Source organism: Panthera onca, chromosome D4, assembly GCF_046562875.1.
Source record: "Panthera onca isolate mPanOnc1 chromosome D4, mPanOnc1 haplotype 2, whole genome shotgun sequence".
Taxonomy (NCBI): domain Eukaryota; kingdom Metazoa; phylum Chordata; class Mammalia; order Carnivora; family Felidae; genus Panthera; species Panthera onca.
Window position 1 is genome coordinate 94,398,129 of NC_138351.1, and position 127,587 is coordinate 94,525,715.

Below are 127,587 nucleotides of genomic sequence, written 5' to 3' on the forward strand. Positions count from 1 at the left end.
CGGGTGGGGACCGTGTCTGCAGGCTCAGAAGGGTTAGGAGAGTCCGTGTCAAAGCTTTTGGGGCATTTCCACCCCAAGTGTGCAGCCCCAGGCTCCCAGCTAGGCTTCTGACCCCGGCTCATTGGGCCTGCCTTGGCTGCAGCCGTCCTTGAGATCCAGCTGTCCTGAGTGTGAAGGCTTGGGCTCTTTCCAGCACCCTTGAAGGGGATGAGAACTTCTCTACTAGTGACCGGAGGCCTCACCTGGCATTCAGTGGCTGTCCCCCAGCACCCAGGTATTCATTGTCTTCCTGTCAAACAGGAAAGTGCTTAGCGTCAGCCATCTGGGTGACACATCCCTACACAATCGTTGGCGGCTGGACAGACGCCTCAGACCAGGGGCTGTCAGCTCCACTGCCCATCAGCGCAAGAGTCGCTGCCAGCGGGGTGGGCCTGACTCAGACTGCCAGGCCCATCTTACTGCCCACCTTCTCAGACCAGTCCGGGAACAGCTGTGCCAGCTGGAGTTCTCTGGAAGCAGACGCTGAGGTAGAGTTTGGGATACAGGACAGCTGTCGGGGTTCAACACTGGATAGGGCAGGGGAGGGGGCGGTCAGCTGGCAGTGACAACCTGCCAGGCCTCGGTCAGCCTTTTGGACCTTCATCCGGCTCATCACCAGTGTCCGGGAGGGTGTGGCTTTGTGTGACATGACTCTCTTCAGGCAAGGCGGACCCCAAAGGGGCTGACGGCTAAGGCTGCCTGCTGACCACACTCCCCGAGGCTGGGCAGCAAGCCTTTCCTGGCAGTGAATCTCCGTTTCCACCACGTCCCTTCACCCTGCGTTTAGGGACTGCCCAGCCTAAGGCCTCTCCGCCTGCTGCCAAGATCTGCAGCCTTTAGAGCTGGGGGAGGGACTGGTGGCTAAACAACAAAAAGCTGCACAGCAGCCTCCTGGAAAAGCCTCGGCCACCTTTTCTGAACCAGGAGCATTCAACCATGGCTGATTCAGGGCTGAAGGAAACCAGCTGCTGGAAGAGAGATCCACATTAGCAAGGAGAACAGTACCCCTGAAAGCAGAATCCAGGATCAATGGGGTTTAAACACCGTGACAGATTCTAGGAAGCATTGCATCTATTAAATAAGAATCGTTTGCTGTAAAAGAAAACGAACAAGAGAAATTAAAAACATAGGGGTGCCTGGGTGGCTTTGTCGGTTGAGCGTCCGACTTTGGCTCAGGTCATGATCTCACAGTTTATGGGTTTGGGCCCCGTGTCGGGCTCTGTGCTAACAGCTCAGAGCCAGGAACCTGCTTCGGATTCTGTGTCTCCCTCTCTCTTTGCCCCTCTGCTGCTCGCGCTCTGTCTCTGTCTCTCAAAAATAAGTAAACAGCAAGAAAAAATTTTTAAAATATTGCTGCTGAAAAAATCCTCCATAACTATTCTGGAAGACAGCATAGTGGAAATCTGCTAGAATATGAAATAAAAACCAAAAAGGGGTGTGGTGATAGCAAAAAGATACCATGAAAGAAAAGATTAGAGGTCGGTCCCAGTGCTGCTCAGATCTTTTTGTGCAGACAAACCACATGCAGATCTCTTTTTAAAAGTAGGCTTCAGGCTCAGCACAGAGCCCGCAACCAACTAAGCCGCCCAGGTGCCCCCTGCAGGTCTTAAAATGCATATTGTGGCTCTGGGGTTCTGGAGTAAAGCCTGAGGTTCTGAATTTCCTAAGTCTTACCAGGAGATGCTGCTGCTACAGCTGGTCCAACAGGCTATACTTAGAATCCCTCTGGGTTAATTAGGCAAGGAGAACAAGAGGGAAATAGAACGGAGAAAATTGTCGGAGCCTAACAAGAAATTTGGTAGCTGAAAACCTTCCAGTTTCAAGACAGGATGGATGAACAAAACCCAGTGCTAGACACACCCTTGTGAAGTTTTAGACTTCCAAGGATCAGTGAAGGTCTCAGAATAATTCAGAGAGAAAAAGCAGGCCGGCCATAGCCATCATTACTCTGATCCCAGAAAGGAAAGGCACACCTTCAAAATTCTGAGGGGGCTGGTGAACTTTTTGTCTCTAGTAACATTGTTTTGTCTTAAAGTCAATTTCATCTGATATGAGTATAAACACTCCAGTTCACTTATGGTTGTTTTCATAGTATATCATTGTCCAGTATAACAATTAAACATGTATGCGCCTAACAACAGAGCTCTAAAAATACATGAAGTAAAAACTTACAGAAGTGAAGAGAAAAATAAATAATTCAAAAATAGTATTTAATATTCCACTCTCAATAATGGGCAGAACAATCAATCAGCAGAATACCGGCAAGAGTTAGGAAGACTTGAACGATGCTAGCAACCACTTTGACCTAACTGGCATCTATACAACACTCTACCCAACAGCAGCAGGTTATATGTTCTTCTCAAATGTATATGGAACATTTTCCAGCACAGAACATGTGCTAGTCCATGAAACAAATCTAGGTAAGTTTAAAATGTCTGAAGTTGAGGGGTTCCTGGGTGGCTCAGTCAGTTAACCATCCGACTTCGTCTCAGGTCATGATCTCACAGTTTGTGGGTTCGAGCCCTGCATTGGGCTCTACACTCACAGTGCGGAGCCTGCTTGGGATTCTCTCTTTCTCTCTCTCTCTCTCTCTCTCTCTCTCTCTCTCTCTCTCTCCCCGTCTCCCACTCACTCGCATGCTCCCTCTCAAAATAAATAAACTTTAAACGAAAAACAAAGCTGAGGGGAAAAGGAGCAAACTAAATCCAAAGCAAGGAGAAGAAAAGAGTAAAAGTTGAAGACGTCAGTGAAACAAATCAGACAAATAACAGAGAATCAGTGAAACAGAAAGTTGTTTCTTTGGGAAGGTCGACAAAATCGACAAACATTTAGACCAATGAAGAAAAAATAATATCAGGAAAAGAAGAGAGCCCGGCTGACTGGAGTGGGCGACTCCTGATCTTGGGGTCATGAGTTTGAGCCCTGCATTGGGTGTGGAGATTACATAAAAATAACTTTTTTACAAAAGGGAAAAAAAGGAATAGAGGAGGGGACATCACTGCTGACCTTACAGAAATCGAGAGGGTTAAAGGGCATACCGTGAACAACTTTATGTCAATAAGTCCGTTTAGATGAAATGGATATATTCCTAAAAACATATAAATTCCCAAAACTGGTGCAGGAAGAAAAAGAAAATATGAATATGCCTACAAGGAAATTGGAACCGTGATTTTAAAACCTTCCTGCCTTCTCCCTCCCCAACAAAAGGCCAGGCTTTTGCTGGTGAATTCTACCAAAAACTTGAAGAAGAATTAACACTGATCCTTCATGAACTCTTCCAGAAAATAGAAAAGGAGGAAACACGGTCCAACTGATTCCACGAGGCCAGCGTTAACCTGATATCAGAACCAGAACCAGACGGAGACATCATAAGGCACTGCAGACCAATATCCACTAGTAACATAAATGCAAAAATTCTCTACAAAACATTAGCAAACAATGTGTCAACACACAAAAAGTATAACATAACCAAGGAGGATTTGTGTCCAGGATGTAAGGCTGATTTGACATTCCCAAATTAGTGTTCTACACCATATTAATAAAATAAGTCACAAAAAGTACGTGCAGAAAAAGCATTTGACAAAATCCAACATCCATTCCTGATAAATACTCTCAACAGACTGGGGCTAGGAGAGCACTTCCTCAACCCAGTAAGGGTACCTGCCCAATCCTGCAGCTGTCCTTACTGGTTGTCCTTACTGGTGAAAGACTGAATGCTTCCCCTGTGAGATCAGGAACAGGGCAGACACTTCTGTTTGTCATGGGTGGAGGTTCTACCCAGCTCACTTGGGCGAGAAAAGAAACAAGAGACACCCGGACTGGAGAGGAAGAAGGAAACCATCTACTGAGAGACAACATGACCCTGTTTGGAAATGCTAAGGTCTCAACAAACAAACCTACTAGGATGAATGAGTCTGGAAAGCCCCATACTCAAAAGTCAATTTTATTTCTACATATCAGCAATGAATGGACCAGAAATAAATGAAGAACACAATTCCATTCATAATTACATCAGAGAGAATAAAGTACTTAGGAAGAAATTTAACAAAATAACAGCATGGGAGTGCAAGCTGGACACAGTCTGGAGGTTCCTCAAAAAACTAAAAATAGAACTACCCTACGACCCAGCAATTGCACTACTAGGCATTTATCCACGGGATACAGGTGTGCTGTTTCGAAGGGACACATGCACCCCCATGTTTATAGCAGCGCTATCGACAACGGCCAAAGTCTGGAAAGAGCCCACATGTCCATCGATGGATGAATGGATAAAGAAGATGTGGTCTATATATACAGTGGAGTATTACTCAGCAATCAAAAAGAACGAAATCTTGCCATTTGCAACTATGTGGATGGAACTGGAGGGTATGATGCTAAGTGAAATTAGAGAAAGACAAAAATCATATGACTTCACGCATATGAGGACTTTCAGAGACAAAACAGATGAACGTAAGGGAAGGGAAACAAAAATAATGTAAAAACAGGAAAGGGACCAAACAGAAGAGACTCATAAATATGGAGAACAAACAGAGGGTTGCTGGAGGGGTTGGGGGAGGGGGGATGGGCTACATGGACAAGGGGCATTAAGGCATATACTCCTGAAATCATTGCTGCACCATTTGCTAACTAATTTGGATGTAAATTTAAAAAATTAAAAAATTAAAAAAAAATAACAGCAACACCCGTACATTAAAATCTACGAAGTGCTGCCGAAAGTAAAGATGGTCTAAATAAATGGACCGAAGAGACTCAGTACTGGGAAGCTAGCAGTCTTGCACAAATTGATCTATAAAGTCAGCGCAATCTGTCAGATTGGTTTCTTAGCAGAAACCAGAGTGTGGGAACGGGGATGGGAGCAATCTCGTGGTGGAGGCAGGTAGCGGAACCATGTGGATACAGCGAGTGGAGACCAGCACAAGAGCAAGCCAGACGGCATCACTGGGGTCTGCGGCCGTCCTCTGTGGGAGTCCTGGGGCGTCCCCAGATCAGGGGACAGAGAGCCCGACGCCAGTCCATGTCGACAACCGGCCAGGCCTACTGATGGCCAGCCGCATTTCCCCAGTCCTAATTCGGAGGCAGGCTCTCACGGCAGGTGGACATCAGACGAAGGCCCGTCCTCTGCCCCCTGGGCTGGCCATGGGCAAGGTGTCTGCCTAGCTTCTGCACACCCCTCCCTGCCCGTCAGCCTCCTCCTCTCAAACGGCTTTCCTCTTGGCAGAATGTGTCCACAAGTGGCTCTTGGGCCCCGATTCTCAGGGATTCACCTCCAGGGAGGATGTACAGATGGGTTCTTGTGCCAGTTTCTGGTCTGGCCAAAATCCTACGGAAGAACCCTGAGTGGGCTGCTTCGGTCTTGGGCCAACCCCTCGGCCAATCGACTGAGGCTCTAAGGAGGGCTGTGCGGTGACTGCCGCTCGCGGGGAGGTGCCCGGAGTGGGGGAGGGGAGGAGCAGCTCCGTCCATGGGGCCTGCTGTGCCTCAAGCATCTCCCCTGGGGGAGGCCTGGGACAGACCCAGGCCTCCCTCTCCACCCAGGCCAGTGGAAACACCCAGGCCCCTGAGTCCTCCCCACAGAATTTGATGAGGAGGATTCAGAGGCGCCAAAGTCCAGGCGGGTTCTTCCGTCACAGTGGGAGCAATGCGAGGTCCAGGCCTTCTATGGCTGCACCACCAACCCCCTTGGAAAGGAGAGTGGAGGGCAGATCTCAGGAGGGACTCACTCATGGGAGGCGACCGAGGTCTGGTGGGCGGGCATAGCCTCCACCCCATCCCTGGATGTTTGGAATCTGTGCAAGAGGCTTGAGACAAAAGCTTCAGCGTTGGCAGCCCAGGGGAGGTGGTGATCTGCCGGTAAACTAACGCTCTAAAGGGAAAACATCAGCGCCGATGTGCAAGGTCTGACAATTTCCCTGACATAACTGTTTCCACCACAGCCAACTTGAAGCTCCCAGCTGCGTGAAAACTAGCTGACAGATTTCTGCGTATTTAGAAACCTCCCCTCCAGGGCTGATGGCACCCGACTGGCAGATGGGGGTAGACGGGAGGGGCCGGGCTTTCTGGCTGCAGCCCCCTGCTGAATTCTTTCCTCCCTCAAGCGTCCTGAAGCTGCCTGGGCCACACCGGAGCTGGCTGCCAGCCCCCATGCAACCACACAGCCTCTAAGCTCCGATCTGCCACAGGCCGCAGAAGTTTGGAGACTTACCACAGACCCTGTGGAGGTGGGGCTAGCTCTGGGCCCCCAAGCATCCTCAGTATATCTTTCTGTGAGCCTGCTGTGTCCTTCCACTGTGGACCTCAGTCCCGGAACGGAGAGAGGTGTGGGCCTGCAGCAGGCTGTGGGAGGTTGGCCCCCCTGAGCAATGATTCCCTGGCATTGAGAGAGAAGGGGGCGGAGACAGGGAGCATGCCAGGAGCCGAGCCCCTGCCTCTCGGAGCCAGAGATGTCCCTCGGTGTCCGTGTTTGGCTCTGGAGGGGTGGGGGGCAGCGTCAGCCTAGTGCCGAGGACTGCAGGGGACAGGGAGTGAGACCCTGAGGGAACAGCATGGCTTCTCCCCTGCCTGATGCTCAGAACAGCACTTAAGTGCAGGGACCGCCCTTACATTATCCCTACTGGGGGCTTTTGCAGTTGGGTTTGCAGAATCCTCAGTTGCTATTGGAAACAATGATGTCACTGGCAGGGGGCGGAGCTTGAGCCATCCTTTGCTTTAGGGAGGTGAAGCACTCTGGGGCGGGGGTGGGGGTGGGGGCGGGAATAATTAGGATCATGAGGGCAAGAGGGACAAGGGAGGCTCTAGAAAGGGGCAGGAGGAGTGGGGACCGGGAGTGTATTAGGAAAGGGGCTGGGGAAGAGTGGAAGCAAGGGATCTGGGATGTCTATCTTGGTAAACACCTCACCAGAGCAAGTGCTTTCTGATGTCTAACCTTAGTCCCATCTGCTACACATGCAACTCCCTCTGGCCTTGGCTTCTCCATAACTGATTTGGGTCCAGACCCCCAGACTCTCCTGGAAGATCCAGCTCTACATGGGGGCAGCCACCGTCACCCCTTCTATTCTTATCAACTCTCTGGGGGGAACGCAAGTCACATGGCCAGGCAGATGGAGTCTGTCCCCCATTTTTGAGCCTTTCAGAGAGGGGATCCTTACTGTCCCTCCCCCAGAGGCATGGCTTAGGGCATCTCCACACCCCTAGGTCTCCAGCCAGGAGAGTCGAGCAGAAATATCTTTGACTATGGGTGAGAACTCGCGTGCGCGCGCGCGCGCGCACACACACACACACACACACACACACACACACACACTGGCCGGACACGTTCGGTCATGTTAAAAGACACGCAAGGCTGCACGCAGTGACACGAACCCCTCTAACCTCCCCAAACTCTTCCTCCTTGCAGGTCTGAGACAGTCCAGGTCACTGTCCCGGTGACCCCTCCAAGCACACCCGCGCACACACGCATACTCGCGCACAGGCTCCCCCGCTCGCGTGCTCTGATAAATGCTCACACCAACGCAGGCGCACACTCTGGCGCGGGAGGCGCCCCTCCGTGTTGGGAAGCGGGGGCGGCGGGAGGGGTAGGAGACGTTGGCCCCACTCGCGGCTCCGCAGCTGCCGCAGTCGCCGCAGCGTCGGGACCAGCACCAAGCGAAGCCCGCAGAGGAGCCGCGGCCGCGGCGTCCTCCCGGCGCGGGGCGCCTGGAGCAGCTCCGGGACGCGCTTCAGCACCGCGGACAGCGCCAGCCGCTCGCGCGGGGCGAGGCACCCACGCGCGCCCAGCACAGCGCCCGCCGGCCCGGGGCTCGGGTGCCCTCTTCCCTCCCGCAGGCGCCCCAGGACTACGGCCCCGGGGGAAGACCTGGCGCCCCCAGCCCGCGAGATCGGGCGCGCGCAGGACGGCCGGGACACCCCGCTGGGGATGCGCCGAGGGCCCCGCATTCGCGCTGCCCAGAGCTAGGGCTCTGCCCGGAGCCCATGAGCACCATGCGCCTGCTGACACTCGCCCTGCTTTTCTCCTGCTCCTTTGCCCGTGCCGCCTGCGACCCCAAGATTGTCAACATCGGAGCCGTGCTGAGCACGCGAAAGCATGAGCAGATGTTCCGTGAGGCCGTGAACCAGGCCAATAAGCGGCATGGCTCCTGGAAGATTCAGCTCAACGCCACCTCGGTCACCCACAAGCCCAACGCCATCCAGATGGCCCTGTCGGTGTGCGAGGACCTCATCTCCAGCCAGGTGCCCACCCCTCCCCGCCCCCCCCCCCCCCCCCCCCCCCCCGCCAGGGCCTCCACTGCGTTGCTCTTGCCCCTCCCCCACCGCCTCCCCACCATCTTCCCTCCTACTGTTCCAGTTTCATCCTAGCCTTCCCTAGCCCTCTTAAGAGACGACTCCTAAGTGAGCTGGCTCATTCTGGAGCAAGCTGGTCTCACTAGCAGCTGAACGCCACCTCCCCATCCTGCTCCCCTCAGCTGGTCACCTGCCACCCTGGTCAGTCCCCGCAAGGGTTTCAGGGCTCCAGATCCCGACCAGTGTGTGCAGACATGTGGCAAGCATTTCCTGGTTTGTTTCCTCACTGTGTCAGCGAGGGGGTGGGCATTCTGGGCTTGTGGGCAGAGATGCTGTCCCAGCCACAAGCACGCGCTATGCGCGGGTCTCTAAACAGGATGGGCCCCGGGGCCATCTTTGTCTCCGCTTTTAGACCTCCTTCCCTTCCTCCTCCCCCTCCCCCCATCCGTGGGTTTGCCTGAGATGGGAAACGGCCCAGGTGTTGAAGCAGGGTGTTCTGTGGGGTGGGAGTGGGGGCTGAGCATGTGGGAGGTGTCAGGGCCCAGCATGGCAGCCGCCGACAGCCAGCGCTGCGGGGGAGGACACGGCTCCTGGGATTTCGCCTGTCAGAGCTGTCCGCCCCTGTGCCGTGCTGCCTGCTGAATTCCAATGAAAGCACGGGATCACTGCAATGCAGCCCTTTATGTAAGAGCCAGGACCGACACGGGGCCAAACGGGGCTCGTCCTTGCTCACCTGACAGACACACCACATCTGTGGACATGCACGCTCACACATGCACGCATTTACACCCAGGTTTACGCACAGAGACGCGCAGCCTTACGTTAGCACACACTCATGCACATCAGCATCACACAGCCAATTTCACGTACTCACACACACTTGCCCACACACACGTGCACATCCGTGGACACGCACACTCATGTGCCACATACTGCCTGGCATACCCGGGGGTACATGCAAACACGTGTGCCCACGCACACGGGCTCAATCGTGCACACACACACAGTATACGTATGGACATGTTGGGCCATAAATGTATACGCGATGCACATCCCGCACACACTCGCGGGCACTGGCACGGCCAGAGACTCATCCGGACACGGACAGGGCACTTCTGGGTGCAGACGGGTGGGACGGCCTGGGACGGGTAACCCGTCCTCACAGCTGCAACTGCAGACGGGACAGGGCTGAGCTTCGCTCAGAAATCTGCCCCCCGCCCCTCACACCTCATAAGCCACCCCACGCTCCCAGCCCCGAACACTAGAGACGACTGGGCGAAGCCTTTGTGGCTGGTGGCTTGGGTCACACGTCCCATCCGGGATGAGGGAGAGACATAAAGAGGTAGAGTTAGAGAGTCCAGGTAGGGCCCTTTCCGGGGGCCCCTCCTCCAACTCACAGGACACAGTCTGTTCCCTCAGAGAACAGCCAGTGCCAAGAGCAAAGGTGACGGCAGCTGCCACTCACTGAGCGCGACCTATGGGCAAGCGCCACGCTAGCATGGCAGCCGTCGCCCCCACCAGATGGGTCCAGAGCCTGCCACCCCCACCCCATCTGCAGGAAGAGGGGCACCCCGTTGCTCAGAGAGTAGAAGGCAAAGTTGGGACAGAACAGGTCCTCCCCATGAGGGTAGCGTGGAATCACCCAGACATCCGCTCCCCCCACCACCTCTCTGCCTTGGAGAGCTGAGCCACTGGCTTCAGACCTGCCCCCGGGGGCCTCGGTCTGGGCAGGAAAGCCGGGATGCCCCCCCCCCCAGCCCCTCCCTTCCCTTCCGTGAGGATGTGGTCAGCGCTCAAAATCAGCACTGGGTCTCCTTCAAACTAAGCGGGGCTCAGCCGGCCCCCGGAAGACACTGGCAAAAAGACGGAAGGTTCCGGTGGCTCCTTGCCTGGCTTCTCCAGACAAGGCCCAATGTGCAGTTTTAGATGCAGCCTTCTGGAGCTCCTCCCAGTCTCTGAACTACGGGCTCTCGCACCCAGGAGGAGGGACAGTGGGTGGCACGGGTGTGCCTGTCATCATGATGCGGCACCAGTCACTCTCCCCAGCCCACGCTGGGGGCGGTGTGTACCATCACAAGAACGGTCCTGCACCCTCCCTGCCAGGGTCTCACTACGCACCCAGCACAGCCCCCCCGCCCAGTGTGAGAAGGTGAAGGGAGGCCCCGGCAGGGGAAGTGTGGGGAGGGGTCGGTCGCCTCCCTCTGTGTTCTTGCTGCACCCTGCAGTCCGGCTCTGCCTCCGGCTCACCCCTGCGATTGGCTTCTCCTCTGAGGGTGGTTGTAGGGTCCTGTCCCCTTGGCTGGGAGTGTGTCCCCTGGGGCTGTATGTGTGCACAGTCGGCGCCCCTGCCTGTCCCCACCCCCGGCCTGCTGAGTCAGCCTCTGCTGCTTCCCGGCAGCCAGCTCCAGTGCCGTGCCCACCCCGCCCTCACCCCCGGCTTGAGCTGACCCTGTCCCCTGTGTCCACAGGTCTACGCCATCCTAGTTAGCCACCCACCTACCCCCAACGACCACTTCACTCCCACCCCCGTCTCCTACACAGCCGGCTTCTACCGCATCCCCGTCCTGGGGCTGACCACCCGTATGTCCATCTACTCAGACAAGGTAAGCCTGACCACTCGGTGGGGACCCAGCTGGCTCTGTTCCTGTGTTCAGACCCAGTGGCCGCCGGAGGCAGCTGCCCTGGGGAGGGGGAGGAGGCCGGGCAGGCACCACGCAGGACGGGCGGGGCACAGACGTGCGCGGACCATGGGCTCCGGGCTCAAGGAGCAGCAGGGTGATACGTGAGCTCACGCGTCCAGGCATGTGCACACACTCGTACCCATACCCATGGCCTGAGATGCAAACTCATCCACACGCATGCACGTACACGCCAGCACAGACTCAGACTCGCAGAGTCACAGGTACAAACAGACCCACACACTCGCTCGCGCCCACACGCACCAAGTTCATGTGCACACGAACACATTCACACGGACACTTGTGTGCTCTGACACGCACACGCATATCACGCACGTTGGCGTGCACAACCACATCGTCACACACTTGCGTTTGCACTCACGCACACACTCACAGACACTCACGCTCCAGCACACAGACCAACCGTCACAGGCACCCTCACGCACTCATACTCATGCACACACACGCACACACACACGCTCACCCTGGCAGGTGTCCCACTGGCAGGTGGCAGGCACCAATAGCAAGCCCTGGGGAGCAGCAGAGGTCCCCGTGGGCCGGGAGAAGCCCTCCCCACCGCAGGGCACAGCTGAGAAGGATGTGGGCACGCGCGCAGGGTAACAGAGGAGGCGGCTTGCGGCAGGAGAGCCTGGCCCGGGGTCTGCAGGCCCGGGGCCGGGAGCAGCACCAGTCAGCAGCGCGTAGAGCCCTTGTGGTCCCCAGGAGGGGTGTGGGGGAGCCATCCGGTCCTGGAGTAGCAGCTGGAAAGGCCAGGAGGCCACTGGGGTGGTTTCCCATAGAGGTGGGGAACTTGTTCGAGGTCACACTGCTCTCTCACGGCGTCTGCTCGTGATTCCGGGAGGACTCATCAGCTGGGGGTGCCACTAGCCACCAAGAGGCTGGGAGGGCCCCACAGCCTGGCCCACATCCTCCTTCAGACCTTGGGCCTACCTGCAGACAGATCGGGAGGGGCCGGAGGAGGGGCCGTGTGGTGGGGGCTGCCCGGTCTCCCCATCCCCTCCAAGTTCGTCTTGCTGGGAGCCCACAATTCTGGATAAAGCCGCCTAAGGCACGAGGTCATCCCAGCCAGGGCCAGGGGTGTCTGGGGAGGTCAGGGATGTGTGTGTCCCGAGGCTCTGGGAACCCTGGCACGCAGCCGAGGCACCCAAACTGTTCAGATGCACTTGCCCTCAGCTGCAGAGAAGTGGGGGGTCCTTTCCTGGGGCCCCCAACCTTAGCTGTCTGGCGCCAGTCCTCTCATATGTAGAAGGAGGGAGAGCGGCAGACAGGCCACCTCACAGGCAGAGAGGAGACACCCTCTTCCAGGGCAGAACCCTAGCCCAGACCCAGATTGTGGCCCAGCTCCCTGGTCCAGTATGAGGTCAAACCAAATGACCAAACCTCACAAATCCAGCCTGGCCCCACTCACCATCCCGGCCCACTGCGAATCTGTGCCCAGCACTTGGACCACGAAGGCCTGGGTCAGAGTCAGCCCAGGACCCCAACCCTAACCCCCTTGTAGCCATGTTGTCTACAAGTGGATGAGGGACAGAGGCACAGGGGCATTCTCACAGCCAGGTTCCAAAACACTGCCCCTCAGGTCACAACGAGGGAGCAGGTAAAAGACTAATCTGGACGTCTCAGAGGACCGCAAGATCACTGTGGGTCTGCGGGGTCACCAAAGGGGCTAACACAGAGGACCTAGGCGGGGGAGGGCTGCGCACATGCTGTGTCCTGCCACGCCCCTGGCTGGCTGCTAATATTTCCACACAGAAGGGCACCTGGGGGGCTCAGTCCGTGAGCCTCTGACTCTTGATTTCGGCTCAGGTCATGATCCCATGGCTCATGGGTTCGAGCCCCACACTGAGCTCTGCGCTGATGGTACAGAGCCTGCTTAGGATTCCTTCTCTCCGTCTCTCTCTGCCCCCTGCCCCCTGCTCACTCTCGCACGCTCTCTCCCTCTCAAAAATAAATACATAAACTTAAAAAAAAAAATCTGCAAAAATACGCACACAGAGAAGTAAGGCAGGGTCAGCAACCAATAACCCCTGGACTTGAAGAGAAGAAATATTTAGCCCCAAATAAAGATTTCCTGACAAATACTACAGTTATGCAAATTTGGGAAGCTCCCCAAGTCAGTGGGAACTTTCTTGAACCCAGGCTGTCTGGCAGGGGGTGGCTGGTCGCCTCAGGAACGATTCCACGGAGGCTGTTTCTGAGATTAGATGACTCGGGGGTGGGAGGGGGGAGGGAGGCAGCAGTGGGAGTAGGGTCCCCGCGTCCGGCAGGTGTCCCCCAATGGTGTGAGGGTAGGGGTAGGAGGAAGCAGGGTCTCCAGCGGCAGGAGGGCAGGCCGGCGGAGCGCCCCCCGCTGGCCGCGGGCTCAGGTCTCCGTCCCCGAGGCCCCTCAGCCCCCTCCGTGTCCCCGCAGAGCATACACCTGAGCTTCCTTCGCACGGTGCCGCCCTACTCCCACCAGTCGAGCGTCTGGTTCGAGATGATGCGCGTCTACAGCTGGAACCACATCATCCTCCTGGTCAGCGACGACCACGAGGGCAGGGCCGCCCAGAAGCGCCTGGAGACGCTGCTGGAGGAGCGCGAGTCCAAGGTGAGGCCCGGGCCGCGGGCGGGAGGAGCAGGAGGAGCCGAGGCGCCGGAGGAGCGGGAGCAGGAGCCGGCGCGCTGCCTGCCGCTGTGTCTGTGGCCCGTGTGTGAACACCCTTTCTTTCCATCGTGCATGGTCAGCACCACTACGTCTGGCGAGCGCCCGCCCCAGCCTGTTCTCGGCTCATTTCACTCGCTTTGCCATTAGTCGAAATCTCCTTCGTGTCAGTCCCTGCGGGGCGAGGGCAGGACCACCTGGAGCTCCGCAAACACCCCACCCCGCCCCCCGCCCCGCGACCGGACCCTCGCAGCCCCGCCCCCCGCCCCACCGTCTACCCCCGCCCCCCCCCCCCCCAAGTTCCCCAGCCAGGCCCCGGCTCGGCCCCTCCCACTCCCCAACCCCAGCGGCCTAAGGGCCACAGCGGCCCCGGCGCCAGGCCCCTCCCCAAAGGACCCTGTACCCTCGCTGCTGTGACGCGTTCCGCGTCCGCAGGCCTCGCCTCCCCCCCCCCCCCCACGCCTCCCACGCTGCCCGCCCCCTCTCAGCTGCCCATTGTCCTCACCAGAGCTCATCCACGACACCTGCCACCCGGACCCCTCAGCCTGGGCTCTGCCCCCTTCAGGCCTCCCCCTCCGCTCCCCTCCCCAATGAGCGCCTTGCGAGTCCCCTCCTCACCCCTACCCTGGGGCTGGGCTCTGGACCCCAACAAGAGACACTGGCCGACCAGCCCCAGCCTGGCGCCCACTCTGGGGCTGCAGAGAGAGCAGAGTGGCAATTTCTGGGGGTCCAGGTGACCCCCATCCCCACCCCCACTGCCAGCCTGAGGAGGCCCAGGGTCCCGCCTTCACCCAGCACAGAGCCCTGGGTGCTCAACACCCGTGCCACGGCCCCCCTAAGTCAGGACGAGGCCAAGCCGGGCAGAGAGGGAGGGAGGCCTAGGCTGGGGCGGGCCCTGGAGGCCAGACCAAGGGGGTGGCGGGAAACACGTTCGGCCTGTGGAGTCAGAGCTGGCTTCAGCAAACTTAGCGCCAACCCCAGGCCCCTCGTAGGCCCCTGAAGGGAGTAGAGGGCACCGGCTGGGGTGGGCGGAGCCAGAGGGCAGACTCAGAGGGTCCTGGGGGGGGCCCTGCTGTGGGACACTGAGTCTGAGAGGGAGGGCTGACCACCAGCGTCGTGGGCCCCACCCCTCCCAAGACAGCATCCCCCAGCGCCTGGCAGGCCGGTCACCTCCTGGCGTGCCCACCTGTGGCCGCACACACTCACACGCTCACCAGCCACGTCCCTGCACATCCACCCATGTGCACCCGTGGTCACAGGGACATGCTATCATTCCCAAGACAGTCCCTTCACACCTCACATCACCCACCACACGCTGAGACCACAGCTGGGCACACACGTGGGCATGCAGCCCACGGGCACACTCACCCCACCGGCTCACACACATGCACATGCTTGCACACACATGCGCGCGTGCACACGCACACACGTGCCAGGGCTCAGATGGCTCTGGCCCTCATTTCCCCACCGAAGAGCGTATGTAGACTGACACTTTCACACAGATGCCCACAGGTGCTCGCCACCCCTGCGTGCATGTGCGCGTGCACACACACACACACACACACAATCCTATCGTACTCGCTCTCCAGTGCACACGTGGGCCGACGGGTGTGCACACACCGGTCAGTGAGAACAGGCACCTGGGCCGCTAAGGGAGACAGAAGGGAGGACGCCACGGGCGGAGGGACAGAGCGGACAGGGCATGAGGGAGGGGCTGCTCACCCCCCATTCAGGACCGACCGGGGCGGGGTGGGTACTGCTGGGGCCACACGGCAGGTGCATGGCAGGGGTCGGGAGGGCAGGCGGGACCCCAAAGGGACACGTTTGGTGTGGACACAGACAGGGCCTCCCTTTCTCCCAAGTATGACCGTGTCCGAGAGCACAGCTCCGTGGCCGGGAGCCCCGGTGGCCCCCGTGCCCCCTCGTCCCCAGCACCGCCCTGGCCCCCAGCCCCGCTCGGGCCTAGGTGTTTGCGAGCTCCAGGTACGTGCCCGTCTGCAGACGTGCCGAGGAGGTGGTGTGATTGCTTTAGCGCCGTCATTTTCAACCGTTTATAATCTTCTTCTGTGTCTGCATATTTTCTCTGTGCACATTATTCATCAGAGTAAAAAAAGGAACTATGAAAACCTCGACCAACTGTCCTATGACAACAAGCGTGGACCCAAGGTATATATGCATGGACGTGCACGCCGCCCACCGGCTAGGGGGCCCTGCTCCGGCGCCTCGGCCGCTAGGGCCGCCGTCGGCCCAGCCCTGCCGCGCCGCAGGCCCGAGCGGTGAGGAGAGTGAGCTCGTGAGGCAGGCAGCCGCAGGCAGGAGAGGGCAGGAGCGGGCCGCGAGGGTGTCCGCGGCCCGCCCACCGCGGCCCCGGCCTTGGCCTGCGCCGAGAAGCAGGCGCGGCCGCAGGAGGAGCCGCTCTCCGGGAAGTGCATGCGAATCTCTGGGACCCCCCGGGTTTCCTCGTGGAGCCCAGGAGGGAGCCCGCCCGCCCAGCCGCCCGCCTGCCCCGGTCCAGCCGCTCTCGCAGGGGGCCTGCGGGGTCAGGCCTGAGAGGATCTCCCGTGGTTTTGGAAAAGTCGGCCCCATCTCTGCTCCCGGTTGCCTTCCAAAACTCTTTTCTGTTTCCTGTCCGCTGCACGCGTCCTTCTGAGTCTCAGCCCACTTCAGCTTGCATGCTCAGTGCAAAAGTGAGGACAGGAGAGCGAGCAGGCTGAAGAAGGGACAGCGAGCGAGGCCGGGCCAGGCCAGCAGGAGCCAGGCAGGCAGGTGCACAGTGCAGGAGGCGGGCGCAGGCCGGGGCAGCCCGAGCCACGCCGCCTCTGGGTTCCTAGCAGCTGCGGCCCGACTCTCGCCCCTGAGGCGCTGTGTCCCCGGCCACAGCCGGCCGCTGACACTCTCGCTTACACCGCAGGCTGAGAAGGTGCTGCAGTTCGACCCGGGGACCAAGAACGTGACGGCGCTGCTGATGGAGGCACGGGAGCTGGAGGCCCGGGTCATCATCCTCTCTGCCAGGTGAGGCTGGGCCGGGCCCCTCCCTCCACCTCACCCAGGGCTGCACCTGGGCCACGGGCACTGTGGGGCCCAAGTGGAGTTTCAGCTTCCGAAATGCCATCTCCAGGGAGACCCCGGCCCCCCCCCCGCCCCCCACTCCCGTGTACACAGCTGGTGCCCTGGCAGATGCCACGCCCTCCATGAGCCCATCCCAACTCCTTCCCGTCACCTGCTGCCGCTCGCTCCGAGCTGGACGACGGATAAGCCCCCGCCTTTGGGAAGGCAAACACGGCCCGAGGTGATAGACGTGTCACGGGGCTCTGGGAACTGGGCGCAGGGAGAAGGCCCAGGGAAGTGGGAAGTGACATGTGTGCAGGTGAGCCCAGGTGAGAAGGCCACAGCGGGGAGAGAGCCAGAGTCCTAGGACGGGAAGACTGCAATGGTCAGAGTGGGCAGCACGGAGAAGGGAACCAGTTAGGGACCTGTGAACACCAGGCCGCCGCCAGACAGGGCCTGACCCACACCTCGACTTTGGAAACGAGCCCCTAGGGAACCTCTCCCTGTCTGTAAATGGCTAGGATCCCCTGGGAAGGGAGAGGGCAGGCCACCCGGAGCAGGAAAAGGAAGAGCCCCGCTCCACGGAACAGCCAGGAGGGCCTGGGTGGGCACGGCCCCCCGGCCACCCCTTCCTAGAAGCACTGCCAGGCTCCAACAGAGCAGGGGACCAAGGGGGGGTCACCTCACCCAGAGAAGCATTCCCCAAATGCTGCTCTCCGGCAGACCACAGACAGACAGACAGACAGCAACACCCCGAGGCTCAGGACAGGTGTCCGTTGTGCATTCAGTCAACAAATCTCTGACACAGAGCCGGGCGCCCCACCTCGAGGTGCAGGAGCAAGGTGGGGCCAATCAAGGCTCCTTGGGATGGAAGGCAGGAAGCCCTCACTCACCACTCACCCACGTCATGGGCCACTTGCCAAGCCAACCATCCGACCCTGGGCGCTTGGGGAGGAGAAGGATTTGAGGGCTTGTCCAGACAAGGTCAGGGGGCTGCACGGTCCCTCCCAGAACAAGCCCCTCCAGGAAGGTGCCACCAGATCCTCTGATTGGTTCTCTTCCCCCTCACCCATCATAGGGCTTGAGGCAGACTCCGCGGGTGCGGTGGGGTGAAGGGTGGGTGGGTGGGCCAGTGGACGGGCAGGTGGGCAAGCGGACGGTCAGCTGGCAGCCAGAAGGCCCCTTCCCCCGGGACAGAGCAACTCGAGGAACTCATTATGCCAAAACATAGATGTTCAACCGTTGGGCGCTTTTACAAAGGATGAGGTCACGTCAGACTAGACCCGTCCAGCCCACACACTGCGATCAGAGTGGCCACCGGGACGCAGGCCAGAAAGCCACAGGTAAAACCGACCCACGCAATCCCACCACACCCGGGTCCCAGCAGAGGGGTGGGTGCTTTCTGATTGGTTTTCGCCTGGTCAGCGAGATCCCACACCACACCCCGAAGCCCCCTGAGCTCGGGCTGGGAGGGGCTCACCCTGTGTCGCCAGCCCCCAGGGTCAAGGAGGGGTTTGGCAGATGTGAGTCCAACAACAAGGTCAGCCCGGGGAAGGGTACGTGGTCACATCAGACAGATGCACACACACCACACACACAGGGCCACGTGCACGAGTACGCGAGCACACACCGTGTAACGCCACACGTACACACACATCATTTGCACACGCACCCCTCAGCAAACGGGTGCACACAGGCACACGGCATATTCACACCAGTCACACACATACACATATACACACACGTTCACACACTCACGTGCACAAATACCACGTACGCAGCACACACAACACGTACCGAGCACACACACGCCACATGCACACACGTTGTGCATGTGCTGTATAGACACATGGACGCCATATACACACTCACAAGCTTGCACGCTCACACCCACACATCCATACACAGTGCACACACACGTACCTTACACATATGCACACAAGCCATTCACACGCACAGACACCATATGTGCGCATACAGGCTCACCACACTTATGTGCAGACATATGCACACCTGCACACAGGTGCGTGCACCCCACACATGCACGTACTCCACACCCGCATGCACAGCGCACACGTGTTCCTGCGTGCATACGCACACACACCCCACACGCTGCCGACAAAGGCACAGCACTCGTATCGACCACACAGCCACCAACACCCCCTCTTGAATTCCTGTAAGGCCCCCGCCTGGACTGTTAAGACTGGAAGAAACCCCTCCGCTCACATACTGGGCTCCCTGGAGCAGAGACGCCCCAGTCCCACGACAGAGGGTAGCCCGGCCCCCAGCACTCCCAGCTCCCCAGGAGCGGCACCTACAGGCCTTCCTGACCCCGGGACCTCCCCCCACACACTGGCTCCTCCTTCTTGAGGGCTGTCGAGAGCACTTTGCAGAGAGACCTCATTAAGCCAGTCTTCATTTCTGAGCCATTTCCTATAGAGGGCGGAGAAGTCGTTCCTCAGACTTTTCATTCCTATCTTCCGGAGATTGTCTCTTCTGGGGCTGATTACTTCCCTCTAACAGTTTTGATGGATCGATCAGGATTTTGCGCACAACTTTTTACTGGCGATACCGATTTACACAGCTACGAGCACAGGCGTGTGTTCGTTCCGCTAAGTCAAAAGTCACAGACCTGCACTGTGTCAAGCAGATGAGCTTCTCTGCCAGGTTTTGTGAGCACCACTGACGGGGGGCACAGGTGCCCCTCCACACACAGTGCTGGTTTTTCCGGGTCATCTTGGCTCGATATTCTCCTTCGGTCTCGGGTACGGGGCTGCCCGGAGTACCTCTGTTTGTGTTGCTTATGTCTGAGTAGCATGTCACGTAGAGCGAACACTGAAGGTCTTGGCTGATTCTTGAGAAAATCGAGGGCAGACCCCTTAGGGAGCCTAGGGCCACCTGGGTTTCCAGAGTCAGCCATTGTGAAAATAACCCAACAGTCTGTCCAGCCTCTCTGTGCCCCAGTGCCCACGTGTTAGAGAGGCAAAGCGCCGGTTGTGGTCTAGGCCTGTGTGGGGCCAAGTCCAGTCCGGCAGAGAAGCAAGGGGTGGTTCCGCACTCCCCCACCCCGTGGCCCCCATGGCCCTACCGGGCCCGGGATCCTTGTCCTGACCAGGAGACCCTTAGGGGATCAGGTGCACAGGGGCTCGCCTGTAAGGACATCCCGAGAGCTCAGGACCACCTGCACTGTCCCCCGTGATGGCCGGGTTCTAGGCGGCAGGACACAAAGCATAACGGGTGCAGCAGCTGCCGGCCCCCTCCAGCAGCTTCCGCTGCAGCGCTAGGGGCAGTTCCCAGACGCTGGGTCCCACCAACATCTGACCCACCTGGAGAGTCCCCAGCCCCTCGTCTCGCATGGGTGGACTTGGAGAACCAGAGTGTGCGCAGCCTATCCAGGAGGTCACAGGAGCATGGGCCCTGGGGTGACTGTCCAGACACAGACCCGGGTCTGCCATTACCGTCACTCGTGTGTTTGGGTGCCTTGGTTTCCCCTCCTGACACAGGGATAGTACTGATGTCCGCCTCGTAGGGATACCGTGAGAATTAAGTAAGAGAGTCCGTGTAACGCGCTCAGAGCAGTGCCTGGTACCGTGAGCAAGTAAGCAATCAACAATGATCCGTCACCATCTGGGGCGCCGTGACCCTGCTCACCAAGGGGGGAGGGCCAGCAAGAGAGGCCTGGGAAGCTCTGGGGGTCTGGGCCCCATCACCCCATCCCCACCCTCCACCCGTCACCTCTGCTGTCGGGGTGTGTGTGGGGGGGTGTTCTCCTGGTCCAGGTGCGGGCTGGCGATGCAGGCTGGGACCGGTCACCTGTGTAGGGTCAGTGGGCCCAGCTAGGGGGGTACCGGGGACTGTCCACTCTGCAGCATCACTGGACCCAGGAAGGGCTGGAGGTGGGGGGGGGGGGTGCTGGGCCTGTCACCTCTGCAGTGTCTCCAGGCCTCTTTCCAGGGGAGGGAGGGGCTGGGGGGCGGAGCCAGGGCCACACTCCAGAGGAGGACCTGTGAACCCAGAGCATCCACAGGCACAGGTCCGGTGGGGAAGGGCTGGAGGGTCGGCCGGGCCCGTCACCCCCCTCTGCCCCACAGCGAGGACGACGCCGCCACCGTGTACCGCGCAGCCGCGATGCTGAACATGACAGGCTCCGGGTATGTGTGGCTGGTGGGGGAGCGAGAGATCTCGGGGAACGCCCTGCGCTACGCCCCTGACGGTGAGTGCTGGACCTCTCTGGGTCCCGGTGGGCAGGGGTCCCCCACGGACACTAAGCCCGCCCCACTCGCCCCAGGCATCATCGGACTGCAGCTCATCAATGGCAAGAACGAGTCGGCCCACATCAGTGACGCCGTCGGTGTGGTGGCCCAGGCAGTGCACGAACTCCTGGAGAAGGAGAACATCACCGACCCACCGCGGGGCTGCGTGGGCAACACCAACATCTGGAAGACAGGGCCGCTCTTCAAGAGGTGGGCGGGGATTGTCTTCAAGAGGTGGGCGGGGACTCTCCTCAAGAGGTGGGCAGGACTCTTCTAGAGGTGGGGGCAGGATTCCCTTCTGGAGGAGGGGCGGGACTCTCTTCTAGAGGAGGGTGGGACTCTCTTCTACAAGTGGGCGGGACTGTCTTCTAGAGGTGGCTGGGGTCTCTTCAAAAGGAGGGTGGGACTCTTCTGGAGGAGGGGCAGGTCTCTCTTCTAGAGGTGGGGGGGCGGGATTGTCTTCTAGAGGTGGGCGGGACTCTATTCTGGAGGTGGGTGAGGCCTCTCAGAAGATGACAGTGGTCGCTCCTCAGCAGGTGGTCAGACATCCTACGCGTACAGGCATCTCCCGGACTTCCCCCTCGCCCCCCATCTCTCTTCCACCACCACCTCCAGCTCCACTGTGATAATCATCTGTCCCATTTCCAACAGCGACATTAATGTCTCAAATGTCACTGAAATCGTGGCTGCCTCCACTGCTCCTGACCCCGAGACCCACCCCAGCGCCCCAGGGTAGCTGACAGCCCTTGGGAGGAGGCTCCTGCTGCAGATGGGGACAGGGGGCTTCCAAGTACCGAGAACATCAGACGAGGAGCCCCCTAAGGATGGGACCTAAGCCTGTAGAGAGCCAGGGCTGGCCAGATGTCCAAGTGGACGGACATAGTGGGAGTTACTTCACAGCACCCTGGACGCTATGCCACTCAACCTATCACCAGACCCCCTCCGCCCCACTAAGTAGCAGACGCGGAATCGCATGTGCAGAACCACAGTTAAGGCGCCCACAACAGGAGCACACACACAACGGCAGGCTTGTGCGGCAGATGTGCACACACTGGGCGAGGCACGTGGCACGCACACGTGCGTAGGGATGCATCCACACAAGGGCCACGTGTGTCCACGTGTATGGCTCGTGGGCACGCTCCGCGCGCACGTACAACAGGACAGCACATCGGCCCTACTTCCCTTGTTGGTGGGCAGGTCACCGCTCCCTTCCGGGGCGAGGATAGCTGCTGGGAGGCTCGAGTGTCCCAAAGCGCAGAAAGCCCTCGAATGGGGCGTGGGCTCGGGAGTTGCTGGGCTACCACGGCGGTGCTCTCCGTCCGGTGCCGGCAGGCAGGCGCACCGTCCGACCCCCAGCACGAGGGTCTGGTTCCTGCTAACCTTTCCTTGTTGGCACTGAGGCAGAGGAAGGGGCTGGGGCTGCTCAGAAGGCCGGGGAGAGGGAACGTGTCCGGTGAGTGTGCTCACACCGCCCTCCCCAGGGTGCTGATGTCCTCCAAGTACGCAGACGGGGTGACAGGCCGTGTGGAGTTCAACGAGGACGGGGACCGGAAGTTCGCCAACTACAGCATCATGAACCTGCAGAACCGCAAGCTGGTGCAAGTGGGCATCTACAACGGCACCCACGTAGGTGGGGGTCATGAGGGGGTGGGGGCTGGGGCCTTAGGGTCCTGGGGCCAAGACCCCTGCGTGGCCACCCTCCATCTCATACTCCCACCCCCAGGTTATCCCCAACGACAGGAAGATCATCTGGCCAGGTGGAGAGACAGAGAAGCCCCGAGGGTACCAGATGTCCACCAGGCTGAAGGTGGGGGCCTACCGCCCCGCGCCAGCATCCACACCCAGACACTCCATCCAGCTCCGCGGGCCCACAGGCGGGGACAGTGAGGCCAGTGCAAAGGACCGAAGCAAGTGGGGAATGGACCGGCGCCCGGCTGCCACAGCCCACACCTGGTGACACAGAGCAAGCAGGGAGAGCAGGTGGAGGGAGGAGAGGCAGCTGCTGGGCCCCGTCCCGTGGGCTCTCTCCAGAGCGTCTCTGGATCCAAAGCACTTCAGTCAGGAAGCCGTGTGGGATAGGACTCTCCTGGGGATGAGCTGCTAGGGGACGGAGGGGCAGACAGAGGTTGTTCTGTGGACTCGAGCTCCTGCACTCATCACCCCTCTGGGGGACCCTAGCCGCCCCACCCCCAGTCTTCACAGCCTCTCACCATGACTGAGTCAAGCCGTCCTTTCACCCCTGCCCCCCCCCCCCCCCCAGCATTCTCCATGGCAGGCTGTTCCCTCCTTGACCCTCCTGCTGGGGCCTCTGGGAGACCCTCCTGGCTGGCCTTTCTCCTCACAACTTCTCTTCCTTGCTCCTTTGGGTTCATCCCTGGGCCCCTATGTCCTCCTCGGCACTCTCGTGAGAGCCCCTCCTGTTACCGGCCCACAGCAGCACTGGGCCAGAATCTTAGATCACCAAAGGCAAAGATCCCAAGTGCCGTGGGCCCAGTGAACCTTCTCCCGGCACGCCCAGGTCCTCAAATGTCTCTTGACCTAGTCTCCTTTCTGAGGCCACCCCCTAGGGCCTCTCACCCAGACCCATGTCAGCACCTGCCCACAGGTCACCATCCTTCATGACAGGCAGAGTGGGCTTCTCCAAAGCCAACCGGCTCCTTGCAGTTCGATACCTTGTGTTGGAAAGTGAAAGTAAGAGCCAAAACACTGATGGCCAGATGGTCCAGATGGTCCCATCCAGGCTGCCAGATTCAGATGGCTTTTTCAACTTTTTTTTTTTTTTTTTTTTTTGGTCTCACCGATTTTTTAAACATGCAAACATACGTTGCTTGTATAATAGAAAAACATGAAAGTTTACGCAGCTCCTGCAGGGGCTCCCAATCCCCCACGGGGAAAGTCAAAATGCTGCCCTTACAGCTGAGGCTCTGGCCAGCCCGCCCTGCAGACCCACGTCCCCCATGTGCCAGGAGAGAATCCTTCTCAAACTGATCCCTGCTCACTCCGCAGGCTCAACCTGTTGCGTTTGGCTCAGCCCCCTGTGTCCTGTATCTGTCCCCCTCATCCCCTAGGCTATGGGCCCCCAGAAGATAGGAAGAAGAGAGAACCCCAGCATAAGCCTCAAGTATCCCCTTGGGCTGAGAGGCAAGCTACGGGAGAGAGGACAGCATTGGCAAAGGAAAGAGGAAGACAGGACAGATGATCAGATAGCCATTGCTGAAGAGGCTGAAGGCCAGGAGAGGCCGGGTGGTCAGACAAGGGTGATCCCTGCGGGTCCCAGGTCCTGTGCAGGCTCAGAGTGGATGTCAGACATGCCCCTGTCCTCATGGTGGGTGGTGGCAGGCAGGGTGCATGCTCTGGGCCGGGACAGGGAGTTTCTCATCCCTGAGAGATCAGAGAAGGTGCTGGGCACACTGGCCATTCCAGCAGGCTCCTCTGATGGAAGGAGTGATGTGTAAGCCAAGATCCCCAAGACAAGTGGCCAAGAGAAGGGTACACTGTTTCAGGAGGCCATGTGTCTTCTGAATGCTGAGGAGTCTGGGGACCCTCCTGAGGGCAACGGCCAGATGTTGTTGATGGTGGCCGGGGAAGATGTGTATTGGCCCCCTGACGCTGAGCAGAAGGGAAGCGGCTGGAGTGGGGGGACACCAGGGGTTTGGAGGTTTGGCGGGAGTGCAGGGGAGTCTGGGCGCTGAGGGTGGATGGTCCAGGCTGGGTCTCTCCCCACCCCACCCCACCCCCCCGCCCCAGATTGTGACGATCCACCAGGAGCCTTTCGTGTACGTCAAGCCCACGCTGAGCGATGGCACATGCAAGGAGGAGTTCACGGTCAATGGGGACCCGGTGAAGAAGGTGATCTGCACAGGACCCAATGACACGTCACCGGGCAGCCGTGAGTGCCAGACGGGCGTCGGGCGCGGGCGCGGAGCGGAGTAGCCAGGAGCTCGGTGGTTACGGCCCCTGTTCACCTCCCTAGCACGCCACACAGTGCCTCAGTGCTGCTATGGCTTCTGCATTGACCTGCTCATCAAGTTGGCGCGGACCATGAACTTCACCTATGAGGTGCACCTGGTGGCCGATGGCAAGTTCGGCACTCAAGAGCGGGTACGCGTGGATTGCTGGGAGCCACGAGGGACGGGACCGGGTGGACCGAGTCTTACTAGGGACAGGGACGGGGGTGGGCGGGGCCTGCCGGCGGGGGCGGGGCCTGAGCGGGTGCGGGCGGGGTCTGCGAACCGGGCGGGGCCTGGTGTGGGCGGGGCCTGCGGGCAAGGCGGGGCCTGCAGACTGGGGCCGGGTCTGGAGTGGGTGACCCAAGAGCTGAGCCAAGGCGGGAGCCGGCGGCCGGAGTGGGACGCACGGTGTCCGCGCACCCACCGGAGCATCGCCCCGCAGGTGAACAACAGCAATAAGAAGGAGTGGAACGGGATGATGGGCGAGTTGCTCAGCGGGCAGGCGGACATGATCGTGGCGCCCCTGACCATCAACAATGAGCGTGCACAGTACATCGAGTTCTCCAAGCCCTTCAAGTACCAGGGCCTGACCATTCTGGTCAAGAAGGTAGGCAGGGCCCGGCGGGGGTGGGGTGGGGTCCGAGGTGAGGTCGGGCGGCGCTGACAGCCCATGCGCCTGCAGGAGATCCCCCGAAGCACGCTGGACTCGTTCATGCAGCCCTTCCAGAGCACACTGTGGCTGCTGGTGGGGCTCTCGGTGCACGTGGTGGCGGTGATGTTGTACCTGCTGGACCGCTTCAGGTGAGCGCGGCCCGAGGGCCTGACGCCTCCACCTGCGGGGGGGTGGGGGGGGGGCGGGCGGAGCCCGGCGAGGGGCGGGGCAGGGCTGCCCTTCCAGCCCTCTCCCGCCGGCCCTCTGCTCCCCGCAGCCCCTTCGGCCGGTTCAAGGTGAACAGTGAAGAGGAGGAGGAGGACGCGCTGACCCTGTCTTCGGCCATGTGGTTCTCCTGGGGTGTCCTGCTCAACTCGGGTATCGGGGAAGGTGAGGCCACGCCCCGGCCGCCTCCCGCTCCGCCCCTTCCCGCCCGCCGGGAGCTGACCGGCCTCTGCCCGCAGGCGCCCCCCGAAGCTTCTCAGCGCGCATCCTGGGCATGGTGTGGGCCGGCTTCGCCATGATCATCGTGGCCTCCTACACCGCCAACCTGGCGGCCTTCCTGGTGCTGGACCGGCCCGAGGAGCGCATCACCGGCATCAACGACCCGCGGGTGAGGCTTAGCCGCTGCGGGCGGACGGCGTGAGGTCGGCGGGTCTCTGCCTCGGGGGGAGCCCGGGAGCAGCCGCGAGCCCTGCCCTCTGACCCGGCAGCTGAGGAATCCCTCGGACAAGTTCATCTACGCGACTGTGAAGCAGAGCTCGGTGGACATCTACTTCCGGCGGCAGGTGGAGCTGAGCACCATGTACCGACACATGGAGAAGCACAACTATGAGAGCGCGGCCGAGGCCATCCAAGCCGTGCGGGACAAGTGAGGGGGGACGGGGCGTGCGGGACCCGCGAGGGGGGGGGGGGGGACGGGGCGTGCGGGACCCGCGAGGGGGCGGACGGGGGAGGGGCATCCACCCCTCCAGGAAGAGTGTCCGTCCGGGCTGGACGGGAACCACGGGACGGAGGGAGAGGTGAGGATTCGGGTCGGGCAGGACGAAGGCGTACCAGGCGCAGGGGCGAGGGCAGACCGCTCGTGCCGCGCGCCCATGACCCCCGCTCCTGCCCGCAGCAAGCTTCATGCCTTCATCTGGGACTCCGCGGTGCTGGAGTTTGAAGCCTCGCAGAAGTGCGACCTAGTGACCACTGGCGAGCTGTTCTTCCGCTCAGGCTTCGGCATCGGCATGCGCAAGGACAGCCCCTGGAAGCAGAACGTCTCCCTGTCCATCCTCAAGTGAGTCGGCCTCCCCCGCCGCCCGCGGTCCCGCACCTTTCTCCGAGAGCCTCCCACCGGAGGCGGACCCCTCCCCAGAGCCCGACCCGGCCGCCGCCGCCGCCGCCGCGGCACACAGACACCGCCCACCGCGGGCCAGGCCCCGCCCGCTCCGGGCCCCGCCCACTCCGGGCCCCGCCCTCCCCCCCCAGGTCCCACGAGAACGGCTTCATGGAAGACCTGGACAAGACGTGGGTGCGGTACCAGGAGTGTGACTCGCGCAGCAACGCCCCTGCTACCCTTACCTTCGAGAACATGGCAGGTGGGTGTCCCCATCGCCCTCCGTCCCCCTGCGGACACTGGCGGGGTTCTCCAAGGGGCCTGCAGGCCGGCAGCCAACAGCTAAGGCCCTGGGTCCTGGCCCACAGGGGTCTTCATGCTGGTGGCTGGGGGCATTGTGGCCGGCATCTTCCTGATCTTCATTGAGATCGCCTACAAGCGACACAAGGACGCTCGTCGGAAGCAGATGCAGCTAGCCTTTGCCGCGGTGAACGTGTGGAGAAAGAACTTGCAGGTAGGACAGGCACTCTCCGAGGCCTGGTGCCCACGGCCCGGCCTGGCCCCGGCCCTCCTCCATTCCCGCAGGCCGAAGCACTGGCTCTGGCCCCCGGGAGCCCATGTGGGCAGGACCGGAGCTAGGAGCCACAGCCAGGGGCAGCGCTGCTGGGGGCCACCTGCGGGTGGCTGCCCCCTGCAAAGCCCGGCTCCAAGCCTCCGCCTGGCCCCTCTGTCTCCAGAGTCGCCCACCGGCGCCCATTCCATAGGAAGGCAAACTGAGGCAGGGTAAGACAGGGACCCACCCGGGTATAGCACGTGAGTCCAAGACACTCTGCCCTCGCCGCCCCACGCCTCCCCTCGGCACCCTCCAGGGACCCCCTTCCCCGCTGCCCTGCTGTGTCCTGTGCTCCATAACTCCAGCCTGAATCGGGCGAGCTGGCCCTGCCTGGCACTCCAGGCCGTGTCTGTGGGACCTCGCTGCCAGCTGGAAACAGGCTGCACACGGGGCAGCCACGGCCCACCTGGAATAGGGCAGGTAGTGGGGCCTGTGCAGGCCTGAGGGCTCACGCCCCGGGGTCCTTTCTGGCTTGCTTCTTCTCTTCTCTTTCTCTGGGTGATTCCCCAGAGCCTGTGTCCTGGGATGAATTTGATGTTCAGAGAGGGAGGGCCAGGTCTGGGGGGGGGGGAGGGGGAGGATGGGTTGCTGGAGCCCCCACACCTCTCATCTGCCCACTCTTGCTCTTGGGACCTGGTCACTGCTCTCACTAGCTGGCACAGGGCCATCCTGGCCATCAGACCCCAGGCCAGGGTCTGGAAGCCACCTCCATCTATCTATCTCTCCAGTTCATCTCGCCACCTGCCTTTGGCCCCTCGGCCCCTTCCTGAATCTTGGCGTGCCCCCTCAGGGGACAGCATCGCTGGCAGGGCCCGAGGGGCGACTCCTCCGGTGCTTGGGGGACCCTTCTCCTCGGGACACCTGTAATCCAGGGCCACCCAGGAGCCAGGGAGCCAGGCAGACGTCCCAGGAAGAGAGCCAGACGGGACGGGACCCCCCCCCCCCCAAGTCCAGCCCCGGCACGAGCAAGGTCAGGCCCAAGACCGGGCAGGAGCAGAGGCCGCCTGCACATGTTCGGCTGTTGGTGCGTCTGTCCAGCACAGGGAGGCAGGCAGGAGCGAGGGCCTGAGCGGCGGCCAGGCTGGGCAGCAGCCCCCGAGAAGCAGGCGAGGGCAGGTGTGGCCGCCACCCTTAGCCGTCTAATCACTTATACATATTCATTTTAGGATAGAAAGAGTGGTAGAGCAGAGCCCGACCCTAAAAAGAAAGCCACATTTAGGGCTATCACCTCCACCCTGGCTTCCAGCTTCAAGAGACGTAGGTCCTCCAAAGACACGGTAAGGGGAAGAACGCCCAGTCCCACGTCTCCGACTCTTCTCTCGCCCCGCCCCCGTGTCTGTGTCCCGTGCATCAGGCGTGCCCTCTCCCTCACCATCCCATCCACCCCACCTCTGACCGCTGTGGCCCTTCTGCCCTCATCTCTGCCCAGCACACGAGGTCTTCACTCTCTGGCTCTCTGGACCTTTCTTGGTCCTTTCTCCCACTGGCCCTCCCTGGGCCCTCTTTCCCCATGTGTCTCTGCGTTGGTCTGCCCCCCATGCCATGACGCCATGCGCCATCTTGAAGCTGTGTCATGTTGTTGGTCAGCCGGTCAGCCTCACCGACTCGGGGCTGCGCCCAGGGCCCCGGGAGCCCGGCGCCAATCTGTGCCGGACTCCTCGCTGTCAGGAGGCCACACCACCTCTCTGTTACGTCCGTTTCTGCAGCCTCTCCCAGAGCGGCCCACTGCCCTCTTTGCCACCCCTTGCGACATCCACGGAGGGGTGGCTGTGATGTCCCATCCGCCCGTCTGTCTGGCCGCCAGCCCCACCACGCAGACACCTGTCTCACGTGTCTCACCAGAGCCATGCCTGTTGCACCCTTTCCATGTGGTCTCTGTGTGGGCCGGGGCTGGGGGCCGGGCCTGGCTCTGTCTGGGTGGACGGCTGGGGCCTGGAGTTGGAACAGGCCCCCAGCCACAGGGGACGGTCAGGCGGGGACCGGGTGGCACCAGAGGGGGTGGAGCCCACCCCAGGCTGAGCTCTGGCCTACAGAGCCGGAGTCACTGAGGCTCCCAGACAGAGGCCCAGGAAGGAGAGGCCTCCTGAGGTGGAGAGGACCAGCGCCTCAGCTCCTGACCCTCCCGCTCCTCTCCCCACAGGGCCACGTCAGAGCAGGCCTCCTAACTTGGGCAGTTTGTCGCTGCACCAGATGCGCACACTTGGAATAAAAGCCCCTAAAATGGACCCAGCCTTGCTAGAGGCACCCCGGTCTGAGGTGGGGAGGGGGCCGCCCAGAGTTAGCACTGCCCTTGGCCTCCCTGCAGTCCAGGGGCAGCTTGGCCCGCATCCCGCAGAAGCTTATGCTTCAAGGTGGATATGGGATCTACACTCCCCCACACACAGTCCACTGGAAGGGGGGCACATCTCCAGGACACAGACAGGGCTTGCACAGAATAACCGGGAGTCCAGGGTAAAGCCATCAGGGTGCCCCAAGAGCGGCCCATGAGACCTGGGCCGCTCTGCTTCCCAGGAGGGGCTCAGCACTGGCAGGGGGTGGAGACTGAGGGTCGGGGAGCTGGGAGCCCAAAAGTGTGCAGAGCTTGAGCCAGGGGCCCTTGCCAAGGGGTTCAAGGAGAAACCCAAGACCAGAGAGGAGGGGTGGTGGGGCAGGCCTGGAGACAAGGTATCCTCACAGACAGCACTTTTAGGGAGGAGCACAAAAGCTACACAGGGAACTTTCTGAGGGCCTCCTTGAGCCCGCCCCCCCCCCCCAACCAATACTCCTGCCCAAAGAAAACACACATGCCCTTAGCTTGTCCAGGTGCAGCTCAGAGACCTTCGAGGTGCCTTTCTGGGGACACACTCCCAACAGACTCTGCCTGAGCCTCTGTGGACACCAGGGACCATCCCCCAGGCCAGCCCTGACGCCATGTGGCATCTGGGGCTGGGGCTCTGCCCTGTAGGGGTGGCTGGGGGTACTGCCACCTGGAGGGGCTGGGCGGGGGAGGGCAGCCCAGTTTCCCCGTTTCGGGCTGGGCGCCTGCTTGGAGGGAGGCCTGGGTGGGGGGCTCTGTTGGGAGGGGTGGGGTCGGTCCGGCTGCTAAGATCCTCTGCCCCTGTCCTGTGGCCGGTCCGGGCCAGGGCAGCACTGGGCGCTCAGGGCTGGGGTCCCTGGCGGCCGGCGGGGCCAGCGGGTATTGATTGTTGGTTCTTATTTATAGAGCACCGGGGGTGGACGCGGCGCTTTGCAAAACCAAAAAGACACAGTGCTGCCGCGACGCGCTATTGAGAGGGAGGAGGGCCAGCTGCAGATGTGTGCCCGTCATAGGGAGAGCTGAGACGCCCTGCCCGCCCTCCTCTGCCCCCCTCCCCCGCAGACAGACAGACAGATGGACGGGACAGCGGCCCGGCCCACGCAGAGTCCCGGAGCACGACGGGGTCAGGGGGAGGAGCGCCCCCCAGCCTCCCCCAGGCCGCGCCCGCCCGCCCGCCGGTCGGCCGGCTGGCCGGTCCACCCGTCCCGGCCCTGCGCGTGCCCCCGAGCATGGGGGCTAACGGGCTGCCTTGTCTGTGTATTTCTATTTTGCAGCAGTATCATCCCACTGATATCACGGGCACGCTCAACCTCTCAGATCCCTCGGTCAGCACCGTGGTGTGAGGCCCCCGGAGGCGCCCACCTGCCCAGTTAGCCCGGCCAAGGACACTGATGGGTCCTGCTGCTCGGGAAGGCCTGAGGGAAGCCCACCCGCCCAAGACTGCCCACCCTGGGCCTCCCGTCTGTCTGTCCGCCCTGCTGCCTGGCGGGCAGCCCCTGCTGGACCGAGGCTCGGACCAGAGCGGCTGAGGACAGGCCAGAGCTGAGCTGGCTGGGCAGGGCCACAGGGCACTCCGGCAGAGGCAGGGCCCTGGGGTCTCTAAGCAGTGGGGAGAGGGGCTAACCTGGCCAGAGGGGCTTGGAGCAGAGACTGAAGCCCCATCCTTCTCCAGCCACTACCAGAGCCACAGTGGGGGTGCGAGGCCCCGACTGGCTGGGTCACCCCCTCCTCCAGCGCCTGCTCCTGGAAGCCTCAGCTCCACCCCTCTTTTCTGACCCATTTCCCTTCTCCGCTTGACCCTATCCATCCAGCTGGCCCTGCCCGTCCCCCAGTGGCAGACTCTGACCCTCAGCTGGCAGCTGCCTCCTAGGAGCGCGCTGGGGTTCCCCCACTGCCTCCGACCTTCTCCAATCCCCACGAGGGCTGGGCCAGCTATTCGCGTCCTCCAGCCCGCAGCCCACGATAGGCTCCCCGCCCCCGCCAACCACCACACTGGCTCGGGACTGTCCTCAGCCCTGCCCGCCAACCTGTACAGGCCCAGCCCTTCCCGTGTCGAGCGCGTGCCTTCCCCATGCGGCCCGTGCGCAGCCGCGCGCTGCCCCTCCGCCCGGGGGCCCGGCGCGCGCCGCCCCCTGACCCGGTGTGTGCAGTGGTGATGTCTAAAGGAATGTCACGGAATTTCTGTCTGTGTCGCTTGTTGACCCCTGCAGGGGGAGTGAAGAAGGGCAGGGGACAGGGGAAGATTCGAGAACGGCCAAGGCCCGCTCAGTCCTGAGCAGCGGCCGCGGGGCTCCCGGGGCCAGGGTCCAGCGCTCTCCTCAGCGGGCCGAGGGCGGTGGCGCGGCAGCGGCGCGTGCGGCAGGCGGTGAGCACGGAGCCCAGCGCCAGGCAGGCGGCCAGGCTGGCGAGAAAGGAGACGGGCCCGAGCGCGTAGACCACAGCCAGGTCCCGGGGGGCGAGCCGCTGCGCGCAGTGGCTGAAGGCGGCGTCCGTTAAGGCGGTCAAGGGTCTGAGCGTCAGGCGCCCTGGCAACACGCAGAGCAGCGTCTCGGCCTCTGCGGGACACAGGTGCACAGTCAGGTGGCGGCGGCGGGGACCGTGGCCGTGGCCGTGGCTCCCGGCCCGCCTACCCCCACCCGGAGGGCTCACCTGGCGCCGGCCGCGGGTGCCGCCGCAGCCAGGAGCAGAGCGGACGCAGCGCGCAGCCGCAGACCCAAGGGTTGCCGCGCAGGCGCAGTGCGCGGAGAGCGGGCAGGCCGGCCAGCAGTCCCGGCGCGAGCGCAGGCAGCTCGTTGTCCTGCAGGCTGAGCGCGTACAGCAGCGGGAGCGCGCCCAGCGCCGCCGGCTCCAGGCGCGCCAGCCGATTGCCTGCCAGCGAGAGGGAACGCAGCGCGCGCAAGGGCGAAAAGGTGCCGGGCGCCAGCGCCTCCAACTGGTTGGCGCTGAGGTCGAGCTGCTGCAGCGCGCCCAAGCTCCAGAAGGCCCGCGCGTGCACCCGGCGCAGCCCGTTCTCGCGCAGGTCCAGGCGCAGCAGCGTGCCAGCGCCCACGAAAGCGCCGGGCGGCAGCGCGCGCACACGGTTATGGTCCAGCAGCAGCGCGCGCACGCGCCGGCTCAGGCCCGCAGGCACGGCGGGCAGCGCGCGCCTCGAGCAGTTGGCCTGGCCGCCCGGCGCGCACGCGCACGCCTCCGGGCAGTCCGGGGTGCCTGGGGTTCCCGAGGAGGTGGCCGCGGCCGACAACTGGGCCCAGACTGACCACGGCGACAGCAGCAGCAGCAGCAGCAACATCGGGGACGGCCACCGCGAGAGGGAGGAGAGGCTCCGCATGGGGGCAGAGCTCAAGGCCTGCTGCCCGTGCGTTCACGTAGCCAGTGCGTCTTTGCCGCGCCTGCACAAATATTAATTCTCCAGCCCGAGTGCCGGCAGTTCCTGTTCCACGGCTGGTCCCCGCGCCCAGGGCGGGGGCTGGGCGGATAGCCAGCACCCTGCACTGCCAGCCACCTGTCCCGGAGCCGGGATCCTCTTGGCTCTGTGCCAGCTGCGGCTGTGAGAAGCCCCACCTCTCCTCTCCTGGGGCATCCACCACCCTGTGCCCCCCTTGAGGCCTAAGCCGCTGGATGACCCCCCCACACACCCATCAGACTCATGGATGCCACGCATGGAATGGGACCCAGGGGCCTCACTGCCCACTCGTCCCTGCCTGTCTCCTGCCCAGCAAAGTGACCCTAGCACACACACAGTGGGGCCCCCCCCCCCGCACCCCCCATATAGGGATGGTCCCATCTCCACAGTGGATGTTTGGTGGGGTCAGGAGTACATGATGGGAGCCTGAGCCCAGGGGATAGGCTGTAGGGTGGAGCGGGGACTGCATACCTGAGGCAGTGGAGACCGTCATGTCTGCCCTACCTGGCCCTATGAGGATTCTCCTAGAACCTCAAGGAGACAGTGTGGGTAGGGCACAGGCACCAGCCCAAGTTCTCCAGTCAAATGCTGCTCCCTCTGGAGTCACCAGAGTTGCACATCCTGTCCTGGGGTTTTCCGGGGTGGGGGTGGGGTGGGCAGGGGCCCAGGAGCCATGCCAACTTCGTGGGGCAAGGCAGCAGGACGATGCCGGGAGGAGCCAGACGGAGGCCATAGCAGGAGGAGATGGAAACAACCAGGGCTGTGGCTCCTGCCCTGAAGGGCAGACAGCGGGCACTTGTGCAGGCAGCGCACACTCGCGCGCACGCACACACACACACACACACACGCCATCCAAGATGAAGGAGATGACCTAGGTGTACACAGACCCCTCCCCACCCCTTCACGCAGCCGCACAGCGGCTCTAGGAGGAGCCCGCAGAGAGGACAGGGCAGAAGCACTAAATACCGTTTAATTCTCTTACCCTAGGCTGCCCGCAGCCCTACTCAGGTGGGGGGGTGAGAGGGGACGGCTCCTCTAGAGTCAGAGTTGGGGCCATCGGGTCCATGGGGATGGTTATGAGGCCGTGAGCCTCCAGGGGAGGCATCAGGGGGACCTCCAGGTCGGGGTCCGTGAGGTGGGACTCCACAGGCAATGTGTGCAGATCCGTGCGATCTTCCTGGACCCCGAAGTGCCCCACCATCCTGCACGACACGGGCTGGGTCAGGCTCGTTGCAGGCAGTCACCAGCACAGGCTCGCGAGGACTTGACCCCCTCCCAGGGCAGGCCTGGCTCTCAGGTCAGTGCCCCTGATGCATCTGCGACCACACCTCCCAGTGGGGCAGGAGCAGGGGCACAGCTCCCCCGTGGGGTCCTCCCCTGAGGTTACTCACCTGCTGTCCACGTGTCTGCGGGAGGCATGCTCATGTCTGGGGGACAAAGGAAGGCGTGAGTCCTGGAGCAGGGGAGCTGGCCCCCAGGAGCCCAGAAGTGCCCCTCCCGCACCCCACCTCTTCACAGCCCAGTCCGGGAAATAGCGTTCCCCAGCTCTGGCTGACATCTCACCTGGGGCAGAGGCCCCTCTCCCAGCAAGGCCCCGTGGCCCTCACCCACCCTGCCTGCCCCAGGGCCTAACACACCTCTTGGCTCGCACGGCACCAATTGCCACGATGACGAGGGCACAGAAGCAGCTGGCACCAACGCCCGCCAGCACCACCAGCAGGGCAATGAGGGCCTCGCGGCTGAGGCCGAGGCTGCACTCACAGTATGTTCCAGCTGCAGAGACAGGGCCCGTGTGGCCGAGGGGCCCTCGTCACCTGCCAGTGGAGGGCCCCCGGGGCCGCCCCTCACCCCAGGAGGGGCCCTGGCTGGGGCGGGGTTCAGGGACCGGAGGAGGCACCTGCAGCAGGGATGAGCAAAAGGGACAGACATATCAGGCCGAGAGGGCCGCCAGCCAGGCAGGAGTCAGGCTGGGGACAGGGGGCCATGTCCAGCCCCCAGCCCCACCACACACCTCTGGACGGAACCCATTGGAAGGCGCTGACCTCACAATAGGGCTGTGGAGCAGGGTGGGGTGGTGGGGGAACCGGGGGTCTGGGAGGTGTGTGGGGGTGGGCAGGGCTTCAGCCGGAGCTTCACTTGAACTTCTGTGTGGGAGCAGAGGAGCCCTGGGCAGGCAACCCCCCGGGGTGAAGCAGGTAGGGTGGCTGGGGGCCTGGGAGCTGCTCCCCAGTGCCCTACTGGATCCAGCCTCAGGGGATGGTGCATTACAGGGAAGGGGGTGGAGATCACCCTTAGGCTCTTAGGATAGTGGAGACAATGACCCGGAAACCCTGGGGGGGCCCTCAGCAGACAGCGGGAGGCCTCTGTTTCTCAGGGACTGTGACAGCCCAGGTGAGGCCTGGGCCCCAAGCTGACCTATGCCACCATCCTTCCCCCAAGGCTGCCAGGAGCAGCGGCCAAGAAGGGGCAAGGCATGGGCCTGTGCTCGCTGCCCTCCCTCGCACTGGCGGTCTCGGGGAGGATCCCGCCCCCAGCTCAGCAATGCCGGAGGCCAGGCCGGAGGAACCGTCAGGCTCTCCAATCCCCCAGGAGGTGGGGGCGCTGCCCACAGGCCCTCCCACAGCCACAGCCGCTAGGCGCTTCTGGCTGAGAAAAGGCTACAGGTGGCATCTGAGGCTCCCAATCTGTATCATTTATCAGAGCCCCCCTGCCCTGCTCTGAGGGCTTCTTCCTCTGCATCTTCCTGCCTGAGGGACTGAGCTGCAGGCTGGCATCGTGGGACTTAACCTCAGCCTCCTCCCTGGCCTCGCCGTCCAGAGGCCTCCTCCCTACTCCCCTAAGAACCTAGGACAGCAAACCACACGGGTAGCAGGGGGAGCTGTCCCACACCACGGATGACCCCACAGGGCACCAGGGGCAAGGGTGCAGAGGGGCCCTGGCTGACTCCTTGTCATTGGGGGGCCTCCCTGACTCCTCTGACACAGGTGTCTCCTCCTAGTGTTGAACCCTCCTTGGGGATCAGCCAGCAGTTTCTGGGACACCTCTGTGCCTGTTGTGTGATGCTGTGACCCAAGACGCAGCTTTTTTGTTTTTCTCACATTTCGTTAACAAACCCAAGTCCAAAGGGACGTGTGCCTGTGCCCAGGAGCTGCCCCGCTGCCCCGCCAGACCCGTCTAGCCGGTTTGCATCCGGGTTAGGATGACGGAAGTAAACTCAGCCCCATGCCAGGTGACCTTCCGCCTGGAGGGAACGGTGGGTGTTAGAGCCTCTGGGCCTCCAGCAGAACTCAGAGAGAAGCGGGAAGCCCCTCTCCTAGTGACCACAGCACAGCAGCCTTGGTGGTGGGTGGAGCCCGAGTGAGGCAAACACTGGCTCGCCAGAATCCTGGGACTGCTAAGGCTACGTGCCTAGTCCTACCGCTCGTTCTCCAAACCCGTGGCCAACAGGACACTCTGGAGTGAGAGGGGATCCCGTCAAGGACTGATACCAGGGCCCCAGGGGAACAGGTCAAAGTGGAGAGGTGGGGGCAGGCACTAGAAGACAGCCTGGCGGAGGGGGCTGCCCAAGGGTGTCTGGGGGCAACAGGCATGACTCCAGGCCTGGGAAGGTACCCCGGGTGGGCGGGAACAGGACGCCGGAGGCTCGTTCCAAAGGGCCTTTGTTGCCCAGGAGGCTGGCACCACCAGCCAGCACGGAGCCTCCTGCACCGCAGGCTGTGGTGCCCAGTGCTTCTGAAGACCTCCAGCCTGCGTCCAGCCAACGCCCTTCCCTGCCTCCCGGACCTCAGGGGCTGGGGGCGGTGCCAGGACCCCTCGTGTGCTCCAGGGACGTCCACGTGCCAGGACCATGGGTCCGGAGCCCGGTGACAGGTGTGCAGGCAGGGCTGGGCCCGGACACTCGTGTGTTTCCCCGCACCTGCTCCCAGGGAGCCAGGCCCCGCTGGGCTGAGCTGGAGAGGCTCAGCTGTGAAGGGCAAACCCGGACCACACGCCCGCGATGGGCCCACAAAGCCACCAGGACAGGGAAAGGATAGAGAACCATTTGCTTTACTCTGCACTCCGGGGGCCGGGCAGGGGCACGGGGGGGGGGGGGCACCCGCCCGGCCACCCTCCCTCCGTGGGGACGTCGCGGGAAGGGCGCAGTGGGCGCGTCAGCTGCAGCTCTTGGGCAGGCGGTAGACGCCGGCTGAGTAGACCAGCTGCTGGTCCCTCACCTTCTTCTGCAGGAAGCCCTGGAGCTCCTGCAGGTCGATCTCGGCCAGCGCGGGGCCGGTGACCACGAACATGCGCAGCATGCTGTAGATTCGCTCCAGCGACAGGCTCTCCAGGTTGGTCAGCATGGCCTGGATGTACGTCCAGAAAAGCTGGGGACACAGAGGCCAGGCGGGCCGTCAGGCCACCCCCCGCGCGGCCACCGCACCAGAGGCCGAGCCAGGCCCCCGCCCCCGCCCCCGCCCCCGGCCGCACCAGCAGCTCCTCCTCCTTCTGGTCGGCCTGGGAGGCCATGCCGGAGTCGCTCTCGTCGTCGCTGTCGAGGAGCACCATGCTGTCCCGGTCCTGGGGCCGCTCCTCCTCCACCACAGAGAAGGTCCCGGCAGGCTCCTCCCGCAGCACTCCCTGCTGCAGCCACACAGACATGCGCCGCCGCAGCAGGGCCACGGGCATCTTCACCACCTTGCTCAGCTCCTCCAGGGTCCAGCTGGCTGCACGGAGCGGCCGGGAACACTAGCCACTGGGCCTCGTCGGCCCGCTCACCTTCCCAGGGGGCAGCCCCAGGAGGCTGAGTCCCGCCCCCAACCTCCACGCCCCCCCCCCACCCCCCGGCCACACGGAGCAGTGCCTGGCACTGGTCCCCCCCCCAGGAGGCAAGGCTGGGGCAGGCCAGCCAGGGGCCAGTGGGTTCACCTTGGTCCTGGAAGTAGAGCAAGACCACCGCCTGCACGGGAGTCACTGCCACAGACAAGGTACGATCGGCCAGCTCCACGTCCATGGTCACCAGGCCCAGGGTGTGCTTCCAGCTGAGGGTCCGCATGGCCTGGGGAGGGCCGCAGTCAGCACGAGCAGCCCGGGGGCCCGGCTGAGCCCAGCCGAGTGAGACTCCGCCACCTGGCACCGGGTGACAGAAGAGCTCCCTCACCGCCCCCCGCCCCCCGGCAGTGGGCAGCAGGGTGGATAGAAGACAGGGCTCCGCGTCCCACGCCCTCCACTACCACGATCTGATAGGACTGAACAATGAGGGCTGCCGGTGAGTTAACGGTGTCTGAAAGACGTCCAACATCGTAACCCCCAGGACCTCAGAACGTGACCTGGGTTGGAGACGAGGCCGCTGCAGACGGGCCTAGTTAAGACAAGGTCATCCGAAGTACAGCGAGCCCTGATGTAGCTCGGTCAGCGCCCTTGCAAGAGGGAAGACAGCGTGAAGACAGGCAGAGACGGCAGGGAATGCAGCCACAAGCCGAGAAACACCGAGGGTGGCCTGCAACACCAGATGCTGGGGAGGCGGAGGGACCCTCTCCCACGGCCTTCGGAGGCGCACAGCCCTGCTGACGCCCTGACCCCTGCTCTGGCCTCCAGAGTGGAGAAAAAGATCTCCGTTGTTGCAAGCACCCGCATCATGGCACTTTGTTATGGCAGCCACGAGAAAGTGACACATTTTGGTCCCGGGAAGGGGGTGCTAAGTGTGAGTCCACGGAGCTGGGTGACGGGCAGAGGCTGGAAGAGCTGTGGGCTGCATGCCTCTAAGAGCCTGAAAGCCTGAATTGCCCCGGAGAGACTGTCGGCAGGGACACGGCCAGGAAAGCCACAAGAGGTGTCACGAGGAGGAAGAGGCCACGGCAAACTGGAGACAGTGTGGCCCTGCTATGTGGTGGCAGAATCCTGTCTGAGCACGACCCTGCTGGGCAGAAAGCACACCCCAGCACGATGAACCAACACTGAGCTGAGGAGACTCCGCAAACGTGGGAGGGATGGCCTCTCAGCGGCAGCAGGGGTGAGGCGGGGGGGGGGGGGGGGGAGCCAGCGCGAAGGCAGGGGTGCTGCTCTTCTCTGTGTGCTCTAGAGACAGAGCCGAGAGGGCACCAGAGACCCGAGCTCTGACGTGGGAGCCGACCTGCGTCCTCAGAAGAGCCAGGACAGACTGGGCGGTCCAGGAAGGGTGTCTGTGAGGGCCCACGGCCAAAGGCCTGGACGACTGGGAGCTGCAGGGAGGATGAGGCTCCTGAGAATTTTATGGCGACCCGGACTAAAACGGAGAGACGGCCAGCTGAGGAGGGCTCAGCGGGGAGAACTGCAGTACAGCGGGCCTGGCAGGGTGGGCAGACAGAAGACAGCCTTGAACCCAGAGCAGTGCCTCCACTGGCTTTTGGACTTGCTTTGAGCCTGTGACCCCCCTCCTTCCTTGAGAAGTCATCCTCTCAGAACGGAGGGGTCTGTGCCACACCTCGCAGGCACGCTCTGCTTTCCCAGGCTCGCAGCTGGAGAGGGACTGCCCTCGATGAGCTGCGCTCGGTCTCGCTCCTGCCCGATTCAGATGCTACTCAGATACCAAACTTTGAGGTGTGGGGTGATGTAAACTTGGTGCTGGAATGGCTTAAGACTTCTGGGGATGTCGGATGAATGTGTTCTGCATGTGGGAAGCACATGAATTTGGGGCGGTGGGGGGCACAGGGTGGACTGTTAGAGGTTGAACTGTGTCCCTCATAGTTAAGGATGTTAAGTCCTAACCCCTGATAACTCAGAATGTAACTGTATCTGGACATCAGATTACCACACGTCAGTTCGTTCAAGTGAGGTCATTCTAGAATAGGGTGGGCCTTTAAAATTTTTTTTTTTTTCAACGTTTTTTATTTATTTTTGGGACAGAGAGAGACAGAGCATGAACGGGGGAGGGGCAGAGAGAGAGGGAGACACAGAATCGGAAACAGGCTCCAGGCTCCGAGCCGTCAGCCCAGAGCCTGACGCGGGGCTCGAACTCACAGACCGCGAGATCGTGACCTGGCTGAAGTCGGACGCTTAACCGACTGCGCCACCCAGGCGCCCCTAGGGTGGGCCTTTAATCCAACATGACTGGTGTCCTTGTAAGAAACGTGGACACAAAGAGACACAGGGAGAATGCCATGTGACAACAGAGGCGGAGGTCGGGCTGATGTGGCCACAAGTCAAGTGATGCCTAGAGCCACCAGAAGCCGGAAGCAGCAGGAGGAACCCTCCCTCAAGCCTCTGGACAGAGTGCAGCCCTATGATCGATCCTGGACTCCCAGCTGCCAGAACTAACACGATACACCTGCACTGTTTTAAGCCCCGATCATGGCACTTTGTTGCTGACCAACACAAGGGAGTCTTCGGTAACCCCCTCACCCCCTCAGCTCCAAAGGAGGCGGCAACAGAGAACCCCACCTTGTAGGGGGAAAACGGAAGCAGAACCCACAGTTTGCCCAGGTCACAAGCAGTAGAGCCACAGACAGGCTCTCCAGCTTCAAGCCCACGACCGTACAGCCACCACCGTAGCCTGCAGTGGGAAAGATGCAAGGCCACCAACAGAAAACACAAGCAAGGATACTCTGTGGGCTGTGTGGCCACCCACGTGTCCAACATGATCCTCAGGCCAAGAGTTCTGGTGTGAGGCAGAGACACTGTGGCCACAGGGCCGACCTCCAGCATAGCCCCGGGGCCTGCTCCTGCCACTCTAGTATCCAGCTGGAGTCAGGACAAAGCACGCTGAGGCATGGCCGTCACATCAGGTGCGTTAGGCCTGAGCAGAAAGGCATGGCTGAGCCATCCTCTGGGAAAGCAGCTTCTAGGGAAGCAAGCCAGGCAGTGGCAAGGCTGGGGCCGAGTCCTGGAAGTCAAATGCTTCGTGAGCAATCTGGAGACTTCTTGGAGGCAGACGCCCATGGGGCACACACAGCCCCCTGACTCTCTCTGGGGCAAGCCCGGTGCCCCAGCCCCCAGTTCGGAGATGTCAGAGAGTAGACAGTGGAAGAGGAAGCCCGGGAAGGTGGGGCCACCCGGAGGCGCAGAGGGCAGAAGCGGCCCGGCCCCTCCCCCAGTGTGGGTGTGCACGCACACGTGCAGAGGCTCCTAAGGGACGAGGGGAGCAGAACGGGGGCTGCGCCCTCCTGCCCCGACGCAGAGGCACGGGAGGGGTGTCGGCAGAGAGCCGCGCAGGTGGGTCGCACCCAGGTCCCGTTGCACAGCCTGCTCGGAAGGGTCGCCAGGTCGGGATGCAGCCCCCACCTGCCACCAGAGGGAGGTGTGGCCCGTACCTTCAGCTTCTCGTACTTCTTGCAGTAGACCTCTAGGGCCTCCCTGATGTCTTCGGGGACCTCCAGCTTCTCGTCCTTGAAGGGAGGCCAAAACTCGCCGGACAGGATGACGGCATAGACCCCGAAAGGCGGCTGCTCCTCTACGGGCCGCTTCTCGTCCTCCTCACGGATGTTGGCATTGATGCGACGGGAGTCCGCCATGTCCTGCGGGGAGGAACGGGGTCTCGCGGAGGCCCCGGGGCCGGGCTCAGGGTGGGGCCGGGCCAGGTGGGCAGGAGCCCCGCGTGCCCACCTTCAGCATGACCTCGCAGAAGTGCATGGGAGCCTCGCCAAAGCGCAGCTTCAGCAGCTCCACGTTGCGGATCTCCCTGGAAGAACGCGTCTCTGAGCGGCACCCCAAGCAGCGCCCGTGGCGGAGCGGGCACCCCCCGCCACCCAGCGCGGGGACGCCCCAGGGGGAGAGGCGCGAAGTGCGGCTCCAGCCACCGAGCCCCTGGACCCCGTCCCGGCTGAGGCCCAGGGCGTCCCGGGGATCTGGTTCCTCGAGCCCCTGGGCCTCCCCCCAGGCCCCTCCAGGGTGACGGCCGAGCACGGGTGCACCTCCCCGCCGGGGAGCAGGCAGCGGCGCCCCCGGCAGCCCCATGGCGCCTTGCGGGCCTCACCGCTCAGGACTAAAGCTGAACTGGTGGAGGAGGCGGTCGGCCAGCAGCGAGCGGTACTCGTTGATGAACAGGTCCTTGCTGCCGTAGATGCTGACCAGCAGGCTGATGATGTCCGAGGAGCGCCGCTTGGAGCTGGACTTCCCTGCACAGCACGGGGACCGGCACCCATGGCATCTCTCGGGGACCGAGGAAGCACCATCTGTGCCCACGCAGGCCCCACCCTGCCACGCCCGTGAGGCCCAGGCCCAGATCCCAGGCTGGGGGCGGGGTGGGTAGGGCACAGGCCGCCTGGGAATCGGCTCTTCTAGCAAGCCGGACGGAGACACAGGCCACCGTGGGCCCACTCGAGCCAGCCAGAGCCCCCTGCAGAAGCGGGTAGGGGTGGGTGCCGACAACTGATCCCCTCAAGCTTTCGGGCACCTGTGGAATCAGACGCCTGCCTTGCCGGAGCGTCACCCACAATCCAGAGCCAGGTGGGGCTGGTGGCACTGACCTGGATCGGCATCCACAGGGTCAGGGACCCAGTCCTCGGGCTCGCCAGAGTCATCCTCGCTGTCCTGACCAGTCTCCAGGCTCGCCGGGTCTGTCTTGGACAGCTCGACAGCCAAGTCCCCCGTCCCATCCGAGTCCCCCGTCAGCCCAGCTACAATCTGCCGCACCGTGTCCTCCCGCGTCCTGCCAGATGTGAGTACCGCTGGCCTTCACGGTACCTCTCTCCGTTTGCCCACACCACGGCACCCCACCTCACCCCGGCAGCCAGCACCCGTTGGCCACGTGCTTAAGATGGGTCCATCAAACTTTCTCTCAGAAAACAGTAATACTAATCATAATAATTAAGATAAACCCCACCAGGGCACCTGGGTGGCTCAGTCGGTTAAGCGTCCGACTTCAGCTCAGGTCACGATCTCACGGTCCGTGAGTTCGAGGCCCGCGTCGGGCTCTGGGCTGATGGCTCAGAGCCTGAAGCCTGCTTCCGATTCTGTGTCTCCCTCTCTCTCTGACCCTCCCCCGTTCATGCTCTGTCTCTCTCTGTCTCAAAAATAAAATAAACGTTAAAAAAAAAAATTTAAAAAAAGATAAACCCCACCGTTTTCGGGAACACCGAGAACTAAAATAACACGGGATCTAGGCCAGGGCCTTCCCAACCAAGAGGCAGCAGACGTGAGTCAGGGAAGCACCAGATGCCTCCCAGCCCCAGCCCTGAGCCTCTACTGTCCCGAGGGGTCTCCAGACAGCGGTGCCCCAGCACCTGCTCAAACACGTCCTCTGACAGCCTGGGAGTCACTGCCGCTCAGGCACAGGGGTCCCCCCACCCACCCCGGCCTCAGCCTGGGTCTTGGTCAGCAAGCTAAAGCTGAGTCAGGGCCTCTATGGACTAGGAAAAGGGGATGGGAACGGAGAGCAGGGCTGTAGAGTGGGGTCCCCAGTATCTCCCCATGGACGTGGTGGCACCCACAAGGCGAAGAAGCCCGGGCCGTGGCCAGGTCATGTGGCCCAACAGGAGGGACAGAGTGTTCCTGGTGTTTCGGGGGCCACAAGGACCCACGGGGAACTTGGCTGCACAAATGGAGCCAGGAGACAAGGACCCCAGGTCCGAGCAGCAGCCTGGAGCTTGGCCACGGGGCTCACCTCAGGTAGCGGCGAATGGGCTCACAAGCCACCTCCAGGATGACCATGGAAGGGTCGAGCACACGCAGTGCCTTGATGGCGGATATATACAGGGTGATGATGTCGCACGTGTTGACCCCTACGGCCAGGAGAAAGGACAGTAGTCCCAGCAGCACCCAGGAGTTGTCCCATGAGCGGCAGCGCCCTGGCCAGGTGGGTTTTTCGGCCACCACTGTGACCTCACTCCCCAGGATACCACTGTGACCCACAGGACGCTGTCCCCCTTCTCCCCTAACTCTCATGTGCTTTCCCTGGAACTTTCCAAGGTCCGAGCCCTCCCCTCACTGGGCGGTCTGCCCCAGGCCACACCCATCACTTCCCAGGACTCTCTTCAAGGGAGGATGAGGCGCAGCTCCTAAGGACCGCCCTACAGACCCACACCCTACACAGGCCCCTCGGCAGAGGAGACTGGCCTCTTGGGCAGCAGCTCAGGCACCTGGATGGAGGAGCCGCGTCTCCAGGGCAGCCTTGAGAGACAGGAGCAGCTGCTGCCTCTGGTCAGTCCTTTCCAGGCAGTATTTGAGGTCCTCGATGGCTGGCCGGGAGTCTGGGAAGTCTGTAGGAAGAGTGTGGACCCTTGCACACACACATGCAAGCACGCACGTGCTGTGCGTGCAAGAAAGGACACAAGGTCGGCAGGGCCCAGAGGGTGAGCGGTGGCGCCTCCGCTCAGTAGCGATGAGAAACACCGCTAGGTGCTTCAGGCCATCCCTGGGCGGTCATGTGCCCTCCAGCCCCCGCCCCGCCCCCGAGTGCCCAAGGACAGAGCAGGAGCACGAGGCCGCCGAGGGGATGGGGGTGGACGCCCAGAAGCACCGTCTGGGGGCCACACTGGCGGGCCCAGCTCTGCTTGGGACACCACTGTCTGTCCTAAGCGCCCCTGACCGCCTGCAGGATCTGAATGGCGAAGGCACGGGGAAGGTGGCCGCTTCAGCGGGCAGGGGGCCGACCTCGGATGATGCTGAAGAGCTCCTCGATGCGTAGGCCGGCATAGATACGGTAGAAAAACCTCTGCACGTGGCAGCGCCACCGGCGCAGTGTGTTGCCAGCCTCCGGGGACGCGGGCCTGGCGGGGCCATCCTGCAGGAATACCTTGCCGAGCCAGCCGACCACCCTCTCGATCCACTGTCGGGAGAACACAGGTGTAGGGAGGTGAGGAGCTGAATGAACCCCAGCCCGACATGGAGCAGAGGCTACCGGCACTGCAGCCAGTCTTGGGGAGTCTCCAAGGCTCCTGGACACTAGGAGCACATTGAAAGCAGCAGGATGATGGGTCCAAAGTGGGCCTCCCAGGCCTCCCATCGAGGTGTCCCCACACCCGATGAGCACCAGAGCCCAGGCTTATCTCTAGCAACAGCGGCCCTGATGCAGAGCACGGAGAGAACGCTCACCTCTGACCCGGTGGACAGACACACCCTGGGGGCCACGTACCTGACTAGTCCCACCACGCTGGGACAACGTAAGGGCCCTTCTGAGCACACACGCGTAAACTTATAGGCAAAACAGCCGCACAGAGCCTAGGATGCACACGTCCCCCCGCAAACTACGCAGCCCCTGATGACAACAGCCTGATACTCTGCCACCTGGGGGCAACACAGGTGCCCCGGCCAGGCCTCTGGGCTCACACCCACTCCAGACCGCTGCTGTACAGACACTTGCTTTGAACCCCCACCACAGCTAATCTGCGCCCTGGGACGCAGACACCAGGAAGTGGCGGAGAATGACATGCGGGCAGTAGGGGCAGGCTGGACGGTCCCCTGCGGTTGGGCCAGCACCTCCCCGGCTCTAGGGAGACCGGGGCAGAGCCCCAGGGCAAAGCCCCAGACCACGCCCCAACAGCACGGGCGCCCTGAGGTCCCTCAGCGGGACACCCCAGACCTTGGCACCGCCTCCAGCCAAGTGATTTCTCACAGACCTTGCCGAGCAGGTCACGGGCTCTTTCTTGCTGTCACAAGGGCAGGCCGGGAAGGGCCAGCTTCCACCCAGCACCAAGACAGCTTCATCCACCGGCCAGGTCCTAGCTCATCCAAGTCCCCATACTGTGGCTGCTTCTAAGACCACTAGGGTGTCAGGCTGGCCAGAAACCTGTTCTACAGCCCCCAGGGAACAGGGCCCGAGAGGCTGTCCTTACCTTGTGGAACTCTCGCAGGAAGGAGCGCTCGTACTCGCCCCGACAGCGGTCCTCCATTCTCTCCCTGGTCACCTGGTGCAGGGTGGTGGTCACAGCCTCCGCACTGACCCGCTCCAACAGACTCAGCCTGTGTCTGGAGGACAGCCCTGCTCGTGGAGCACACAGAGTACCCTGCTCCCCCTCACACCCAGCGCCCTCTGTACCGAAGGTTTCAAGGAAAAGCTGCTGGGGAGGACAGAGCCCTGCCCTCCCCAGCCGGCCTCTCTGCCCAGGCTGAGACCCTGGCCTTGCCCATGTGAGGAGTGGGTGTGGCTCTCAGGGCTAAAACCGCATCTCCTGAAACGTGGCTCTGAAGCAACAGCTAAATATATCACCGTCCTGACCACGTGAGCATAGACGCCACCAGTTATGCCGTTGGGTGCAGACCCTGGTCAGCGACGGCAAATGAACTCGAGAAAACGAGAGAGAACATTTCTGGGCACCCTGCATCTGGGATGAACCAGCAAAAGCCATCCAGGGCCTCCCTGACCCTCGCCAGCAACAACAGGGCCCCTCCCTCAGTCCAGCTAGAAGCCCCTCCCCCTTCCCAACAGCTGTGCTGCTGCCGCTTCACTCAACGTGACAAGATCATTACCAGCAACCACAAAGGATTAAAGGCTCACAGCTCAGAACCCAGCTTTAACGGCGACAGCAAAATCCTTTCCTCTTTAAAAGGCTGGAAAAGCAATCTGCTTGCCCAGCGTGTTAGCCTAATCCCCAACTTCTCTGGAAAGAATAAAAAAAGCAAGCCCACCTTTTGCAATTACAAGAGAGGATGAACACCATCCCTTCCCCGGGGAGCCTACAGAAGGCACAGCAGAATTCTACGTGGCCCAGAAAATTTGCAATCCCTAGGGTCTCAGAGTAAGCAAAGAGTGGAAACCCAGGGCTAGTGTGAGTGGCAGACACACACCTGTGTCCAAGACAAAACGTATAAATTCACAGCACGGGGATCCTGGGGACCCGCCCCTGGCCACACCCAGGACTATCCGGCAGAGACCCCACCCCCCACCCCACCCAGCCAGCTGGACCCAGGAAAGCCAGCCAGAGGCAAGAACAGAGGCATGGCCACACAGGCGTGAGTACTCACAGGACCTGGCTGAGCTGGTGAAACTGCTCCAGGGCCTGGCGGCACCAGCACTGCTGCTTGTCACTGCCGCATCCCGCGCACAACGGGCTCTGCAGAAGCCGGTAGTACCGGCGACGGGCATACCTGCTGTCCAATTCCCCCTCTAGTTCTGGGTCTGTGCCCCCTTCCCCCTTCCTCTTACTCTGCATGTAGACTCTCAAAAAGCGCCCATAGAGGCGCTGAATCATCTCCTGAAAGGTTCTGGGAGTGGAAAAGAACAGGACGCCCCGCAAGGTGGTGTGGACTTTTTCCCGCAGCCCCTGAGCGCCTGCGCCCATCAGCAAGCCCAGGCGAGTCCATTTCTCCAGCAGCTCTAGACTATGCAGGTAGGGATCCAGGCGGCTCTCCAACAGGCCGAAAGCGTCAAGGAGAAGCAGAAGGCACTGGGGCTCGTCTGCACAGTTCTCACGCTGGGAGATAGTATTCCAGAACTCAAGGGAGATGTTGGCCTGCAGGTCGTTCTGCAGCACCTCTACAAACCACTCCTCCAGGACCGAATGCAGACCGTGGGCCCTCAAAACCTCCACCGCCGCCCGGAGCTCCTCCTCCTTTGGCGGCACCGCACCGCTGGTCCGGGAGGACGCCTGGAGTGCAGGGAACCGTGAGAAGGCAACACAGAGTAGCGGAGGGAAGGGCACTGACAACGCGGGGAGAAGCGGGGAAAGGGACAGAGCGGAGGGGAAGCTGCGGGATTTCCGCTACCCCTCGTCCACGACGCACGGGTGCTTGGCCGACGCTAGGGAAGGGCCGCCTCGGCAGCGGAACGAACCCCAGGGTGGACGTCCTAGTAAAGCGCGCAGGGTCCCCGGAACCCCGCGCGGACCCGCTGCCCTCTTCCGGGGCCTCACCAGTCCCAACGCGGCCGGCGGCACCAGCCCGGTGCTCACGGTGTTCCAGGCCACCAACAGTTCCTGTGCCGGCCCGGGGTCGCCGTCTCGCACCGCCGTCGCCATCTGCGCCCACCAGCTCCCAGGGCTTCGCGGCGTGGCGCGCGGCGATGACGCACACGACAGGCGCGCCGCGGTGACGTATCGGAGGGCGCGCTGTCGGAAGGCAGTGCGCAGGCGCGAACGGCGAGGAGCTGGCGGCGGTTGGAGTGGTCGCGGCCCAAGCGGGGACCATGACCCAGCAGGGCGCGGCGCTGCAGAATTACAACAACGAGCTAGTCAAGTGTGAGCGGCCGCGCGGCGGGGTCTGCCGGGCGGGCTGGGAGGGCGCGGGGCTCGCCGGCGTGCAGGCCGAGGCAGCAGCTGGCCCGCAGCGCGCGGCCGAGTGGGGTGCATGGTCGGTGCGTGGGTGTCTCGGCTGGGAAGGCGCCGGTGGCCGTCGGACCTGCCCGGCGCACGGCCGCTCTGTGGCACGCACCAAGCCCTGGGTATCTGTGGAGAGAGCCAAGGAACGAATGGCTAGAGCACGCACTGCCGCCCGGGCGCCACGCCCGCTGGTCCGGTGCGGTGCTTTCTCTAACCCCGAGAACCCCTGGGCGGTCGGAGCCTGGCCTGGCGGCGGTGGAAGGTGGCCGAGCCAGCCCCGGGCCTCCCGCCGCCCTCTCCTCCTACAAAGCAGTGGGCTCCAGAGTGGCAGGGGTGCTGCTGTCCTTCCTGCCCTGGGTCCACAGCGCCTGCCCCGCTCGGCCCACTGTAGGCATCGAGGAGCTGTGTCAGAAGCGAGAGGAGTTGTGTCGGCAGATCCAGCAGGAGGAGGATGAGAAGCAGCGGCTGCAGAGCGAGGTGAGGCAGCTGACAGAGAAACTGGCCCGAGTCAACGAGAATCTGGCGCGCAAGATTGCTTCTCGCAACGAGTTTGACCGGACCATCGCAGAGACAGAGGCTGCCTACCTCAAGGTGGGGCTCGGGGCCGGCAGGAAGCCTGCATGCCTGTGGCCTGCGGGGGGTGGCCTGGGGGCGCCCACGGGCAGAGGCGACAGGACTACAACATGGTCAGGACCACTGTGGGATGACAGTGGGGCTGTCAGTGGGGCCCGGCACGCCCCAAGTCCTGTTCTGTGCACCGTAGTTTTATGGCTTGTCCCAGACCACGGGCAGAGAGCAGCAGCAAGGGCCAGAGCTCATCTCGTCTGGCTTCCCAGGGTGCAAGGAGGGGGGCTTTGGGCTAAAGGCTCTGTTGACCCTGTCCGACCCTCCTGTCAGGGGCTTCCTCTCCCTGCTTCTGCCCCAGGCTTGGCACCGGCTTGGTAGGAGCAGAGCTGGACTGTGCGAGCCTTCTGACGAGAGGGATAGTGACAGCCGTCTCGTGTCCCCGTTTCCAGATCCTGGAAAGCTCGCAGACTCTGCTTAGTGTCCTGAAGAGGGAAGCCGGGAACTTGACCAAAGCCACAGCCTCGGAGCACAAGAGCAGTGGAGGCAGGGAGAGCTGAGGAGGCCATTGGTGGGGAGGGGCCTGCCTCCCACGTCCCTCAGTGGCTCGACCCCCAGCAAGCCTGTCTTCAAAGCGTCTTTATTCTTCGTGGTAGCAGCTGCCTCCTTTCACTGTCTCGGGTGCCAAGAGGCAGTTGCCCAGCTTCACCTGCCCCAGGTGACAAGTACAGCCCTGGGTGCAGCCCACCAGGTGGGGGTCCTGACCCTGTACTCATAGGATATGGGAAGGACAGGCTCTGGGTGAGTTCCGCTCGGGGCAGAGGTCCCCTCACCCCCGCCCTGGGCTGCCAGAAAGACCCTGCTCCCTACTTTCACCAGCATGGCAGCCACCTCACCTCGGTGCCCAGGCCAGGGGAGCAGGGGAGGGGCTGGGGCCCACCCCCTCAGAGCTTGCCCTGGTGGCCTATGACTGTCAGTAAAGATTGTCTTTGTGAAGGTAGCTTACTGCCTGTGTCCTGTGTCCTGCGTGTGGGACGTGGGACTGCTGCACAACCCCAGAACCAATGTGAGCCCAGCTATATGGCTTCTTGGCAGAGGAGGGCCTGGAGTGGCTTTCCCTGTGCAAGCCTTGTTGGCTTTGGGGACAGAGTTGAGGGTACCCTTGAGCATTCCCTGGGACCTTGTCACCCACCCTTTCTCCCCACCAGGGCTGCTGGCCCCCTGCCCCCAACTCCAGCACTTAGCCTCCCCATCGGGTGGTGTTCTGCCTGTTGGTCTTGGTCTGTGCGATGCCCTATTCCCCAGCAAAAGGCCTGGCCCAGGGAGACGCTCTCCAGCCAGGGCTGTGCCCCAGCTCCAGGATTCTAAACTTTGCTCCAACCCCACAGCACCACCACTCCCCACTCTCCCTGGTCCCACCAAGCGTGCCGACTTCCAGCCTCCCACGCTGCCTGGGGCCCAGCCCTCCACCCCGAGTCCTCTCTGGGACTGTCTCTGTTGGCCAGTTAGCTCCTATGGGGGTCCCTGCAGCTAGGCAGGTCTGAGAAGCATGTACTGAGAGGGTCTGGAGAAACCTGGGCCCACTCCACCCAGAACACTAAAAACACCCTCCTCCTTCCCAAGTTTGGCCAAGCAGCATTTCTCACGGGCTTGACTCTTCAGGAGGGATGTACTTGCATCCGTTGCCTGGATTACAAGCAGCCCCAGCTCCCCAGCTCCAAGCTGAACAGGCAGTTCTGTGTCTCCTGTTGCCTCTTAGATTCTGCTGGGTTTTCCTGCCAGCCGTTAGCACTGACTCCAGGGAAGTGGTCTGCCTGCTACAGCCTTGCTGCAGGCTCCTGTGGGTCAGGTGGCTTTCCAAGCCACACAGGAGGCGAGATCCCTGAGGTTCCGCCCGTTCCTCGTCCCCTCCCAGGCGCCTGGCCTTAAAAACGGCTCTGGTCCAGCCAGAGTACCAGACCCCAGAGAGCAAGCCCAAAGTGCTCCTCCCCCTACAGCTCCCACTGTGTCAGCCCAGAGACGAGAAGTGCTCACGGGGGTCCCTCTTCCCCCAAGGGGGTGGCTGGGAGGGGAAGCAGGGCAGGCGGGGCTATGGGAGCGAACGCCTGGACCACCAGACAGCAACGTGTGGGGGTGCCACACAGGACTACCCCATACCCAGGCACAGATGTCCTGGCTGGGCTCCCGCTGTACCTTCCTCCTCGCTGCCAGGGCCTCGATGGAGCCCCACAGACCCCACCCCTGCTCCCTGCTTCTTTGGCCAAGGACCACACAGGGAAGGCAGAGGAGGCCTTGTCCAGTGGTATTTATTGAATCCATCATCAGAGGCAAGAAAAAACTTGCCGTTCATCACAAACGGGGCGAGTTGAGGTCTGCAGTTGGGGGGTGCAGGCTGGGAAGGGCTGGAAGTCCCACAGAGGACAGGCAGCCAACCTAGCCCTTCACACGTGCACCAGACACCTGCCGGCACGGTGTCCAGCGGGACTCTGTCCATCCTCCACAGGCAGTGCCCCCAAACCAGGGCTGCAGAGTGAGACTCGGCCTCAAGGGAAGCAGGAGACCCCGGCGCCCTAGGCTCAGGCCAACCCCAGGAAGGGAGGGTGGGATATGGCAGGGCAGAGCCCAACAGGGCAGCGAGAGGTGGGGGGTGCAGAGTGAGGGCGGGCTTCTGGGCACTGCCCGGCTCCCAGGGCTCAGCCTTGGCCATCCTGGCGGGGCTGGGGTCAGAAATAGAGGGCTGGCTCACTTCGGAAGTCTGAGAGGTCGTTCTGACTGGCAGGGGTGAGCTGAGAGAGAGGGACAGAGAGGGAGCCAATGGGACTCATCCAGGCATTAGAGACACCCCCCACCCCGGGCCTTGGGTGTTGGCCCTCCCAGCCGCACCCCTGCTCACCATGACCTCCTTGGGTGTGGGCTCCACCTCACTCGGAGCCTGCTCCAGTGTCTGTTCCTGCCATTTACTGAAGGCCACAGAGTGTTTTGGAGTGTAGCCGGACAGGCCTGTGGGCCAAGAGGCACATGTGTGGACGTGTGGCCCAGCTACCCACTGGGCCGCCCATTCCCACACGTGGGCACTCACCTGAGCTGCCGTCCGGCAGGTGAGGGCTCTCGGGCCCCGCACTGTTCACAAAAGTGGCTCGGGGCAGGAACAGCGAGAAGGGCTTCTCCACCACCCCATCTGAGCTGGACTCCTCCTCCTCCTCCTCTTCCTCCTCCCCCTCCTCCTCCTGGGCCTCAGCCTCCTCCTCTTGTACTAGCGAGCTCTCAGGAGGGTACTCAAATGTGGTCTGCAGGCGCTTGTCATTGAAGGAGATCTTCATCTAAGGACAGGAGGTACATCAGCAGGGCTCTGCTGCCTGGCTACCAGGGGTTAGCCAGGCTGAGCCGGGCACAGTGACCCTGGAGGGCACGGTAGAGGTAGCCCCAGGCAGGTAGCAGAACACGCCATCAACCCTTCAGAACTGAAAGGTGGGGGGGCTACCCCTCATCGGAGACCACTCCTTTACCGGCACCCTGCAGGCCCGGGCCACAAGGACCCCAGGAAGGTTGTTCTGGCTGCCCATGCAACCCAGGGCCAGTGTGTCCAAACACCTGCCTCCCAGACCCCACCCATCCCCTTCTCCCCCCGGGCCCAGGGTCACATCACCTCAGGTAACCAACCCTGCCCAGGGACCAGACCTTAGCCAGCACCAGGAGCCCAAAGTCTCAGTGTCTCTAGAAACTTCTATGGCAGCTCCTAGGGTTGAAGGGCTGCCTTCGCAGGGGAGCACCAGCCACCTAGAGGCTCTATGGCAGGAGCAGGGTCTAAGTGAGACGGCACTCGGGGGGCCCACCTGCTCGGGTGCCCTAGCTCCTCAGCCACCAGCAGTGTGTTGTTGGCTGGGGTCTCTCTCCAGGACCGAGTTCACATCCTGGCTTGCTAGGCACCCGAATGACGCTTCCTGCACAGCTCAGCATGGACCAGTGCTGCTGGGCAGGACGGGGCACACACCTAAGGCCAGGCCCCCGGGGCGCCCATGAGGTGACAAAGCAGGGTGGCTGGCATATGCCAAACCCCAGGGGGGCGACACCAAATGCCATCACCCCATTTTAAAGACCAAGTCAGAATTAGACCCAAGTGGGGGTCGCGCTGACCCTTTCCTCCCACCTGGGCTGTCCACTTGGCCCTTGTCTACCCTGCCCACTCTGCAGGCTGCAGAATTTCATGCCTGAGCAAACCCTCTTTTCTCCCAACGGCCTCAGAGTGCAGACGAGGCTGCTGGTGTGGAGAGGAAGCAAAGTCAGGCGCAAGCAGGATGCCAGATGGACCCTCGCACTCCCTGACCCAGGACTCCACTCCCCACTGAAGCCACAGGCCCACCAGACTTGCTCAGCAGGGTTCGGCCAGGCCCAGCAGGTTGGTAACGAATACGAGAGGCACCAGCCTGCAGCAGATGGGAGCGGCCCTGCAGGAGCCCGAAACATTAAACTCCTGAGCACAAGACTCCAGCAGCCAGCTCAAGTTCCCCTCCTCCCCTGGAAGGAGCCGGAGGCAGGAGCTGGGCCCCCAGGCAGAGAACCATGGGGCCCAGCGACAGCAGGACATGCAGGGGCCTCACAGGAAAGCTGGACTCGCAGCCTGGGCAGCAGAGGGGGCCCCGGCACTGGCCTCAGGGGGCAATGCCAGGCTGAGCGAGTGTCCCCAAACAAGGGCACATGCTCCAGCCGCCCCCTCCCACAGCCACACGCGCACACACAGCCCCACGCGGCCACCGGCACCCCCAGCTCGCGTGCTTCCCATCTCAGTGTGGTTCACACGCAGACCTGCTGGGCGAATCTCAGGCCCAGGCCCAGTCGGCTTTGCCCAGCCAGCGGCACAAACGAACAGTCGGGGACAAGAGCAGATGAGTGCAGATCACCCAAGTCAGGCAAAACCAAGAGATACTTCCTCCCGTCGCGTGAAGGCACGCTGTTCCTCAATCTGCCTGGTCCCCACAGCAGGCCCCACCCAACCCTCCAGCTGCCACCCCCGCCCCAAGCCTAGCAAGACAGAGGCCTAACCCAGGGGCCTGCCCCTGACCCAAGGCCCCACAGTGACCAGGGCGTCCAGTCACCCCTGGGTACACAGCATTGTCCCCAACGACCCTGAGCCCTCCAGGCCCATCCCCCACCACCGAAGACACAGGAAGGGCTGGCTGCCAGGGCCCGGCCGGATTAGCGTGCCCTCATTAGTCCACATGACCAGCTCCTAGCAGGGAGACCGAGGGGGCTGGGCTCGCACAGGCACTGAGCCTGGCACAGCCTGGCCGGGCAGGGGCGGGGCGGCGCTCACAGGCCACTGTCTGCGCCCAGCTGGGGCCCAGGGCTTGGGTCACATCCGCCTCCCTTCAGTCTCCACACTCCATGGCCTGGTGGGGCTCACAGGCCTCCTTGTGGGTACAGGTCTCTGAATCACAAGACACCCTGTGACAAATGCTGCTGGGGAGGGCCAGCCTCCAGACCCCAGGCAGATGGGCCGGGCGTGGCCAGGGGCTGGCACTTGCACGCACCTGGCTCTTGGGGACTTTGCCCTCTGTGCCAAGTGCAGTCGGCAGGTGGGTCCTCGGTCGGCCCACCTTCCAGCTCTCACAGGCCCTTTGTCCCCCTCACCCTGCCCTACCTGTGCACACCCAGCTCGGGTTACCGAAGGGCGTCCACCCTGGACTCTGGTCGGGGAGCCGGGTTCAACCAGTCCCCCTGCTGGGGGTGAGCACCCGCCCTGTCCTCACTCCCTGGCACACGCCTGCCTCCTCCCATCCCCCACTCAGTCTGCGTTCTCGGGGACAACGGGACCACCCCACACAGTCTCTGCCAAAGCTCCCACACTGCTTCCGGATGCCCCAGCCCAAGGCAGACCCTCTGGCAGTGGGGAAGCTGAGTGAAGCAGGGTCCAGGCCTGCCCGGTGGCACCTGGGCTGTTGGAAGAACATGAAGGGTGGGTGCCTACAGGAAGAGCTGGGGTGGGGGGGACAGGTAGGAAGCGGGGGAAGGAGGGCAGAGGGGACACAGCCATGACACATAGGTGGTGGCGGGCACAGCGTTGCACACCGGCAGGGAAGCAGGTGACTGGGGCAGCCGCACCATAGGTCTGGGGACTGGAGCGAGGCTGAGGGCCAAGCCCCGGCCAGCAAGACTGGGGTGTCTGGGTGGCAGTTACTCCCTAAGTGAGGGCAGATGGCCTAGGGTGTCATAGATTGAGCCCTGGAGACACTGACACACTCAGGCTGGGCAGAGAACCAGAGGGTAAGGAGGGGAGGAGGGCAAAGGCGAGGGGAAGGAGCCGCCAGAAAAGCAGGAACCTGGCTAGGTGGCACCTCACAAAGGGGAGAGGCCCTCAGCACCAGCCCACCAACCCCGAGGGAGGCAGGTGTGGAGAGCAGCTGGACAGTCCCACTCAGCAGCACAGCCTGGGGGCTGGGGCAGAGGTGAGAGGGGGCATGGTGATGATGCCCCCCGCAGCCAGTCCCTGCTTGGCCATTAAGGGAGGGACAGATAGGGCATCAGCAATTCTGCCAAGAGACAATCAAGTAGAGGCGCCCCCCAATCCCCGGCAGGCCTCCCAGGCACAATGGCAGGCTGGGTGCCCCCACCACCAAGACGGGGCTGTAGCCCTCCAAGGCCCAGCAAGGTCACAACACCCTACACGCACCTGCCAGCTCAAGGGCAGGCTGTCCCGACAGTCCCCCTGCAGAGCCATACCTCACCTGCCCCCTGGAAGACCCCAGTACCTCCCAGCACTACCCTGGTCAGCCAGAGGGCCCCAAGGTCCCACTAACCTCCAGTCCACTAAGTCCCTAGTCAGGATGGAGGCAAACAGGACAAGGGCCCAAACCACAAGCTGGCTGGAGTGGTACAGGTGAGGGCGAGGTCCCGCAGCCCAGGGCCTGGTGGGATGGCCGGAGGACCACCAGGGAACGGACGAGACACAGGGGACAGCCCGAGCCAGCGGACTGCCCCGAAGGACCGGGCAGCCCCACACCTCTGTCCCACTCAACAGGAGCTCTGGCTCTTCCTGCCGGGCAGCTGGTGTGGGGGTGGGGCAGTGCCCACAAGGAGGAGTCACCTCCAGTAGTCACGCTGCTCTGGCAGGGCCCTGGTGAGGCCACTCGGCTTGCCAGGCATCATCCATCTGGACCCCCAACTCCCTCAGGCTGGCATGGAGACTAGGCCAGGGCCTGCTTCCTCCCAGCACTTCCTCCTGCCCTTCTCACCCCAACCCTACCACACAGGACCCCCACAGCTCTTTCCCCAGCTGGGGCCAGATGAGCAAGGCTCTAGAAGCAGAAACCAGCACTCAATTCCTGCCCCACAAGCTCCACGACCTCCTGCCACCCTCAGGTTCCCCATCTACAAAGTGGGGAACTGTTATCACCTCCACTTCTTGGGGCCAGAATAGAAAGGTACTGCTTCCTAGAGTGTAGGGTCAAAGGTCAGGAAGCAGGAACGAGGGGGAGGGGTGGTTTAGAGCCTGGAGGTGGGGTTGATGACTGTGTCTAAGGGTAGGAGGGAGGGTGGGAGAGCTGTGGCACTAAAGAGAGGGTGAGTCAAGGTCAGGCAGGCAGGACGGGCCCTCCGGAAGTACGAAGGGAGTTGGGTGTGGATGCCTGTCTCAGCAGATGGAGACGGCAGGAGCCCCGATGCCTTCACCCAAGGAGCAGGGCGTGATCACGGAGGAAGACAAGTCCAATTCATGTCAGAGGGAGGAGGTGGCTTATGTGATTGGACGACCAGCAGGCATCGATGGGGGGGGGGGGGGGGGTGCTTCCGTGGACATAAGGCACATCACCACCCCCATCGCCCAAGGCAAGTGAGGCCAATGGCAGAAGTAGCTTCAAGGGTGAGCCTGGAGATACCACTGGCTGACACAGAAGCTTGCCAGGCACCATCTCGGTTCCAGGGGAAGACACGTCTGCCCCATGCCTGCTGAGGGGGGTCATGTGGGGCTGGCCTTGGAATTTGCCCCAGGGCCAGACACAGGTGCTGGAATGACCAGGAAGAATCTGAGGAACTTTTTTTTTTTTTTTTTTTTTTTTTTTTGTGCCCAGAGGGTTCCGGGTCGCTGAGCAGCTGGGGACTGAGGCTCCAGCAGGGCTCCTGGTCTTGCACCTGGGTCTCTCTGTCTGAGGCCTCTCCTCCCCCATGAGAGGGAGAGTCTACACTGCTCCTAGCAACACACCCCGGCCCTGGCACACACACTAGGAGTTCAATAAACACTTGAATGAAGCCTGGTCCTGCTGAGCACCAGGGCAGCCTGCCTTCTGCGGAGCTGGGAGCCCCCCCCACCCCCCGCCCCCAGCCACTGAATAGCTCCCAGCACTGTGCTCCTAGGCTGACAGTGGGGTAGGGATCTGACCACACCCAAATCACAGGTCTCCTGCCCCTTCCCACTTCTGTCCTGGCACCTTTGGCCCATGTAGGCCAGGACTCCAGAAGACCACGGCAGGCTACACCCTCAAAGCCAGGCCGGAGTGGAACCAGCAGGCACAGGACTACTTCCTGCAGCTGGACCCTTGATGAGACAGGTCTGCCCTGCCAATTCCACATGGAGCCGCGAGAACAAGGAAGCAGACACGGTGCTGGCGGGACCGACCCTCCCCGCCAGCCTTGCGAAGTACACCATCAGCAAGCTGTCTTCTCTGGGTCATTAGGCTCCCCTGGAACCCAGACCAGGGATCTCCCCCAGCCCAGCTCCCTCCAGGAGCATGCACGGCCACCCAGCCCCAGCTCTCCTCTGGTCCACACAGAAGCCATCCCCCAGCCAGGCCAGTTGTCCTGGGAAGTGGGCACCTGCTACACCCACAGCTCTCTCTTCCCCGCGCCCAGCCAGCACCCCTTCCCCTGTGCCCCCTGCTGACCTTCTTTCTGGAGGAGCCGGCCTTGGTGAGACAGGATTTCTCCAGGGCCAGGTAGCCACCGATCACCTCAATCTCATGCACGGTGGGATAGCGCTTCTTCAGTGAGGTCCCCAGGGCAGCAGGGGTCTCTGACAAGCTGCCTGCCTCCTCCTCCTCCTCCTCGGCCTCCTGTGGCCCGGGCTCCCCGTTGGCCTGCAGGGACCCCGGCTTCCTCTTGGGCACCACGGTGAAGGTGTTGCCACCTCGGTGATGGAGCCCTGATGGGTGCCCAGGCCCGGTGGGGTGCGGGTGATACCAAGGAGGCCCCCCGGCTCCCGAGCAGGGCAGTTTGGCTCGTTGAGGGACCTCATCCTCCGAGTCCACCTCATCAATGAAGGTGACAGGCAACCCTGGCCTCCCAGGCTCCCCACCATCCTTGGCCAAGCTGGAAACCCCGAGGCCCTGGGCAGGCTTAGCTTCTGCAGCGGCTAAGGGACACAGGGGTGGTGAGGGCAGCCTCTGCCGCCTAACAGCCTGGTTCACAAGGGTGGTAGCTGGCCTGGGGCACCCCCCCTCGTCGACCCCCAAGGGGCTCCTCCCTCCAGCAGGCACGCTATCCCTTGCAGGCACCAGCTGGGCTTCGAGCTCCAGGCGTTGGGAGGCCCAGCCAACCTCTCCCTCTGGCAGTCCCCCCACCTGCCTCCCTTCAGGAGGAGGGGCCCCAGAGGCCTTGCGCTTAGGGATGAACATGAAGGAGTTTCGGGAGTTCACACGGAGGCTGGCCAGGGCCCGGGCCTGGAGGTCCCCAGCGGGGATTCGATCCATGTCTGGCTTGGAGGCTGGCCGTATCTCGAAGGAGTCATTGGCGCTGGTGGCCGCGGAGACCCACTGGCGCTGGCTGGGAGTGGCACTGGCAGAGTTGGTCATGGGCAAGGCCAGGGACGCGGCTGGAGTGGCACTGGGGGTCCCGGGGCTGGGGGGCGGGTGGACCGGGGGCTCCCCCGACTCCACCTTTGGCTTCCACTCGGCCGGCCCAGGCGCAGAGCCCGCGAGGCCGTTGGCAGCACCCGCCCGGGACTCGGGGGCCGCAGGCCCGTTGGGGAGCGGGCGAGGGCCAGCGCTGTGGTGCAGGCCCCGAGGGTGGACGGTGAAGGAGTTGCTGCCGGTCTTCTGCAGGAAATCGCTGCGCCGCGTCCCGGGTCCTGTAGCGCGGCCCTCGGGCTCGAAGCGGGCGGCGCGCTCGCCCACGCGCGGGGCGGCGGGGCCGGGAGCGGGCTGTGGGTGCGGCGGCGGGGGGCGGCCGCGTTCCGGACTCCCGCGGCGGAGCGGCGCGGCCGGAGCGTCGAACTTCTGGAGCAGACGGCTGACACGGCCGGGTGGCGGCGGCGCCTCATACACGAGCACCTCGGCTGCGCGGATGCGGGCGGCCGAGCCAGGGCTAGGGTCCGGGCCAGGGTCCGGGCCAGGGCCCGCAGGCTGGAAGCCGGGAGCTGACTCGATGATGAGGATGTTGTCGGCGCGGATGGTGCGCACGCCCGGCACGCGGCGGTACAGCTCCAGCAGCTGCTGCACCGGCCGCGCCCCCGCCGGCCCCTCGCCCCCGCCGCGCCGCGCCCCGCGCCGCCGCTCCGATTCGAGCCGCATGAACGGGTTCTCGCGCAGCGGGCCCAGGCTCTCGGCCAGCACGAGCCGCTCGGCCGCCGGCCCCGAGGGCTCCGCCGCTCCCGCCTCGGCCCCGGCCCCCGCGCCCCCGCTTAAGGCAGCCAGCTTGGCCCGCTTACGCTCCAAGATCTCCCGTTTCCAGGCGGGCATTGCGGCGCGGGGCCCCGGGCCCGGCCGCCCCAGGCCGGCCATGCTGCGGAGCGGGCGCCGGAGCCAGCGCGCGCCGGGAACTGCGGCCGCCGCCCGGCGCCGGCCTTCTCGCCGCGGCCACGCCCCCCGCCCGCCTTCTACGGCGGGGGGCCGGCTCGGACCCGCCCCGCGCCCGGCGGCCCCACCTACGACAGGGGAGAACGGCCGGCCGCGCTGATTGGACACCGCTCGCCCTGACCTCTCTTTCCCGGGGACTTAGTTGGATAGCGCCGGTCTCCGGAGCCAGTCCCCATTGGGGAAAGGGCCTCTTGGGCACGCCCCCGACCCCTCACGCCGCTCATTGGCGGCCCCACTTCCGCCTCTGCGCCATTGGTCTGCAGCGACCGGGGGGCGGAGCCCGGAGGGGGCGGGTCCTGGCGGGCAGTCCCAGCCGGACCCCTGGGCCCAGAGCGGTGGGTGACCTTGGCTGGGCTCGGCCCTTCCTCATCGTGCCAGCACCCAGTCCACCTGTTCCTCGCGCTCAGAGTGCAGTGGGAGAAGGGCCTTTCCAGGACTGGAAAGCTGTTCTCGCTCCCGTGAGTGGTACACGGGCTGTGCACCAGCCTCCTGACGCCATTCAGGGACTGCCCACCTGTGGTCCTCGGTCTTCTGCGGACTTAGTGGGGATGCCAATGCCGGAGATCCACCCAGTGCTGAGGAATTGGTTTCTCGGGAACCCCTAGCTCTTGCCAGCCCCCAGAACTCACCCTATTACTCAGACAATTGGGAGAAGTGCTACTCCGCACTTTGCCATCCCGGGCCCGCCGAGCAGGGACAGGAGTGCAAAGCTGTGAGGAAGCACAAAGCTCCCCGTACACAGCTCTCTAACGCGGAAGGAGCCACAAAAGCCACACTGTGCATTTCACCCTGTTGCCTCCCCACACTACTCCTCTTAACATCTGCTGAACTTCCCCCATTCCAAGGCTGGAAGGGGTGCCAGTGACCCCAAGAGCACAGCTTCTTTGCCCACATGCCATGAAGAAGCTCACTCCCAGTTGAGGGCTGCACAGCACCCACCACACTCTTTCAGGCCCAGTGGAGCCAAGGGGAGAAGGGGAAACGGGGGCACGGACACAGAGATGCTGCTAGCCTTCCCCTCCTCTCTCCCAGTAATGGCACTACTGCCTGCTGCATCACTCACCTTTCAGGGACAGGGCTCCAAGGACACCTGGGGCTCTGCATAGAGCGGGGGCACGTTTCAACCTGGGGTGCCCTTCTCAGCTTCTGGGTCCCGTGGTGGTCTGCACTGACCGACTTACACCTCTCCATTCTGTTGAGCCGAGAAAATAAACTGGATTTCAGCTTTCGGAAGTCAAGTGTTTCCTTCCTCGGCTCTCATCAAATCACCTTTCCAAAGGAAACTAAGCCTTCTCATGCACATCACCTCTACAGCAACAGGATCACTCAGTCCTGAACTACAGAACACAACAGGATACAACACATGCGATCTAAAAATAACATTAAAGGGAAAAAAACACTCCCTGGCACTTGGCTGGCTCGGTCAGAGAAGCGTGCGACCTCTTGATCTCGGGGTCGTGAGTTTGAGTCTCACATTGGTTGTAGAGATTATGTAAATAAACTTAAATAAATAACAGTCCATTTCTAATGTTCAGCTTGTATCTGACTTTGACGCAATTATGCCAATACTGGGTAGAAAACATTTTTATAGCCGTGGGACACACCAGAACAGTCTCCAACTCAAGCATCTCAATGGTTCAGGCCACGCAGCATCCATTCTAGGCAAAGGGTCACAAAGCTGCTTCACCAGAATAAGACTGCAAATTTGTTCTAGAGAGGGCCAGACAGTAAATATTTTAGCCTAGTGGTTCTCACCAGGGGCAGTTTTGTCCCCCAGGAGACTTGTTAATGTATGAAGACACTTTTGGTTGTTACAAGGGAGGCATGCTACTGGCATCTAGTGAGTAGAGGCCAGGGATGCTGGCCAGGGATGTTGTATTCTACAATGCTCAGAACAGCCCCTCCCCCCGCCCCCCCCCCCCCAACAAAGAATGGCTTGACCCAAAAGGCCAAGAGTGCCAAGTTTGAGAGACCCTGGACACTGCAGGCCACATTCACTTTCTGTCACATGTTCATGTTTATAATCCTTTGAAAATGGAAAAGTTACTCTTAGCTGAAAGGTAGTACAAAAACAGACCTCAGGCCATAGTTGGCTGACCCCTGCTCCACAGCAAGGCCTACAAAGACTGCACACCGGCAGGAAGACAAGGTTCTGATGTCACACAAACCATTCAGCAGGTCCTCAACACAGGCCTACCCCATGATATCTTCACCCTGGCTCCCCAGGCAGGAAGCAAGGATTCCCCAAGGGAACACCCCCCCCCCCCACACACACACACATTGGCTAAAGAAACTCTAGTGCATTCCTGTCTCCCTACAGTCAGCTCTGTAACCAGCTACATCGCACAGCAGGGACCTTCTCAGCATTCATATTGTTTCACCCTCAAGAGGTCAGGCAACCACTGCGCATCTCAGCAAAACATTCTCTTATTTTATTTTTTATCTCAGCAAACGTTCTCATTTGGCACCTTAAACTAAACACCTCAGGCCAACAAATGTGGGCCAAGACCATTTGCAAGTCTCGATGCCTATAAGCATCAAAGCTGTTCCTCTCTCTGGTCCCTTGAGGGAGGCCTAAATCTGTCTCAGGTGTGCTAACAGTGCTGGCCACAAGGTGGTGGTGGAAAAGTTGTGGACGATGCAATCCGCTGGGATAGGAAGCCAAGCAGCGCTTCATAAGCAAAGTTCTCTCAGGCGACAGATCTCCAAATAGGGTCCCAGTCGTGCTTACTCAACATACTCCTGTCTGCCTGAGCTGGAATGAAGAAGAGGCCATCCTCCCCAGTGGCTCAGGGGAGGAGACACAAGCTGGTTTACACTTTGAGCTCAAGCATCTAGGTCTTGTCCAGATGGAGGGGGCAGTGAGCTCTTAGGTTAGTGCTTCTGGGCAGAGGAAATCCATAAGACCAGCTCTGCAGCCCTTGCACAGAGAGTACTTTCCCAGGATCCATAAACATACGCAGAGCCCATCAGGACATTTTACTGTCAGAGAAATGGCCTGGGGTCCTTCTCAGGATCTCAATTCAGGGTTAGCTATTCAAAGCATGAAATAACAGGAAATACATTTTAAGGATCAAGGCTGCTCTTTTTAGCCCTGCTGAGGGAACAATTTCAGACATGGACTGGTAGAAAATTGGGCACTCGCCAGGGCAGGAGCTGGCTTTCCTTTCAGACCCAGACTTCTCCTTTGGTACGGTGGAAGTAGGAACTCAGCTTGGGGTCCAGCATGCTAGCCGTCCAGAGTTCACTCCCGCCTGAGGCTAGTTGACCCGACAGGCGCGGATCATGAGCAGCTGCAGGAGAATGAAGACCGGAGACGTGATCAAGCCGAACCAGAGCTCCCGAGTCTGCTCCACCAGCTTCTGGCACAACAACATCTCGAAGACAAACTTGAGGCTAAGAACCGTGAGGACCCAGAAGAGGCGGAGCACTGCCAACCTCTTCTCTCCGTCCTGGAAGAGGCGCACGGACACGATGGTGGTGAAGTAGGTGCTGAGCCCATCAGCGGCGAAAAAGGGCACGAATACGTTCCACCAGGAGAGGCCGGGGGCCAGGCCGTCCACACGCAGTGCCAGCAGCACGGAGAACACCAACAGGGCCAGCAGGTGCACGAAGATCTCGAAGGTGGCGAAGCCCAGCCACTGCACCAGCTCCCGGAGCGAGAAGAGCATCGCGCCGGTTGAGCGCGGGCCGGGGCCCGGCCGAGCGTCCCACCGGCAGGGCTGCGCCTCCTCTCCCCGTGGGCCTCGCCGGCGCCCGCCGCCGGCGCCGCTGCGGCGAGCACGAGGCAGCGAACGGCTCCGCCTGCCCCGGCCCTCGGTCCTGGCGTGTCGCCAATATCTTGGCCGCGGCCCGGGACCCAGCACCGGCCGCTAACGGATACCCGCCCCCCTCGGTCGCCATGCCCTGCCGGGCGCGGTCTAAGGGCGTCACTTCCGGCCACCACCGGAAGTCGGAAGTCCAAGCTGGTCCAGGCCACCTAGGCTTGCGGGATCTCTTAGCTGGTCCGGTGCTTGGGTGCCGGGGTTTCCCGGCGCGCCCGGATGCCGAGCCCGGGGCTTCTGGTGCTCTTCGGCAGCCAGACAGGCACGGCCCAGGATGTGTCGGAGAGGCTGGGTCGCGAGGCTCGGCGCCGGCGGCTTGACTGCCGGGTGCAGGCCCTGGACTCCTACTCGGTGGTGAGGGAGCCCTAGGGCTTGGGCGGTGAGACCGAGCAGGCCGGGGGCGCCAGCCCCCAGAGCCCTCGACCGCAGGGCACCGTGTGTTGTGTGAGAGCGGACCGTTCCATTATGGCGGGTTTAGGGGGCAGGAAAACTTGGGGACAGTGGCAGGGCTTAGCACGTGGAGAAACGGGCAAGGTGGGAGGATGGAGCCTGAAAGGGCAAAGGCAGGCCGGCCGCTCACGGGTGCTTCGTGACTCCGTTTGCCATACCCCCCGAGTGAAGGAGAGGGGCCAGGCTGCGGAGAGCATACCTACTTGCTACAGCCCGAGGTCTTAACACATGTGTCTTTTTGTTGAGGTGAATCTGATTAGTGAGCCCCTGGTGATATTTGTTTGTGCAACTGCAGGCCAAGGAGACCCCCCTGACAACATGAAGGTAAGGCTGACCTGAAGGCTTTCTTTGCTCAGAAGCTCAGATCACTGCCCTGGACCCTCACTGTTTTCATTGCCTGGGGAGTCCAAGAAGCACAATGAACAGTTGCCCTCCTATATCTGTTGCACGTTAGCCGTGGATTTGGGAGGGAACTGGGGACTCTGGCTGTCCTCCCTAATAAACTGTTCACAGGCCACTAAATAGCCTTGTTCTCCATTTTAACCTTTAATATTTTCTCCAGGGCTATATATGAATCTGGTCTGGGTCTTGTGAGTGTTTCAAAATTGTTGGACCTTCCTCTGGGAACATTCTTCAATTCTTTGACCATCTTTTGAACACACATTCTATTCCAAACATGGTCTAGTGCTGGGAATCCAGCCAGGAACCTATTTCTTTCCTCAGGGAGCTCACAATATAGCAAAAGCAACAAGTTTAACAGGCAGTTACAATACGAGGAGATACATGCTGCCAGAGAAAGTGCCAGCCGTTATGAGGACATTAATAAACGCTATCTAGCCCAACCTGGAGGCTCAGGGAGAGCTTCCTGGAAGAAAGGAGTGTAGGCTAAGTCCTGAGGATAAGTGGGGGCTAGCCAGGCACCAGGAAACTGGGAGCAGCCTGTGCAGAGGAGAAAGACCAGCTCAGGGAAGAGCAGAAAGCAGTTGAGGATGACAGAGCCAAGGAATGCATCAAGGGGGGGAGGGGAGACGAGAGGCAGGAAGCCAGACCTGATCCCAAGAAGCTGGACCGCCCCAGCAAGGTGGATGGGCTTGAGGTGAAGGGCCATGCAGTCCACTGGGTGACAGTCATATTTGTGTTCTAGCGAAACTGCTACGTGTCGACGGGGAGGGCAGGCTGTAGGAGAGCAAGAACAACTCAAGAGGACGCACAGTGAAGGCAGGAGGGTGGCAGACAGCAGAGAAAAACAAGACACCTTCCAGAGATGTTAAGGTAGAATTGAGAGGACGTGGAATCACACAGGCCTAAAAGCTGGGAACAAAGATGAAGTCGAGACAGGGATTCGGGCTCAGGGACCAGAGTGGATGGTAGTTCCATGCACAGAGATGGAGACCAGGAGGGCCAAGGGCTGGAAGTCATCCAGGGGGAGATACAAGGTAGGTGTGGAGCTCTAGCAAGGACCCTGGGCAAGGCATGAGAAAGCCCCTCCCTTTCCCCTGGGACAGGTGGCCCTGAACACTGAGGGCATGGGAGGTGGCGAAAAGCCTGTGAGGGGCAGGAAAGTGGCTCCAACAGCAAAAAGAGGGAGTGCCCCAAATCCAAGGTCAAGGCAGGAAGGTGATTGTTCTGAGAGAAAGGTCTCCAGCACTCAACGCTGCACAGAAGTGAAGTAAGATAAAACCTGAGCAGAACTGGTAGGGTTTATCAGCAAAGGGACCGCTGGTGACTTTGGGGAAAGCGGTATCAGCGACTTACTGGGGGAGAAGCGAGGTCACAGGGGAGCAGCAGGTATGTGGAGAGAATCTTAAGGACGTCTGTACATTAAACAATCACCAGAAAGATTCTGGCTGTGAGTGGGGCTAAGGGGTTGGAAAGAAGGTGTTAAGGTGAGAGAAACCTGTTAAAGGCTGGTGGTGGGGGAGAAAGAGGCTCATGACCGAAGAGCAGGGTCAGAGCAGGGGACGATGGGAGACATGGGGCCAAGACCCCAGCACAGTCAGGAGAGGTCTGAGACAAGAAGAGGGACAGGAGAGAAGGCAAGTGTGAGGGGATCAAAGGCAGGAGGTGAATTGTGGATGCCCGTGACACAGGACATGGGAGGGGAAACAAAGACCTCTACGAGGTCAGCTGGGCTGGGGTGCAGACTGGACATCAGAAGCCAACAGCGTGAAGGTGGCGATGGTCACCCTGGATGAGGGTGCACAGCGAAGACTGCAGGCATGGACACCTCCACGGAGGTGGTCAGGAGGGGCCCTCCCCGGCCACAGTGCGACCTGCAGGCTCCTTGGAGAGGCTGCAGACTGAGGTCCCAGGAACACGGAGGAGGGGGCGTGGCACCTGCTGAAGACCAGGCTTAGTGACCAGCTGTGTACTAAACAGGAAGACACTGGCTGCCATGCCTCAGTCCTCAGAACGCTGTGGTCAGGCACATGCTCCCAGCTAGTGGACCAGAGGAGCCCTCTGTGGGGAAACTAACCACAGGCAAGTCCCACAGGATCCCGGCCACGAAACGCACGTTGGGTGACAGGCCCAAACTCACAGTTTTCTGTCAGCGTCTTAAGTACAAATAGACCACGAAGAACCACCATACCCTCAGGTACCCTGGAGGAGTAGAGGCGGAGCAGGCCGTCCAGAACTCGGCACCCACAGGACAGGAAGGAACACACAAAACAGGGCAAAAGCTGGAAGCGCTGGGAATGCTCTTTAAGACGATAGCAGGAAAACTTGAAAAGATCAGAGAGCAGAGTTGAGAAATTCTCCTGGAAAGTGTAACCAAAAATGAACGAGGAACCAAGAAAGGAAATAGCAAAATTCTAAGATCGTGTTAGTAGCCTCGGAATGAGAAACAGTGGGGAGAAACTGACCAAAGAGAGCAACTGACAAAACATCCCAGAACTGAAAAAGGGTCCACCGGGTACTTGGGAAGGGCCCATCTTGAGTGGAATGGCTCCCGCCAAGGCACATCATGGTGGGTTACGGCTCTCGGGGATCGAGAGTGCCCGGGTAGCCGGTGGGGGACAGAGGGGGACACATGATGCTGGTTTCGTGGCCCAGCTGAACCAGCTTGGAGCAAGGACTCGGGCTCTTTGGAAAAACCATTTCCACCAAAAGTGTGCCCTGCCAACCTGCCAGTCACTGTGGAGGGAGGGCCCAAGCATTTGCAGGTGCGGAGTTGTGAGAAGCGTACCTTCACTGGGAAGGATATTTTTGGCAAGCTTCGGGAAACAGGCCTTTGAGGAGGAGCATGCAGGAGAGGTCTCCAGAGGCAGAGAGTGTAGTCCCCAGTTACTGGCTGATGCAGCTCAGCCCTTGGGGTGTGGTCCAGGGTGGTCCAGGACCAGTGAGCAGAGCTGTGCCCCAACAGGGCCCCTCCATGCCAGTTATGAAGTACAAGGGACATGGAATGCAGCTAAAGCCTGGACCACATGTGAAAGTTGGTGTCCAGGGCTCAGGTCACCACGGGCTGAAGGTGATAGGGAGCTGTATTTGAAAAGTGCTTCTGGAGGCCTGTGGGGAGGCTGGGGCAGAGTGTGGGCCAGACAGGTTCCGATGAGGGTCCCCGGAGGGAAGAAGAGGCACCTGGGCTGTGACCTTGGGGGTCTGGCTGTAAGGCCCCTGGGTTGGCCAGATGCATGGAGGTGAGGGTGTCCTGGGGAAGGACACAGGTCTGGGTCCTTGGCCGTGAGGGTGGCAGTGAGCACAAAGCAGCCTGATGGGGGCCCAGGGCTAGAAGAAGGCCCCAAAAGAGAAACTTGGTTTGATGGGATGAGACTAGGACCACAGAGGGGTCCTGTGGTGCCCCGAGGTTCAGAGCTGAGAACAGAGGGGTCTTTGGGACATGGGGCTCAGTGTGAAGGGAGGAAGTGGTCCCAGGGGCAGCCTGAGCAGGAGCAGGTGCCACTCCTGCCCTGGGGAGGCAGCGGGGCAGGTGCCAGTAGCCCTCACAGGGCCCCCTGCCCAGGAAGGGGTGGGGCTCCACACTCTGGTGGTGGCTCTGGGGCAGCTCTATGGTTTGCGAGTTTCTGCCTTTTTCCAAATCTTTTGCCATTGTGATAGAATAAAAAATGGTCTGGTTTCAGTAACAAAGATCTGAAGGAACAGGGAGGGTCTAGGTTGTGGCTCCTCCCTACTCCACCCTAGGGCCCTGGTGGCCCAAAGCAGGGCCTCTAACTTGGCTTCTTCTGGCTGTAGAACTTCTGGAGGTTCATATTCCGGAAGAATCTGCCACCGACTTCCCTCTGTCAGATGGACTTTGCTGTTCTGGGCCTCGGGGATTCCTCTTATGCCAAGTGAGTAGGGGCAGGAAGGCTGCTGGCCTGCAGGGACTGCCCTTGGGGTTGAGCACAAAGTCCTGGTGGAGGGACAGGTGACTCAGCCCCCAGGGCTCCTTCTAGACTTTGGGCCATGGCCAGGCTGTGGGGACCATTGGGGAGCATCTGGGCTTGAAGGGTGAGCAGAGCACAGACAGGAGGCTGGCAGGACAGGAAAGTAGGCACCAAAACTCCGGGGTGGGCCCAAGGTGTCTCGTAGGACAGGAAGTGACGTCTGGAACTGGACATCAGGGGCCTCAGGCAGCACCATAGGCTGACACATGACTTAGGGCAGCAAAGGCCTACCTGGCTCTTCCCACTTTTCCATGAGAAATTTGGGCTCACAAAGACAGCACAGTGGGATTAGGCAAGGGGCCCAGAAGACCCCCCAGCCCCAGGAGCCACCTCCAAGGCCACTGCTTCCCTGGGTATGGTGGCATGACCACCTCGGCCTTGTTCTTGCCAATTTTCAGGACCTATCTGTATCCTAAGCCAAGAATGATGTTGCTTTGTGTGATTTCTTAAAGAAGCACTGAGAAATTTGTGTGTGAAGTTCGCATGTCATTAGGTCACTGAAACAGTCCAGCACAGGGCGGGCGGGGTGGGGGTGGGGGGTCGTTGGTCGTACCAACGCTTCCAAAGCCAGATACAACAAGGGCAGGACTGTGCTCGCTGAGGTGAACAGGGCAGCGCGACCCTCCTGTGCCCGGGGTTTTGTTCTGTGCACAACATAGATGTTGGTTCACGGCAGCACAAACACGGGCATCTTGCCAACAGTGCTCTCTGGGAGGGGTGTCATTTGAGGCCCGGGGTCTTCTGCTTCTTCGGGGCTGCTTGCCCTCTGCCCTCCGCCCAGGGCCTGCCCAAGCAAGCCTGGCTCTCTCTCTGTAGGTTCAATTTCGTGGCCAAGAAGCTGCACCGACGGCTGCTGCAACTTGGGGGCAGCGCCCTCCTGCCTGCGTGCCTGGGAGATGACCAGCATGAGCTGGGGTGAGTGGGGTAGGGGCAGCTCTCCTGCAGGCCCGGCCAGGGGCAGGGGCCCCTCAGGACAGCGCGCACATGCTCTCTCTCCAGGCCCGACGCTGCTATTGACCCCTGGCTGCACGATCTGTGGGAGAAGGTGCTGGGGCTCTACCCGGTGCCCCCTGACCTCGGCGTGATCCCCCCCGGAGTCCCGTGAGTGTGGGCCTCGGTGGGGCTCCCGCAGGCGCACTTAGAGCGGCCTGGCCACGGGGCCACTTGTGAGGCTCTGCTGACGGCCTGACGGGTGTGTGTCCTCCCTACAGTTTGCCCTCCAAGTTCACCCTCCGCTTCCTTCCGGAGGCCCCCAAGATGTGCTCTGAGGAGCAGCATGTGGCCGGTGCAGATCCCCCAGGTCCCCCTTCAGAGCAGCAGCCCTTCCTGGCACCCATGGTCACCAACCAGAGGGTCACCAGCCCCTCTCACTTCCAGGACGTACGGCTGATCGAGTTTGACATCACGGGCTCTGGGCTCAGGTGAGGGGCCTGAGACACCAGGTGGGTGGTGGCCGAGGGATGGGGGGGGGGGTGGGTGCCGGCCGGGCTGCAGGGAAACACATCCATCCGAGGACCGCCGCCCCCAGCCCTCCCCTGAGCCCCCAGTGCCCTGCCCGCACCCTCCCTCACTTTTCCCGTTGGCTTTCCCATGCAGCTTTGCAGCTGGCGACGTGGTGCTGATCCGGCCCCAGAACCAGGCCAGCCACGTCCAGCAGTTCTGCCGGGTGCTGGGCCTGGACCCCGACCAGTACTTCACGCTGCTGCCCCGGGAGCCAGGTGAGCCCGGGGACCCCGGCTGCGGCCACCCTCTCTCTCCGCCCTCCCGGGGCCCGCGGCCCGCCCAGCCGTGTCCCGACCCCTCACAGGCTCCCCGCTTCCTGCCGCAGGTGTCCCCTGCCCCACGCAGCTGCCCCAGCCCTGCTCCGTGAGGCACCTCGTGTCCCACTACCTGGACGTCACCAGCGTGCCCCGCCGTTCCTTCTTCGAGCTCCTGGCCTGTCTCTCTCCCCACGAGCTGGAGCGGGAGAAGCTGCTGCAATTCAGTGCCCCCCAAGGTCAGGAGGAGCTGTATTCGTACTGCAACCGGCCTCGCAGGACCGTCCTGGAGGTGCGGGCAGGCGCGGGCAGGCGCGGGCAGACGGGCAGGCCCAGGGCTCTGAGCCACAGAGCCCACGTGTGGCGGTGCTGGCCGGAGCCTAGCCGGGGCTGTCTCTGCCCAGGTGTTGTGTGACTTCCCACACACGGCTGGAGCTGTTCCCGCAGACTACCTGCTGGACCTCATCCCCCCGATCCGCCCGCGGGCCTTCTCCATCGCCTCCTCTCTGCTGGTGAGGGCCTGTCGGGCAGAGCCCGCGACCGGCTTCAGGGATGCCGGGGTCGCGAGGGGCGGGGGGGCCGACCCTCGACGTCTGCCCCACGTCTGGGACCGCCCGGGGGAAGTGGGCGGAGTCTGAGGCTGGTTGGCGGGCAGGCGGCCCGTGGAGCACAGCACCCGCCATCCCATCCCCAGGCTCACCCCTCGAGGCTGCAGATTCTCGTCGCTGTGGTGCATTACCGGACGCGCCTCAAAGAGCCCCGCCAGGGCCTCTGCTCCTCCTGGCTGGCGTCTCTGGATCCTGGGCGAGGTGACCCCTGCTTTCTGGAGGGGGGGCGGGTAGAGCCCCGGGCCAGGGCCCCCGTTCTCCTCTGTGCACCACAGCCGGTCCTGGACCGGGGCCCTGGTCCTCAGAGCCTCCTCACGCCTGCTCCCTCCTGCCGTAGGACCTGTCCAGGTGCCTCTGTGGGTGCGGCCCGGGAGCCTGACCTTCCCGGAGACACCGGACACACCCGTGATCCTGGTGGGTCCCGGCACCGGTGTGGCCCCTTTCCGAGCAGCTGTCCAGGAGCGGGTGGCCCGGGGTCAGACCGGTGAGCACGCAGGGCCTCTGGCAGGGTGGCAGCTGGGGCTGCCTGGGCCGAGCCTCACGGGCCTGGGTCCAGGCTTGAGGCCACCTGTGATCCCCCAGGAAACTTCCTGTTCTTCGGCTGCCGCTGGCGCGACCAAGACTTCTATTGGGAATCTGAGTGGTTGGAGCTGGAGAGGAAGGGCTGCCTGACCCTCTTCACAGCCTTCTCCCGGGAGCAGGTGGGTGTGCTGGGCAGGGCGGTGCCGGCAAGGAGGGGGCCAGGCCAAGGATGCACCATCCCCATGCCCCACCCCCGCCCCCTCCGCTCCCCCTCCCCTCCCCCTCCCCGTAGGAGCGGAAAGTGTACGTGCAGCACAGGCTCCGGGAGCTCGGGCCGTTGGTGTGGGATCTGCTGGACCGCCGAGGCGCCTACTTCTACCTGGCGGGGTGAGCCTGGGCCCCCGGGGGGTAGGGGTGGGAGCCGGCCCTCCGGAGGTCCCAGCCCTACTGAGCCCTCCCGGCCCGTCCCTCCAGCAATGCCAAGGGCATGCCGGCAGATGTGTCAGAAGCCCTGACGTCCGTCTTCCAGGAGGAGGGTGGGCTCTCCGGCCCTGATGCAGCCAACTACCTTGCCAGGCTCCAGCGGACGATGCGTTTCCAGAGTGAGACGTGGGCCTAAGAAGCCATCCTGCCAGCCTTGGCCACTCTAAACGCTGCCCTCTGGGGGGGCCACTGTCACCTTCCACCCTGCCCCCTGCACAGCCTCACTTCAGTCAACCTGGGGTCCTATACCCAGCCCTGACATCGCTGCCCACTCACCACCCCACCCCTGCCCCCATCCAGGGTTGCAGGCTACTGCCGGCCTTTCCCCACTGGCCCCAGCTTGGGTCCTGGTCAGGATGGTCCCAGGGCTGCCCCACCCTGCATAAGGACGGGGCCCCAGGAAGGAACGGGCAGCCCGATGGGCATCGGGGGCTCCCAGACACCAGCTTCCAGACAGCATGCGAGCCCGGAGAGCCTTCTGAGGTTGTCCCAGGGGACAGCAGTTTCCCAGTCCCCCTCTGCCACATCTCTGTGCCCACCCACAAAGTACACGGTGCTGTCTCAGGGCCTCGCAGGGCCAGGGCTAGGGCTGGAAGGCAGGACCAGGGGAGACCCCCAGCTAGCACACTCTTTCCTCACCCTGTTCCTGGAACGCCTCCGTAATAAACTGTGGGCTCTTGTTGGCTGTTTCTGACCTGCTCTTCCTCGTGCCTGTCTGGGTGCCTCGGGGCGTGTGTGGGCCCACAGTGGTCTGGACGGGGACAGCAGTCGTGGCGAGCACAAATGCACCACAGCTCAGCCGTCTTTGCTGCAGTAGTTTTTCCGGGTCTGACTCTGCGATGTGTCCTACTTGCCCACACTGTATGGGCTCTGCCCGGACTCCCGACAAGCAGGGGGCAGCCTAAGCGGGCCCTGGAAGGAAGGGTGAGGGGAGGCCCTGGCCAAGTGGGTATTGACCATTCCTTGCCAGTCCCGGGAGTAGCGGTCCCGGGAGTAGCAGTCCCTCCGGTGGGAACGGGGCGGGGGGTGGGGCAGCCATTGTCCCCGCCCCTGGGAAGGGCCTTCGGTGCTCCGAGGGGAATTCCTGTAGGAGGAGTCGAGCCCTCCCGCCTACCCACAAGGCTGCTGCCTGGAGTCCGCCTGTCTGTCCGCCAGTTGCCGACACACGGGTGGGCCGAGGCGGCCACGTCCTGGCTGGGGCAGATCCCGTGAAGACGGCATCCGTGGGCCCAGGAGCTGCCCGGACCCAGCACAAGCGCTGGGGCCCAGGTGAAGTTGACTTTCCGGGGTGGGGCGAGGCTGCGGCAGTTTCGAGGTCTGTGCCGGGCCCTGCCCTCACCCAGAGGGCCGCACTGACCTTCACGGCCCCAACCACCCTCGTCACCACCCTGGGGACCCCACCCACCCATCCTGACCCCTGCCCTGGGGCCCCCACTCATGGCCCCCGTGACCTCAGCGCTGGGCTCCCCCGTCCACCTTCCACAGGCCCCGAACGCCTGGCCGCCCCGCACCCAGGGCTGGCAGATGAAGAGGTGGACGGCAGGGTTCGTGGGAATACCCAGGGTGCAGGGGCTGGAGACAGTGAACCCCTCCTGGGGGCCACAGCCACAGCCTGCCCCTGGGCTGGGAGAGCAAGGGAGGGTGAGGAGGGGGAGCCAGCGGGGGAACCCGGGCAGGAGGAATGCCCCATCTGCACGGAGCCCTACGGGCCCAGCGAGCACCGCCTGGCACTGCTGAACTGTGGCCACGGCCTGTGTGTGGACTGCCTGCACCAGCTGCTGGTCGCGGCCCCCAGCGCCGACCTGGGCCGGGTCTGCTGCCCGCTCTGTCGCCAGAGGACACCCATGCTTGAGTGGGAGATCTGCCAGCTGCAGAAGGAGCTGCTGCAGGCGGACGGGCCCCAGGGCCCACGGCCCCCCACGCCCCCTGCACCTGCCCGCCGCGGCCCTGGGCCCTGGGCGTCCCTGGAGCACCGGTACCAGCTCCGCTTCCTGGCAGGACCCGTGGGCGGCCGGGGCTGCCTGCCTTTCCTACCCTGCCCGCCCTGCCTGGGTGCCCGGCTCTGGGCCTTGCGGGAACGGGGACCCTGCTCCCGCCGCCTAGTGCTGCTGGGCCTGCTGGCCCTTGAGCTGCTGGGGCTGCTGCTCATTTTCACGCCGCTCATGCTGCTGGGGCTCCTCTTTATGCTGCTGGACCGCGCTGGCCACTAAGCGGGGCCCGGCACACCTGCCGCCCGTGCCACCAGGGCTGCCGAGGGGCCAGGAGGCCCGGGCTTGCCCTGAGGCCTGATGGCCAAGCTGAAAAACCCAAGACTGAGCGGGGCACTGGCCTTCAATCGAGAACCAGGCCTGGGGCCAGGGCTACCCAGGAACCTGTGTTCAGCCTCCGACTGAGCCAGAGACTTCAAGCTACCCTGCTGCCCAGACGCTACTGATGCCCAAGGGCGGTGCTGGAGGAGGTCTGCAACCAGGGCCCCCCAAGCACCCCCTCGATGGAAGGGTCCCAAACTGACACAGCCGTCTTCACCCCGTCTCCCTGCCCCGCCCAGCCTGCCTGCAAGAGGGACACAGCGGACACGAAAGTGAACAGAGACGTCTGGTAGTGAGGTGACTCCTTGAAGAGAGTGGGGCCCTGGGTGCAGGTCCCCCCCACCTGGTCATGTTCCAGATGAGGGCCAGCGTGTATTCCCTGAAGGACAGGGCACCAGAGGGGAGGGGCCCTTGCCTCGCAAGCTCAGGCCACAAATAGCTCCCTCACTGGCTGGGTCAGGACCCAAGGGGGCGGCCCGAGCGGCCAGGCGCCCGAACCGCAAGGAACAAGGGCCCCGCCAGGCCTTGGAGCTGGGGAGCACTGAGCTGAGGCCCAGTGCCCTGCAACCTCATGTCATTGGGCCCTTTATCTAAAGGACAAACACAGCACGACCTCGCGGGCTTGTGCCCAGCGCAAGGAATGGCTCTCAATAGACAGCAGCGGCTCCTGAAACCACTGTTACTGTGTTCTTGCTGTCTCTACCCCTTCTTCGGCATCCGGGGACTCTCCCCAACCCTTCCCTCCTCCCCCCCTCCACTGCAAAGGCTCTTCCCCAAATCCAGGTAGTGGAGTGTGAGATAGAAGGCCCCCGAGTCCTCCTACCCCACCGGGATCTCAGCCAGTCTTGGTCTCAGTCCTGGCTCAGATTGGCCCAAAGGCCCTTCCCATTCAAGTTCAGAGGGTCTGGTGGGCACCAGGAGCCCGGTGGACTGAGGTGTCCCCCGCACAGCTGCCCCCACATCCAGGGGCCGGTGCAGAGGACGTGTCTGCCCTTTGCCCATTCTGCACCTCTGCCCACACCGGCACACACAGAAGGCTGGCTCTGCACAGACGTGCGGGGCATTCACGTGCACACACGCACGTGCACATCCAGGCCCAGCCCTCCTGAGCGGCATGCCTGGCCCAGCCCGGTCCCTCCCTGGCGAGCAGAGCAGGCTGGCCCCAAGAGGCACTGGGCCTCCCTCTGGTGGCTCCAGGCTGGACCCTGTCTGGGCCACAGCCCTGGGCACGGGCCGCAAGAGCAGGCTTCAGTCCAGGGAACAAGGTGCGAACTTTGGCAAAGAGTTTTAATGGCAGAGTTGGTTGCGGCGGCGGTGCCACGCGGGGAGGGGCCGGAAGCGGTGGTGGGGGAGGGGTCAACAGGCGACAGGGCAGGGCCGGATCCCTGAAGAAGCGGCGAGCGAGGACTGGCGGGCGGCGGCGAGCGGGCGGGTGCTACATGATGGAGCAGGCGGACAGCGGGTTCCGCACGTGGCAGGTGCACGCGGCCCCGCAGTACTGCCGGAAGGTCTGGTAGCAGCTGCCCTCCGGCTCGCCCCCCCACTGGCCCCCGGAGGGGGCGGTCAGTGCCTCGGGTGGCAGGCGGCTCAAAATGGACGTGTTGACGGCTAGTGCGGCCAGGCCGTAGTCCGTGAAGAGCACAGTCTCCCGGCGGCAGGTGGGACAGGAGATGAACTTGTACTTGGGGCAGGACTCATAGAGAATCTGCAGGCACTGCTCACACACGGAGTGCAGGCAGGACAGCACGCGGGGCCGCCGCTGGGTGACGTTGTACGTGTGCCCGCAGGTGGGGCACTCCAGGGGCTCACCTGAAGCCGGCGCCGCCGTGGCGGGGGGCCCCGAGGCGGCAGGGCCGGGCCGCACCACATACTGATTCACAATGACCTCGTCCGCTGGCGCCACGCGGGGGAAGCCCAGCTCCACACTGCCCTTTCGGGGCCGTCGTGGCAACGGAGGGGTGCGGGGCGCCCCATCCAAGGTGGGCATGTCCCCCCCACACGCCTGGTTGACGATGATCTCTGTGTCTGAGGGCCAGGCGCGTTTGGGTGCCAGAGCAGGGGTGGGCCTCGGTGCAGGTGGGAAGCAAGCGGCAGCCGCCTGCAGCTCGGGGAACTTCTCAGGGTGAACAATCTTCATGGCCTCCATCTTGAGGATGACATGGGGGCCCTTCAGGCAGGACATGAGGAGGCCTGGCCAGCCACTGCCCACCTCGGGCCCAGGGTCAGCCGGCATCCGGCTGTCTCCAATCAGATTGGGTGTTCGGGTGGGTGGGGGCGTTGGGTGAGGCCGGGGAGGAGGAGAGGGAGCAGCATCCTGGTCCTGCCAGGCCTGGTGGGGACCCCGGCCGCCCCGAGGACTCCTGGGGGCGGCCGGCGAGAGCTGGGGGGGCAGGTCCCCCCCCAGTGGCCACAGTGGCTTCTCCGGTCCAGTCCTAGGAGGAGGAGGAGGGAGAGGTGGGGGAGGAGGAGGGAGGCGGGGGCAGGGGAGTACGGGAGGCTGCCCTGGGCTGCAGGTCTGGCCCAGGGGCTCACCCAGGGTCTCTGGCTGCTGAGGCTGGAGAGGGGGCGTGGGGGGGGCTCCCCCTGCAGCCGAGGTCAGCAGTCCCTGAGCAGGGACATCCGGGCAGGCAGGGGCTAGGTGGGACCCATGGCTCCAGGACAAGGCGCCCAGGGAAGGCAGCTAGCCTGAGCCCAGGCTGCGGGAGGCCCCAGGCCGCGGGCTCGGCGGCGGTGGCGGCGGCGGCGGCGGCGGCGGGAGCAGAAGAGAGGCCTGGACCAGGCCCGAGCTGCAGGTGAGAGACAGCGTGAGGGCAGCGCCCAGGGCCCACCCTCACCCCGCACAAAAGACAGGGCTCCCGACCTCTGACCCTCACCCTCGCTGGACTTGGGACCCAGCCCCCTCCCCAGCCCCCGCCCCCAAGGCCCAACCCCTGCCCGGGTGGGAAGGGGAGGCGAGTCGCGACCCCGCGGCCGTCCCGCCCCGCCCCACCCGAGCTCACCTGCCCCAGCCTGGCGTCCCCGGGCCGCGCGCGCCGCCGCCGCAGAGGTTGTCTCAAAGGCAGGCCCGGATGCGACGCCCGCGCCTCGGCCCGGCGGCTCCAGCGGCTCCGGCGGCGACCTCGGGCGATGGCGCGGCACGGCGGCTCCCAGGGGCGCGGGGCTCGGGGCGCGGGGCGCGGGGCTCCGGGCAGCGCGGCGCGGCGGCAGGTGCGTGCGGAGCGTGGCGCGCTCTGCGGCGGAGGCGCGGGGACCGCAGTGCGCGCGGCTCCCGCCCGCGCCCGCAGCGCCACCCCCCGTCTGGGGACCCGCGCGGGGTCCGCGGGGCGGGGCCAGTCTCAGCCGCCCCTCCATCGCCGCGGGCCTGGTGCCCGTTCCCGGGGTTGCCCTTCCCTGCGGGCCGCGTATGAATCGGGACCCCCGCGACACCCCTTTCCAGTACTCCCACCCCAGTCCTGCTTGACCGACCCTGGGTCCTAGTCGAGCACCCCCACCCCCAATTCTAGAAGGCAAATCCTGCTTTTCGAAGCCGAGACTTCATAATGCCAGAGGGAAGAAGACAAGAGGAGCAGACTGGGGGGTCTCAGCAAAGCTGGTTCCCATAGCCTCCCCCCGCCCAGGACTGCCGTGTGCCCCCCCCCCCCCGCCCGAGAGTCAGCGTCACTGCTGTCCTTCCACTGTGCCCCCAGTAGGCATGCCTCTGGCTCACAAGTGTAACCAGGTTGTGCTCAACGCTGACAGGCTCAAAGAGGATGATGTGACCATGAGGCTGAGTAGGTGTGGGCAAGCAAGCTAGCAGAGGAGTGGATGGAGAGGGGGACAGTCGTTGGGAGAAGGGTCCAAGGACAGGACTCATGGACAGCTGGACAGGGTGAGGGGTATGCGGAAGGTCCGACAGACAGCTGGACAGGCCAGTGGGGCAACCCACGAGGACACGCACCCGCCCAGGGTGGGGTGGCCCTTTCCGGCATCCCATCAGGTCAGCACGTGCCCTGCTGTCACGTATTTGTGTGCTAACCTGACCCCACCCAGCATGGAGGCCCCATTCCTTTCTGTTTCCTCAAGCCGGGCTTCCCTGATTCCCTGGTGTCTACCCTCTCTCTGCCTGTGGGGAACCCTCAGGTGAAAGAAAGGACAGAGGACGTGTTGGCAACTACTGGGCAGGGGACCACAGCTGCCGGGGACCTGCACAGTGCCACCCCCTGACCTAACCCAGCTACCACGTGGCAGGCTAGCACTCCAGTGACCAGCACTGGGCCCTGTGCCTGACCCTGGACAGTCTCAGCCTCTTCTGGCCACAGCCCCTCTGCTCTGTCCAGGCCGAACTGCACCTGGCTATGGGCCTTGCCCCGCTCCTTCAGAGAGGTCGCTGTTCCTGGTGACGAAGCCCACGCGGGCAAAACAGACTGGAGCAGCGTAGCTGTCCCATGGGGCCCGACTTCGCTGCTCTGTTTCCAAAGCCATTTATGGAGAGCGGGTGTGGGAGGTGTGCAAATGAGCAGGTGCCTGACGGGATGGGCAGCGAGAGCCTTATGGGCTCTGGTTAAGATGGACAACTGAGAGAGCCCCGGTCAGGAGAGGGCTAGGCGCCCAGCCTCGGCCTCCCTCCGGGGCTGCTCAGCTTCCCACCCGCCCGCTGGGCGAGCACCCAAGGAGGCACCAGCCACCAAGCCCCACCCCTTGCCCCGAGGCCCCGCCCCTGGAGTGAGGTCCCGCCCCCTCAGGCCCACCTCCCGAGCCCGCCCAAATCCGCGCCTCCGGAGCTCCGGCGGTCAGAGCTGAGCGGCCTAGGCCGTGTCCTGGACCGTCCGGAGCAAGCAGACCCCGAACCGGGTCTTTAGAGAAACCTTGGAACGCGGAGGCTTCTGGGGAATAAAGTTCCCACCGGCCACCCTAGGCCTGTTTCACGCATGCGCCAGCCTCCGCCTCGCAGCAAGGGGCGGAGTCTGTAGGGGCAGTGGGTGGGGCTTCTAGAGCCTGCGCAGTGAGCGTCTGTCGTACACCTGCGAAGTCCGAGGGGCTCGGGGCCCGCTTCCCTCCACACCCGGTGCCGCAAAGGTGGAATTCGTGTCCGGACCGGTCTGACTGGCCTCATGCAGGCCACCCCGGTCACGCTGGCTTCTGGGCCACCTCTGATTTGATCCCGCCCTTCCTGGGGGCTCCGTTGGGCACCAAAGACTGGGGGCGCAGATCCTTGACCCACCCTACTGCCCTAATCGCTCCGAGGGGTGAAGATCACCAGTGCCAGGCCCAGACCCAAGTACTCACATCCATCGTCATCCCGTCACACACAGACACACACACGCACACACACACGCACACACACGGCGACCCTGTGTGGCAGGTGCTACCTGCCAACTTAACAGATGAAAGTGGGAGACGCTGGTGGGGTGGGGAGCTGGTGGTCCCTGAGCGCGCCAAGAGAAGCTGCATTTTCAGAAATGAGCTACAAACAACACTTGCGAATGAAGCCCCTGTCGTCGCCAATTGTAAGGTCAGTTTTAGCAAAGGTGTGTAAATAAAACATTTTTTATCAGTTAGAAACCTATAAACCTCAGAGCAGTCTGTGCTCTCAGACATCTTAGCCCCTGTCTGCCAGGCAGAGGCTGTTGGTTGAAGCGAGGACCTCTGCCCTCTGCCTCAAAACAGGGGCCCTGAGGTAGGCGAGTGATGGCTGGGGTTCCCCAGCCCACCGCAGGCCTGGGAGCTGAGGCTGACTTCAGGCTCACCTCCTGCCCTCCTTCCTGGCGAGCTGCAGGTCCTGGGAGGGATGACGACGTGCCTCAGATGCATGGAGGCTGAGTCACCCAGGCTGGCCGTGCCCCTCGGAGCCCAGGCTGGGCCACCACCCACCTGAGAAGGAAGGGTGGGTGGCTGCTGTGCTGGGAGAGCTGGGGCCTCCTGGGATCTTGGGAACCCCATCTTTGAGCTCCGCCCCACGGCCCCGCCCCTCCCCAGGAGGGAAAAGGCAGCTGCCAGTTGCCTGCCTCACAGGCACTGGGACCTGGCCCACAGGACGAGAGGGGACACCGCTGCCATCAGCACTGCAGGTGGGTCCTGGGCTGAGGGGCTTCCCTGAACTGGGGCTCGGCCACGGGGACGGCACAGCTGCATCTCCCAGCCTCCCCACCCCATCCCCCACTGCCACGCAAGGAGGGCAGCTGGGAGACCTCGGCCCTCACACCCAGCTCACTCCCATGCGCACCCACACGACACATAAGCCTTGTACACCCTGGTGTCTCCACAGCCTGGCCCTTTGCGGGTTGGGCACTCTCTTGGGCTGCAGCTCTGCCCCTCCGCTGAGCTGATACTGTCTCCTCTGCCTGCCCCCGCCAGGCTGGGCCATGGACCCACATGAGATGGTCGTCAAGAACCCGTATGCTCATGTCAGCATCCCTCGGGCTCACCTGCGGCCTGATCTGGGGCAGCGGCTGGAGACGGCTCCTCCTTCCTGGGGGTCCCAGCCTCTGCCTGTGGGATCCTGCACCTCGGAGCCCACCGGGCTCTTGCAGCCCTCCGAGGAGGCTCCAGGGAGCAAGGGGGCCAAGGGGACCACCCGGGTCCAGGGCCAGCAGAGCTGGCAGCAGCCCTGCAACCCCTACAGCGGTGGGCAGCGCCCGGCAGGACTGACCTACGCTGGCCTGCCACCCATCGGGCGCGGGGATGACATCGCCCACCACTGCTGCTGCTGTCCCTGCTGTTCCTGCTGCCACTGCCCTCGCTTCTGCCGCTGCCACAGCTGCTGCTGCGTCATCTCCTAGCCCAGCCCCTGCCGGGCCGAGGGGCCTCCCGCAGGACCCCAACATGGCTCAGGCAGCCACAGCGGTGCCCACATGTTTGGGGCAGCCACTGGACCATTGTCGTGGGAGGTGGCCACTTTCCACCCTGGATAGGAGTATCTACCCGCCACAGAGGCCAACAGCCCAGCTCCGGCCCCTTGAAACAGAGCCCTGGGCACTGGCTGTAATGGCAGCCCTGGGGACACCCTTGACCACCTCCCTCAGGGCCCGCAGCCCCGGCAATAAATCAGAGTGACCTTTGTTCTGGTGACTCTTCTCTGCTGCTGCCCCCTTGAAGTGGGTCCCGGGCTGGACACAACCACCGACCTCAAGCCTCTGTGGTACATTCAGGGGTGGGGAAGCCACTGATGACATCCTAACCTGTGCTGCAGGTCTCCGGTCCGCCCAGAGGCTGGACAGAAGGGGTGGGAGTGTGTCCCCTGCCCTGGCCCAGATGGGCCTGGGTTCGAGCTGTCTTGTGTTCCCTAGGGCTGAGGCCGAGCCTGAGAGGTCAGCCAGTGGGTCAGACGATAGGAGGGTGTGGTGTTTGGAGCCAGGGGGGTGGAGCCCTAAGAAAGGCCTCTAGGAGGAGGGTCACGTTGGCGGGACTGCGCGGGTGGGGCCAGCACTGGCAAGTTTCTCGGAGCGGGGGCCCAGGCAGCCAGGACCGAGCCCTGCCCACCTGTGAGTCACGGCCCTACCTCGGCCGGGGTGTTTTTCTGGTTCCCCGTGAAATGTCCCATTCCTGCACATCTGTTGTGTGGCACCCAAGCCATGCTGCTCATCTGGTGTCCAGCCTCCAGGGCCTGGGCCTCCTGGACGAGGTGAACAGAAAAGGAGCTGGCCGGTGAGGCCCCTCGGAGAACATGTCTCCCCTCTGTCTGAGCAGGGTGATGTGCCTGCCTGGGGGTGGGGGGGGGCGGGGGACGAGTGGAGAGCTGAGCTGCTTAGCACTGTCCTCACCTCACTGCCGAGGGGAGGCTGGGATGCCAGGGCAAGGAGCGAGTGGTAGGGCCGGCGCTGGGCACTCTGTGCTTTCCAGGGCCAGGCAGGGCCAGCCAGAGGAGGAAGCCGAGCTGGCCTTGCTGGATGGACGGGTCCCGGTGCCAGCCCTTCCCCGACCCAGGGTGACTGGCCACAGGGCAAGACCCGTCTCTGGGTGTGGGTGGATATGTCATTGGCCTGACTGTACAGGGGCTCCGGTGTGCCAGTTTCCTGGCCCCTGCCCCATGGCCTGCCTCTACCAGAGGATGACCCCACCCAGGCCAGCCCCGGAAACCTGTCCAACCAGACAGAGAGACTGTGGACTGCCAGGGTGGTAGGAGTAAGGAGGAGCTCCTCTGGCTCTGACTTGCTCCCAGCTGAGTAGTGAGGGTGCCGAGGGTCCTGACCCCATCCTGGCCATTCTTGACACACCCTGTTCTGCTGTGCCCACAGTCATGGCCACTGGGCTGGCCTGGGGGCTATGGCCAGGCAGATGCTGGGGGGGGCGGGGTGTAGCCTCTAATGGGGTCGACCAGGGCTAGCCACAGTGCCCTGCACCTCAGGGAGGTTCTGGGTGGTCCCTGTGTGTGTGTGTGGGGGGGGTCTCCACAGCTGTGCTTGAGCACCCCCTTGGGACCTTGCGGGGCCGGCCACTGCCGTATGATGGGGACGGAGGGGACAGACCAGGTGGGAGGAAGGTGCTGGGACAAATCAACTTGGACACACACACTATGATTGAGCTTTGGGGGAGCAGGACCCCTCAGGGCTCGGAGCCCGTGAGGGTTGTAGCAGGTTACCTCGAAGAGGCGGAGTTCGAGCTGGGAGCTGAAGGATGGAGACACGCAGGTCAAGGCCGGAGAGCTTTCCTGGTGTGAGGTGGGGGGAGCATTAAGAGGAGGGTGGGAGAGGGTCTGGGCGGCCGGGGTGGGGACAAGGACCATGGTGAGCTGTGAAGCCGGGCCTGGGTGGGGCCTAGTGGAGCTGGGTCCAGGCGTGGAGGGGTGTGGGGGGGGGGGTGAGGGCAGACTGGGGGGGCACCTTATCTCCCGCTGGGTTGGTGGTGCCTAGTGGATCCAGTTGCGAGCGCTTTGTGGCTGAAAGGAGAGCCCACTGCCTGCCTCCCTGCTGCCTCGCCTGCGCTCGGCCAGTAATGCGAGCCCCAGCGAGGGAGCCGCAGGGCGGCCTGGGTCCCCCCCTCAAGCCCCGGACATCCTCTGGACAGAGCCGCCCATGAGAGCGGATGCAGGTAAGAGAGGCCTGGGGCTCAGGCAGGCTGGGGTGTGGGGCGGTGTGGAGCTGGGCAGGAGGGCCCAAACAGGGGGACAGGATGCTGCCCGGTCGGCAGCCGCAGGAGCCCAGCCTGGGCCCAGGCCCCGGCGTCTGGGGCCCCACTGGCCACCGCCCACCCTCTCAGGTCTGCAGAGGCCCAGGCCCCCCCCACCCCCCACCCCCGGGGTCGGGGCCCAAACGGTGCCAGACGACGGCAGAGGCAGGCAGGGTGGGCTGCAGCGCCCCTGCTCGCCTCCCCCAGGATGCTGCAGCCAGAGAGCTCCCGGGTCTCCGAGGAGGGGACTGCCACTGGGTCCCGGCGCGGTGACTGCATCATCTGCTACTCAGCCTACGACCTGGCCGGGCACCTGCCGCGCCGCCTCTACTGCGGCCACACCTTCTGCCAGGCGTGCGTGCGGCGGCTGGACACGGTGGCCCACGAGCAGCGCTGGGTCCCCTGCCCGCAGTGCCGCCAGAGCACACCCACGCCCCGTGGAGGGGTGGCCATGCTGGACCTCGACCTGGCCGCCTTCCTGGCTGTCAGGGCTGAGCGGGAGCCGCCTCGCATGGAGCCCCAGCGTCCCGCGCCCCCCAAAGGCAGCACCGCTGTCACTCAGCAGCCAGCCAGGCTCCGCCCCACCCTGGGCACCCAGCCCCACTTCCCCCAGCCCAGACGCTGCTGCAGCTGCGGCCTCTGCTGGGACACCCTGGACAGTCCCCAGGTCTGAGTTCCAGCGGCTGCCACCGCCCGCCGAGGACCTGCTGTCCACGGCGTGCTTGTCGTGGAACCTCCGACTGCCGCGCAACCAGCCCGGAACGGCCTGGGGCCCCACACGGACACCCCCAGACCGCAGCCTAAGTGTGGGGGCTGTGCCCATGGTACCGTGAGGCTCTTTGAGAAGCCGGTTACCTCTTTCCCGTCTTGGCCAGGATTCCAGGGCTTCAAGCCGGCCTGACTGCGTGCGTGGTGAGGGCTGCTGCGCTCAGAGTCTCCTGCAAGCCCGACCCAGGCCTGGACTCAGCTCAGAGGACGCCTCCACGGGTCTCTGGCTAAAAAAGTCCCACAGGTGGGAGCCAGAGCAGAGAGCCACCTCCTTCAGCCCTGTCTTGCAAAGCATCCCTGTGAAGTTCATTTATTCAACAAAGCTCACTGAGCACCCGCTACGTGTTGGGCACTGTTCCGGCAGGGTCCCCTGCGGGCACAAAGTCCCTGCTGTGACAGATGTCCAAGGAGCGGGCCCCGGGGCGCGGCTGGCTTTAGGCCCAGAGAGGCTGGGGGCCTGCCCGAGATTGCACAGCTCAGTAGGACCACTCCCACACTAGGCCTTTTCCTGGCCTTCAGCTCCCGCTTCCGTCTGCCTCATAATGGCCACCACACAGACCCTTCAGAGGGGCCGGAGAAGGTTCTGGAGGCTGTGGACACAGACATTCCCTCAAGTCAGGCTGCAACATCCCCATCCCCATCCCGAAAGGAGCTGTCACACTGTCACACTGCCTCTGGGAGGAACTGCTGGGCCTGCCCCAGGCAGTGGGTGCAGGACGAGGAGGGACAAGAAAATTTGCTGAGAGGACACTCAGAAACCTCCTCCTTCTCTGGGGCAAAGTCCCCCGGGCACACAGCGATTGGTGGGCAGCAACTATACCAGGGCACCGTGGCCCAAGGGGGAGGGGAAGGAGCATGCCCCAGCAGGGGCAGCAGGAAGGGGACTGACCCCGAGAGGCACCCCCAAGCCGCGGCGCCAGTCAGGACTCTCCGCGGGGAGGGAGCAGGATGGGCTGAGTCTTCCGGTCCAGGCGGGGCAGGCAGTGGGCTGGGCAGCACCGCGGCCTGGGGGACGGGCCCTGCCCCCACCCCCAACTTGCAGATGGAGGTGCAGTGCCCTCCACCATTACTGCCCGCCACTGAGGCTGGGCCCGCTGGGAGCACTGCTGGGCCCAGCCCTGCCCTGAACTTGGGTCTGAACTGGAAGACTTCAGGGGCTGGGGCCCTCCCCACCTGGTGGGTGCCAAGCGCCTCCCTCCCGCTCTTCTGATGGGGTAGGGACCACCATAGTAAGGTCTGCAGAGCTCAGGGCAGACTTCTTAAGGGGCCTCCAGGCCAACCAGCCAGAGTGCCGGCATCCTGCCCTTGCCCTGCCCTTCCCCGCCCTACCCAGGGCAGGCGGCACACAGCGTCTGGTCGTGCCACACAGGGGTCTACTTACACCAGTCCTGCACTCAGAGCCTGTGCCCAGCCCTGCAACACCCCTGGCCTGGCTCAGGGCCCATCCAGGGAGGAAGCCCACTCGCAGAGGGCTGGGCTGGGGGCCCAGAGCACCTGCCATAGGGCAGCAGTGCAACGTGGACAAGGCAGGCACCTGGGGCTGTGACAGGTACCCCTCGGGAGCCTCAACTCCTGGGTAAACATTAATGGGGCTCAGTACACAGCAGGTCATGTGTGCGCCCAGCAGATCTTTGACCGGCAGCTGCTCCCGCCCTGTGTTTCCTCCCCGCAGGTGCCCCCTCACTACCCTCACAGGTAGGAGCTTCCAGAACCAGGTGGGGGCCCAGGGACATCGAGACAAGGGCTGGTGACCTCCCGGCCCAGGGCTCAGGCCCCACCCTGAGCCTCCCGAGCTGAGGACAAGAGACAGGAGGGAGGGTGACAGAAAGCTCCCCAGCACCTGGACCCTGGGGCCTGGGAGGGAGATGGGGTAGACGACTAGACGGGGGATCCAGACCCAGAGGGCTGAAGAGAGGAGACTTGAGGCGAGGTGGGGGCACCCAAGCCCCTTGCCCTGCCCCCATCACTGGGGGTGGGGCCCTTATCAAGCAGAGACGTCACGGTCTGGTATCAAATGCCAAAGTCTAAGCTGGGACCATCTGCAGCGTCCCTGATGACACCTGATAGGAGAGGTCCCTGGGTTCCCAGCTCCTAGCCACTTCCGGCACCCGGCACCCTGTGCCCTGGGCCACCCACCAAGTCTTCTTCCAGCCAGGACCAGCGAGGGAGCCAGGGAGCCAGGGTCCCCTCGACTCTGCCCCCGAAACGGGACTGGGCTCTCCTGACAGCTGCCTGAGGTCACTATAGCCATCCCCCATAGATAGACGAAGCAGGAAGTCGGCAAGGCGGGGGGGGGGGGGGGGGGGAGGGAAGACAGATCTCAGGTTAGAGGACCCCAGGACCTGGCGGGGCAGGGGGAGGCTATGTATCTGACCTGCTTTCCCCGCCCCCAGCAGATCCAGGCCTGGGCCTGGTCTATCCCTGCCAGAAATCCATGCCGAATTCCCTCACGGGTGGCCAGGTCCCCCCCCTTACTCTGGACACAGTTGGCCTGGTGGACCGGAGCCTGGGAAATGCAGGTACCAAGAGCCCCAAGGGACCAGGCCTCAGCCTGCCTCTCTGCCTATCCACTTAGCCCCTGACCCATTGCTCTGTGCAAGTGGAGGGGTGGGCGGGCCTCCTGCCTATCTCCTGGAGAGCCCATGGGGACTCATGACAATTCCAGTCAGGGACAGACAAGCTGGAGGCCCCCTTTCCTCTCTCTTACCCCAAGCCCCTATGCCACAGTCCCCTTCACCCCCTCTGGCCCCCCACCTGGGGTGTCCTTGGCCCTACCTCACCTTGGCTCCTGCAGGGACCTCCGGTTCTGCCCCAGTCTTGGAAGAGGGGAAAATGGACCCCTGGGCCCTCCCTCAGCTGAAGGACACTGGCCAGTCCTGGAAAGGTAGGTCTTGAGGTGTTGGGTAACAGGCCAAATGGGGCTCTGACCCCCCAGGGTCTGAGCGTGGAGAGGGTCCTTAGGGAGAGAGCACAGGGAGGAGGTTTGCCTCAGCGGGCCGTATAGAAACCTACTATGCAGACCACCGCCCCAGGGATCCTTGTCCCTCAGATCAGCTGCCTGCCCTGTCTGGAGATGAGAGCCACCCTGACCCAGCCTGCCCCTCCTCCTGCCGGCCAGTAGGCTTCTGGGAGGTCCCAGGAGTAGTCTGCTTGGCCATCCTGCCAAGGAACAGAGAGGGGACCCAGACCCTGCCTTGGGGGACAAGGAGGCAGACCCAGGCCTGCCCTGTGAAGACACAAGGAACGCGGGCCCTGGCCCTGCTCTGGAGGGAGACAGGAGGAAGTGGCCTGGGAGGCATCATGGGCAGGGCAGGGCTGGGCAGGGGCTGGCACCGGGGACAGCCCTGTCCTGTGTTCTTAGAGCTCAGCGTGGCCGGCAGGGTGCTCTGGGTGGCCACTGGCTTCCTCAAGGCTTGTGGACTCCTGGGCAGCCTCTACCTCTTCATCTGCTCCCTGGACATCCTCAGCTCCGCCTTCCAGCTGCTGAGCAGTGAGTGACGGGGGTGAGGTGTGGGGGGTGGGGGGCAGTGTGCGGGCGGCCTGTCGTGCACAGCTTCAGGACGCCGCTCTCTGGACACAGGCAAGGTGACTGGAGACATCTTTAAGGAAAACGTGGTGCTGTCCAACCCTGTGGCTGGACTGGTCATCGGCGTGCTGGTCACAGTTCTCGTCCAGAGCTCCAGCACGTCTTCCTCCATTGTGGTCAGCATGGTGGCCTCCAAATGTGAGTGCACCCCCTCTCCTCCCGGGACGGTGGTGGCTGGGCAGGGTACGGGAGGTTGATGCAGCACCCCCACAGTGCTGACCGTCCAGGCGTGTGTGCCCATCATCATGGGCGTCAACGTGGGCACGTCCATCACCAGCACCCTGGTCTCAATGGCACAGTCAGGGGACCGAGATGAGTTTCGGAGGTGAGTTGGGAGCTCGGGAGGGTCGGGGGCCGCAAGCCAGGCCACCGCTGAGGCCACCGACCATCCCAGGGCCTTTGGCGGCTCAGCTGTTCACGGCATCTTCAACTGGCTCACGGTGCTGATCTTGCTGCCACTGGAGAGCGCCCTAGCCCTGCTGGAGAGGCTCAGCGCCCTGACTCTGGGCGCCACCAGCCTGCAGCCTGGGGGGCACGCGCCCGACATCCTCAAGGTGCTAACGCAGCCTCTCACACACCTCATTGTGCAGGTGAGGAAAGTGCTGCCCTCGGGCGGCCCCTCGGGCCCCGGAATGCGGGGAGTGGGGGTGGGGGGGGGAGCCCCAGCCTCCGTCCTGGGCCCTGCACTGGGTGGGGGGAACAGAGGGCGGAACGAGCCGGGCTGTGGGCGTGAGTCCAGGCGAGCGGGTCCAGTACCCGGTCACAACGCCTCTCTCCCCCAGCTGGACACTGATGCGATTGCAAGCAGTGCCACGGGCAACGCCACCAACAGCAGCCTCATTAAGCAATGGTGCGGCACCAGGGAGGTGATGGTGAGGTGCCTCTGACCCCTGATCTCTGACCTGCCGAATTACTCGGTCCCGCCGGCTCTGAGCCGGTCCTGAGCCTGCCCTGCCTCGCCTCCCCAGACCTCGGGGAACAGCAGCGACTGTGGAGCGGCGGCCTCCGGCCCCTGCCCTGAGAGGAACGGAACGGCTGCGGTGGAGCTGCTGCCCTGTGAGGCCCCGCCCCCTCCGGCCCCGCCCCCGCCCCCCGCCCCCCCCCCCCCGGTAGTTCACCAACCCCGCCCTGCCCCCAGGCCACCACCTGTTCGTGGGGACCACGCTCACGGACCTGGCCGTGGGCTTCATCCTGCTGGCCGCCTCCCTGCTCCTGCTCTGCACCTGCCTCGTCCTCATCGTCAAACTGCTTAACTCTGTGCTGCGCGGCCGCATCGCCCAGGCCGTGAGGAAGGTCATCAATGCTGGTGCGGCCCGGAATGGGGGTACGGGGGTGGGGGCGGGGCCGGCGGCCGGGCGGGGGGTGACCCCGTTCCCCCCACCCTGCAGACTTCCCCTTCCCCTTCAGCTGGCTCAGCGGCTACCTGGCCATCCTGGTGGGCGCCGGCCTGACCTTCGTGCTCCAGAGCAGCAGTGTCTTCACGGCGGCCGTTGTGCCGCTCATGGGTGAGTGCAGCGGGCCGGCCCTGGGCCCTGGGCCCTAGGCGCGAGGGCTCAGGCCCGGCGGTGACTCCCCCCACCGGTTCCCCCAGGGGTCGGGGTGATCAGCCTGGAGCGCGCATACCCCCTCTTCCTGGGCTCCAATATCGGCACGACCACCACAGCCCTGCTGGCCGCCCTGGCCAGTCCCGCGGACATGCTGCTCAGCGCCCTCCAGGTACCACCCTCGCCCCCCTCCCCGGCCCCCTCGGAACCCAGGCCTGGAGCTTCCCCCTTGGACTCAGCTCCCTCCTGTCCAACCCCGCCGCCAGGCTGGCCACCGCCCAAGCTCTCCTGGGACCCATCTCCGGCTGCTGGGTCGGACCCACAGCCCCACCCCCTCAAACCCTAGGGATCCCGTGGACGTCCCTCCGAGCCCCAGCCCCGCTCTTGCTCCCCCGGGCCCGCGTCATTTCAAGGATCACGTGGTCTTGGGTGCCTTCTCTTCCTTTCTGGCAGCCCCTGCCCAGCCTCCCTCGAGGAATCCTCGTGCTCCACTCCCAACCCCATGCTGCTGGCTGTGCTCCTTCAAGGCATCCTGGTCCTGGGGGGCCTTAAGCCCCTCTATTCCACCTCCTCCGGGATGCACCCCCCTCCCCTACCATCTAAACCCGACAACATGCCCTCTTTCTGCCAAAACCCCGCCTCACCTGTGCCAGGTGCTTCAAGTTGTTGTTGCACACGACCGCAATTCTGCCTCCAGGATGCCTCCCCCAGTCCCCTAGCTCCGTGCCCCACACCCAGTCACATTTAGTCCTGCCGATTCCATCTCTAAGTCACCCCTTCTTTGGCCCACTGCCCTGGCTCGAGTTTCCGTCCACCACTGGCTCTGCCCCAATGCCCAGACAGGCACAGCTCCTGAAAGCCCAGATAGATCTTCTGCCCACCAGGAGATGAGCCCCAGCCCTCCCCGCCATCCACCTGCATTTTTACCTCTGCTCTGTCCACTCGGATCCTCTCGGTGCAGGGCCCTGGTCCACCTCCTCCAGGAAGCCCTCCAGACTGCACCTTTCACACCGACTCCTCAAGTCCAGCAGCCCCTGGAGGGGACTACGTTCCCTGCACGTGTGGCCCTGCACCTCCTCCCCACAGGAGCCAGGCCAGAGCCCAGGGGAGGGCCAGATCCATGTGGTCATTGGTGGCGTAGTCGCCACACTGGGATGCTGGACTGGGCTCCCTAAGTGTGTGTGGGGGAGAGGAGGCGAACCTGAGGAGTGCACCCACACCTGGCCGGAACCTGTCCCCCTGGGTGGCCCTTCCGGGCCAACAAGTGGACCTCTATCGGGCTCTGGATTTAGTACCCTTTAGGTTGGGGGTGGGGAGGAGGAGGAGGAGCTGGCGTCCTGGGTAGCCTAGGGGGACCTGTGTGCCAGGCCCAGGCTCCCAGCCCCTGCCTGCCCCCCCCGGCCCTCTAGGTCGCCCTCATCCACTTCTTTTTCAATCTGGCTGGCATCCTGCTGTGGTACGTGGTGCCTGTCCTGCGGCTGCCCATCCCGCTGGCCAAACGCTTCGGGGACGTGACCGCCAAATACCGCTGGGTGGCCATCGCCTATCTGCTGCTCAGCTTCCTGCTGCTGCCGCTGGCCGCCTTCGGGCTCTCCCTGGCAGGGAGCACGGTGCTGGCTGCAGTCGGAGGACCCCTGGTGGGGCTGGTACTCCTCGTCATCCTGGTCAATGTCCTGCAGCGGCACCGGCCAGCCTGGCTGCCACGCCGTCTGCGGTCCTGGTCCTGGCTGCCGCTCTGGCTCCATTCTCTGGAGCCCTGGGACCGCCTGGTGGGCCGCTGCTGCCCCTGCAGGGTCTGCAGCCCCCCTGCGGCCGCTGCCAAGGAGGCCCACTGCTACGAGAACCCTGAGGTCCTGGCCTCCCAGCAGCTGTGAAGGGTGGGCACCCCCACTTCGTGGACTTATGGGTGCCCTGGGGGATCCTAGTAGCAGGAGACTTCCGAGCCACCTAGCTTGGCTTCTTTCCAAATAAACACGGCTATGACCCAGGTGTGAGTGGTCTTCACTCCCCGCCCTGGGGACGGCCCCTGAGCTGGCTCCCGGGGGACATGGAGGTGGACAAGCGCCAGCTGTCCCCCAGCCGACACTCGGGACCCACTGCAAGTCCATGTGGGTGTGGGCACGCAGCTGGCCCCCGAACCCCAGGCCGTAACCATTTCTCTCCTGAGCCTCCGGGGAAAGAAAGGGCCGAGCGGCTGCCACTCTGGAGGTGGAGACATCCCTCAGCAAGAACCTGTGCTCTGAGGAGGCTGGACGTGTCCGGGGCCCTTCCCCATGGGTGCAGGGGGGAGGAGCAGCCGTCTCCCATTCCCCCCTGACCGCAGAGGACGTGGCCTGGGAGCCAGGCGTGGGCAACCTCTCCGAGGGCCAGCCCCACGGGTCCCGCAGACGCACAGGGAGCGAGGAGGGCAGTGTGAGGACCAGGAGGCCCCAGGCTGCCCCTGTCCCTCTCTCTCAGATGGGTGGGGTGCAGGGCAGTGTCCGGGTGAGACACAGGGCTGTCTTGGGCCCAGCAGAGCAGGCACTCGGCACCTCCCAGGAAGCAGGTCCTGCCCCTAGAGCCACCTGCACCTGGAGCCCACGCCTCCCCAAGCCCCTCGGCCGTGAGGTGGGCGAAGTTCAGGTGAGGGGGCGAGGCTGAGCGACGTCCACCCACCTGAGGGTGCACCCCCCACCCGGGCTCCGGCTTGCCCCTGCCCCTCCCTGCGGCAGGGGCGCGGCCCACTTCCGCCCTGTAAGGCTTGTCTGCCTGCCAGCCAGTAAGCTGACTCCAGGGAGTCAGGGCCTCCCTGCTCCCATCCCAGGGCTTCCTACAGCACCTCTCTCACCTCCCCACCCCTGCCCAAAACAACGAAAGCTTCTTAGGTAGAATTACATCTGTCGCCCAGAACTCACGCGTCGAGGGGCACATGCCCACCTCCATCAGAAGTGGAGATGACCCTGGGCAGGGGCCTGGGTTGCCCAGTTCTTAGTATGCTGCTGTGGTCATCACCTCCTCCTTGTCCAGGGAATGCTGCCCGTTGGGGGAGGCACCTCTTTCCCAGGCCCTCTGGGTCTGCCTACCGGGACCCAGTGTGGGAAGAGGTCTGAATGGCCACGAAGAGGAGGCCTGAGGAGTCCCGGGTCACTTCTTGCCCTTGGTCCCGCCTTTCCACTCCCCCTCAGAACTCCCAGCCCTCCCCATGTCCTCTCAGCTCTCGGTCCCCTCATTCCCCATGTCCCCTGTCCCCCCCCCCCCCAAGATCCCAGGCCTCCTAAGCCTGAAGTTCACTGCCCACTGAGGGAGGTAGCTACTTGTTCTGGGGCTCATGGGATCAAGACCCCCGCAGCAGGCTCATCCATGACAGCTTGGTTCCCTCCGATTTCAGTGACCTCAGGACGCTCCTGGTGGTGGACATCAGCCTCAAGGTTCCTCTGATGAAAGTTCCCAGAGGTGGGGCTGGGCCTGGCTAGTTCCCTGGGGAGATTGGGGGCGGTGGTGGTGGTGGTGGTGGTGGAAGCTTTCTGTCCCCACTGTGGGGACACAGAGAGAGGGGAAGAAAGTACCCCATGCATCCCTCCTTCCGGGGCGGGTGAGGCCGCCCACAAAGGCTGACTGCAGGTCCTTTGAGGCCGTGAAGGACTGTCTGCCTGCTGCCCCTGCCCGGCGGTAACGCACCCTCCCGCTGGGACCATGGCCACGAGTAAACAGAGCCTTCGTTTGTGGATGCCTCCAACAGCTGCAGGCTGGGGCGGGAGGGGCAGGCGCCCAGCACTCCCACGGCCCCTGCCCAGGCTTCCCAGCACGTCTGGCCCTCTCTGCCCTGCATGGCTCCCGGCCACGGACCCCCACGGGGCCCAGGCCCCCGGGGCTGGCCCTGCTGCCCCATTAAGGCCCATCTCTGCACACTGTGGCAGGAACCGCTTTGGCTCAGGGTGGGGATCTGCAGGGCCTCCGCCAGCCAGCCCAGTGCAGCAGCAGCCACCTTGGTTCTTGGGCTCAAGCCTGAGAGCCACAGGGAGACTTGTGCTGTCTTGTTCCCGTGTCCATCTCACGGGGACAATGTGAAGGGCAAGGTGGACAAGCTGGTGTCTCAGAGCTCGGAGGCTCACACCTGGGCAGAAACACAGCCTCTGTTCCATCACCCATATGAAGCGGAGGTGCCACACTGAACTGTGGGCACGGGCCTTTTCCAGAAAGTGGGGATGTCAGGCCATACACCCTGGGGGAGGGCGATGAGAAGAGGCTTTGACAGACACCTCAAAGAGCAACCTCCCCCGGGCTTTGTACCACCCGCTGGCTCATGGGGGGGGGGGGGAGACATCTGAGCTTCTCTCTTTCTCACCCGATTTGTGGGTTTATGACTGCCACAGAGCCGGGCCTTGCCGACTGCTGCTTGGGCAGCTGAGTTACTTTGCAGGGCACTGTGAGGAAACCGGGATGCCAGGCAGTGACCCTGTGCACAGCACCTGCTGGGGGGAGGGGGGGGAGGGAGACCCGTGAGCAACAGAAGCTAGGTCCACCTTCCGGGCAGGTATGTGGGGGAGGGGGCTGGTTCCCCAGGCCCCGCTGGGACTGACTGCTGACTCACCCTCCAGGCCAGGACCGCAATCCGGAGGAGCCCAGCTGCAGACCGCTCTCCAGGGGATGAAAATGCTAACCTCTGTGCCAGCACGCTGCTTGTCTCAACAATTTCATCCACAGTTCAGTTTCGGGCGTCGCATTCCATAATATGTTAAGGTCGCACGTATGCCATAGTAACGCGGTATCGCATACCGTACGGTGTTATCCAAAGAAAGTGCGTTCTCCTTACAGAACATAACCAGGTATTGCCCCCCAACACCTCTGGGTCGGGAGACAAAGGAAGTAGGAAGTTCCCTGAGAAAACCAGAATCTAGGGAGGCTCCAGTGGCCACAGCAAGGGAGACAGTTCAAGGCTGACCAAAGGGTGTGATTCAGTTGTTTTAAAATGTTACAAAAACGTACGCAAATGCAGTTTTTAAAACGACTGATTACAAATGCGACCATATGTAATTTAACTGTTTTTTCCTTCACAAACTACAGAAAAAGTAAACGCATTTGTCAAGCCCAGGTATGGTGGGCGGGGGGGGGCGGGGGGGGGGTGGGGAGCGGGGACGGAGCGCCCGGAGATCGGGGGCCCGCCCTCGTCTCCACGCAGCTCTGTGCGCCCCTGGGGCCGAGGCACCAGGCGACCGGCGCGGGGCCAACTCGTCTCCACAACAAGTGCGCGCCGCGGCCAGGCAGGCCCCCGCCCTTCCCTCCCCTCCCCAGGCCCCGGGGCCGAGGCCCCACGTGCTCCCTCACCTGACCGCGACCGGAGCGGGCGTTGGGACCGAGGAGGGCAGCCCGGGACCGCCAGGCCTCGCCCACACGCTCGTCCCGGCGCCGCCCCCCGCCCCCGCCCCCTCGTTTCGTTCCCCGGGGTCCTAGGCAGCCGTGCCGGAGAAGGCGCTCGGCTGGCCCGGCCCGCGCGCTCGCCCCCCGGGGCTGCAGTCTCCTGCACGTGTGCGCGCGCGGCCCGCAAGGGCACAGCCCTACGCCGCCGCCCCACCTGCGTTTCCCGGGGCGCGGACCGCGGACTGCGCCCACCCCTCGGCCCGTCCGGCTGGCCCTCCCTGGGGCGATAAGTCCCAGCCCGCGCCCGCAGCCCGCCCCCGGAGCCCGCCCCGCCCGCGCGCGTCCCCGCGGCACTGCGGCGGTTACCAGGACGCTGGCCCTAGGTCGGCGTGCTCTCCGGAGCCAGCCAATGAGAGGACAAATCAATCATTTGAAACACCCAATGGCCAGAGTACTGCAGCGCGAGGGAGGGGTTTTTGATAGGGAGAGCGGAGACCGAGGCTGACCAATGAAGAGCGAACGGCGGTGGGAAGGTGGGTGTTAGGCGGTTGGATTGACGGGAAACACAGCCAGTCAAACCAGGATGTTTGCCAGCCTCGTTCTCGCGGCCCAATACGAGGCTGGCGGAGGCGGGTGCGACGGATATATAAGCGTTGGCGGAGCGTCGGTTGTAGCACTCTGCGCGCCCGTTCTTCGGCTCTTGCGTCCGTCCTTCCGCCCGCGCCGCCGCCGCCGCCGCTGCCATGAGGGAGATCGTGCACCTGCAGGCCGGCCAGTGCGGCAACCAGATCGGCGCTAAGGTGGGTAGTGGGGCGCACGGGCCCCGGCGCGGGTCTCCCGGGCGGGTGGGCGGGCGGCGGAAAAGATGGCGGCAGCGGGCCGGTGGGCGGACGGCGACCCGCATTGCGGCCCGGCACAGGGTCGGGGCCGGGGCGGCGGCGCTGGCCCCCGGGGACGGATCTGGAGGCGGCCGCGGGGTGGCGGGGGAGGGGAGGGCCGCGCCCATCCGGGGCGGGGCCGATTCCGGGCCCCGCCGGCGTGACTCAGCCTCGGCCCGGCCCGCCGGCGTCTCTCGCAGTTCTGGGAGGTGATCAGTGACGAGCATGGCATCGATCCTACCGGCACTTACCACGGCGATAGCGACCTGCAGTTGGAGCGGATCAACGTGTACTACAACGAGGCCACCGGTGAGACACCACGCCCCTTTCCTAACTCCTTCCTGCCTCCCCCGCGGCCCTTCTCTCGCTGACGTTCTCTTACCCTTCCCCCCCCCCCCCCCCCCCCGTCCCAGGTGGCAAGTATGTGCCCCGAGCTGTGCTCGTGGACCTGGAACCGGGCACCATGGATTCCGTGCGCTCGGGACCCTTCGGTCAAATCTTCAGGCCAGACAACTTCGTTTTCGGTGAGCCGCGGTAGGGGCTGGGCGGCTCAAAGGTCAAGGGGTGCCCAAGGTCACCGCCGTCGGTACCGCAGAGCTGAGATCCTGATCCACTCTGCCCCCTGAGCAGACGCTAGCGTCCATGGACACCTTCCTCCTCTCCCTGAAGTCAATCTCCTCGTAAAGCGGCTTTGGGAGGGAGGCCCAGCTGTCCACCCGCAGGGAAGGAGTCAGCAGATGTAATCTTTCTGCTACAAACGTTGAATTGCAGGCAGTGGAAGCTGTGTTTGCAGCTCATCTGTCCTTGAGAATTGGCAGGGGCCGCCTGTGGGAGGGGATGGCTTATTGTTAAGCCATCTTGGCTTGATTCCTAACTTAATTTTTAATCGGGCAGGCTCTTAACCTTCTGGCTTGGGGGTCCATTTCCTCTACCTGCAGGTTGAGTTCACACCATGTTATTTGGGGTTTTTTTGGCACGGGTGACCAGTGGGGACCACATGCCCGGCAAAGAGTGACTGGCTGCCTTCTTACAGGTCAGAGTGGTGCCGGGAATAACTGGGCCAAGGGGCACTACACGGAAGGTGCAGAGCTGGTCGACTCGGTCTTGGATGTCGTGAGGAAGGAGGCCGAGAGCTGTGACTGCCTGCAGGGCTTCCAGCTGACCCACTCCCTGGGCGGGGGCACCGGGTCTGGGATGGGTACCCTCCTCATCAGCAAGATCCGGGAGGAGTACCCCGACAGGATCATGAACACGTTCAGTGTGGTGCCCTCGCCCAAGGTGTCGGACACGGTGGTGGAGCCTTATAACGCCACCCTCTCGGTCCATCAGCTCGTAGAGAACACAGACGAAACCTATTGCATTGATAACGAGGCCCTCTATGACATCTGCTTCAGAACCCTAAAACTGACCACTCCTACCTATGGGGACCTCAACCACCTGGTGTCAGCCACCATGAGCGGGGTCACCACCTGCCTGCGCTTTCCCGGCCAGCTCAATGCTGACCTGCGCAAGCTGGCTGTCAACATGGTCCCCTTCCCCCGCCTGCATTTCTTCATGCCCGGCTTCGCCCCACTGACCAGCCGAGGCAGCCAACAGTACCGGGCCCTGACGGTGCCCGAGCTCACCCAGCAGATGTTCGATGCGAAGAACATGATGGCTGCCTGTGACCCCCGCCACGGCCGCTACCTGACCGTGGCCGCAGTGTTCAGGGGTCGCATGTCCATGAAGGAGGTGGACGAGCAGATGCTGAACGTCCAAAACAAGAACAGCAGCTACTTCGTCGAGTGGATCCCCAACAACGTGAAGACCGCCGTCTGTGACATCCCGCCCCGGGGGCTGAAAATGTCCGCCACCTTCATCGGCAACAGCACGGCCATCCAGGAGCTGTTCAAGCGCATCTCGGAGCAGTTCACGGCCATGTTCCGGCGCAAGGCCTTCCTGCACTGGTACACGGGCGAGGGCATGGACGAGATGGAGTTCACCGAGGCCGAGAGCAACATGAACGACCTGGTGTCCGAGTACCAGCAGTACCAGGACGCCACGGCCGAGGAGGAGGGCGAGTTTGAGGAGGAGGCAGAGGAAGAGGTGGCCTAGAGCTGACACCCGGTAAAGCACGCGGAAGCTGTGTGAACTCTTTATTCGCTCACGGTCTGTTCTCTGATAGCCATGTCTCTGTGTGCACTTGCTCTTTTCCTTGTCTTGACGTCACATGCTGTACAGACGCCACCATTAAAGCATTTTCATAGTGTCTGGTCTCGCCTCTCCAGTTCCTTCTGATAGGCTTTGCGGGTGCTGTTGCCAAACGTCATTGCGTAGTTGTCTTGCATGGCTGTAAGGGGAACACCGCAGCTGAGCCCCAGCCTTGCCCACACCCAGGTAGGGCATTCAGAGGGCTACCCTGGGCACCTGCCTCCTGAAGATGGGCTTGGCCTGTCCACACTGAACCTCTGGAGGACCAGCGTGGTCTGGAAGCAGCCAGCCTCTGGCTTTGAGTAAGGGGCTGAGCCCTTTCCACGCCAGGGGGGATATGAACCCTGGGATCGTACCGCTGGCTCTGTGCCAGTGGTACAGCGTGGGTAGGGGACCCCAGTCACCCAACTCCTTCCTGGAGCAGCCTGGTCACTCTGCCCTTGTTGAGCAAGTGGGGGGGGGGGGGGGTGGTGTCTGTTGTGTACTCACATGGTATAAACCCCATGTAGAAAGGTATCAGGCCCTTGCTGTTATAGATGGTGTTGCTGGGCCAGTGTGTTCTGGGCAGCCTTTCACCCAGGGCACAGATGGGATTTTTGATCAGGAACTGTGGAAACAGGCAGGTGCTGACGTGCTGCCTTCACCAACCAGTAAGTGCGACGGGTAATGGAGGCTGGGCTGGTGATCTGAGAAGTGGCTAATGCTCCCAAGGTCTCTTCTGCCCTGCCTTCTCCCCACGATGCTGGGGAGTAGTGAGCCTAGGTCTGGTCAGAAGCATGAGGGGGAGCAGCCTCTTTGGGCCAGGCAGTCCCCCCTCCCCAGGCCTCTGAGGAAGCCTGCCCTCCACAGTCCCCTCTGGGGAAGCCGGCTGAGCCTTGGCCATGCTCCTGCCTCCCGGGAGGTGCGGACACCACCTTGCGGGCCATGATGGGCATTTGGGAGCAGGCCCAGAGATGACGTCCTCGTACCTGATTCTTGTCAAACTCGTCCATAGCCTGTGTGACACCATCGCAGTAATTCACCCCCATCACCCAGGCAAAGCGAGGGACAAAGCCAGCATAGCCTAGGGGATGGAGTCATCAGGGTCCTGCCCCAGGTCCCCTCCACCTTTCTCTGGGCGTACCCACCTGTCCCCAGGTATGTCAGGGAAGTCTGTTGGGGCTCCTTCCCTAAACGTCAGTTTCCTGTTGGGGCCGGGCGGCAGTGGGTGGGCTGGAGCATCCCACCTTGGGAGAGGCTGGGCTCTAGGAAACCGCTGTCAGGGCAGGAGCATGGGTGGGGGCAGACCCACCGGCAGCCCTCCTCACTTGCTCCCCCTCATCCTGCCTGGGCTCCTTAGAGCCTCGTTGGGGGGTGGGGCGGGGCGGGAGTGTGCTCGCACCCAGGCCCTGGGCACCCACCTGAGATGGCTTTGCGTTGGATCAGGTTGGGGTGGTCCAGCTGGGGCAGCCTGTGAAACCTGCCCACATCCAATGTCTCCTGCTGGTGGGCTGGGGGTGGGTGTTCATCCCTCCTGCAGTGGTATAGCTGGGATGGGAGGGGGGGCAAGTCACTGCCTCAGCCCCACCTGCGTCTGGCAGGGGTGAGGCTTGATCCCAGCACATCTCCCAGTTACCTGGGCCCGCTCAGGGGCCTCGTGGACAGGGGAGGCGCTCTTCCAGCCTTCCTCACCGTATGCCAGCCGCAGGCCTGGGTGTCCAAAGTCTCTGGAGTCCCCCTTCCTGCCTGGTGGGCACGGAGGGTAAGGGGGGTAGGGCATGAAGCCCGCAGGCCGCAGGACCTGCCTGGATACATTCTCTGCCCCCGACGGCCCCTCCTGGGCATTCACCTCCTGGGGTGGGAACCGGCCCAGGATCTCAAAGTTCTTATAGGGCTTCAGACCTATATGGATAGGGTGAGTGTGAGTGATGGCACCCAGGAGGGTGGGCCTGGGACAGGCAAGACTGGTGGCGGAGGGCTCACCGGTGTAGTGGGGGATGTAGGGCTCAGTCAGGTCGCGGCAGGGGATCAAAGGTGGTTTGGACTTGCTGAAGTCCTCGATGAACTTGGGCTTGGATATGGGGGACAACACCGAGCAGGGGCTCTTCCTCACGCTGGGGTCTGTGAGCAGCTGCGCTGTGGTGCGCCCGTAGGTGTTCCCCACCTGGTAGCGCAGCTGCGGATAGAAGCCGGCATAGCTGCGGAGGGAGGAGGAGGAGGGCCAGTGGGCAAGGGCAGGACCCTTGTGACAGGGTGTGGATCCAGCCTGCCGGCCACAGGCAAAGGTACCTGACCTCACAGAATGGGAATCTCAGTAGCAGCTGCTTTCAGGGGCTCTTGAGGCTTGGATGGGCGGCACAGGCCAAGCACTGACAATAGGTCTGCCCCACCGGTGAGATGCAGTCTTATCACCACCAGACTGCCGTCCACTCTCTACCCAGCCACCCACGAACAAGGAGCTTAAAGATGAGGGAACGGGAAGGGGTTGGGGGGGGGGGCGCGCCTGGGTGGCTCAGTCGGTTAAGCGTCTGACTTCGGTTCGGGTCATGATCTCAAGGTTTGTGAGTTCTTTCGCATCGGGCTCTGTGCTGACAGCTCGGAGTCTGGAGCCTGCTTCGGATTCTGTGTCTCCCTCTATCTCTGCCCTTCCCACACTCACACACTCACTCTCTCTCTCTCTCTCTCTCTCTCAAAAATAAACATTAAAAAAAAAAAAAGATGAAGGAACGGGGGATTCTGCCCCTTTGAAGCATTTACAGGGATGGTGACAGGTCCCAGAACCAGACTGAGGCACAGCCCAGTCTACACAGTGTGGTATCCCCGGAAGGCATCACTGACTTTGGCCCCCCGGGAGGCCAGTAGCCAACTGTATGGAGCCAGGATTTGAAAAGCAGGTGGGAGGGCTGCTGGTAGGAGGTAACGGCTGGGCTGAGTGTCCTTGAGAGATAGGAGTAGTGCAGGCATTGCAGTGCAGGCCCCGAATGGGGGTAGCGGTGGGGCCTGTATGATCACCCAAGGAAGGCAAATTGTTTTCTTTCAAAAAATTGTCAAAGGTGTGGGGGCGCCTGGGTGGCTCAGTCGGTTGAGCGCCCGACTTCGGCTCGGGTCATGATCTCACGGTTTGTGGGTTCGAGCCCCACACCGGGCTCTCTGCTGACAGCTCGGCGCCTGGAGCCTGCTTCCAATTTTGTATCTCCCTCACTCTCTACCCCTCCCCTGCTCATGCTTTGTCTCTCAAAAATAAATAAATGTTTCAAAAGTGTTTTTAAAAACTGTCAAAGTGAATGCAGAATTGCTAGTTTGAGAGATAAGCAGGACTGAGGCAAGAAGGGTAAGAGCCCTCTTCTGTATCACCTGGCCTGATGTTTGCCCAGAACCATTGTGGAAAGTCGGGTCTGACTCCTTTCTGGATTCTTTTCTTTTTTCTTTCCTTTTCTTTTCTTTTCTTTTCTCTTCTCTTCTCTTCTCTTTTCTTCTCTTCTCTTCTTTCCTTTCCTTTCCTTTCCTTTCCTTTTCTTTTCTTTCTCTTCTTCTTTTTAATGTTTGTTTATTTTTGAGACAGCACAAGCAGGGGAGGGGCAGAGAGAGGGGGACAGAGGATCCGAAGTGGGCTCTTTGCTGACAGCAGAGAGCCCAATGTGGGGCTTGAACTCACTCAACTGATTGAGCCACCCAGGTGTCCCAGACTTTTTTCTTTCCCGTGGATGTGTGTGTGTGTGCGTGTGTGCGTGTGTGTAGGTGTGCACATATATTCCAGAGAGGGCTTACTTTTACTTTAGTTTTTACCTTGGGGGTACCGAGTAAGGCAGCCTGACAGCCTGGCCGGTCAGTTTACTCCGGATGCTTATGTCTTTCTAACATGCAGCATTCTATGGAGTGAGGGTCCGGAGTTTGTTCGGCCAGCCTCTGCCAGCTGCTGGGCCGTGCCCAGTTTTCTGCTCTTAACAGACCTGTTGGCCATCTGCTAGGGCTCTCAGCACAGTGCTAGAGGGGAGGGGAGGCCTGCGCCCCTGGCAGCCCCGCCCTACCACTCCTGCCCCAGGCCTCTCCGGGGCCCTCGGGCTTCGTCCCCACTCCCTGGAGACCAGCTTCTGTGCCGTCTTCACAGGTGGCCTTGAGCCCTTCCCCTGCTGCCCTCCCCCATCCTCTGCAGACCCCAGACTCCCCCGGGGCTCCAGCACTTACCCAGGGATATAGTGAGGTTCTGGCGTGAAGAGGTTGTGTTTCTGAGTAGCTGTCATCTTGCCTCAATAGCGCCTTTGATGGCTCCAGCCCCTTTCAGTGTCTGACTCCCTTCCCTGAGAGGAGTCCCTGTTGCCCGGAAACCATTGTGAAGAGGCCTGCCACTGTTGGGCCCTACCTGGGCCGGGCCCTTCCTTAACCCTGTGAGTGCTCCCATCTTACAGGCGGGACGCCTAGGCCCAGACAAGCAACAGGCTAAGGAGGTGTCACACTGAAGTTCCCTGGGCTCACAGAATTGGGACAGCTGTCTTGGGCCTGTCAGGAAGTGTGGGGCGGAACGAGGCCTGGACTCTTGCTGCCCCCAGGAGGCCAGCAGCCAGCTGAAAAGTAGCTTCCCCACCCAAGCCCACTCCTGAGACCAGAGGCTCTGGAAGCTTCACGGGCATCGTGGGAAGCCTCGTCCGGGGGTTTCTGAGCTTCAGAGCTGTTGCGACTCTGTCCTGGAGAGCCTTTCCCCTGGAACTGGGCACTGTCTTCCATTTTAAACAATTCCTGATGTGATTTTATTTTGTTGTATAGGAATGACTTTCCAACTATAAAAACAAAGGAAGGTACCAACCAAAGAAGAAATTAGCAGATTCTAGTACCTGTTGAAGAAAAACTACTCAAAGGCAGACTACGAATTGGGAACAAAGATTGCAACGAGTGTTGTGGACAGACATGTACGAGTATAGAAACTTTATAAAACAAAGACAAGAAAAATTAGTGCAATGATAGAAAAATGCCCATGTAATGAACATCTTAAGACCCCAGAGTCTATACACAGAAGACTGAACCTGAAATAAACACTGTTGAGGTCTGATGTTGGAGGTCTTTGATGCTCATTGCCAGCAAGGTCCCAGGCACTGTCCAGACAGCACCTGGAATACATATCACATCCACACAAGACACTACGATCTTTGACGGGGCGCTTCCACTCGTAGGAATCTATCTACTCCAAGGAATGACTGACTGAGCTGAAGACATCTGTGCTGTGTCACCCATCACAGTAACAGGTGTTACAGGGAGCAGTCAGAACTAACCCAAATGTTCAGTGCTTTGTTAATAAAGCTCCACCTACAGCCACTGTCAATTATGCTCTCAGAGAACACTGTACAAGGGAAGGGCCCTGAGCACGGGTTGTGAGCCCCTCACCCTAAGGAAACACATGTTTCCTCAAGCAAGTCTCCATTTGTCCGTGTGTCCCTCCATCCGGAGCACCTCTGGAGGCCAGGCAGGGTCAGTGCTGGATGGAAGGGATCAGGAGAGAAAGAGACTGGGTCTAGGTAGGGTGGGCCTGGAGGATAAGATGTTCCTGACTGGGCCCTGTCTGCACCGATTAGGTCAAGAACAGGGCTGGGGCTGACAGGCTGGTCAGTTGCAGAGGGCACAGCAAGGGCCATGGTGCCCAAGCAGGCTCGCACTCATTTGGGCTTACTGTTCCTTTGCATTTCAGCCTGAGCAGCCCCATTCATCTGTGACACCTGACAGCCTCTGTGCTCCTAAGCGGAAGATGGGCCCCCACATCTCCGTACTGCCTGGCACCCGTGTAGCCACCAGGCAGCTCCAGTCCCAAGACAGCCTCTACGGTCAGCATGGTTCACCCAGGCCCACCTGCCATTACTTTTCTTTTTTGAGGCTGGGTTTCCAGTAGGAGCCCCTCCTCCTCCAGGGAGTTTCCCTGGATCCCTCCACCCTACCCCCCTACTGCCTCATTCTGGATGGCACTGCACAGCTGGGCATCCCATAGCACCCACCTCTCCTCATCCCTGTGCGGAGGCCTCGGTCCTCCCAGAAGCCCTGCTAAAGTGGACCCCGGCTCTCCAGGGGACCCCCCCATTCTATGAGAGGAGAGGGTTGGGATAAGAAGGGAGAAGAGAGGAAATGAGGCCAAGCCAGGAGTCACTGGGGCCGACTAGGGGTCCTCCTGGCCAAGGCTGACACCAGGGTGGCCCACCTGGCAGGCCAGGGGAGGGGCCCCTCAGAGGGGCCCCCTGGGGCAGTCCCTCCAGGGCTGGGCAGTGTTCCTTCTCCAGGGAGTCCCTGGCAATGGAGGCCGGGGGTGCCCATTGACTGGCCAGTGAGGTCACAGAGCTCTGAGGTGTCCCTGGGGAAGGGAGCAAGACACTTTGAGGATGAATTTTGACCAGAAGGCTGTGAAATTCCTGGCAAATTTTTACATCAATGGAGGCAAACACTGGACCCATGGCCCCCTGAGGCAGAAGACACTTGTGCCATACCAGTAACTTCCCAGGGAGCCGTGGGTGGGCTCGGGTGTGTGTGTGTGGGGGGGGGGGGGGGGGGTAGCCCAAATGCAGTGGCTGTTGGACTGGTTGGATGGTGCTTGTCTGTCTCCCTTATAGGCCCAAGGCCTGTGTCTTGTTGCTGGGCCCCCCGCCAGGGGCCGCCTGGGAGGAGATGTGGACCCCTGGAGGGCAGGAGTTCCCACCTGGCCTCGGGATGCAAATGAGTCCCCCCCAGGAGCGTCCCCCTATCTGCACCCAGAACCTGAAGGAGCTGTGTGAGTAAGGGTCCTGGCTACCCCCTACCTCCGTCTGGTCTGGGGAGGCGGGCGGGGGGTGGGGGTGGGGGGGAGGCGCCTGTGGAGACTCTAGGCCCAGAGCTTGCTTCCTGCCAGTACTGGAGCGGCGCCCACCCATCGTGACCGACCTGCAGATCCCCGGCCCCACCAAGTACCAGGTGCCCGATGCTTCAATACGCGAGTGCTCCCCACATCCCCACTTCAGCTTCGGCCGCAAGCACTCCACCCGCGGTGCGCGGCCCCTCCCTGCGCCCCTCCACACCGCTCGCCCCCTACCCTGGGAGTGGGGCTCCGGCTACTAGCCTTCCCTTCCCAACCACGCTGCCGCTACTGCAGAGGGCGGTGGCCGCAGGGCGTGGCAGACAGCGTGGTTCCAGAGCGAAAGCCCCTTCACACAGAAAGTCGACTTTAACCAAGAGCAAAAGGTGGAGGGCCGGCAGGACAGGTCCTGTGGGGCGGGCTGGAAGATGGGGGCCTGAGAGGGGCGGGGCCTGGGGGCGTGTCGGAGGAGGAGCCTGTGGGGGCGCGGAAGGGGGGGTCTGCGGGGGGCGGGGCTTCTGGGGCGGGGGCTGTGGGCGCGGGCCGGAGGAGGGGTCTGTGGGGCGGGATTGGCTGGTGGGGGCGAGGCCTGTGGAGAGCGGGCTGGAGGAGGGGCCTTTGGGGGCGGGGCTTGTAGGGCGGGCGGGAAGGGAGCCCGAGGGGGCGAGGCCTGTGGGGGCGGGTTGGAGGAGAGGCCTGCGGGGGCGGGGCCCGTGGGGGTGCGCGGAAGGGGTCTGGGAGGGGCGGGGCCTATGGGGGCGGGTTAGAGGAGGGGCCTGCGGGGCGGGAATGGGCTGGTGGGGGCGAGGCCTGTGGAGGGCGGGCTGGAGGAGGGGCCTTTGGGGGCGGGGCTTGTGGGGCGGGCGGGAAGGGGGCCCGAGGGGGCGAGGCCTGTGGGGGAGGGTTGGAGGAGAAGCCTGAGGGGGCGTGGATAGGGGACCTGTGGGAGGGCGGGAGGGGCCTGCAGCAGCCTCTTTCCCCTCAGTGGCCATCGCCCGCGGACTATCAACCACTCAACCGGCCTGCCTGCCCGGCCTTCAGCTTTGGGGGCCGCCGCCCCGCCTCCAAGACAGTTGAGGCCCGCTCCCGGCCGGGGCTGCTGCGGGCCGGGGGTGCGGGTTACCGTGCCCAGCCCCGGCTCCAGGCCCCTCCTCCGGCCCCGGGGGGCGAGAAGCGCCCAGGCCCCAACACCTACGACATCTCTCCTGGGTGCCGGCTGCAGAGCCACCGCCCGCCCGCCTTCTCCATGAGCCGTTCACCTGCGTTCGCCTCCTGGATCAGCTCCTGTAAGGAGGCTTCTGATGACAGAGGCCAGGCCCTGGGAGCAGGACGGGGGACTCAGCCTGTGGGGAGCTGGGAGCTGGCGCCGCAGCTTGGGTGGGGCTCCCGCCTTCTCTCCGCAGCCCACACTCCCGGCCCAGCTGCCTACCATGTGGAGGATTGCTATAACTCGCGCTTCCCCTCAGCACCTGGGGTGGTCATCCAGGGCGTGCGAAGACCCAAGCGCCATGACACAGGACCCTTCTGCACGCTGTAGCCCCTGCTGGGCTCAGCCGGCCGGCCGGTTATCCGCGGAACCCTGGTCTCCCCGGGGGGGGGGGGGGGGGCAGCTTGGCTTTCTGACTCTCTGGGCACCTCTGATGCCCCCTCCTGGCCGGCCAATCCCTCTGTGAGCTGCGGACAGCAAGGAGGGCCCAGCTGGAAGCCCTCACCTGCCCACCCCCTTGCCACACAGAGATGCTGTTGGTTCTTTCCAGCTCTGTTGTGTCTTTCGTGAGCTGTCCCACGGATGTGGCCTGCTGCTGACCTGCCATGTTTGGCTTTCCTCAGCCAGGGGTCTCCCTTTGCTTCCCCTTCAGTGCTCTCTTCTCTAGGGTGGGTGGGGTGCAGCCTGGGACTTCCTGGTGGGGGACGGGATGGGAGGGAGACCTGTGGGCAGTACAGGACACCCTCATCTAGCTGTGCTACCTGGCAGACTGGTGCAGCTGCCAGCCCACCCAAAGCCTGCCCAGCCACCAGGGAGGACCCAGGGGACCAGCTTGCCAGGGCCTGGCTCTACATCCTTCAGCTCCTGACCAAAGACCCTATGAACTCGCCTGGGGCTGTGCGGGCCACGCCACAGCCAACAGACTTCCTGGGCCTTCACTTGTTAGGGCCCTGCGCTTGCCCACGGCAGCAACCTGCCCTTCTACCCAGGGGTTGTCGCCAAGAGTGCCTCCCTCCAAGGGCCTCACTGCAGCCGGTGGTGACTGCACCAATTCCTCCAGGGATTCCCCCCTATGCCACCCAAGTCCTGGGCCAGAGCTTGACCCCTTCAAAAAGGCACTGCAACAGCTGCTCCTGTGGTGTGGACATCGCCCCATTCTGCAGGGGGGCCAAGGCCCAGGGGGTCTGAATGCAGCCCACCTGTGACCTCTTCTAGGGCTTGAGTGCCAGCACCCCTGGGAATCGGAGCAGTGGGACTGCAGATGGCCGTCCCAGGGCCCTGGGCTGACCAGCTCAGGCAGCAGGCAACAGAGACAGAGCTGTGAGAGTCCTGGTCTTGGGAACTTGGCTCAGGGGGCTCTGCTTGCTGCTGCGCCACTGGCAACCCCTAGTGCTCAAAGTCAGAAGTGGGACTAGCAGGAAGGATGGAGCAATCCCCTGTAGCTGGGCTGAGGAGGGAGGGCTTCCTGGAGGAAGCAGTAGAGGAATTAACTTTTAAAGATGATTGGGGCGCCTGGGTGGCGCAGTCGGCTAAGCGTCCGACTTCAGCCAGGTCACGATCTCGCGGTCCGTGAGTTCGAGCCCCGCGTCGGGCTCTGTGCTGACAGCTCAGAGCCTGGAGCCTGTTTCCGATTCTGTGTCTCCCTCTCTCTCTGCCCCTCCCCCGTTCATGCTCTGTCTCTCTCTGTCCCAAAAATAAATAAAAAATGTTGAAAAAAAAATAAAAAAAAAAAAAGATGATCAAGGGGCGCCTGGGTGGCTCAGTCGGTTGGGCGTCCGACTTCATCTCAGGTCATGATCCTGCGGGTTCATGGGTTCGAGCCCCACATCGGGCTCTGTGCTGACAACTCAGAGCCTGGAGCCTGTTTCAGATTCTGTGTCTCCCTCTCTCTGCCCCTACCCGGCTCACGCTCTGTCTCAAAAATAAACATTAAAAAGAAAAATCAAGAGTTTGCTGGGCAATGTGAGGGAATTTCTAGCAGGATAAACCTCAGAAGCCAACGCACACAAAAAGGGAGAGGGTGTGATGTTTGGCGTGGCCAAGCTTGGGAGGATACAGGGCTGTTCGGATGAATGGAGGTGAACTGGTGAGGTGAGAGCCTGCAGAGGGCTGACTGCTGGGTCCAGGGGCTTGCACACTTAGCAAGGAGGAGCCGAGGGAGAGTGCAGACCAGGCAGTGGCCACTGACTTCGTGTGAGCTTCTTGCGCTGCAAGGGACAAGGGACACCATGACAGCTGAAACTTGAATTCGCAGTCAGGATGGACACCTCAGCCTGAGGGCCCACCACCTTGGGTGAACTTGGCGTTAGATGCTCATGGTGATGAGTATAGCCATCCTTGGTCATGATACCACTTTGCCCCCAGGTCTCTTCCTAGGTCTCTGTTAGGCACCTCTGGAGGCACACTTAGATTTGAGTCGCATTTGCAACAACCCTGTGCTGTGAACTTCATCCCTGTCCGGGTTTGACAAGGAGGGAGCCAAGTTCCAGGGAGAGAGAGGGTCGAGCACCTGGTGAGGCCCAGGGGCAGGGAGCTTCCAGGGCCGAATGCTCCTTTCCTTGAAGCAAAACTATTTTCACAGTCAAAAGGCTGCTGTGAGGTCAACAGCAGGATTGTTCATGGTTATAAACATAAAATATACTTGGTTAAAATGTCAGTGCTCAAATTCATAAAGCAGGCCAACCCCGCCGGCAGCACCCCTTCTCCGGTGTCCAGCCCCCTTCCCCGGTTCCCCCACCCTCAAGTGCCCCGCAGCACCCCGCTGTGCCCCCAGAGGAGGACGAGGTCAGACGCAGCACACGCCTCGAGGTCCGGCCGCAAAAGAGCGGCGGGCTGGTGCCTCGGGGTTGGGGTGGGGCTCAGGTGGGCGGGATTCCCGTCAACAGCCCGCGCCGCGCCGGAGCACAGCTTCCGCTCACGTCCTCTGAGCTTGGAGCCGGGCGCGACGCCGCTCCCAGGAACCTCTGCGTGGCGGTCGCAGTGTTTCCCGGGGACCGGTCGGTCGGCGGACCCGGCCTCGCAGGGCGGAAGTGGGCGGCTGCGGTGCCCGCGGAGCCGCGCTGCGGGCGGGACCTGGCCGAGCTGGAGGGCGCCGGGGAGCGGAGCTCGGGCGGTCCCCGAGGCCCGAGCGAGCGGACTTCGGGGGGACCTGCGGCGACCGCGCCGGCGCCAGGGGAGCGCGGCGGGGATGGGGCGCCGAGCCGGGCGGGCGCCGGGGCCTCGGCCATGTTCGCGGGGCTGCAGGACCTGGGCGTGGCCAACGGCGAAGACCTGAAGGAGACGCTGACCAACTGCACGGAGCCGCTCAAGGCCATCGAGCAGTTCCAGGTGGGCCCCGGTGGGGAGGCCGGCGATCTGGGCGTGAGTCCTGCCGGAGGCGCGGGGGAAGTGGGCAGATGTCCGTCCCGCGGATGGAGGAAGCGGGTGCCCTGAGCTGGTTCCCCGCTGATGGACATCTGGTTGGGTACCGGGGTTTGCCGTTATGTATATATATACCCTGGTTTGCAACCAGGGCTGCTGGAAGGCATCCTTGCCTTCTTAGGTACTCAAGGCATCCGGGGTGCTGGCCAGGTGTAGCAGCGACCGAAGTTTCTGTTGTCGCCTCCCCATGAGCCCAGCCCAATAAGTAAAATCGACCCCCCCACCCCACCCCCCGGCCTCTGTTTCCTCAGACAGAGAATGGCGTGCTGCTGCCCTCCCTGCAGTCGGCCTTGCCTTTCTTGGACCTGCATGGGACACCTCGGCTGGAGTTCCACCAGTCGGTGTTTGACGAGCTTCGGGACAAGCTGCTGGAGCGGGTGTCCGCCATTGCCTCAGAGGGGAAGGCTGAGGAAAGGTAGGTGGGCAGATGACATGTGCAGGCCCCTTCCCAGCCTTGGAACGGACTCAGCAGCACTTAGCGTCCCCTTGGCTACACACCCCCGCTCGAAAAGGGGGCCTTTACTCGAGTGCCCCGCCCGTGGAAACCTATACCCTCATCTGTCATCTGTCTGGGGACAGACAGCTGCTTCAGACTGGGTCCTGTGCTGCTCCTTTAGTCACACGAGCCTTTCCAGGTATAAGAAACTGGAAGATCTTCTAGAAAAGAGCTTTTCTCTGGTGAAGATGCCGTCCCTGCAGCCAGTGGTGATGTGTGTCATGAAACATTTGCCCAAGGTAAAAACCGTGGGCCCACATGCTCAGGGCGCTCTCTGCACGAGCCCTTACTTGGGGACATCGCGCATGTGCTTCGTCAAGCTGGCACCTTAGCTCTGGGGGGGGGGGGGGGTCTCCTGAGCTGCCTGCCCAAACCCCGAGCAGCCCTGGGGCATGTTCTCTGTGCTGGCTTTTCCCTGACAAGCCACACGGAGACTGATGCCTGGTGTGTGAATAGGGTTGTGGGACCCATGGCGACTCGGCAAGAACTGTCTGTGTTCAGCTTGGCTGCTTACATCTGCTGGGGCCTGGGGTCCAGTCACAGGCATCCCTGTTGGTGGGTCTGGGTTGAGGTGGTTTCTGCTGGGGGAGCTGAGGCCTCCTGACTCGTCTTGAGGGAGATCCCTGGGGCACAGGTGTGGCTCACAGGTGGCGGATACGGTCCTGTAGGTTCCGGAGAAGAAGCTGAAGCTGGTGATGGCCGACAAGGAGCTGTACCGGGCCTGTGCTGTGGAGGTGAAGCGGCAGATCTGGCAGGACAACCAGGCACTGTTTGGCGACGAAGTTTCTCCGCTGCTGAAGCAGTACATCCTAGAGAAGGAGAGTGCGCTTTTCAGCACCGAGCTCTCCGTCCTGCACAACTTCTTCAGCCCTTCCCCAAAGACGAGGCGCCAGGGCGAGGTGGGGCACGGGGCCCCCTGACCACCCTCTTTCCCACCCCCGTGCACATTTCAGTCGTTGTGCCCCTGGGAGGGGTGGGCTTGTACGTGTGGTTGGGGGTCTTTGTGATGTGGTGCCTAACGTGGACCTCTCTGGTTTTATGTCCTTGGTGCTCTGTGAGTCGGCAGGCCTTTCTGGTTAAGTTCATTGTGTTGTCCTTTGGCTCTGAGAAATTTTCTTTTTTTTTAAAGATTTTATTTTTAATAATTTTTATTTATTTATGTATTTTTTTTTTTGGGAGGGAGAGAGAGCACAAGTGGGGGAGGGCCGAAGAGAGAAGGAGACACAGAATGTGAAGCTGAAGCAGGTTCCAGGCTCTGAGCTGTCAGCATAGAGCCCGATATGGCACTCGAACCCACAAACCGTGTGATAATGACCTGAGTCAAAGTTGGACGCTTAAGCAACTGAGCCACCCAGGCACCCCTAAGGAATTTATTTTTCAGTTATCCCTGCACCTAACGTGGGGCTCGAACACACAACTCTAAGATCAAGAGTCCCGTGCTCTTCCACCTGAGCCAGCCAGGCGCCCGTCTTTTCTTTCTACGTCGGATCCGTTCCTCACTCCGACGAGCGAATGTTTCTTGAGTTCTGATTTCCCGCCATAAGTGCCTGCACCCTTCGGTGACTCTGGGGGTCAGGCTGTTTGCTGGGGGCACTTGCAGTTTGTAAGGGAGCAGATGCTCCGCAGTAAATGTCACATGCTGGGCACCCAGAGGAGTGGAGGGTCGAGGCATGAGCTCACAGAGCAAGGCAAGGCAGAGCCGGGCAGCTTGGGTTCTGGGGGTGAGGGAGAGGAGCCAGGCTGGGGTGTGAGCACAGGCTCTGAAGGGGAGCAGGCTGGCCGTGTGGGAAGACAAGGCTGATGTGGCTGGAACCAAGAGCCAGCAGGTGAGTGTGTGTGCGGCGGGGGGCGGTGAGCTCGGGAGGGCCGGAGGCCACCGTGGACACTTTGGCTTTTCGCAGTGCGTTGGGGGGCCACTGCAGTTGCCTGACGTGCTCCGGCACGATGGCCTAACGGTGGAGGCCGCCAGGTCCAGGTCGAGTGGTGCGGGGCCGTCTTGCTGGTTCCTTGTTCAGCTTTCTCACCTGGGGTTGTGTGTTTGGTTGAAGTGGGATCTGACCTAATGCTTTCTCCCCAAACCTGGCCGGTGGTTGTGGCGATACTTCCCGCCTGTGGTCTCTTGCTGCTCTTGTCGGCCTGGGTCCTTCCCACCTGTGCGTCCTTCACCACTGCGGGGGCGGGGGTTGTAGCAGGTGTGTGTGGCGCCCACGGTCCTCAGGGTGTGGGTCGGCCACTAGGGCCACAGCTCCGTGCCCAGCGGCCTGCGCCTTGCCTCCCGTTCGCGGCGAGGTGGGCCTGGGCTGTGGTTAGGGCAGGCACGTGTCCGCTCTCGTCCACACCGGAGCTGCCCGCGTGCTGAGATGTGGGTTGTGCTCCGGGTCCGCTCTGTGCGTCAGGGTCCCTGAGGCCTGCTGAAGAGGCCTTGCTGGGGGCCCTCGAGGTTGCCTGGCGGGCGCTCACTGCTTCTGTCCCTGCTCCCCCCCCTGCACGCACTGTGTACAGCCTGGTGGCTTTTGGGGCGCTGTGGCGTCTCTTACCCCAGCTCGTCCTGTCTGCTTCCCACCATCAGAGTAAGAGGCCCGGCTCCTGCTCACGGTCGCGCGGTGAGCCGTGCTCCCTCCCGCTGGTGGAGGCTGCCGGAGACTTCCACGCGGGGTGTGGGCTGCAGAGACGGGTGGTCCCTGCCGAGGAAGGGGTACAGGTGCTCGACATGGGAGGACGCAGGGAGCAAGGCAGCCCTGGCGGGGCTACAGTGGCCAGCGTCTCTCACCGGTGCCCCAGTCTCCTGTGCCAGCTGATGGGCAGCCCTGGAGGCTGGGGTCCTAGGCCGATGGCCTCTCGGGGTCTGTGGGATCCAGGGTTGCCACCATCTGACACAGAGCTGGCGTCTTGTGACAGAGGAGACTCTGGGTACGGCCCGCACAGGAAGGAGTAGGGTCGGGCTGGGGCGGTCCTGCCCCCGTGGCTGTCGTGACCCCGAGGCGCGGGTCTCCTCCCCCAGGTGGTGCAGAAGCTGACGCAGATGGTGGGGAAGAACGTGAAGCTGTACGACATGGTGCTGCAGTTCCTGCGGACCCTCTTCCTGCGGACCCGGAACGTGCACTACTGCACGCTGCGGGCCGAGCTGCTCATGTCCCTGCACGAGCTGGACGTCGGGGACATCTGCTCCGTGGACCCCTGCCATAAGGTGGCGTCCCGCCCGCCCCGCCCCCTTCCCTCCGGCTCCTCCCCTTCCCTCCGGCTCCTCCCCTTCCCTCCAGCTCCTCCCCTTCAGGGCTCTGGCCGCCCACCCGGCCACGAGCCGTGTGCCAGCCCCCACACCCCCTCTGCTGCCCAGGCTTAGGGGCACCTGAGTCAGAGCCACTGGCCCCGCGTCTGCCGTATTCGCCTGCTGTTTATTCCCCTGCTGTAGCTTTTTCTGGTCTTTCCTGGGCCGCTGTCCCTCCCCTGCTCCAGAGCCCTCAGGGGCCACTTGTGTGCTCCAGGGATGGGGCTTTCTGTGCCGCTGTTGTCTCCCGCACGGATGCTGTGCAGCCCCAGACAGCATTAGGTCCGGGGGGCTGCGCGGCATCAGGGTCCCGCAGTGGGGGCTGCCAGGGAGACCCCCTTGAGAACAGAGCACAAATACCGCCTGCTCCGAGCACCACCTGGCCTGCTGGGGATGTGGGACCTCAGGCCCGTGTGCCTTTACGCCGTACCGGGCCCGGACCACGTGAGGCTGCGGGTCCTGTTGCCGACGTGAGGCTCGGGGTGGTGGCTGCAGCTGAGCGGTGACCACGGGAGCCGTCTGGAGGCCGCGGTCTCTGACCGTGTCCCGGCTGTGCTTCCTCCCCACAGTTTACTTGGTGCCTGGATGCCTGCATTCGTGAGCGGTTTGTGGACAGCAAGAGAGCCCGAGAGCTGCAGGGGTTTCTTGACGGCGTGAAGAAGGGGCAGGAGCAAGTCCTAGGGTAAGGGTCAGCCTTGTGCCGGTGCCCCCAGCCCCCAGGGTCCTGTCCACAGGTGTCCGGATGAGCAGGCTGTGTCTGCAGTTGCTTCCAGTGTGGTTTAGCGCTGCCTTGGCGCTCGTGCACACGGCTGAGACCTTGCTGCTGGGGCCGAGGCTATCAGAGTTTCGGTGAGCCGGGGCCTGACTGCGTCCGGGGTGGGTGGTCAGCGCCGTCCCAGGGCCGCTGCGCTGGCGGGACCGGCTCTGTCGAGCTCTCTTTTGCAGCTCTTTCTCTCTGCGACCATCTCTGTGGGGCCCTCGTGAGCTCACGGCATCGGGGGCAGGTCCTCAGAACCAAAACGGGGGCTTAATTTTTTAAAAAACTTTTAAAGCCCTTCAGTATTTTGAGCAAGTTAAGGATAAGTTGCAAACATCAAGTTTTTGGGCCGAAGAAGCACAGGGCAGGCGGGTGGGTGGGCTTGCTCTGTGTGGAGGGCCCTTCCCCCCAGAACAGCGGCCAGGGCAGCCTGCCCGTGGCTGCGCCGTGTCGACGCAGTGTGCTCATCCTCACAGGGACCTGTCCATGATCCTGTGTGACCCCTTTGCCATCAACACCCTGTCGCTGAGCACCGTCAGGCACCTGCAGGAGCTGGTCGGCCAGGAGACCCTGCCTAGGGTGAGTGCGGCGGCTGGCTGCACGCTGCCTTCTGGGTGGGTGTGTGGCCAGGCCTGTGCCGGCCGAATGACAGCACTCCCGATGGGCGGTGGGTGCCGTGGGGGCTATGGGGGAAGCCGAAGGGTTTGGCCGTGGCACAAGGGCCCTGCCAGGCAACGAGTGATTTCAGTGGAGGGGAGCCTTGGGTGAGCACGTGCTGAGGCCTTCGTTTTCCCACAGGACAGTCCCGATCTTCTGCTGCTGCTCAGGCTGCTGGCGCTGGGCCAGGGGGCATGGGACATGATTGACAGCCAGGTCTTCAAGGAGCCCAAGATGGTAACGGGATTCGGGTGGGATGGTTTCCACCGCTTCCTTGAGAAGGGTCTGTGGGGCCTCAGCAGGAGATCAGCAGGGCGGGGTCTCGGGAGGTGGGAAGGAGGGACAGGCCCTCAGGCTGGCTGATGTCAGAAAAAGGTGGATGCGAGGGTAGGCGGGCGAGGGGCGGGGTCCCTGCAGGACAAAGGTAGGGCTGTGCCCAACCGCTCCTGGGTCTTCTCTGGCCTAGGAGGTGGAGCTCATCACCAGGTTCCTGCCCATGCTCATGTCCTTCGTGGTCGACGACCACACCTTCAACGTGGACCAGAAGCTGCCAGCTGAGGAGAAAGCCCCGGTTATGTACCCGAACACGCTCCCGGAGAGTTTCACCAAGTATGGGCCCCGTGGGCACGGGTGGGCGTGCCGCGCCCCCGCCCCCCAGCTCCCCACGGAGGCTGTGCGGAGGGCGTCGCCCAGGGGTGACCTGTCCTCGCCGGGCGCGCAGGTTCCTGCAGGAGCACCGCATGGCCTGCGAGGTGGGGCTGTACTACGTGCTGCACATCACCAAGCAGAGGAACAAGAACGCGCTCCTGCGCCTGCTGCCGGGGCTGGGTGAGTGCGGGCAGGCGGCCGTGCCGGGCCCCGGGCTCCTGCCCTGTCCCAGCACTGAGGGGCTGGCTCGGCGCGCTTCTCTGTCTTTGTCTTCTGCAGGTGGTTCTGGTGCAGGGGTGGGGGCAGCTCAGCTTGGGAGTTTCACGGACAGCCTTCGCCATTGTCACCGTTTGCGAAAGCATCTTTTTGGCTGTGGTGGAGAAGCTACCGTGATTTGCTCCTAACTGGCGAGGGAGGTGGAGCCCCTCAAGGCCTCAGACGATTGAGAGAGCTCACCCCCGACGGTCTCTGGCTATGTGGGGCCAGGGGGCCGGTTGCTTCATGGTGGGGCCTGAGTGGACCCCTTCAATAGTAAGCTGCAGGTGGAGGCAAGGAGAAGGGTGTTGGGGAGCACCTGGCCTTCCCACGCTTGCCCAGACCCAGGGGCCTCTGCTGGCTCGGCTCACGTCTGGGGTGTTGAGGCTGCTTCATAAGGATCCTGCACGTTCCCGGCCAAGTGCATTTCTGGGTCACTGACACGTCTGAGGGTGGTGCCCGTGTTACATTTCCCGTGTTTTCTTTAGGAAGGAAGCTATTTGTGCATCTCACTTCGTATCTAGTTTCCATGTACGTGAACGGCACGAACTTATTTTCTTCTCGCTCTGGAGGCCGGAAGGGTGAAGCGAGTGTCCCGGGGCTACAGACAAGGTGTGGGCGAGGCTGGCTCCTTCCGGAGGCTCTGGGGAGAATCTGTCTCCTGGTCTCCTCCAGCTTCTAGGAGCCGCCTGCATCCCGGCTCCTGACTTTGTCTCGCGGTTCACCCTTCCAGCTCCTCCCGCCCGCATATCCCTCTGAGTCTGGCCCCCTGCCTCCCGCCTCCCTGTGATGCTGTCGGGCCCACCTGGGTCACGCGGTGTCGTCTCCTGTCGTAGGGCTTCTTTCCACGTGAGGTAGCATGTCCACATGTAGACGTGTCACAGGGCCACAGGGGCTGGAGCCTGGAGACTTCCAAGGGTGCCGTTCGGGTTTGTCTCATCGTTCCAGTTCATTTCAGTGCCTTTGTTTCCTTCTCGTGTCTAACGGTGTCAGCCAGAAGCGGGGTGTCCTGCCTGCGTCGGGAGCATCCGGTGAGGGAGCGCGCCTCCCTCCCTGCCTCCCACACTGTGCCGGTGTCTCCCAGCCATGCGCTGCTGCCCGGGGCGCTGGGCCTCAGATCTTTCCTTGTGCTCAGGATGGGTACGCTGTCCTCTTCTGTCATTGCCGGGTGCTAGTAAGATCAGATGTCAGTTTTAAAAATTCCTTTCTGTTTATTTTTTAGCTTTTTATCGTGGGGGTTTTTGATGACGTTACAAGCAAAGAGCGCAGCGTGGTGAAGCCCAGTGCCTCTCACCTGCTGCATGGGGGTCCGTGTGCGCCGCTCGTCCCCCGGATGATGGTCTGGACGTAAACCCACGGAGGACTTGACGGGTGTCTCTACAAAAGAATGGTGCTGTGGTCGCATCTGGGTCCAGGGCCCGACGGTGGCCACGGATCTCTTGTTGTCACGTGACATTTGATGTGGGTGGTTAGTTCAAGTCAGGGCTCCAACTAGCGTCTCCCCTCCACCCTCGTGTCCCCTTGCTGCCTTTCGTGTTTCTCCTTGTCTGGAGGGTTCTGTGGGAAGGGTTGGAACCAGGGCATTTGTTTCCCATTAGGGACTTTGCTGGCGGTGTTCCCTGGGGTGGCGACCGTGCCCTTGCCTGAGTGTCCTGTAACGTGCCCCCGGCTGTGAGGTCAGCGGGGGCTCTGGTCACATGTGGTGGGAGCACAGCCCGGCTGCATCTGATGGTGCCCGGGCCTCCCCGTGGCATTCAGTGGCGCCTGGGGCTCAGATAGTGCCATGGTCACAGCTCCCTGTCAGCACTTCTCTAGTGGCTGCTGTGGCACTTGTGTCCCCATGTGTCCCCCCCCCCCCCCGCCCGCCCCGTGACCTGCTGCCCTCCAGCTGGGTCGTCGGCCTTGTTTGCTGTGCACTCTGTCTCTGGTCATCGGTGAGATATGTTGGTAGTTAACCTTTGCTGATTATTTTAGGTTGTTTTGGTTTTGTTTTTTTTATTATTTTAGTTTTTGGAGTCTGTGGCTTCAAAAAATGAAAATCTTTCCTTCTGTTGTCTTTCTTGAACCACGTAGGTCGCAGTCTGGTAGAACTCGGGGGCCGGTGCCATGGCTCTTTCCTGTTTCTTTTCTAGTTCCAGTCTGTTCAGTTTCTCCCTCTTCTCGAGTCCACTTAGTCCAAAGTCCCTTGGCCATGGGGCAGAACCACGGGCAGCAGGCTCCCATGCCCTCCCCACCCCGACCCTCACCCCCACAGCCCTGCTTCTCTGCCTCCGTGGGGGCGCCTGGCCGCCCCTGCCTCCTCGTCGTGCAGGCCCCGGTTCCGGCTGCAGGAAAACCGGGCACCCCGTCCTCAGGGGGCGCTGCTGCTCCGCGGCCTCCCCGTTCGCCCATCCAGGGGCGGGGGTGGCGGGCTGAGCGGGGCTGACGCCTGTGTTTGCAGTGGAGACCTTTGGCGACCTGGCGTTTGGGGACATCTTCCTGCACCTGCTCATGGGGAACTTGGCGCTGCTGGCCGACGAGTTTGCCCTGGAGGACTTCTGCAGGAGCCTCTTCGATGGCTTCCTCCTCACGGCCTCGCCCAGGTGCCCACCCCCCGCCTGCACCCTGCGGGGCTCGGGGCGCGCTTGTGGCACCTCGGGGTGGGGGGGGGGAGCGGGGGGTCAGCGGGAGGGGTCGGTTCTGGGCTCCGCCCACCCGCCGCGCTGCTGTGGCCTCTTCCAGGAAGGAGAACGTGCAGCGCCACGTGCTGCGGCTCCTCATCCACCTGCACCACCGGGTGGCCCCGTCCAGGCTGGACGCCCTGCGGAAGGCGCTGGAGCCCACGGGCCAGGTGGGTGCCCTGCCCGCGGCCTATGCCGCCCGCCCCGCCCCCAGGCGGCCCCGGGGCGGGGGGGGGGGGGGGGGGCGGGGGGGCTGCCCCGAACCACGCACTTTCCCCCCTGCAGAGCGGAGAGGCCGTGAAGGAACTTTACTCTCAGCTCGGTGAGCGGCTAGAGCAGCTGGAGCATCGGAAGCCCAGCCCGGCCCAGGCCGCGGAGACTCCGGCCCTGGAGTTGCCCCTCCCCGCCGTGTCCACTCCGGCTGGGCTCTGAGCCTTCACCTGGGGCTGCTTGGGACTGGGCAGGGCCCCCGGTGGGGCCGGGCCGGCCAGGAGGAGCTCCCCTGCCATTGCAAGCACAGGACCCCGTCTCTCCTGGGGGCGGGCAGGCCGCTAGGGGGGCTGGGGCTGGCCGAGCGGAGCGCCCCCCATCTGCAGAACGGTCATCTGCAGAACGAACCTGGCTTCCGAGGAGCGTCTGAGTGTTTCACCCGGGACCGGCTGGCTGACCGAGAGCCCCACAGGCAGGAAGTTGCTCCCCCACTGGCCAGCAGCGCCCATGTAGCAGGTGTGGCTGAGGAAAGCCCAGGCCATAGACTGACTGCCCCAGTTTACCCTTGGAGGGGTGTGCTCCCTCTTAGTCGCACCCGCACTTGGCCAAGTGAGGGACTGTTGCACAGTGAGACTTTGACTTATGTAAATAAAAGGTGTTTGGGTAAATCCAGTGGGTGCGCTGTTTATGGGCACGCCTGAGGGGTGGACGTAGTATAAGTAGGCAGGTATCTTCTTAAGGACGTTTCTGCTCTGGGGGCCACGGTCTGGATGCTTGGCCCTGCCCCTGGGAGCAGGGGGGAGACGTCTGTGGGTGCACGTGCTGAGGGGTAGTCCCTTTCCATTTTTTCCTTAGGAAGCAGAGATTCAGGCAGGACCCCAACCCCACCCCCCTATGCTGGGATCGTGGGGTGTGGGGAGGGCCTGGACAGTGTCCTCCCCCTCCCCCCCACTGGCCCCAGGAAGGCCGAGAGTACTGCCAGGCCACGTGGTGGGTAGGGGGCCCAAGGCCGCACGCACCTGCCCCTGCACAGAGGAGGGCAGCCGGTCCTGGGAGCCAGGCCCCAGGGCTGGATGGGAGGATGTAGAGAAGCAGTGACCCTGCCCGAGGGCACCAGACTGAAGGGCCGGCGGGAACATGCATCACCAGAGGCCTGGGAATCCCATATTCTGGAGACAGTGGGAACTCTCCAGCCCGTGACCAACACTTCCCTGATGCACGACGTGCCTGGTGCCACTGTGAGGCGAAGAAGAGTTAGGAGAGGGGACAGAGGCAGTGTGTGGGCAAAGGGAGGCTAAGGGGGTGAGGTCGAGGGACCACAGGCAGGACGGCCGAAGGGCTCGGGAACTGAGGGAGGCAGCACCAGACTAGCCGGACTGCTTGATGGGCCCAGTCTTAGGGAGGGCTGCAGACAGGTCTGGGCCCAGGAGAGGTGCTTCTGGGCCTAGAAGGGCCCAGCTCCGTCAGTCAGAATGAGAAGAGCAGAAGGTCATTCAGGAAGGCCGACTGTGCAGAGATGGGACTAGGGCGGGGGGCAGGGCCACACAAGCCCCCACCTGCCACTTCTTTGCCTAAGTCCTTTGTTCTTGGTAAGTTGTTCTTGGTAAATTTGCTCCCTGACCAGGACCCTGAGCTACACATGGGGGTCTAACCCCAGGGCTAGAATTTCTGTTCCAGTGTGTTATCCTTGGGATGAGAGGGCTCTAGGCTGGGGGGGGGGGGGCGGAGGGGGCGTTGCAGGGGAAGAGGAGAGGGAGATGGGATGGAGCCCCAGTCCCTGGGAGGGGAGGAGGGGAAAACGAAATGACCCCAGGTTGGGGTCAGGAGGGGAGGGGAGGGAGGTGGGGGAGAGGGGAATAGGAAGGGACTGGGGGCACCCAGCTGGGCAGAGGGGCCCGGCCCACCCTCTCTGCTCTTGCCCTACTCCGCTCCATGTGGGGGATCAGGTGCCAGTGCCCCTGGGGAGGCAGGGGTTCCTTGGAAGCTAGACTGAGATGCAGGAGTCTGTGGGACCTCTGGGGAGGGGATGCCCCAAGCCTTGCCAGGTGACCTGGGCCTGGACAGCCAGGAGGGCTGCAGGGCTGAGGAGGGTAGGTGACCTGATGGCCAGCCAGGGGACCTGGGCCAGCCAGCCAGGCTCTCCTTCGGCGCCTCCATCCAGCCTAAGTCCCGCCCACTTGCCACACCCCTGACTCACTTCCTTTGCACAGAAGCGGAAACCTCCCCAGAGTTTCCTCCCGACCTAAGGCTCCGGGGACCTGCAGGTGCTGCTACCCCTCCAGGCCTGAGCTTGCCAGCCAGGCCCCTGACCCCATCGGGACCCTCGACAGGAAGCTGGTATTTTCTGTGTCCTGAGTTGCAGCCTCAGCATCTGGCCTCTGCAGGGGGGCTGCCCTTGGTGGGCTGGGGGCCAGCAGGAACTTAACCTGACTCAGCTGCAGGTATGGGGTGGGTTGGAGACCAGGGCATCAGTCCTTTCTTCAGCTCTGTCTCCTCAATGGCCCTTTTCCTCCTCTGGCTCTTGTCTTTGCACCCCACCCTACTAGTGTCTGGGGTATCTCTGCTGCCACTCCATGTGTGTTCACTGGGGTGCAGGGAGGATCCCTGTTTTGGGGGTGTGGGGGGTGGGAGGCCTGGGCCCATTCTCAAAAGCAGAAGTTCCTGATCGACCCCCCCCCCCCCCCAAGTGTTCTTAAGTGCGCGGGGGATGTCTCTGGATTCTGGCGGTGCCAGGGTCCCTGCTCCCCTTGGTTCCCACTTGGGATTCAGAGAGCCCCTGGCGCCTGGCAGGCCGAGCTGCGGGCGGGGCGGGAGGGAGGGAGGGAGGGATGGGCAGCGGGGCCGGGCCTTGACCCTTCTTTACCCCTAATTGGCGCCAGCTAGCACCGACTTCTCCAGGAAGCCGGGTGGTTGCCCGATAAGCTGCGCCCTCCCCGCGCCGCCACTTCCTCAAGGCTCGCGGCTGTTCCTGGGAGTACCCGAGAGATTTGCATGGGGCCCTGCGGGGAGCCGCTTCCTGGTCAGCGGGGAGAGGCCGGCACCAGGAGTCACCCTTCCCCCGCGCTCCGCACTCCCTGGGGACCTCCCAGAGGAGGGACGTCGCTCCAGGGAAGGGTCCCAGTCGGCCATGCCGAAGTCTGGAGACCCTCCCCATCTTCCTGTTGCAGGGAGGGCGACCTGCATGCGGAGCGCCGCCCCTGCGCCATGGACAGCGGCCAGCCCAGTCTGGAGGCCGCGAGCCCCGGCGTCCCCCGCCCGAGCGTGATCGCGCCGCTGCGCGCAGTGGTCCGTCTGCGCCGCCGCGTGTGCCTCCTGCGCAAGCGGCGCCCCCAGCCGCCCGGCTCGGGGTCGGCTTCCGCGCCCGGGGCGCCGCACGCTGACCCGGACCAGCCCCGGTTCTTCACCTTCGACGGCCCGGAGCCGCCGTCCAGGACGCCGCGCAAGAGGCGCCGACGCAGCCGTGTGGTGCTCTACCCGGAGACCTCGCGCAAGTACCGGCCTCACGCGGAGCGCCGCAGCCGCGCGCAGCGCTGCCTCCTGCTGCTCGTGGCCATCGTGGGCTTCCAGGTGCTCAACGCCATCGAGAACCTGGACGATAACGCGCAGCGCTACGACCTCGACGGGCTGGAGAAGGCGCTGCAGCGCGCCGTGTTCGGGCAGCCGGCCGCCGTGGGGCGCATCGTGGCGCTGCTGCGGGACTACCTGGCCACGCACGTGCACAGCCGCCCGCTGCTTCTGGCGCTGCACGGGCCCAGCGGCGTGGGCAAGAGCCACGTGGGTCGCCTGCTGGCACGCCACTTCCGCGCGGTGCTTGAGGACGGCGCGCTCGTGCTGCAGTACCACGCGCGGCACCACTGCCCCAAGGCGCGCGCTGCGCAGGACTGCCGTGAGGAGCTGGCCCGGCTGGTGGCCGGCGTGGCGGAGCGGGCCGAAGCGGAGGAGAAGACCCCGCTCGTGGTGCTGGATGAGGCGGAGCTCCTGCCCCTGGCGCTGCTGGACGAGCTGCACGGCTTCCTGCAGCCGCAGCGCGCCCACCACTTCCACAACGCCATCTACGTGCTCCTCAGCAGCGCGGGCGGCGCGGAAATCACGCGCTTCGTGCTGCAGAACGCGTCCCGCGCGCTGTCCCCGCGCCCCGACGGCGCCCGCGGTGCTCACGGCGACTGGGATGCGGTGGCCGCCGTGCGGGCCGAGGAGGAGCTGCGCGCCGGCCTGCGGGCGCTCCTGGTCCGCGAGCACCCGCTGTGGCAGGCCGCGGCCATCGTGCCCTTGCTGCTGCTGGACAAGAGGGCCGTGGTCAGCTGCTTCCGGGACGAGATGGCCGGGGAGGGCTTCTTCCCGGAGCAGGCCCGGGCCGAGCTCCTGGCCGCGCAGCTCAAGTACTACCGCGTGGCTGGCCGCGAGTTCGCTGTCACTGGCTGCAAGCAGGTGGTGGCCACGGTGAACCTCTTGTAGCAGGGGCCCGGCTGGACACGGCGGACGCTTGTGGGCACGAGGGGACATCTTGGGGACATCTCGGTCATTGGGGGTAGTAGGAGGGAGGGGACCCTGTGGATTTGCCTGAGGCCCCTAATAAATCTGTTTACAGCCCCCACCGCCCTCCCTAACCCGTGGTTCACGCTGGGAGGCTGGTGGGGGTGGCTCAGCTCCGAGCCCCCACTTCGAGTCACAGTTCCTCCATCAGTGCCCCCAGTCTGCCACCTCCCGGCCCTAGCCCACATTCCTAAGGACCTGCTGTGTGCCCCTCATCGCAGGCATCGGTACAGAGGCTGTATGGCCTCAGAGAAAGTAGCTCCCAGGGTCACCTAGTTGGTCCCCTGTGGCTGGATATGGCTGCAGCAGCCATCAGACACACACACTCTCTCTCTCTCTCTCTCAGTCCGCGCCCACAACCCCCTCCCCACCCTGTGGGCCCAAAGTCCTGGGTGCTTCTCCAGCCAGGAGAATGGCATGGACTCCCCGGATTTCTCCCGGACTCTGGGGCCCAGGAGCTCCCTGGGAGGCAATGGGGGGATGGGAGTCCACACACAATGAATTGATCCATTGGAATCCCCTGAACGCTCAGGAAGGTGGGGGGATCTCGGGGTGCCAGCGGTGGATGGCAGGGCCCAAGTTGGGGGGGGGGGCGCTGACTTCTCGGATCCCCCTGCCCTGGCCACCAACTGGCTTCAGGTCGCTGACTGGGGGAGGCCTGTAGGTAGAGATCCTTTAGACTCGACCGCAGAGGTTTCCAGACCCCTGTCGCTTTTCGGGCGCGGTGGGCGTCGTTTGGGCGCGCGTGGGGGGGGGGGGTGCTCCTGGAGGGTTAGGGCGTCCCCCGCGCCCTGGGATGGCCTCAGTGCTGCCGCCCAGTGGCCGCGCGTGTCCGCCCGGGCCGCGGAGGTCGCGGGGGCGTGTCCCTCGACTCCCTGTCGCCCGGGTCCCCGCAGCAGGCCCAGCTCATCCTGGAGGAGGGCACACACAGCCTGAGGGCCGGGGACACGTGCACACACGTCATCGGCGACCCCGGCCACGGCGAATCCCAAAGGGGGACCCGGGGAGCAGAGGGAAGGGCCCCGCAGAGGCGAAGCTCGAGTTGACTGGGCGCCGGGCTGTGCGGCACCACCCCACCCCACCCCGCGTCGGAGCTCAGCATGACCTCTGATCCCCGCAGACCTCAGAATCATCCCAGGCCGGCTCCCCAAGGGCCCCGCGTGGCGGGAGCCCCCTCACCGCCCATCCATTCTGGCCCTGGGGGCCGTCTGCGGCCCTGGGCCAAGGTCAGCCCGAGGGGTGGGGGGGCGCGCTGGCCGGGTGCCCCGGACCTGCGGACCCGGGCCCGGGAATCAAGGGCAGAATGGGGCCGGGCTGGCCAGAGAGGCTCTGAGAACTGGCGGGCAGGGGGGAGGAGGGCGACGTTTGGGAAGCTTTGTTCCCCAAAGGGGTTGGGGGGGGGTGGCCAGCTCTGTCTACCAGACCCCACTTGCTGGGCAGCTGGGGACAGGAGCCCCATGTCTTTAAGGCCGAATCTATGACAAGAGCCTGTGTCCAGTGCCGAGGTCCGAGGTCCCCGGCGCCGCTCCTGCTTTCGGTGCGGGGAAGCAGCGCCTACAGCGCAGCGACAGACTTGAACTTCTCGCGACTTTGTTTTGTGCCTTCTAGTTGTCCTGCCTTTTTACACCTCGTTGATATTTATTTGAGCACACGCCATCCCATCTGTGCCCTCCGTCCGCTGGCAGTTACACCGGACCTCACTCCGCCTGGTGCCTCGTTTGGCCAGTTAGCCCGCTGTGGTCAGCCGACCGCCCGCCCCTCCACCCGAGGGGGCGCGTGCCCAGTGCTCAAACCCTGTCCTCTCACTCAACCCTCCATCCCAGACATTATGTTTATGTTTACTCTTTGTTGGTGTTTAAATTTATTTTGTTGACTTATTTATAAACTGGCTCCCTCTTTTCTCCATGCTCCGCAGTTCCCATTCCGTGATAAATGGGTTCCTGCCGGACTGTTTCCAGGATGCGGGTCAGCACCTCACTGTCCGGTGGCCCGTTAGTCTTTGGAAGTCATGACAGCTGCCGGGACACCCTCTTTGAGGTTATTTGACTCCTTCTTGGGCTTTTTTCCTTAGAACTTGATGTTGTCCGATTCTTGGGGAAACCTTTTAGGATTTGACCGGAACTGCACTGATTTAGAGATCAGCTTGGGGAATGGTGATCCCATGACAATGCCACGCTTTGTAGAAAGCCTGACTTAACATGTTTCAGTAGAGCTTTGTAACTTTCTGCGGACAGGCCTTGGTCATTTTTGTGAGATTTCTTTCTAAAAACCGTATCATTTTTGGTTGGTATTGTGAGGGGTTAATGTTGTATAATACAACATGCATCTGGAAAAGTGTAGAAAGCAAAATATACATTCAAAGTTTTACCACAAAGCAAGCACCCATCCAGGTCAAGAAACAGGACACAGCGAGGCTCCTAGAAACTCACCAGCTCCTCCTCCCCACCCCAGGCGATAAACACCCACCTTTCAACGTGATTACTGCCTTGTTTTCTTCATACTCGAACCACCTAACTTTACAACTCTAACCAGTCTGATTTGGTGTTGTTTTTTTTTTTAATTTAATGTTCTTATTTATTTTTGAGAGAGAGAGACAGAGCGCAAGTGGGGAGGGGCAGAGAGAGAGGGAGACACAGAATCCAAGGCTGTGAGCAGGCTCCAGGCTGCGAGCTGTCAGTGCAGAGCCCGACGTGGGGCTCGAACTCACAAACCGTGAGATCATGACCTGAGCCGCAGTTGGACAGTCAACCACCTGAGCCACCCAGGTGCCCCCGGGATGTCTTTTGAAGTGTAAAAGTTTTTAATTTTTATGAAGTCAAACTTACCAGGGTTTTTTTTTCATGGATTACAGCTTTGATGTCATATCTAAGAACTCCTTGCTTAACCCCAGATCATAAAGATTTTTCCCTATGCTTTATTCTAAATGGTTTTAAGGTTTTAGCTCTTACATTTATTTAGGTCTATGAACCATTCTGAGCAAATTTTTATGTATGGTGTGAGATGACGATGGCCCAGCACCACTTACTGAAAAGCCCATGCTTTCCCTGGTACGTTGCCTTGGCACGTCTGTAAGGGCAAAGGCGGGCGAGGACTCTGGCACCGCTTCCCAGAGGTGGAATTGGTTCTTCCCCGGAAGGCTCAGCTGTGCTAAGTCTTTTCAACAGACCGAATCAGGCCCACCCAGGTCACATAAGATCACTTCTTTTACATAAAGTCAACGTATTTTGGACTTTTTTTAAAAAATTTTTTTAACGTTTATTTTATTTTTAAGACAGAGAGAGACAGGGCATGAATGGGGGAGGGTCAGAGAGAGAGGGAGACACAGAATCCGAAACAGGCTCCGGGCTCTGAGCTGTCAGCACAGAGCCCGACGCGGGGCTCAAACTCACAGACCGCGAGATCATGACCCGAGCCGAAGTCGGATGCTTAACCGACTGAGCCACCCAGGCGCCCCCGTATTTTGGACTTTAATCTCATCTACAAAATGCCTTCACAACAACATTTAACTTAAAACTAGATTAAGTTTTGTTTGAATAACAGGGGACTGTAGCCTCGCCAAGTTGACACAGAAAACATCATAACACCTTTGTCAAAAATTAATTGGGCACAAAGATGACTGTTTATTTCTCGACTCTCAGTTCTTTTCTGTTGATCTAAGTGTCTGTGCTTATGCCAGAATCACATTCTTTTGATTTCTGTAGCTTTATAGTTAGTTTTGATACTGGAAAGTGTGAGTCTTTCAACTTTGTTTTTAGTTTTCAATATTGTTTTGGCTGGGTCCTTTGCCCTTCTAGATAAATTTTAAGATCAGATTGCCAATTTCTGAAAAAAACAAAAACCTAAAACCAAAAACCAATTTCTATATTTTGATACAAATTGCATTGACTCTAGCGATCGGTTTGGGGAGAAGTGCCATCTTGATAATATTGAAGCTTCCAGTCCGTGGTCTTGGAGCCACTCAGGCTCCCGTCTTCAGTCCTCTCAGCACCGTGGCGTGGTTTCCACGTAGTTTCCAGTGTGCAGGCCTTGCACTTCCTGTCTTCAGGGTATTCCTGAGTACGTTATTCTTTTTGGTGTTATTGCCAGTGGAATGGTGTTACTGTTCTTTTCAAGCTCTTCATTGATGGCATATAAAAATAAAATTGAATTTTGTTTAGTTTAGTTTTTTTTAATGTTTATTAATTTTTGACAGAGAGAGACAGAGTGCTAACGGGGGAGGGGCAGAGGGAGGGGGAGACACGGAATCGGAAGCAGGCTCCAGGCTCCGAGCTGTCAGCACAGAGCCCAATGTGGGGCTTGAACCCATGAACAGCGAGATCATGACCTGAACGGAAGTTGGACGCTTAACCGACTGAGCCCCCCAGGTACCCCCAAAATAAAATTGAATTTTGTATATTGATCTTGGATCCTATGACCCTGTGGAAGTTGTTTATTAGTCCTCATTTTGTTTTTGTTTTTGCTTTTGTGTCGTTTGTGGATTTTTTTGGTACGGGTTCCTTGGGGTGCTCAACATATGGGACCATGTTTCTGCAAATAAAGGCAGTTTTACTTCTTCCTTTCCAATCTCTATGCCCTTTATTTCTGTTTCTTGCCTGATTGTACTGGCTGGAACTTCCTAGTACAATGTTGGCCAGAAGTGGCATTCCTGATCTTAGGGCAGAGCATCAAGTCTTTTGCCATTAAGTAGGATGTTAGCTGTAGAACTTTTTGTAGTGCTCTTTGTTGGCATGGAACAGTTTCATTCTATCTGAGTGTTTAGAGTTTTTTTGAGTGAGTGTTGGATTTTGTCAAATGTTTACTTCACTTATTGAGAGGCTCATGCGGTTTATGTCCTTTATTTTATTTATTTTCAGATGTTAAACCAACCTTGAATTCCAAGGACAAATCCCATTTGGTCGTGGTATGTAAGCCTTTTTATATGCTGCTTGATTCGGTTTGCTAATATCTTGTTGAGGACTTACACATCTGTGTTTATGAGGGATATTGGTATGAAGTTTTACTTTCTTGTGATGTCTTTGTCTGACTTTGGTATCAGTATAATTGCTAGTTTTCTGTTAATGCCATAACAAGTTGCCACAAACTTAGTGGCTTGAGACAACACAAATGTATTATCTTAGAGTTCTTCAGGTCACAAATCCAAATTGGGCCAGAGTAGGCTAAAATCAAGATGTCAGCAACACTGCACTTCTTTCTGGAGGCTTCGGGAAAAGTTGCCCTCCTTGGGTCTTCTTGCTTCTATTTCTTAAAAATGTTTTAGTTATTTTTGACAGAGGGAGCAGAAGCAGGG

General features: G+C 62.4%; 18 protein-coding genes, 1 long non-coding RNA gene and 1 other non-coding gene across 43 annotated transcripts; 12 read left to right on the forward strand and 8 right to left on the reverse strand.

Annotated features, from left to right (window-relative positions):
- Window positions 1-7,615: 7,615 nt before the first annotated feature.
- On the forward strand, window positions 7,616-31,947 carry GRIN1 (glutamate ionotropic receptor NMDA type subunit 1). Of its 9 annotated transcripts, none has more exons than XM_060608134.3 (21): window positions 7,616-8,265; window positions 10,785-10,919; window positions 13,426-13,602; window positions 15,760-15,822; window positions 16,568-16,668; window positions 20,796-20,917; window positions 20,993-21,167; window positions 22,439-22,583; window positions 22,681-22,764; window positions 24,705-24,846; window positions 24,931-25,058; window positions 25,350-25,514; window positions 25,590-25,708; window positions 25,837-25,949; window positions 26,024-26,172; window positions 26,273-26,430; window positions 26,680-26,841; window positions 27,033-27,142; window positions 27,249-27,394; window positions 28,660-28,770; window positions 30,696-31,947. In XM_060608134.3, exons 1-21 carry the CDS (start codon window positions 8,008-8,010, stop codon window positions 30,810-30,812), a joined length of 2,880 nt encoding a protein of 959 aa, XP_060464117.1. In that variant the 5' UTR covers window positions 7,616-8,007; the 3' UTR covers window positions 30,813-31,947. The 9 variants fall into 9 exon arrangements, with proteins under 9 accessions (XP_060464117.1, XP_060464120.1, XP_060464118.1 ...); XM_060608135.3 differs by having other exon boundaries at window positions 7,887-8,265; window positions 31,064-31,947; XM_060608136.3 differs by lacking the exon at window positions 30,696-31,947 and adding an exon at window positions 29,634-30,508 and having other exon boundaries at window positions 7,887-8,265.
- Window positions 31,948-31,967: 20 nt separating this feature from the next.
- On the reverse strand, window positions 31,968-34,045 carry LRRC26 (leucine rich repeat containing 26). The gene is made up of 2 exons (XM_060608146.3): window positions 32,439-34,045; window positions 31,968-32,344 (listed from the first exon to the last, which is right to left on the reverse strand). Exons 1-2 carry the CDS (start codon window positions 33,115-33,117, stop codon window positions 32,055-32,057), a joined length of 969 nt encoding a protein of 322 aa, XP_060464129.1. The 5' UTR covers window positions 33,118-34,045; the 3' UTR covers window positions 31,968-32,054.
- Window positions 34,046-34,146: 101 nt separating this feature from the next.
- Window positions 34,147-35,228, reverse strand: TMEM210 (transmembrane protein 210). The gene is made up of 4 exons (XM_060608147.3): window positions 35,090-35,228; window positions 34,830-34,965; window positions 34,584-34,619; window positions 34,147-34,394 (listed from the first exon to the last, which is right to left on the reverse strand). Exons 1-4 carry the CDS (start codon window positions 35,175-35,177, stop codon window positions 34,193-34,195), a joined length of 462 nt encoding a protein of 153 aa, XP_060464130.1. The 5' UTR covers window positions 35,178-35,228; the 3' UTR covers window positions 34,147-34,192.
- A 1,995-nt stretch (window positions 35,229-37,223) lies between these two features.
- Window positions 37,224-48,099, reverse strand: ANAPC2 (anaphase promoting complex subunit 2). Its single transcript, XM_060608144.3, has 13 exons — window positions 47,934-48,099; window positions 47,047-47,669; window positions 45,918-46,050; window positions 44,737-44,911; window positions 44,223-44,342; window positions 43,748-43,865; window positions 42,612-42,793; window positions 42,119-42,260; window positions 41,749-41,824; window positions 41,457-41,660; window positions 38,098-38,227; window positions 37,660-37,895; window positions 37,224-37,556 (listed from the first exon to the last, which is right to left on the reverse strand). Exons 1-13 carry the CDS (start codon window positions 48,036-48,038, stop codon window positions 37,344-37,346), a joined length of 2,457 nt encoding a protein of 818 aa, XP_060464127.1. The 5' UTR covers window positions 48,039-48,099; the 3' UTR covers window positions 37,224-37,343.
- Window positions 48,100-48,123: 24 nt separating this feature from the next.
- On the forward strand, window positions 48,124-49,902 carry SSNA1 (SS nuclear autoantigen 1). The gene is made up of 3 exons (XM_060608151.3): window positions 48,124-48,257; window positions 48,730-48,929; window positions 49,355-49,902. The coding sequence occupies exons 1-3, from the start codon at window positions 48,206-48,208 to the stop codon at window positions 49,460-49,462; spliced, it is 360 nt and encodes a 119-aa protein (XP_060464134.1). The 5' UTR covers window positions 48,124-48,205; the 3' UTR covers window positions 49,463-49,902.
- A 1,288-nt stretch (window positions 49,903-51,190) lies between these two features.
- On the reverse strand, window positions 51,191-59,752 carry TPRN (taperin). The gene is made up of 4 exons (XM_060608145.3): window positions 57,776-59,752; window positions 51,982-52,222; window positions 51,796-51,902; window positions 51,191-51,688 (listed from the first exon to the last, which is right to left on the reverse strand). Exons 1-4 carry the CDS (start codon window positions 59,606-59,608, stop codon window positions 51,626-51,628), a joined length of 2,244 nt encoding a protein of 747 aa, XP_060464128.3. The 5' UTR covers window positions 59,609-59,752; the 3' UTR covers window positions 51,191-51,625.
- A 2,342-nt stretch (window positions 59,753-62,094) lies between these two features.
- On the reverse strand, window positions 62,095-63,595 carry TMEM203 (transmembrane protein 203). The gene has a single exon (XM_060608132.3). The coding sequence runs from the start codon at window positions 63,352-63,354 to the stop codon at window positions 62,944-62,946; it is 411 nt and encodes a 136-aa protein (XP_060464115.1). The 5' UTR covers window positions 63,355-63,595; the 3' UTR covers window positions 62,095-62,943.
- A 26-nt stretch (window positions 63,596-63,621) lies between these two features.
- Window positions 63,622-72,406, forward strand: NDOR1 (NADPH dependent diflavin oxidoreductase 1). 5 transcript variants are annotated; one of them, XM_078436194.2, is made up of 14 exons: window positions 63,622-63,861; window positions 64,204-64,281; window positions 68,149-68,246; window positions 69,159-69,257; window positions 69,342-69,443; window positions 69,554-69,763; window positions 69,939-70,060; window positions 70,171-70,391; window positions 70,504-70,611; window positions 70,794-70,908; window positions 71,045-71,191; window positions 71,290-71,435; window positions 71,522-71,616; window positions 71,704-72,406. In XM_078436194.2, exons 1-14 carry the CDS (start codon window positions 63,727-63,729, stop codon window positions 71,846-71,848), a joined length of 1,821 nt encoding a protein of 606 aa, XP_078292320.2. In that variant the 5' UTR covers window positions 63,622-63,726; the 3' UTR covers window positions 71,849-72,406. The 5 variants fall into 5 exon arrangements, with proteins under 5 accessions (XP_078292320.2, XP_060464106.2, XP_078292319.2 ...); XM_060608123.3 differs by having other exon boundaries at window positions 71,290-71,408; XM_060608126.3 differs by having other exon boundaries at window positions 63,748-63,861; window positions 64,253-64,281; window positions 71,290-71,408.
- Window positions 72,407-72,671: 265 nt separating this feature from the next.
- On the forward strand, window positions 72,672-75,180 carry LOC132663845 (ring finger protein-like; the record flags this gene model as incomplete). Its single annotated transcript, XM_060610414.3, has 1 exon — window positions 72,672-75,180. A coding segment is annotated over one exon (1,251 nt), but the record flags the coding sequence as incomplete, so codon positions are not given.
- Window positions 75,181-75,291: 111 nt separating this feature from the next.
- Window positions 75,292-77,286, reverse strand: RNF208 (ring finger protein 208). The gene is made up of 2 exons (XM_060608128.3): window positions 77,021-77,286; window positions 75,292-76,807 (listed from the first exon to the last, which is right to left on the reverse strand). The coding sequence occupies exon 2, from the start codon at window positions 76,252-76,254 to the stop codon at window positions 75,457-75,459; it is 798 nt and encodes a 265-aa protein (XP_060464111.3). The 5' UTR covers window positions 76,255-76,807; window positions 77,021-77,286; the 3' UTR covers window positions 75,292-75,456.
- A 1,995-nt stretch (window positions 77,287-79,281) lies between these two features.
- Window positions 79,282-80,877, forward strand: CYSRT1 (cysteine rich tail 1). 2 transcript variants are annotated; one of them, XM_060608129.3, is made up of 3 exons: window positions 79,282-79,512; window positions 80,013-80,068; window positions 80,355-80,877. In XM_060608129.3, exons 1-3 carry the CDS (start codon window positions 79,385-79,387, stop codon window positions 80,777-80,779), a joined length of 609 nt encoding a protein of 202 aa, XP_060464112.1. In that variant the 5' UTR covers window positions 79,282-79,384; the 3' UTR covers window positions 80,780-80,877. The 2 variants fall into 2 exon arrangements, with proteins under 2 accessions (XP_060464112.1, XP_078292327.1); XM_078436201.2 differs by having other exon boundaries at window positions 79,418-79,512; window positions 79,777-80,068.
- Window positions 80,749-85,507, reverse strand: LOC145713072 (uncharacterized). Its single transcript, XR_014136011.1, has 3 exons — window positions 85,255-85,507; window positions 83,961-84,100; window positions 80,749-82,647 (listed from the first exon to the last, which is right to left on the reverse strand). It is a non-coding gene; the product is annotated as an uncharacterized LOC145713072 (long non-coding RNA).
- Window positions 82,655-84,214, forward strand: RNF224 (ring finger protein 224). Its single transcript, XM_060608131.3, has 2 exons — window positions 82,655-83,027; window positions 83,313-84,214. Exon 2 carries the CDS (start codon window positions 83,314-83,316, stop codon window positions 83,776-83,778), a length of 465 nt encoding a protein of 154 aa, XP_060464114.1. The 5' UTR covers window positions 82,655-83,027; window position 83,313; the 3' UTR covers window positions 83,779-84,214.
- Window positions 84,022-90,940, forward strand: SLC34A3 (solute carrier family 34 member 3). Of its 6 annotated transcripts, none has more exons than XM_060608120.3 (13): window positions 84,022-84,117; window positions 86,270-86,392; window positions 86,668-86,757; window positions 87,235-87,363; window positions 87,454-87,597; window positions 87,673-87,784; window positions 87,854-88,049; window positions 88,242-88,331; window positions 88,428-88,515; window positions 88,598-88,765; window positions 88,848-88,964; window positions 89,051-89,175; window positions 90,413-90,940. In XM_060608120.3, exons 2-13 carry the CDS (start codon window positions 86,308-86,310, stop codon window positions 90,875-90,877), a joined length of 1,809 nt encoding a protein of 602 aa, XP_060464103.1. In that variant the 5' UTR covers window positions 84,022-84,117; window positions 86,270-86,307; the 3' UTR covers window positions 90,878-90,940. The 6 variants fall into 6 exon arrangements, with proteins under 6 accessions (XP_060464103.1, XP_060464100.1, XP_060464098.1 ...); XM_060608117.3 differs by lacking the exon at window positions 84,022-84,117 and adding an exon at window positions 85,393-85,568 and having other exon boundaries at window positions 86,267-86,392; window positions 88,242-88,325; XM_060608115.3 differs by lacking the exon at window positions 84,022-84,117 and adding an exon at window positions 85,394-85,568 and having other exon boundaries at window positions 86,267-86,392.
- A 4,058-nt stretch (window positions 90,941-94,998) lies between these two features.
- TUBB4B (tubulin beta 4B class IVb) lies at window positions 94,999-97,466 on the forward strand. The gene is made up of 4 exons (XM_078436195.2): window positions 94,999-95,140; window positions 95,419-95,527; window positions 95,632-95,742; window positions 96,252-97,466. Exons 1-4 carry the CDS (start codon window positions 95,084-95,086, stop codon window positions 97,310-97,312), a joined length of 1,338 nt encoding a protein of 445 aa, XP_078292321.1. The 5' UTR covers window positions 94,999-95,083; the 3' UTR covers window positions 97,313-97,466.
- On the reverse strand, window positions 97,337-103,634 carry CIMIP2A (ciliary microtubule inner protein 2A). Of its 3 annotated transcripts, XM_060628873.3 has the most exons (8): window positions 103,366-103,634; window positions 101,573-101,698; window positions 99,371-99,585; window positions 99,024-99,289; window positions 98,809-98,935; window positions 98,377-98,471; window positions 97,898-98,015; window positions 97,337-97,547 (listed from the first exon to the last, which is right to left on the reverse strand). In XM_060628873.3, the coding sequence occupies exons 2-8, from the start codon at window positions 101,626-101,628 to the stop codon at window positions 97,459-97,461; spliced, it is 966 nt and encodes a 321-aa protein (XP_060484856.1). In that variant the 5' UTR covers window positions 101,629-101,698; window positions 103,366-103,634; the 3' UTR covers window positions 97,337-97,458. The 3 variants fall into 3 exon arrangements, with proteins under 3 accessions (XP_060484856.1, XP_078292326.1, XP_060484857.2); XM_078436200.1 differs by lacking the exons at window positions 97,898-98,015; window positions 103,366-103,634 and having other exon boundaries at window positions 101,573-101,683; XM_060628874.3 differs by lacking the exons at window positions 97,337-97,547; window positions 97,898-98,015; window positions 103,366-103,634 and adding an exon at window positions 98,064-98,150 and having other exon boundaries at window positions 101,573-101,683.
- TRNAR-UCG (transfer RNA arginine (anticodon UCG)) lies at window positions 100,451-100,535 on the forward strand. The gene has a single exon. It is a non-coding gene; the product is annotated as a tRNA-Arg (tRNA).
- STPG3 (sperm-tail PG-rich repeat containing 3) lies at window positions 102,202-105,945 on the forward strand. Of its 4 annotated transcripts, none has more exons than XM_078436199.2 (6): window positions 102,202-102,291; window positions 103,065-103,197; window positions 103,972-104,129; window positions 104,247-104,381; window positions 104,487-104,575; window positions 105,175-105,945. In XM_078436199.2, the coding sequence occupies exons 3-6, from the start codon at window positions 104,027-104,029 to the stop codon at window positions 105,724-105,726; spliced, it is 879 nt and encodes a 292-aa protein (XP_078292325.1). In that variant the 5' UTR covers window positions 102,202-102,291; window positions 103,065-103,197; window positions 103,972-104,026; the 3' UTR covers window positions 105,727-105,945. The 4 variants fall into 4 exon arrangements, with proteins under 4 accessions (XP_078292325.1, XP_078292324.1, XP_078292323.1 ...); XM_078436198.2 differs by lacking the exon at window positions 102,202-102,291 and adding an exon at window positions 102,478-102,847; XM_078436197.2 differs by lacking the exons at window positions 102,202-102,291; window positions 103,065-103,197 and adding an exon at window positions 103,702-103,850 and having other exon boundaries at window positions 105,175-105,475; window positions 105,593-105,945.
- A 2,444-nt stretch (window positions 105,946-108,389) lies between these two features.
- NELFB (negative elongation factor complex member B) lies at window positions 108,390-118,140 on the forward strand. Its single transcript, XM_060608114.3, has 13 exons — window positions 108,390-108,723; window positions 109,068-109,231; window positions 109,452-109,551; window positions 109,981-110,211; window positions 112,314-112,499; window positions 113,150-113,262; window positions 113,814-113,916; window positions 114,136-114,231; window positions 114,461-114,603; window positions 114,716-114,822; window positions 117,338-117,479; window positions 117,619-117,727; window positions 117,843-118,140. Exons 1-13 carry the CDS (start codon window positions 108,622-108,624, stop codon window positions 117,987-117,989), a joined length of 1,743 nt encoding a protein of 580 aa, XP_060464097.2. The 5' UTR covers window positions 108,390-108,621; the 3' UTR covers window positions 117,990-118,140.
- Window positions 118,141-119,639: 1,499 nt separating this feature from the next.
- Window positions 119,640-126,706, forward strand: TOR4A (torsin family 4 member A). Its single transcript, XM_060608113.3, has 2 exons — window positions 119,640-120,208; window positions 120,935-126,706. The coding sequence occupies exon 2, from the start codon at window positions 120,972-120,974 to the stop codon at window positions 122,220-122,222; it is 1,251 nt and encodes a 416-aa protein (XP_060464096.3). The 5' UTR covers window positions 119,640-120,208; window positions 120,935-120,971; the 3' UTR covers window positions 122,223-126,706.
- Window positions 126,707-127,587: the final 881 nt, after the last annotated feature.

What these genes read in the sequence shown, in the direction of transcription:
- CYSRT1 (XM_060608129.3), top strand. Translation starts at nt 79,385, where the DNA reads ATGAAAGTGGGAGACGCTGGTGGGGTGGGGAGCTGGTGGTCCCTGAGC. An exon ending in CTGTCGTCGCCAATTGTAAG is followed by an intron (nt 79,513 to 80,012) that starts GTCAGTTTTAGC and finishes CCTGCCTCACAG; the next exon opens with GCACTGGGACCTGGCCCACA. An exon ending in CGCTGCCATCAGCACTGCAG is followed by an intron (nt 80,069 to 80,354) that starts GTGGGTCCTGGG and finishes TGCCCCCGCCAG; the next exon opens with GCTGGGCCATGGACCCACAT.
- TUBB4B (XM_078436195.2), top strand. Translation starts at nt 95,084, where the DNA reads ATGAGGGAGATCGTGCACCTGCAGGCCGGCCAGTGCGGCAACCAGATC. An exon ending in GTACTACAACGAGGCCACCG is followed by an intron (nt 95,528 to 95,631) that starts GTGAGACACCAC and finishes CCCCCGTCCCAG; the next exon opens with GTGGCAAGTATGTGCCCCGA. An exon ending in GCCAGACAACTTCGTTTTCG is followed by an intron (nt 95,743 to 96,251) that starts GTGAGCCGCGGT and finishes GCCTTCTTACAG; the next exon opens with GTCAGAGTGGTGCCGGGAAT.
- TPRN (XM_060608145.3), bottom strand. Translation starts at nt 59,608, where the DNA reads ATGGCCGGCCTGGGGCGGCCGGGCCCGGGGCCCCGCGCCGCAATGCCC. An exon ending in CCTGCCGGACGGCAGCTCAG is followed by an intron (nt 51,903 to 51,981) that starts GTGAGTGCCCAC and finishes CTTGGCCCACAG; the next exon opens with GCCTGTCCGGCTACACTCCA. An exon ending in CCACACCCAAGGAGGTCATG is followed by an intron (nt 51,689 to 51,795) that starts GTGAGCAGGGGT and finishes CCTCTCTCTCAG; the next exon opens with CTCACCCCTGCCAGTCAGAA.
- STPG3 (XM_078436196.2), top strand. Translation starts at nt 103,744, where the DNA reads ATGAATTTTGACCAGAAGGCTGTGAAATTCCTGGCAAATTTTTACATC. An exon ending in AAGACACTTGTGCCATACCA is followed by an intron (nt 103,851 to 103,971) that starts GTAACTTCCCAG and finishes TCTCCCTTATAG; the next exon opens with GCCCAAGGCCTGTGTCTTGT. An exon ending in ACTTTAACCAAGAGCAAAAG is followed by an intron (nt 104,576 to 105,174) that starts GTGGAGGGCCGG and finishes CTTTCCCCTCAG; the next exon opens with TGGCCATCGCCCGCGGACTA.
- ANAPC2 (XM_060608144.3), bottom strand. Translation starts at nt 48,038, where the DNA reads ATGGCGACGGCGGTGCGAGACGGCGACCCCGGGCCGGCACAGGAACTG. An exon ending in GACGCGGCTCCTCCATCCAG is followed by an intron (nt 43,866 to 44,222) that starts GTGCCTGAGCTG and finishes TCCTGGCCGTAG; the next exon opens with GGGTCAACACGTGCGACATC. An exon ending in TCTGCGAGGTCATGCTGAAG is followed by an intron (nt 41,661 to 41,748) that starts GTGGGCACGCGG and finishes TCCTCCCCGCAG; the next exon opens with GACATGGCGGACTCCCGTCG.
- RNF208 (XM_060608128.3), bottom strand. Translation starts at nt 76,254, where the DNA reads ATGCCGGCTGACCCTGGGCCCGAGGTGGGCAGTGGCTGGCCAGGCCTC.
- TMEM210 (XM_060608147.3), bottom strand. Translation starts at nt 35,177, where the DNA reads ATGGCCCCCTGTCCCCAGCCTGACTCCTGCCTGGCTGGCGGCCCTCTC. An exon ending in GGTGCCGTGCGAGCCAAGAG is followed by an intron (nt 34,620 to 34,829) that starts GTGTGTTAGGCC and finishes TTTGTCCCCCAG; the next exon opens with ACATGAGCATGCCTCCCGCA. An exon ending in CGCAGACACGTGGACAGCAG is followed by an intron (nt 34,395 to 34,583) that starts GTGAGTAACCTC and finishes CGTGTCGTGCAG; the next exon opens with GATGGTGGGGCACTTCGGGG.
- CIMIP2A (XM_060628873.3), bottom strand. Translation starts at nt 101,628, where the DNA reads ATGACAGCTACTCAGAAACACAACCTCTTCACGCCAGAACCTCACTAT. An exon ending in CTACATCCCCCACTACACCG is followed by an intron (nt 99,290 to 99,370) that starts GTGAGCCCTCCG and finishes CTATCCATATAG; the next exon opens with GTCTGAAGCCCTATAAGAAC. An exon ending in ACGAGTTTGACAAGAATCAG is followed by an intron (nt 98,016 to 98,376) that starts GTACGAGGACGT and finishes CTGTTTCCACAG; the next exon opens with TTCCTGATCAAAAATCCCAT.
- TMEM203 (XM_060608132.3), bottom strand. Translation starts at nt 63,354, where the DNA reads ATGCTCTTCTCGCTCCGGGAGCTGGTGCAGTGGCTGGGCTTCGCCACC.
- NDOR1 (XM_078436194.2), top strand. Translation starts at nt 63,727, where the DNA reads ATGCCGAGCCCGGGGCTTCTGGTGCTCTTCGGCAGCCAGACAGGCACG. An exon ending in ACCCCCCTGACAACATGAAG is followed by an intron (nt 64,282 to 68,148) that starts GTAAGGCTGACC and finishes TTCTGGCTGTAG; the next exon opens with AACTTCTGGAGGTTCATATT. An exon ending in GTCTCTGGATCCTGGGCGAG is followed by an intron (nt 70,909 to 71,044) that starts GTGACCCCTGCT and finishes CTCCTGCCGTAG; the next exon opens with GACCTGTCCAGGTGCCTCTG.
- GRIN1 (XM_060608134.3), top strand. Translation starts at nt 8,008, where the DNA reads ATGAGCACCATGCGCCTGCTGACACTCGCCCTGCTTTTCTCCTGCTCC. An exon ending in ACAACAAGCGTGGACCCAAG is followed by an intron (nt 15,823 to 16,567) that starts GTATATATGCAT and finishes CTTACACCGCAG; the next exon opens with GCTGAGAAGGTGCTGCAGTT. An exon ending in GTAGGTCCTCCAAAGACACG is followed by an intron (nt 28,771 to 30,695) that starts GTAAGGGGAAGA and finishes TCTTATTTATAG; the next exon opens with AGCACCGGGGGTGGACGCGG.
- LRRC26 (XM_060608146.3), bottom strand. Translation starts at nt 33,117, where the DNA reads ATGCGGAGCCTCTCCTCCCTCTCGCGGTGGCCGTCCCCGATGTTGCTG. An exon ending in GCACCCGCGGCCGGCGCCAG is followed by an intron (nt 32,345 to 32,438) that starts GTGAGCCCTCCG and finishes TGTGTCCCGCAG; the next exon opens with AGGCCGAGACGCTGCTCTGC.
- NELFB (XM_060608114.3), top strand. Translation starts at nt 108,622, where the DNA reads ATGTTCGCGGGGCTGCAGGACCTGGGCGTGGCCAACGGCGAAGACCTG. An exon ending in TCTTCAAGGAGCCCAAGATG is followed by an intron (nt 114,232 to 114,460) that starts GTAACGGGATTC and finishes TCTCTGGCCTAG; the next exon opens with GAGGTGGAGCTCATCACCAG. An exon ending in CGCTGGAGCCCACGGGCCAG is followed by an intron (nt 117,728 to 117,842) that starts GTGGGTGCCCTG and finishes TCCCCCCTGCAG; the next exon opens with AGCGGAGAGGCCGTGAAGGA.
- TOR4A (XM_060608113.3), top strand. Translation starts at nt 120,972, where the DNA reads ATGGACAGCGGCCAGCCCAGTCTGGAGGCCGCGAGCCCCGGCGTCCCC.
- SLC34A3 (XM_060608115.3), top strand. Translation starts at nt 85,460, where the DNA reads ATGGGGCTCAGTACACAGCAGGTCATGTGTGCGCCCAGCAGATCTTTG. An exon ending in CCGGAGCCTGGGAAATGCAG is followed by an intron (nt 86,393 to 86,667) that starts GTACCAAGAGCC and finishes TGGCTCCTGCAG; the next exon opens with GGACCTCCGGTTCTGCCCCA. An exon ending in CACTGGCCAGTCCTGGAAAG is followed by an intron (nt 86,758 to 87,234) that starts GTAGGTCTTGAG and finishes CTGTGTTCTTAG; the next exon opens with AGCTCAGCGTGGCCGGCAGG.
- SSNA1 (XM_060608151.3), top strand. Translation starts at nt 48,206, where the DNA reads ATGACCCAGCAGGGCGCGGCGCTGCAGAATTACAACAACGAGCTAGTC. An exon ending in CAACAACGAGCTAGTCAAGT is followed by an intron (nt 48,258 to 48,729) that starts GTGAGCGGCCGC and finishes GGCCCACTGTAG; the next exon opens with GCATCGAGGAGCTGTGTCAG. An exon ending in CAGAGGCTGCCTACCTCAAG is followed by an intron (nt 48,930 to 49,354) that starts GTGGGGCTCGGG and finishes CCCCGTTTCCAG; the next exon opens with ATCCTGGAAAGCTCGCAGAC.
- RNF224 (XM_060608131.3), top strand. Translation starts at nt 83,314, where the DNA reads ATGCTGCAGCCAGAGAGCTCCCGGGTCTCCGAGGAGGGGACTGCCACT.